The sequence below is a fragment of the Brassica napus genome, chromosome C8 (assembly GCF_020379485.1).
Source record: "Brassica napus cultivar Da-Ae chromosome C8, Da-Ae, whole genome shotgun sequence".
Lineage (NCBI taxonomy): Eukaryota > Viridiplantae > Streptophyta > Magnoliopsida > Brassicales > Brassicaceae > Brassica > Brassica napus.
The window spans coordinates 24,047,178-24,156,247 of NC_063451.1; the positions used below are offsets into that span (position 1 = coordinate 24,047,178).

The window sequence follows — 109,070 nt, forward strand, 5'->3', positions numbered from 1 at the left end:
GATTCACGGCTCATGACGTTGGACGACGAGCATAGACAATGACATCGTGGTAATGATTCCATCCTTTCACTACAAGAAAACGTGCCCATAACAACGAACATTTACGACGAAATTATTTCATCGTAAATTTACATGGTGTTTACAACGCAGTTACGAGGAATCCAACTTTCGTCGTAAACGCCATGTAAATTTACGACGAATAGTTTTCGTCGTAAACTCCATGTAAGTTTACGAGGAATGTACGTGGAATGAGAAATACGTCGTAATTATTACATCGATATTACAACGAAACATGTTACCGTTATATTTAGGTGAAAACGGGTATTCAACGTGCTTTAACTTACCTAATTTCGTCGTAAAGTCGTTGTAAATAATATGTTAAAACCATGTAAAATTCATGTAAAATATTCCTTGTAAAATCGTTGTTATATTTCAACTACCCAACTCAAAAAATTTCTCTATATATATGTCATTTCCCACAACTCTCTTCCTCACAACACACAAACAGGAGAAAAAAAATCCGAAAAAAATCAGAAAAAAAAGATTTCAAAAAAAAATCTAAGAAAAAAATGGCCGGTGGCGGTAGTATTTACGAGTTACAGAGTTGGATGTATTTGCACAAAGATTCCGACGGGAGGGTGACGAACGCATTTCTGAGCGGGCTAGAGACATTCATGCACCAGGCGGGCTGTACACCGATCACACAGGAAAGCGGTAAGATGTTCTGCCCCTGTCGGAAATGCAAGAATTCAAAACTTGCACGTAGTGAAACTGTATGAAAGCATTTAGTAAACAGAGGATTTACACCATAGTACTACATTTGGTATCAACATGGAGAGGGTTATGGGGGAAATGAAGCTAGTAGTAGTAATAATAATTTTGAGGATGGTCATCATAGTGAAGAACCGAATCATTTGCATAATGAATATAATTATCATCAAGATCATGAGCAGATGGTAGATCATGATAGGGTTCAAGATATGATTAGTGATGCATTTTTAGAAACAACTACAACAATAGCTGATGGAACTGGAAATGTAGAAGAACCTAATTTGGATGCAAAAAGGTTTTATGAAATGCTAGATGCTGCAAATCAACCAATCTACACTGGTTGTAGAGAAGGTCTCTCTAAATTGTCTCTAGCAGCTAGGATGATGAATATTAAAACGGATCATAATTTACCTGAGAATTGCATGGATGCATGGGCGGAGTTGTTTAAAGAGTATTTGCCAGAAGACAACGTGTTTGCTGAATCTTATTATGAGATTCAGAAATTGGTTTATAGTCTTGGGTTGCCTTCGGAGATGATTGATGTTTGCATCGACAACTGCATGATCTACTGGAAAGAAGATGACAAATTAGAAGAGTGTCGATTCTGCAAAAAACCACAATTCAAACCACAAGGCCGTGGGAGGAATAGGGGTACCGTACCAAAGGATGTGGTACCTACCAATTACAGACAGATTGAAAAGATTATATCAATCTGAGAGGACTGCTGTGTTGATGAGGTGGCATGCAGAACATGTCCAGAGAGATGGTGAGGTTGCACATCCATCAGACGCAAGAGCGTGGAAACATTTCAACAAGGTACACGCAGATTTTGCTACAAATATTCGGAATGTCTATCTTGGGTTATGCACCGATGGATTTAGTCCATTTGGAATGTCTGGTAGACAATATTCTTTGTGGCCATTCATTCTTACGCCATACAATTTACCGCCGGATATGTGCATGGAACAAGAATTTCTATTTTTGACCTATTAATCCCTGGGCCGAAGCATCCAAAACGGTCTCTTGATGTTTTTCTTCAACCGTTGATAGAAGAGCTAAAGCAATTGTGGTCAGAAGGGGTGAGGACGTACGATTGTTCCTTGAAAAACAATTTTACGATGCGAGCAGTTCTGCTGTGGACGATAAGTGATTTCCCTGCTTATGGGATGTTGTCTGGCTGGACAACACATGGAAGATTATCTTGTCCATATTGTCTTGGATCGACGGATGCTTTTCAACTGAAGAATGGTAGGAAGAGTTGTTGGTTTGACTGTCATCGTCGCTTTCTTCCACTTGCCCATCTGTACAGAAGAAATAAGACATTGTTTCGGCACAAAAAAATTGTCAGAGACGGTCCTCCTCCATATCTCACCGGCCAGCAGATCGAAGCAGACATTGATTATTACGGAGCTCAGGAAACAGTTAAAGTTGGAGGAAATTGGCATGTTCCTGGAAATATGCCTGATGGGTATGGTGTGTCTCACAATTGGCATAAGAAGAGTATATTTTGGGAGCTACCCTATTGGAAGGATCTTCTCTTACGCCACAATCTGGATGTCATGCATATTGAGAAGAACTTTTTTGAGAACATCATGAATACATTACTTAACGTCCCTGGGAAGACAAAAGATAACAAAAAGTCAAGGATGGACTTACCTGATATTTGCTCAAGAAGTGAGTTACATATCAAGAGCAATGGAAACGTTCCTGTTCCCATCTTCCGGTTGTCATCAGAAGCCAAAACAACCTTGTTTGACTGGGTTGCATCAGAAGTTAAGTTTCCTGATGGTTATGTTTCAAATCTGTCAAGATGTGTTGAACGAGGTCAAAAGTTCTCCGGAATGAAGAGTCATGATTGTCGTGTGTTTATGCAACGACTACTTCCATTTGCTTTTGCCGAGCTCATTCCAGCAAATGTCCATGAAGCACTTGCAGGTAATTATAAATTTATAATATATATACATATGTTATGAAATATTATTAATTTGATTACTTTTGCAATATACAGCCATCGACGCTTTTTTTCAGAGATCTCAGCACACGTACGTTCAAGGAAGAAGTCATCGAACAACTTCATCATAACATTCCGATCATATTGTGCAACCTGGAGAAGATATTTCCTCCTTCATTTTTTGACGTCATGGAGCATCTAGTTGTCCACCTACCGTATGAAGCATTGCTTCGTGGACCTGTTCACAATGGATGAATGTATCCGTATGAGCGACAGATGAAACATTTGAAGGGGAAAGCAAGAAATCTTGCAAAGGTGGAAGGTTCAATAGTTGCGGGGAGTTTGACAGCCGAAACATCTAACTTCACATCATACTACTTTGCTCCAACTGTTCGTAGTAGGAAAAGAGTTCCTAGAAGGTATGATGATGGTGGAGTACCGACATCATATCCAATTGATGGTGTTCCTGACATTTTCTGCGAAATTGCACGGTTTGGTGGTAAAATGAAAGAAGTATGGTGGTCATGTGGAGAGGATAAACATAGTGCCCACACTTATATTCTGCTCACTGCGAGGATGCAGTGACCCGTTACTTTGAAAGGTAAATATTTTTGTGAATGTTAATTATATGAATTGAAGTTAATTATGTATGACTTGATTATTTGTTTAATTTGCAGCATGTTTGTATCTCAAGTTGAAGAAGCAATACCAGGAATATCTGCAACTGATGTGGACACACGTAAAGATAAGCACTTTGTCAAGTGGTTAAAATCACAGGTACGTAATATATCTCATACATTGATTAATTAAGTAAGTGTTTTGATACTTCAATATTAATTAAGAATAACTGCTTTTTGCAGGTTGATTATGACGATCCTTATTATCCCGTATGGTTTCACGAATTGGTTCAAGGTCCAGTTGCAAAGGTCACCACATCACCTATGTATTTCACACGAGGATTTACCTTTCACACATACGAGTATGGGAGACATCGGGCAACGAGTAACTACGGAATATGTGTGAAAGGTGAAACAGACTTTTACGGGATCTTGCAGGAGATTATTGAAGTGGAATTTCCGGGGTTATTGAAGCTAAAATGCGTCCTCTTCAAATGTGAATGGTTCGATCCTGTTGTGAACCGAGGGATTCGGTATAACAAATTTGGTGTTGTGGATGTCAATTTTGGGAGAAGATACAACAAATTTGAGCCTTTCATTTTAGCTTCACAAGCCGAGCAAGTTAGCTTCCTTCCTTATCCTCGGCTTCGAACTTCCGGGATAAACTGGTTAGCTGCTATCAAAATTACACCTCGTGGACGCATTGTCGCTGGAGAAGAACCGCCCTTGCAAGAAGAAGACGCTATCAATGAAGTTGAGGTACCAGAACAACCAACTGATGAAATCCTTTTGATCGACCCGCAAAACTTTCAATATGAAGATATTCCCGAAGATGCGACAGATGAAGCACGTGAAGACGAGTTCGAGAGAAGCGACGATGATGATTGTAATGATAGTGATGAGAACGAAAACGATTTAGAGTGATGTAATATTGATGAGAACGAAAACGATTTAGAGTGATGTAATATATGTCTCTGATGTTGTATTTCTCTATTGTAACGTATGTTTAAAGAAATATTGTTTTTTTACCATCCTAATGTATGTGTAACAAATGTTGTTTTATATAATATGTATTTGTGTTAGTTTTAAAAAAATTATTTGGAGTTTTAGGGTTTTAGAGTTTAAGTTGGAGAAAGAGCACAAAGTAGTAGAGAAGAGATATGATGTTAGATGATATGTGACTTTGGGGTTTAGGGATTTCATTCTCGGTGTTTAGGGTTAAGCGTTGTAAAATCGTCGTAAATGGTTAAATCTATTCCACGTAATTTCGTCGTAAATGGAAAAACGCGGGCCTGGTAACTTCGTCGTAAACCGACGTTTCGACGTAATTTCGTCGTAAATCGAAAAACGCGGGCCTGGTAACTTCGTCGTAAATGAAAAAACGCGGGCCTGGTAACTTTGTCGTAATATTACGTCGCGTTTACGACGAATTTTTTTCTATATATTGAGACGCCGAGACGAGGCTGCCTCGTTCATTCCTCCCAAACTCCTCTCCTCTCCCTCTAAGGTACCTTTTCTTTCCTCCTTTTTTTTTTAAGTTAGTTTAGGTTATTAATTAGTTAGGTAATTAGTTTAGGTGATTAGTTAGATGACGGAATACTATAGTTTAGGTGATTAGTTAGGTAACGGAATAATTTTTTAATTATGTCGTCATAATTGATTAAATTTATTTAATTTTTTTTAAATGGCTCCTAGAAGGAAACCAGCAGCACCTACTTATGTCCAGTTGTTTGGCGGTGGTTCCGGTACATCTTCTTCCGGTCCATCGTCTTCCGATGCAGTTCCAGACTCTCAGACTTCTCAGAGAGTTTTTTCGAGTCCTCCTCTTCCACCGCAGATGCCTCCACCTCCTCCTCCAGCGGCTGCACCTGAGCCTGTCCCAGAAAGTGCAGTTCATCCGGATTTGCGTGTGCCTTCATATGCTCCCTTCGCGAGATATACGGTGGAGGATTTGCTTGCCCAGCCTGGACGGGAGGGTTTGGATGTTCTAGACCCCGATAGACCCCGAGGAACTTATTGGTAAGTTATTAATTTTTATTACTTTAAAATTTAATTAATTTTTATTTTCTAACGGTTAAATTGTTTTTTTTTCAGGTTTGGGGCTAACAACCGTGTTAGCCGGAGCGTTTCGGCGACGATTAAGGGTTACTACGACGGGGCATACCCGAACTGGAGCAAGACACCAAATCACGTTAAGATCACGTGGTTTAAATGTTTTGCGGTAAGATTTTTAAATTTAATTAAATTTTCACTTTTAAATATATATATATATATATATATATTTTTAATATTTATTATTTATTGTAATTTTTTCAAATTTTTTATGTTTCAGCAAAAGTGGCATTGGTCTTTGGGAATCACCGAGAGGGTGAAGGCGGAATTCGTTGCAAAGGCAAAGATACGCCTCTGCAACACAGTCTCTGATTGGAAGGACAAGTGGAAGATCTACGGGTATGAGGGAAAGCCCACTGAGTTCACGACGGATGTGTGGGATGGCCTCATCGCCTATTGGGAGCACCCCTCTTCGATCAAAAAGGCCAATTCGTGCTCGGCTTCTCGAAGGACAAAGGATAAAGATGGTCATTTGCCCATGCTTCACAGAACCGGACAAAAACCTCATGCAGGAGTCCGTCTAGAAGCTGTAAGTTTTGTTTTAAATATATATTTTAAAATATTCAATTAATATAATTTATAATATTTAATTTAATTTTTTTTTTGTAGTTCGAGAAGACGGGAGTCTTACCTTCTCTGTCTGACCTATTCAAGATGACTCACGCCACATCCGACGGAGTTTTTGTGGATCCTGCATCTGAGAAACTCTTCCAAACAGTGGCTGGTCGGATTGAAGAACGGGAGACGCAACTAACCCAGGAGTCTCCCGATGGATTACCAGTCACATTGTCCACCGAAGAGGTCGACAGAATCTTCGAAGAGGTACAACTTAAAATTTTTGTTTACATTATTTTAAATATTTTAACATAATTAACTATATTAATATATGTTTTGATTTTATAGGTGGCTCCTAAAAAGAAGGGACGGATAGTCGGTATAGGCTCTGTTAACGAAGTTGCAAGGGCAACTTCGTCATACACTTCGAGACGGGATGAAGAGACTGCTCAGATGAAGGCTCGAATGGATAGCCAGCAGGTTCGTTTAGACTCTCTTGAGGATTTGCTAGACGTGATGGCCGTGGGAAACCCGGTTATGCAGAGAATGTTGAGTGAGAGACGAGCCGCTCTTGGAATGCCACCACGAGATCCCCAAGAGTCCGATCCAACCCGTCAACAGCCGAGCAACCTCACCAACTACTTCGAGAATATGTAGTTTTTTTTTATTTTTCTGTTTGTATTATGAATTCAAATATTATTGTATGACTTTTTAAAATATGTTTTCCAATTTCATATTTGGTTTTAAAATTTAAATTATTTTAAATTCTGAATATTAAATATAAATTAAAATCTATTATATACTAATTAATAATAATAAAATAAGAAACGATGTAAACTCCTCGTAAACATTACATGGAGTTTACATCGAATGTTTACGAGTGATTAACATCGAAATATTTACGAGGGTTTTACATCGAAATGTTTACGAGTGATTTACAACGAAAGTATTTACGTGTGCTTTACATCGAAATAATTACGTGGGCTTTACGACGAATACTTACGTGTCGTTTACGACGAATCCTTTCCCTGCGCTTTACGAGGAATATATTTCGTCGTAAACGTAACGAGTCGTTTACGACGAAACCTCCGTTACGACGGACGTTTAACAACGAAACGTCTTTCGACGTTAATTCGTCGTAACACCCCGTTTACAACGAATTTACAACGAATACTGCCCTAGTAAAAAATATGTTATCTTGTAGTGTTTGATCAACGTCAACATCAAGAGGAGAATAAAATGGTCAGAGAGAACATGGATATCGTGAATGGTTCTTTGCGGCTAGGTTAGAGTCAAGAAGGAGATACACGTTTTTATATATGCAGACACGGTTTGACTAAACCAAAATGGAATAAATTGAGTTTGGTCCAAATTAATTAAAGGGAGAAAAATCAAACCAGATCCAGTTAAGAAAACTGGGTCGTTACAATTATTCCCTATTTAATCGGAATTCGTCCCGAATTCTTAGAGAGAACCGGGAAAAAATTTCAACGACTATGAAAGAAGAAGAACACGAGATGGGAAACAAAAGAAACGAACATAAACTTGGTCTTCTCCTGCAAAGAAAAACAAATCAAAAACTCTAAGAACTAACCGAATGATACTGGACTTCTTGGTGTCAATATTTTTTTTTTTAAACCTCAATTCCGAAAGATTGAAAACCGTTGAAATCTGAATCCCATAAATCGCCATCCCGGGTCGGAGCCGAGACGGAACCCCGCTCTGATACCAAATTGTAACACCCGTCTTCTCCTCTATTGAGAACGGCGTGCTACTAGCCGAAAATACCAAATTAAACCGATTTATAAAACTGATTAAAATGTCAAAACTTTTAATCAAATAATTTCCACATAAAACGAGTTTATAATTTAAAACCAAATACATTAAATCGAAACGTTAATTAACCAAAATAAAATCCAACGATCCCGAGACACCAAACCGTCCAGATACCCAACTACTCGGCAAGCTCACCTGCAATGGGAAGAAAGAAGGAGGGGTGAGTAGCATGAGAGTTACTCCGTGAGGTATGTGATACTAAACCACAAACCACTGACTCAGTACATAGCACTACGACTATGTAGACTATGTAGGCCTAGCTCTACCATGAAACAAACACGGTGTCTAATACACCACATAAAACATCAAATGCGCTGATAGTGCATAACTAGATCACACACCCCACATTCTCCTTATACGGATATAAATATATAACTCTATGCGCCGCTAGTACAAGAGTCAATCCTTGTACCCCGCAATCACCTATGCGCTGCTAGTACAAACGTCTTTGTACCCCGCAATCCCCATACAATGCGCTGCTAGCATAGATGTCCATATGCCTCGCAATCTCCATACAATGCGCCGCTAACACAAACGTCTTTGTGTTCCGCAATCTCCACACAATGCGCCGTTAGCACAACATCTTTGTGCCCTGCAATCTCATAACAGACTTATGTATAAATATATAAATAACAGTTCTTAATTCATTCAATTCAGTCAACCGTTGAATTCTCTATTATCCTATTTCCGGTTAAACAATCAATAGTAATAATGAATAAACAAGACTCTCAAACAGACTCAATTCACAGAGACGGATCATGTTTCGAAACTAAACTTTCCATAATAGTAGTACTAAACTAGCTCGGGATTTAATGGGATAGCCCCACCTTAGCTAAACGGAAAGGACCAATAGATCGGTAAAAGGCTCGGATCCATCAAGTGCATCACGGCGTTGGCCTCACACAATAGATTAGGAAACAAATATATGAGATAAAAATATGATTAGGGTTTATAGTAACTTCCTTCTCAAGAAACAAACCAAGTGACATAAACCTTCACGCATGGATTCATGGCTCATGACGTTGGCTCGGCAATTGGTACAAGCGATCAATCAAAGTTAAGAAGCTTGGTGCGCAAGCAAGTGATAAGATCATGATTTACTTGCTCGGGGTCTTAACGGCGGTGACTTGCGACGACTCAGGCAATGACGGCATGTCTCACCAGTGGGCTGCGACAACTCCAACGTCAAGAGGTGGTGATGGGACGGTGGCACCAAAGTCACGGTTGTGTGTCCGACATGACGAGGTGGCTGTAGGACGACGAGCATAGACAATGACATCGTGGCAATGATTCCATCCTTTGATCAACGTCAACATCAAGAGGAGAAAAAAATGGTCAGAGAGAACATGGAGATCGTGAATGGTTCTTTTCGGCTAGGTTATAGTCAAGAAGGAGATACACGTTTTTATATATATGCAGACACGGTTTGACTAAACCAAAAGGGAATAAATTGAGTTTGGTCCAAATTAATTAAAGGGAGAAAAAATCAAACCAGATCCGGTTAAGAAAACTGGGTCGTACATCCATGTCATAGATATCTTCTACGATACCAAACAACAAAGTGGATCGATTGAAAGATTTTTCACAGCCTGATCTTGGATAAAGCTCTCTTCATCTTCATAAATATCCCAAACTGATCTCCATGAATTTCTTTCAGCTCCTCACAGAGAGCTTCACATGAAACAAACGGATTATCATCCGTAGGAAAGTAAAAGCACCCAAACGACATGGTAATGAAGGAAACATAATCGAATTTTGATTTAGAAAACCAAAGAACAAGAGCAAGATTCTCGCATACGAAGATGGATGAGACAGTAATAGACCGGTCAACCTACAAGACAAAACTGAAACCAGAAACCTCGCCTTCAAGACTATCCCACCGCTTAGCCAGAGAAGTGGAACTCGTAGATCCTCCTATCAATACATCCAGGTCAGATATTTCTGCTTAGAGCACAGCCTCACAGGTTTTTTTAGCAGGAGGAGTTCGTTGCAATCAAAGGGAATCTATTTCGCAAGCGACTCTTGATTCATCTGAACAAGTCATATAATGTAACTGAAACTTAATAGGAAACTAAGTCTAGCAGATCCTCACAAGATTCATTTAGCAGGAAGAGCTCTGTTTCGATCAGAGAGAATCTACTTTACGGGAGACTCTAGATTCAGCTGAACAACTAGTCACTGAAGAATAGTGAGAAAGATGTTTCTCTGGGAGCTCCCTTATCGGCAAATAATTAATCGGAGTTCGATTACTCCATAGCCATAGTGTACACAGGTCTCACTCCTGCTACCTAGGTTCGGGCGGTGACAGGCGCACTCAATTGGCTATGAGTCCAATGTGTTGGTATGGATGTTAAATCAAAGTGGGCCAGTAAACATATAAGCGCAGCGAAGAAGTGAAAAACAAACTCTTAAGGCGCACTTCTAACTTCTAATGTTCGTCCAACACTTCGTATTTTTTTTTATCTCAATGAAATTACTCTACCGTAAAAAGCATCTTAAAAATATTTGTAACATTTTTATTAATATTTTATCACTCGCTCAATATCTTAAACATATTATATTATTATCATATAAGATTATGCAAAACAGGCACACATCAAATAATTGACATATTGACCCACTTTGATGCATTTTCCTCCACCTGGATATCTTTTGTCAATGCAATGTTGATTGCAGTCTGGAAATTTCGAGCAGGCACCTTGCACATATTCCCAAAATCTTCCACCATCTTCCGCTTGTGCAGATTCTGAAATTTATAATTAAAACAAAAGTTTAGTGTCTTATATTAAAAAACATAAAAGAATATTTGCAGTTGAATCTTTTTTCGTCATTTACTTCGTATATAATATGATATATATATAGTTATAAGCATGAAAGGAGATATATAATACAATGTATATGAAAAGCAAAAGTTATTTCTTCATACTTGGGATCAAGAGAACAACGAGACATAAGAACACAAGGAAAAAACATGTCTTTGATGAAGCCATTTAATTATTTTGTTGCAATTTGTATTGCGTTTTTTCTTCTTCTCCTCGATTTTGCTTATGAAACTGAATATTTCAAAATATTTAACACACACACATATATATATATATATATAATCTTCTCTATGTGTACACTATACTCGGCAAAATGTACTAACACAGAATTTTTGCTTTGGCTTATGGTTAGTTTCCTTTTATATATTTGACTTCGCATACGTCTCTGTGTATCCTACGCTCGGCGATATCTATTGTTGACTCAGACAATTTGTTTTGACTTTGACTTAGACTAACAGGGTTATTCATTTTGGAATAAAATGATATGATATAACTAATTCCATTAATTCTATAAAATTTTATCATTTCAATTAAATCTAATGATCTTTCCATCAATTCTACGAAACACTAAATAAAATACAAAACAAATCTTTCCACCACAACTTTAATAAAAAAATAAATAAAATAATCTGTTCAATTTTATACTACATTTCTTTCATTTTAGTTTATATTTTTTAAATCATAATTTACCGATTTTTTTGTGTATTTCCTTTTTCTTTCTTTTCTGTGCCAATGCTTGGAATATTTTTCTTATGGACAAGTAATTTTTAGTTTATTTTAAGCCAAAAAGTTGACATAAGACCTTAATGTTTTTTCTAGGTCCGGAACCAATTTTTTGCTAATGTCAATACTACGACGTAAAATATTTAAATTTTACCAATTTTTGAAAAACGAACACAACACCATAACTAACAAGCATGCACTTAAAACAATTAATCTATTAAGGCGTTAAATATTTACAATGAGTACCGCACCAGGACCACAACGGAGTTGTTCTATTTTTTTTTTGAACAAGAATTACTTATATTAAATTAAAAGCTCAATGGGTGCGATAAACTAAGATAACTAAAACATATCAAAAGATGGAGAGGGTGTCCAAGGAGAAAAAGCCCTGTAAAAATCTTCAGTTATAATCTTAAAATCTGCGTACGAAAAAATACTAAGAGTTAAAATCAAAATATTAGGTTTTGAAAGCAGTTAAAAACTATCTCCGGTAATGCATTAATCTCCCGACGTTGCAGTGAAGCGCGGAGTTGTTCTACATATTACCATTTGAACACTAAATTTGGCAGTTGGACACGCTAGGCTCGATTTTTACTTGTATAGATTATTACGTAAGAATTAATATTTTACAAATCATTGGATCATCATTAGTTAAAGATATCTCAACCAATCTCTCATATATATATAATATTATAATGTGAGTGTCTCAAAATTATAAGAGATTCACCTGGAAATTTCTCATTTAAAAGTTTTTGAGGTAGGTTTCTCCTAATTTTTAAATGTCTACCTATAAATATAAATATTTATGTGGGAAATTTTGGTTCAGATACCCTTACGAACCCTTCGTCTTGGGATGTAGTCTTACACATGACCTCCTTCAAGTGACCAAATTAAGGCCCAACAAAATTTTCTTCTTCTTAAAGCCAAGTATTTCAATACAAATAGAAAGCAAAGCAAGGCAAATCTCTTTCATAACAAATCTTAGACAAGGCACTATGGGTCAAGGACCATCTGGAGGTTTGAACCGCTAAAGAGATCGTAAAGCCGACGACAGAGACGAGAGAGAAGAAGTTTGAACTGGTGGCATCACCGTCTTGCGGGGAAGAAAACAGTGTAAACACAAATTTATATGAACATTTGTAATTTTTATTCATGAGTATTGAAAACATCCTTATTAGTAATCTTTCAAGAAAGTATTGAACACAAATTTATACTAATATTTATTTAAATATAATACGAAATTATATTTACATATCCACGAATACATTATTGTTCTTCCTACATAAATTTAATATAGAGCGAAGATTCTCCGACTTATGAAAGAGTTAAGTGGTTGGGATTGTTCTCAGGTTGATATGCAGTCTGCTGGGTAAGCAAATTTGGAGCCTTTTCGCTGAATTTAGGTGCTGTAAAATATTCCGATCATCTGAGATCTCTAGGGTTCCTCTTCTAGTGATAGACAAACAAACTCATTATGTATTTGTTTTATTTTGAATTGCATGTATTACAACCTTTTTGAGTAACATAATGCAATACCTCACCAATTTATTTATAATTATTATATATTAACAAAATTATTGTATGGCGGTGGTAAAGGGACGCAGTTTCCACCAGAAAATTTTGCTTTAACGCAAGTCTTCTGTTTGCAGTGTGGAACCTCTGTGCTAGTACCTATTATGATCGGCTTTCCTATTCCTTGAGCTTTTGCAAATTCTGCAATTTATTTCGTTAAAAAAAGTCAGTGTAGTGATTAGAAAACAAAAAATTCTTTAGACATGGATATCTTACCCTCAGTTATAAACTTATAATACATTATCTTGATATATTGTAGCAATAAAAACTATGTAGTATGCTTAACTATAAGTATGCAATAAAAAAATTCACAAATATTTTGGGATTTATGGAACTCCAGCTAGAGTGCCCGTCCTGGATTCGAGTCGCCTTGGCCACCTTCCCGTCTATAACCGTGCGTGCCCGGGGTAGAAGGCCTCGTGGGGATTAGTCTGGGCTTACCGTCTGGGATCCCCCACGGACATCAAAAATAAAATTGGGATTTATGACTCAAAACTTGATTTTAAATGCAAAACTACACCCAAACTTGAATCAATTGCAAAACTAACTTAAAAGTCTTGTGAAATTACAGCCAGCTCATTGTGACCAAACAAAAAATCCAAACTCATTTTTATGAATATAACCCCAGAAAGTCTTCTCGGGAAATTGTACGTCATCTAGACGACGTACATGGAAGTCTTATGGTATAGTTGATCTTAAAAATAATTTATAATTTTTGTAAAAAATATTTTGATAAGTGAAAATTTGAAATCATGTAATTATTCATAGTTCTAAGTGATATAAATTAAGATATAATAAAATTGAATTGTTTTCAATATAGATGAGTGAAAGTAGTGAATCATGATATTTTTTGGTCTAGGGTTTGACAACATATGTTGTAGCATTGTATGTATTCTTAGGGTTAGATTTTGGAAAGCTTAAATGTATTTTTTAAAAATTAAATTTTTACCTATATGTGTTTATTTCTGTATATAGTAAATATTTTTTTAAGTTTAAGTTGATTTTACGAAATGTTTAGTTAGTTAATTTAATTTAGAGTTTATACTTAGGGTCTAGACGACTTCCAGGAAAGTCTAGAAGACTTCCAGAAAGTCGTCCAAACCGTACATAATATTCCCGCCTAAAATTTTTAAAAAATTTGCATAATAATAATTTTTTACTAAAATAAAACTGAAAATGAAAAAATAAATAATGAATCCTTGTTCTAAAAAATAGAAAAAAAGAAACTCTAGTTCTCTCAACTTGTCGTCTCTCCGCCGTCACTCAAACTTATCTCAGATCTTCCACGCCTCTCTCTCTCTCTCTCACAGGAGGTACAAGCCAAACCTTACGATCTTTTTCTTTTCTTTCGCATCATCTTTAGGGTTAATTACATTAAACTCGTAATGTTAACTAGATAATAGCATTATTAAGTTGATGGATGTTGTCATGCATAACATATACTTAAGGTAGTTAGTTATATATTAGTTTAATTTGCATAGATAATCATATATGGTGGTCAATAATTCGCATATCCAATAATTTTTTTAATATAAGCACTAATGGAATATATTGTAATTTGTTTAGTAAATGTTCATCAATTAAAATTGAAAGCTAAAGAGGCATGTAGCGATGAAAGCTCAGCTAAATTGTTATATTTTTAGATAAATTATTTTTAAAAAATAGATTAAAAATGTTTTCTTTTAATAATAAAGGGATATTATAATACTAATGCAATATCCTCAATATTTTGGATAACAAACACATACAAAATCAATGCGAGCCGGTGGTAAAGGGACGCATTTTCCACCAGAGAAATCTGATTCAACGCAAGTCTGATTGCAGTGTGGAAACTGATAGCATGTACCTATCACGATCGGTTTCCCTTTACCTTGAGCTTTTGCAAATTCTGCAATATATGTTGTTTAAAATAATATAGTGTAGTAATTAGAAACATAAAATCCTTAAACATGAATCTCTTTCTCTAAATTGTAATGCATTGTTCTGATATATTGTAGTAATAAAAACGTATATAGTATGCACGGGCACATATATAAGACGATTATATAATATCGCATAGAAAATACAATTTTATAATTTAAATTACATACCTGGAATCAAGAGAACAGTGAGACATAAGAACACAAGAAAAATACAGTTACGGCTTAAAGCCATTTTCATCCTTTTGTTTTTGCTAACGAAAGTAAATAGGTGCAAACTTTTTATATACATAGAATGTTTGGATTTTATGTTTTACTTGTACGATATACAGGATAATGTTGTAAATTATTCTCCGATGAAATTTATATGTAGAAAAATGTTTATATATATTATATTATTATATTCTTTTGTTTGAGAGGAAAATAGAACGAGAGCAAAGTGATTTTTTTCACATTTCTAATAATTATTATAAGTGACATGAAGTCACTATACATAGGGGAAAAGGTCGGTCATTTCTTACCGACTTAACACAAGATGACAAAATTACAAAGATCAACATTATCCTTTAATGGATAATCACAAATATATTATTTTCTAACACTCCTCCTTGATTATCATTACGTAGTGCATCGTTAAAAAACCTAGTCATGGAAAAATCCAATGGGACAAAAACTATGACAAGGGAAAAAGAATACACTGTGGTAATCTCCCTATGATAATAGTGGACCTAGCTTTCTCGTCACAAGTCATGTAAATGCCGCATTCCGATACTAGACGTATTTTCGGAACGTTGTAGTGGGAAGGGCCTTTGTGAACAAGTCAGCCGGGATTGTCGCATGACCGTACATACTCAATGTCCACTTTTTTATTTTTCTCGAGTTCTCGTATGTATGAGAAAAATCTTGGAGGGATGTACTTCACTCTAGTTATAGCTTTCTTTGAGTTGAGCGACCCACGCCGAATTATCTTCAAATATTTTCGTCAGCTCTTTCTCGTTAACTATTCCGCTTGATTCTTGTATGTGGTGACTCATTGACCGAAGCCACACACATTCTCGACATCCTTTGTGAAGCGCAATAGTTTCTGTATGATTTGAAGATGTCGCAACCAGAGTTTGTTTCTGGGACCGCCAAGAGATCGCGGTTCCACCGGTTGTAAAACCATATCCGGTTTACGTTCGACTTTATAAATAGCATGTATCTGGAAAACCATACCAAACTCGGGGTTTCTAGGATAAATCAATCCTAAATCAATACGTACCTTGGAGAGAACGGATATGTTCTCGACGCCGTTCTAATTTTCATAAATAGGAAATGAGCTATATTTTGCAAAGACATTAGTGTCTAAAACTATATTTTATCAAATACAACTTGCAAGACATATAAGCTCACATATGCTTTATTACCATTAGCATCTCCAAAGTACTTATTTATGTAAGATCTTACCAGGATCTTTTAAACATCTCTTTCAACATCGAGAGATCTATTTATCATTGGAGTACTCAAAGGAATCGCTTTATTCATACAAAAGCGTTTCAATAACCTTTCGTATGATTTGATTGATGCACAATTATTCTTTCTCGGAGATGCTCTATCTGGAGCCCAAGACAAAACTTTGTCTTTCCGAGATCTTTCATTTCGAACTCCTCTTTCATATGAGTTCGAGCATCATCAACCTCCTTTTGAGTTCCAATTATGTTCAGGTCATCTACATATACAGCAATGATCACAAAGCCAGATGACGATTTCTTTATAAAAACGCATGGACATATCGCATCATTCACATATCCTTTACCCAAAAGATATTCACTTAAGCGATTGTACCACCTGCGTCCGGATTGCTTTAATCCGTAAAGTGATCGCTGTAACTTGACCGAACAAATCTCCCTGGATTTTTTTTTCTTTCAATCCCTCAGAGAGTTTCATACATATATCGTTATCCAACGATCCATACAAATATGTAGTCAAAACGTATATAAGATGCATTTCAAGATTTTTAGATGCCATTAGGCTCATCAAAAATCTAAACATAATTGCATCCATTACCGGACATTTCCTCAAAATCAATTTCCGGTCTCTGAGAAAATCTTTGGGCAACTAATCAGGTTTTATATCGTGTTACTTTTCTCACGAATACCCACTTATACCCAACAACATTTATATTCTCAGGCGTTATGACTATAGGTCCAAAGACATTTTTTTTATTCAGGGAGAATAATTCAATTTGAATGGCCTTCTGCCACTCCTCCCAATCATGTCTTTTTAACATTCCAAAATGGACCTTGGATCAGGATCATCACTTTTATGATCGATCTCTTTGGACAGAAAAGGAGAACATTCCATCAACATCTTTTATCTTATAACTTTTTCATCAAGGGTGTAGTTGATGGAAATCTCATACTTTTCTGTTCCCTTTTCGTCATCTGGATCATCTTTATTTGGTTCATCTTGACCCTTTTCATATATGCCTTCTTTCAGACATTTTTCAGTATCAGGTTCTTCTGGAACCTTTCCACTTATGCCTTCTTCCAGACATCTTTCAGTATCAGGTTCTCTTTGAACCTTTCCACTTATGTCTTCTTTCAGACATTATTAAGTATCAGGTTCTTCAGGAACCATGCAACTTTTCTCAACCAATTTCTTTCGGGGATTTTTATCTCTAGAACCCGCTAGTCTCCCCCTCTTTAACTGAACCCTAGGTTCATTTATTTTGTTACCATCACTTTGTTCTTTAGGAACATCAACTCTTGATGGAACATTTTCACCGGGTATATCATGTCGTATCTGTGAACAAATCTCGTAACTGGTTTGCCAAATTATGCAAATGCACAATTTCTTGAATTTTCAGCTCTCTTTTATTCGTAGGGGGATCAAGGTGTAACAACGACTATGTACACCATGTAATCTCTTTAGGAATTTTTCAAATTCCTCCCCCTAACGCTAGAAATTCATCCTCATTAAAATGGCAATCGGCAAATTGTGCCGTAAACATATCACATGTTACCGGTTCAAGATACCTTATATACGGCTTGTTCTAACTCTTCCAGAGTTTTATACATTCTCGGGAGCATTTTTAACTCTCCAGGGACTTCTAAAATATCAAGATGCAACTCAAGTCGTTTTTGTCCTGCCAGACATTTCAATATATTGCATCTTTTTTAAATTTTCTCCAGTGACCTCGGAACAAGCCGTTTTTCATACCTCAAGGTCATCTTTCATTTCATTCTCTGGAGAACTATACCTTGGACTTTTGATCCAAAAATCTCTTGTTTTTCTAACGAGCTTTATATCGAATTGATGGCCAATCAATTCACTCTACCCTCATACATTGAGGTACATTCATAATCCTTATTTATATAGCGTTTTTTTTTTCATTATTGTCGACAATCTATTTTCTCTTTTGTTCCATCTATTTATCCGTACTGATATGATTAATCGAGATCTCTTTATCATCATCAATGATTTATCCAGGTACCTGACTATTATATTAACTATATCAACGGTCTCATCATTAGATTCATCCTCTATTTATATTTTTGCTCCTTTTCAAGGACTCTTTGGAACCAAAATGGTCTATCACGTCTTTAGCATGCCATAGACTCATATATCATCCTTTTAGGACACTATTTTCTTATTGGAGCATTTTCAGCTGGAATATGAGATTTCATTATTTCATCAAAATGTCTGGCAGGCATTTTGTAAATGGATTATCCTACTTTTCATTGTAATCCATTTCACATATCTCATTCCATCAGCTTATCATATGCTTCTAGCAAACTTGCGAGCATATTTCTAATTATCCCTCTGGATTGTATATGTCTTTATTACATGCACAACTGCATGTTTACACCCGATCATGGGGATCATATTACTTGAGTTTACTTTATCAAGTTCTTTTTCGAGTGCGAACATAATTTTTTCAATGTTCCACTTACTAGGATTCTTTAATTCTCCCCCTCGAGATGATGACACTTCATGTCTAAAATCTCGTACTGAATCCCACTCTAGAACCAATAACATATTCAGTTTTCCCATTTGGGATGAATTATGTTTCAAATCCCTTAGAGTGAGATCTTAATTTGAGGTCTGGTTAAAGAAATCACATATTATGAACTTGTTTGATGATTCAACACCCATGATGGTTTCCTTTATTTTCTTGACATGCTTTTCAGTATTTCACAATAATGTTGATAACATTATTGAAGATGGCTATATATCAGTAAACTTCAGGTTTACCACTCATTTATACTTTTGCCATCATTTTCTTATGCATGTCTGTTCATCATAAGCTCCTCTAGAGCCAATAATAATTTTTATAGTAATAGATATTATACTAACTTATTTTGAGAGAGGAGAAATATTTGTTACCTTTAGTAGTCATGTACGATGACCCAATATCTGCCACAGGTATATCTATCTCCATCCTGAATCTCAAAATCTTATTCAGAAAGATAATTTTCATATCACATCGATATTTTATTTTCATTTTCTGGACCAACCAGAAAATCTGAATCATCAAGATGAGTATTCAAGCTACAAAAAATGGTTCGGGCTCATAAGAGACGAAGTTTAATATACTTCCTTTCTCTTTTTCTTTTTGATTCTCGATTTAGATCGGCTAAATATTTGGCGTAGGACAACTACGTACCCAATTTTCTTTCTGGCCGTATCTATAGCAAACATTTTCTGTTTGCCTTTTATCACCCGACCACTTTCATTTTCGTGGAAGTTTCCATTATTCTCATAGGGACGGAATCTTCTTCCTCATCCTCTTCCACGACCACGATAGCGGTTTCAACCGCATCCACACCCTTGTCTTTTTCAAGAAGGACAGATTTGATGGTTTAGTATCATGAGTTTCTTTTCTTTTCAATTCTCACGGAGGATTTACATCAACTCCAACAATTTGGTGAATCTTTTCTTTCAAGGATTTGATTATTCAAAGATCTTCTAGATCTTTCTCATAATACACCTCATCTTATAAACCATCATTAAAGTGGTGTAAATTATCATGGCTTTATATTTTTCTCATCCGAAACTTATCGATGATTTCTCAAAGCTCATTTTTTCTCAGGTGCATCTTTGCACCCACTGTCCAGGTCATATAACTATTTCCCGTAATATCAAAGGCATTTATTTTGAACTTTGTCAAATTTGATATGATAACCGAATTCATAGAATAATAATATATAGACGGAAATTGAAATGAAGAAACTAAAGACATAAATTTAAATTGCAGAAATTTAAAGAGCATAAATAAAATTGGAGGCTTAGCCTACCACATGATCCGAGGAGTCTTAGACTACCATATTGATCATTTTTCAAAGTCCGAGGAGACATGGTCTACCATTTTGACTTTTACTTATTTCAAGGTCCGAGGAGACTTAGTCTGCTATTTTTGACCTTTATTTTATTTTTTTATTTTTTTATTCACGGAAGCAACGCCTACCACGTGTTTCACTGATCGTGAAGGCATAGCCTACCATAACGATCAGTCGGGGAAGACAACGCCTATTATCCCGAAAATAAACGGAGAAGGCCTAGCCTCTCACTCCGTAACAATAATAAAATTTAAATAAATTAAGTATATTGAAACACATAAATTTAAACATTACCTCGACTGGTTTAAGAATTTTCGGATTGATAAACCTCAGTTGGTCCGAGCTTCGTGCTGATAACGTGTTGTAAATTATTCTCCGATAAAATTTATATGTAGAGAAATGTTTATATATATATTATATTATTGTATTCTTTTGTTGGAGAGGAAAATAGAACGAGAGCAAAGTGAATTTCTTCACGTTTCTAATAATTATTACAAGTGACATGAAGTCACTATATATAGGGGAGAAGGTCGGTCATTTCTTACCGACTTAACACAAGATGACAAAATTATAAAGATCAACTTTATCCTTTAATGGATAATCACAAATATATTATTTTCTAACGGATAAGATAATCTCTGTTTTTGACCGAGACTATTTGCTTTTTCTTTGTTTGTCGGCTAAACTTCCATTGAGAAAAAAAAAGGGATTGCCAAATATGACTCAAAATTTAATTTTTTAAATATAAAATTATATCTCAATTTGAATCAATTGCAAAACTAATTTAAAAGATTCGTGAAATTACAGCAACTCTCTTGTGACCAAACAAAAAAACAAGAATTCATTTTTACAAATATAGTTCCGAAAAATTTTATGAGTCTTTTGAGAAACTGTACGTAGATGTCATGGAAGTTTTCTAATATAGTTGATCTTGAAAATAATTTATAAATTTTGTAAAGAATATTTTGATAAGTGAAAAATTGAAATCATGTAATTATTCATAGTTTTAAGTGATATAAATTAAAATATATTAAAATTGAATTATTTTTAACATAGATGAGTAAAAGTAGTGAATCATGATATTTTTTTGTCTAGGGTTTGACAACATTATTTGTTGTATTGTATGTATTCTTAGGTTAGATTTTGAAAAACTTAAATGTTTTTTTGAAAAATTAAAATTTTACCTATTTGAGTTTATTTCTGTGTATAGTAAATACTTTTTTAAATTTAATTGATTTTATGAAGTGTTTAGTGAATCAATTTATTTAGGATTTATATTTAGTGTCTAGAGAAACCGTACATAATATTATTCCCGCCTAAAATTTTAAGCAATTTTATTTTCCCGCTTAAATATTATTTTATTCAAAAAATAAAAAAATTAAAAATTAAAAATTTACATAATAATAATTTTTTACTAAAATAAAACTGAAAATCTAAAAATAAATCATGAATCCTTGTTCTTTAAAAAAAAAAGAAGAAAAAGAAACCCAAGTTCTCTCAAATTATCCCCTCTCCGCCGTCACACAAACTCATCTCAGATCTTCCACGCCTCTCTCTCTCTCTCTTTATATCTCTCTCTCTCGCGCTCTCTCTCTCTCTCTCTCTCTCTCTCTCTCTCTCTCTCTCTCACACCGGAGGTACAAGCCAAACTGTTCGAACGGAAAACTGTACTGAACGAGAGAACGTTCAGTTGTAAATGTGGGTTTAGCAAAGACGTCTTATTGATGGTCGGAAAAGTGTTTCGTCGGTTACAAGGAAAGGGAATGCATAAAGGAAAAGCGATCGGAGATCGAGGAGCTTTGCCGGAAAGATACAGTACGGCGAGATAACGAAGGCAAAAACCCTAATCTAGCCGCCCAGTATGTATGAGTATTTTCGGATCCCTTCTACGTTCCATCCCCTCCTCTCTTTTATAGTCGACTTGGTGTTTTCCTGTGACCTAGCTTGCATTGTCTTCATGGGCTTTTAACTCGCTGGGCCGAAAAGCCCACGTTGCTTCGCGGAGTCATTTAGTCGAAATGCAGCCGACCGGAAGTTCCCTCGCGCCGCGCCGAGAGACCGGCACCCTGAGCCGCCGCGTCGAACCGTCGTTACGTCATGTTCGGGCCGGGCCGTCCGTTCTCCAGGCCTTGAGGGATGGTCGAATCCATCCTCTACAGTAAGTCCCCCCAGTTCATCGGTGAGTGACATTCTGTCGAACTCGATGAATTTGGAGAGTTAATGGTTTGGAAGAACAGACGGATCGTCGCGAAAGCACGTTGCTTGGTCGACACATCGCGAGACATCACCATATACTTCTCATTTTATCAGGCGGTTTAATCGAATCTTGGTCGAACTGGTTTTGTTTGGTTAGATCCGATTTTCATTTCGACCGTTGATTCGATTTGGGTTTGGGCCGGTTATCGCGAGAAGTCGAAACGACGCGTCGATTTCTTCGGGGGCTGGATACTTTTTCTAGGCCCACGTAGGCCCATGTAAATTTAATGATGACGCCTCGGGGAGATGCCCTGCTTCCCCTCTATAAATACTTGTCCACTTTTCGTTCTCTCCATTTTTCTCCGCGTTATCCAGGTACTTTCTCTCTCTTCCTCTCTGCTTCTCTCTCTAGATTGTTGTTATTGTAGCCTAGATAGCGATATGTCGTTTGGTGGGAGGTTATCTCGTAAACAGAAGGGGAAAGAGGTCGCGACTGCATCCAGTCCCGCGAGGGACGCGAGCGGGGTTGCGCTCGAAGTATTCGAACAGGTCCATCATGAAGCGATGATGGACACTCGGAATTTAGATCTGTCTCAAAGGATTTTGGTCTCCGAGTCAGCGCGCTCATATCGACAAGAAGTAGGGGGAAATCCAGCTGAGCCACAGGCCTGCGAGAGACACGGTTCGGGTGGTACGAGGGACGGTTCCCTCGTTAACTACGTGCCGACGTGCTATTACCCTGGAGAAAATTTTGAGGAACTCCCGGCAGTAGCTCCCGAGTTCTTGCTCTCCCCGGACGTGAGTGGCCAAGCCTGGGAGAACGTTATCGAGACGCAATCGACCCTTGATAGCGTGAAGAAGCTTTTGAGGGAACGTCGCGGATTGGGGGTGACCTTTCTGATTCCTTCGAGAAGCCAGAGGCCTTGGTCGCCACCGGTTGGGTTCCAGTGCGTTTACGAATCTTATTTTCAAGATGATATGAAGCTCTGGTTTCCGATCCCTCGATTAGTTACATCATACGTGAGGCGTCGAGGTGCAGCGCTAAGCCAGTTTCTAAATGGCTCATGGTGTATCGCGGTTGCCTTGATGGTTATGGCTGCAGAGATCGATGTCTCTATGAGTGTTCGCGTCTTCGAGGAGTTGACATCCATCAGCTCGTTGGATGACGGCCTTTTGTCGATAAAGATGCGACCAAGCTATAACGTGATAGGGGGACATCCTAATAAGACGTTCGATTGGCAGAGATCCTATTTCTACGTTAAGTGCGACGACTCTGCCTTCGAGGATCCTCCGGATGAAGACTACCGTGTGTTGTGGAACACTCTGCTTGGTAGAATACCCTCGTTAACTCGCGCCATTTCTTCATATACTAACCGTCTTTTATTCTCATTGTCTTTTTTCTTTGCAGCCTATCACCCGACTTCTCGTGAGTATCCAGAAGAATTCCTTTCGAGCGCTCATGTTGTTGCGAGACTCGGTCAAGAACATTGGGGGAATATTTCTTGGGAGAAGGTTCACCGTTCCATCGATCGTATTTACAGGAGTAAGTCCACTCTTTTCCTTCGTTCTTCTGCGAACCTTTGCTTTTGCTTTTGTAAAGGAGCTCTCTTCTGGTTTTTTTTTTTATATGTTGGAAGGGATGGAGGAAACAAGTGCAGCGAGTTCGCCCTGGAGCTTAACGCTCACAGGCACGACTTACGAAGCAGCCGCCAGATCGAAGATTTTAACATGAGCCTCTGCCTCCGGTGTCCCTCCTCCGCCCCGCTCCACTTCTGACCGCCGCGACTTCACTCTCTCCGGTCTATCCGTTACTTCACTCCGGCCTTTCCGTCACTTCACTCCGGCGTTCTTCTCTGTTTGGCTCCATGCTGTCTGAAGGTGTGACTCTGCTCAAGCTACTCCCCTCGAGTCAGGTAGATTCAGCAGAACAACGGTTCGTTATAGGTGAGAGGACCTTGTCTGGGAACCTCGTGGCTCCTCCTCCTCGTTCCCCAGAGCCACCAGACCCACCGGTCCCGCCAGATCTACTCCATTCACCTCTGAATCGAACCAGTACGCATCCCTATCGTCCCTTCAGATCCATGAACACACAGCTTGATCGTTACGTGCCAAACCTAGCCTTAAGAGTCGGGTCTCCACCTCTGCAAGATTGGTGTAGTAATGTGGAGATTTTGGTTGAAGAAAACGTCTCCAGGCTGGTCTCTCTCCAATACTCAGCAAATCAAAGCTTTGAGGACTGGCTTTTGATTGTTAAAGTATGGGTGGTGATTTCCTTCGTGGATGTTCAGCCCTTCTTCCTCACCTCTGGTGGTCTTTCAACCCGCTTCATCTACGAGATCCGACGACATCATGGCGTTGAGGCAAAGCTAAACCAGATCTGCCTTGCCGGTAGAGTCTACTGCTCCACCGTACTTGCTGCTCCCTGCTTCTCCATCGCCATTCATGTTGACCTCCTCCCCACCGGTAATGATAATACCACCACCGCCTCTATCTCAGTTCGACGAAGTATACATGTATCCATCTCCATTATGTGTGCCCTGCAACGATTCTCCCTTGTGCTCTGGACTACAACGACGAGTCCCACCGGACGTGGAGAGTTTGATTTATCATTGCTCTCTGGTGAGCAATCTGAGAACGACTGGCGCGACATACCTCTCAGCAAAACCCTATATTGGAATTTTAAATCTAAATTCAGGCATTTCAGGCCTTCTGGTCACTGTTACGGAGTTTCTCAACTCTTAACGGCCATGCTTTCCGACTTATTTGAGATTCACATAGTCTCGTCGGAAAGTTCAGTCGGTGTTAGTACCGATTTCGCTGGTCTAATGGGCTGCTCAGCCACATCCAGCTCCTCAACAGGTCTTTTTGCCGTCCAAACCTATCTGTTAGGTCTCTTCAACGTCGATTCTGACTATTTCTTGCTCGCTGCTGTGAGCATTGTTTCAAGGGTACAAGTGAAGTCTTTTCAGATGTTTCTTTACTTTGAGCAAGTCTCCCTTTGTAACATATCTATCCTTTGTGTTATTGTTCTACATTTGTTGTTAGTCACACTGTCGAGTATATCTCCAGTTGTTATCTTCTTGTCGTTGAACATTGTTCCGGTTGTAGTTCGTCTAAGCCGTAGGACTTTTTAATTTTAATATAATCAGTTTGTGACAAAAAAAAAAAAAAAGAAGGGATGGAGGAAAATGAGATGATAGTGAAAAAATGGATGGGGTAGTTAAAATATTTTTTTTGTACGTAGGGCATATTAGATTACTTTCCTGAGAAATAGCATTGGGACTCTTTTAGAAGAAAAGTAAATAGCGTTGGGACCACTAAAGCTGATTGTGTTATGCGACCGGTGAAGATGTGCGTGCCATCGTAGAAGAAATAGGAAATTAAATGGTGAGGATCCACAATCTATTTTTTCACGAAAAACATCTTACAACACTGAATGTCTTCCAAACTATAGTCTTGTACTATGTTTCTTTAAAAAATAGTTTAAAATCTATATTTTTCCGAATTAAAAAAGTTGAAAACGTAAAAAAACAAAAATTCAAAGTTTTAGATTTTAGACTACACAAACCCGATTGAATTGATTTAAAGTTTACCAATTAACTATTAACCATTTTAAAATTGATACTAAACCAAAATTAAACCGTATTACAACAAAACTCAACTCCTCTAAACCAATTTTATACCAAAAAACAGGAAAAACCTTTTGGATGAGGTCTCGACGGTTTGTGACTCGGTGATTGCCTATATGATTGTTAGATTGAACAGCGAATCGGGAGGTGTATGTGCCAATTCGACGGCAAAGAGCACGGGTAAAATGATGATAGAATCTATGAAGCACGGGGACGTCTGTTTAGGTGCCGTACCGGTACCGGAAACGTTTCGGGGACAGATACTTCACGGGGACATCACTGGTACGGCTTGGGGACGGTTAGAGAACTTAGTTGTCTAATAGGACTAGTTTTCACAGGACTGTTATGCTGCTTGATTGAAGTAAGATAAACTTGAGCCAAAGCACTTATAGCAGGAGCCGAAGGTACAAGCTTTGGCTAGGAAGCCTCGTGCCCATCAACGCCTTGCCCTCTCTCTCCTTAGAAATAGACTAAAACTTCTTTTTATAGTTTGTTTTTTATTTTTAGTTAACAAAATAGACATATTATAGTAAATTTATATTTAATTATGTTAGATTAACTATATACTTTTGTTATTCTATAAATATTCTATATTTTTTAATAGTATATATATGCCGTCCCCGTATCCATAATTTTTAAATTTTTCCGTTTCCCGTCCCCGTATCCGTCCAGGTGCAACATAGGATAGAATCATTTTCATCAACTATTCCAAAAGGGGACTCAATTTATCTCCCTAGCTCAAGAAAAGTTCTCAAAAGCAGTAATCATTCTAGTTGTATTATCCGAAAAGGTTAGGATTAAAGGAGATGGGTTTTGAAAAGATGACGCCTATTATGGTTGTTGTTTTTCTTTTGTTTAACAAAGACAATGTTGATTACATAACATACTAGTCTTGTTGATGTGAACCGCTCTTGTGGCTTTGAAGCTACCACAATGCTCCGTTGTGCAGTTTTTGGCATATCTATAAATAGCTTTGAGGTCGTTACTTCAACTGAATAGGTCAACGGATTTCTCGTGATGAGATAAAAAATATGTATATGGGTCTTTCATTTTTGAGTCTGCTTTTAGCGTGAAGAAGAGGGTTTTGGAGCGTTTGTGAAAAGCAGCAGTAATTTTAATTAATGAAGTAGAAGAGCAAAAAGAAGAAAAGATGTTGAGAATTTTTTTGCCTTCTCATGGTTTGTTTTAGTTTGTTTAGATTTAGTCAGATTATTTTGGTTTATAAATAGGAGAATTGCCAAAAATATCATTTTCCTTATACCACTTTTAAATTATACCTTAACCAAGTTTAGAGCTAAATTTTTAATAGGCAAAATAGCATTGTACCCCTCATTTCATTAATTTAAACTGGATTAATTCCTTCTCCAAATGTCTGTCACGAGATGAAATTGAGACGAGCTCCAACGAGATCTCCGGCGAACTCGGCGATCTCCGGCGAACTCGGCGATCTCCGACGAACTCGACCGACGATCTCCGGCGAATTCGGCTATCTTCAAGTTTGTTTGTTTGTTGTTAATTTGTCAATAGAGAGAGTGTTGGCGTGAGGATGAGCTGTTATCGAGGTATACCGATTACTTTGCAAAGGCACTCTCCGGAGTAGCGTTCCCATGGGTGAAGATGTTCAACGAGTCTCCTAATTTGTCCACTCTCATCGATGTGAGCCCCAAATTTGCTTTGATTTTTTAATTAAAAAAATAGTCTCTGTCTTTGACTTGATTCTCTCCGATCATCCCATCTCTTCTTGTAGGTTTCCTTGTCTCATATTCCTCAATCTATCTACGGAACAACACGCAATTGGATGAACATGCCTCCAGTTGAAGTTAAGTATTTCTCTGCGTTTATATTGTGTGCCTTTGATCAGATCCTCATTGATTTGGAAGCACAATAAGGGGGTGGTGACGACTCCAAATCTCAGGTGATCTATCTCAAATTCGCTTGTTGATGTGATTCAATGGTTTAATTCGTTTTAGTCCTTCATCATCTTCATATGCAGGTGGGAATGTTTGTTGCATTAGCCATCGTTTTGCATTGTAAACCTGAGGCGTTGACTAGTGTATTACCGACTCTGAGAGAGGATCCTAAGTATCAAGGTCACGACAAGCTTCCCCTTACTGTTTGGATGATTGCTCAGGTACGTGGTGGACTATAGGACCAAGATTGTCCAATTCTGTGTGTGTATTTGTGAAAAGGTTTTTTGAACTGTTAAGAATGTTTTGGACAGGCCGCCAAAGGTGATTGATCTATGTCTTGGCTTGTATTCATGGGGACATAAACTTTTATGAACTTTATAAATGTTTTATAAACCCTTATAAATTATTTACATACCTTTATAAACCTTATAAATTATTTTACAAACTTATAAATTGTCTTATAACTTATAAGCCTTTCTAAATGGTTAGACTCTTATAAATGATTTAAAGACCTTCTAACTGATTTCTTTTATAAATGGTTTATAGACTTTTTAAACTTATTTATAAGGCTTTATAAATGGATTATATACTCTTACAAATAATTTATCAACATTTATAAATGATTTACAAATTTTATAAATGATTTACAAACTTGATAAACTGTTTTTTAAAAACTTCACAAAAGATTTATAAACTCTTATTTACTCTACTGATTATTTACATATTCTTGTAAACCCTTATAAATTATTTTAAAAACTCTTATAAATTTTATTATAAACCTATCTAAATGGTTATAGATTCTTATGAATGATTTAGACACTTTAGGGATTTTATAGAAGCATGAAGAAACAAATTGTTTACATTGTACGTGGAGCTTAAAAAAGCTTATGAGGATAAGCATTATGTGCATTTGGTCATGGGGTTTTCCACAGGTGGAGAGTTGTTCGATAGGATTATTGCTACATGAAATTACTCGGAGAGAGCAGCTGTTTTTTTGTTGAGAAACATTGTTCAGATTGTGCTTACTTGTCATGACATGGGGCTATTCACAGGGATTTGAAGCCTGAGAACTTTCTGTTGCTGAACGAAGATGAGAACTCTCCTCTCAAAACCATTGACTTTGGTCTCTCCGATTTCTACAAGCCAGGAGATGGGTTCAAGGATATAGTGAGTGATGCTTATTACATGGCACTAGAGGCTTTGAAAAGGAAGTATGAATCAGAAGCTGTTATCTGAAGTATTGGTGTCATGATATTGTATATCATCTTATGTGGTGTCTCACCCTTCTAGACTGGTAAAAATATTCATTTCATTATATCTAGAGATTATTTTTAATATAAAAATGTATTCATGTGTTGATTACCTGATAATCATAGAATCGGAGAATGGAATATTCAACCCCACATTAAAGGACTTGTTAGATTTTTTAAGTGATCATGTTGTAATCAATCCTTCATGGTGCAATAATTGGTTACATCATATGTCATGTATTTATATTTAAGCTTTTATAAATATTTATAACTGATTTACATACTCTTAAATTGATCTATGAAACTTTATAAAATGATTTTTAACTCTCTATGATTTATAAAATCTTATAAATTTGTTGTAAAAAATGTTATAAACTCTTACTATTACACATATAAATAAAAGTATTAATTATTTTTAACCAATTTATAAAGACTTAAAAATAATTATAAACTCTTATTGATGGGTACATTTTTATAAGAGTTTATAAATGATACACAATACCTTTTAAATTTTTACAAAGGAAATACCAGTTTATATACATTTATAACATTTTATAAATTGATTTATAAGAGTTTATAAACTGATTTATTATTTTATAAACTGATTTAGGGTTTATAAGGTAATTTTCTGGGTTTTAAGTTGAATTATTATTATTTATAAACTAATTTTAGTTTTAAAAGTGTTATAAACTGATTAATAAACCATTTAAGAACCCTTATAAACCCCTCATAAATTGGTGTATAAACTTTATAAATTGTTTTTATAAACTTTATGAATTGCTTATAAACCCTTATAAATTATTTATAAAGGGTGTATAGAATTTATAAATTATTTTTATAAACTTTATGAATGTTTTATAAACCCTTATAAATTATTTATATATCCTTAAACCCCCTTATAAAATATGCTACAAACCCTTATAAATTCTTTTATTAGACTTTCTAAATGGTTATAAACTTTTTAAATGATTTAGAGTTCTTCTAACTGATTTATTTTACCTTTATAAACCCTTATAAATTGTCTAAGTGAAGATATTCTTTTATGTCTTATAAACATTTATATATATATATATATATATATATGTGTGTGTTATTCAAATACTACTTTATAAAAGCTTATAAATTGTCTAAGTGAAGATATTATTTTATGTTTTATAAACCTGTATATATATATATGTTATTCAAATACTACTTTATAAAAGCTTATAAATTGTTTTAATGTATTAGCACAATATCATAGAACCCAGATTTATAAGAATCTGAGAGCATCTCTGTATAAACCCTTATAAATTGTCTAAGTGAAAATATTCTTTTATGTTTTATAAACCTTTCTATATATATATATATATATATGTTATTCAAATACTATTTTATGAAAGCTTATAGATTGTTTTAATGTATTAGCACAATATCATAAAACCCAGATTTATAAGAATCTGAGAGCATCTTTCGCAATAATTAATGTTTTATTGTAGTTCTCCTAGGAACTAACACCATCACCACTCTTTTTTTCGCCTTGCTTCTTGAATCTAAAACCACACTGTATTAACAAATCAAATTAGTTTTATAACAGACGAACAATATAAACTCACACAATAAAAAGTGATCTATTGATTATATTCTAAATCACATCAACTGTTTAGAGAATCAAACCTTGACAGACCAACCTAGAACATATACTAATCAAATCAAAAGCATCATAGATCAACATAAATCAGAAAAAAGTATAAACTTTCATTCAAAATCATGAATCTGGCAGAAAAAACTAGCTCAAACTTATCCAACATGCAAAAATTAACTGGAAAATCAAAGATTTATAGAGAGTGATAAAAAGAAAATATACACATTTGATTGGATTAACGAACACAACAATTAAATATCCAAACTTCAAGGAATCTATATATGATTAGATAATACTAAACAAATAAGAAAGGTCGTCTAAATGTGTGTGTGTGATTGAAAGACTGAAGCTCATCATCAATTCAAACGTGTGTGTGATTGAAAATCTGATAGTTTAACACGATAGTCATGAAAAAGTGGCTCTGGATATTCTCCATCACATGCTTGATCACATAGCAATCCATTAAGAAACCAGAAACAACACATTAAAGCTCGATGAAGATGACGACGGCGGAACTCGATGAAGATGACGACGGCAGAACTCGATGAAGACGAAGGCGGCAAGGCTCGATGAAGATGACGGCGGCAAAGCTTGATGAAGGCGAAGCTTGATGGAGACGATGGATCTCAGCGGGAGAGAAAGAGGAAAATATGTTGAAGATAAGGTAAAGTTAGTTTAGTCTTTTACACATTAATGAATGTGGTATTTATAAAAATGTCCTTTGAATAATGGTACCAAACAAAATGTAAAAGTAATATTTCCCCAAATAATATCCAATAAATTTGATTTTGTGTGCGTTTTAAGTTTCGAAATTTTAATTCGAATAAATTTTGAAATATTTTTAGAGAGATTTAACTTAAAGTCTTAGTTTGGAAGACATTTGATAATATATTATTTTTTCATGGTTTATATGTATTATTATGTTGGAGAAATAAGAAGTTGAATAGTAAAGACATTAATTTTGTTAATTGTTAATTATATACATTATTATTATTTTGATAAAATCTTAATATATATATTGATTTCGTTAGTTTAAGCTGACACCATTAACTTTTTTTATGGTCACGAAATAAAGAACTCAACAAAAAAAAATTTCTTGCAAGAATTCGCTCTCTTGTTTTTCTACTAATCTATTTGTAATTAACTTATGGTTTATCAATAAATTTAAGGGAGAATTGGAAAAATGAGACACTTTAAACTTTTGTTTGTCATAATAAGACTTCTTATATTTTTGGCAATTCTAGACATGTTTTATCCTTCTCTAATGGGAAAATAGTAAATTGAATTTTATAAATGTAAAAAAATATGAAAAGTGTTGGAAACATAAGTATGACAATATATATGTTTAAACTTTTTTAAAAAAAAATTAGAATCATATTTTATTTTATCTTCTAGTTACAGTTAGAATACTCATTCGGGTAATCTATCTAGTTTATATGTCTGATTCTAAGTTTTAAACATAGATATATCAAGGGTATATACCGTAAACTACCATTTCTTGTATATTCTAGCAAAGATAGATTTGGTTACGTTATAATCAAGAAAGATGTCTTCGGTATACCTATAGCTTGATAACGATATATAGCCACAACTCGATGATATATGTCGGTTATATTACGTTACATAACTTGTTCTGCCTTTTACCTTATATGACGCCTACAGGAACAATACATCTCTCACCAACTATACGGTGTTCTGCTTAGGTAGTATACATATTCTAGGCAAATCGTAAAAATATGGAAACTTCCATATTCGGTTAAAGAAGTTTCCTAAATCTAAACTAAATCTACCCTAAATCTCTCAAAATATATTTGAGAATATTTTCTCCACGTTCTTCTCCTCCTCCTCCTCCCACGATCTTTTCTTCTTCTTTGTGTTTCTCTCTTGTTCATCCAGAAAGTCATCTCTTCTCTCTATCAACACAACATGGTTCTAATCTATGTTAAATCTGGTGAATGGGTGTCTAGTTGCAGTGAAGAGTGGAGTTTCGTGGTAGACACATCAAGGCGTGGTCGAATGGTAACATTAGAAACTACTACTCCATTGGTGAATCTCAAGAGGATCGTGTGTGAGGATTATGGGGTGGACCATATTGTTCTTAATACCGAGTTCAGTTATTCGATGGTGAATCAAAGAGGGAATCCTCCAATTATTATCACCAATGATCGGCAAACATCTAATTTTGTGGCGTATGGAAAGAAGGGTTCATCTACTATCTTGTGTGTCACGTTCTATGGTTTGGGTGTAAATCAAAAAGAACGAGTCAATATTGATTTGAATAAGGAGCCGTGTGATTCAAGTAATGTTGAGGATGAAGAAGTTCCTGAGATAACTCGAGCAGATTTTGTGAAGCCGTCAAAGGAGTCTTGTGATATAAGGAAAGATGATGTCGCTGCGGATGGTTCCAGTGATGCTGGGTTAAGGATTGAAAACAATGGAGACAGTAAAAAGGATGGTCGAGCCTGGAGAGGAGATTTCTTGAAGAAGGATCAAATTTTCAGAAGTAAAGAGGTTCTGAAGGCCACAATGGAAATTTTGGCGATGAAGAATAATTTTGATTACACTGTTTTCAAATCCACGAGAAAATGGTGGTATATTCGATGTAAGGATGCAATGTGCAACTGGACTGTGCGTGCAGAAGGTATAGATGGGTCTACATATTTCATGATCAACCAGTGCGAGGGAAGACATTCATGTGCTCCTTCAAAGAAAAAGAAATTCGGGAAAACAACATCGGCAGGAACAATTGGGACTCTGATACATCATCGATTTGGTGATGCAAACGATGGCCCAAAAGCAAATGAAATCATTCAATTTATGAGATTGGAGCATAGTTTTGAGATTACTTACTGGCACGCTTGGGAAGCTCGTGAGTTTGCTATTGCAGCTGCTAGAGGTATACCGGATCGCAGTTATGCTAAAATACCAGCATATTTGCATATGATTAAAGAAGCTAATCCTGGTACGCATACTCACTATGAAACTAATGAGAAGGGAATATTCATGTATCTGTTTATGTCATTTGGGCAATCAGTTAGAGAATTCTACTGCAATGCGAAGGGTGATTGTTGTTGATGGAACTTTTCTGAAAAATAAATACAAAGGAGTTCTACTTGTTGCTACTGCTGTAGATGGTAACTCTAATTTGTATCCGATTGCATTTGGGGTTGTTGATTCGGAGAATGACGATTCATGGGGGTGGTTCTTCAGACAGTTGAAAGTGGTTATTGCTGATTGTCAAGACCTAGCTTTTGTCTCAAATAGAAATGCATCTATTTCTAAAGCGAGTGGGACTGTCTACCCTCAATCATCACATGAAATTTGCATTCATCACTTGTTGACCAATGTGGTTCCATTTTTCAAGACAAAAGGGTTGACTGCCTTGGTGGAAAAAGCTTCACGGGCATATAGGTACATTGAATTTCAGGAACGTATCACCGAAATTTTTGAAATGAGTCCTGAGCTTGGAAGATATCTGCGGGAGGCTGATGTGCGCAAATGGGCTCATTCTCTCTTCCCTGGTGAAAGGTATGACATTAGGACCACAAACCCTGCAGAGTCGATAAATTCAGTTAAGAGAATACCTAGAGAATATCCGGTTATTCCTTTGCTAGATAGTATAAGAGAACTGTTGACTCGATGGTTCTATGAGCGTCGCTTGGTAAGCTCTAAGCATCTTGATCCTTTAACCACTAAGGTGGAGAAAAAGATTGATAGGAGAATTGTGAAGGCAAGAGGGTTTCAAGTCTACAAGGTTGACGACTTCAAATCGCTTGTGAAAGGAGACATATATGATTGTCATGTTGATTTGGAAAGAAGAACATGCACATGCGGGAAGTACAATATAGGAAATATTTCTTGCCGACACGCCATTCCTGCCATTTATTCACGAGGTATGGAAGTATAAACACATGAACTTGGGACATATTTATTTTTGTTAATTTCAGCATATCGACTCCAATCAATCACGTTTATGTTGGTACAGGCATGTAAGTGCACAGATTTACTGACGGCTTATACACCACTGCAGCGTGGAGAACCGCCTATGCGGAATCCATTAATCCAATAGCAGTTCCAGAGTGTGAATGGAATGTCCCTGCTGAGGTTAAACTTGCTAAGGTTTTACCACCAGAGACAAGAAAGAGTGCTGGTCGGCCAATAAAGAGAAGGTATGAATCAGTAGAAGACAAGATAAAATCTTCTCAAGGATCAAGAAAGAATAAAAAGCACAAGTGCAGTCGTTGTGGTACCGAAGGACACAAGAGAGGAACATGTGATTTACCCATCTAGTTTGTTTTGCTGTCTCTGTTTTGTTTCTTATTGATCTTGAAACATAGTGATCTTCTGTTTAAGAACCTATTTGACCATTTGGTATTTGCTAAACTCTTGAGACTAATCGATCTATGTTTGTGACAATTTGGTATTTGCAAAATTATTGGTTCTAGTAGATGATAATCACCAAGAAATAACAAGAAACATAGTCTTAAACTTGTTTGAAAAGAAAAACAACAATTTGAGGCAGCACATGAACATCATGCATATGCAAGGTACATGAAGACCATCGCCAAACAACACACAAACAAAGCTTTTATGATCCTTAATTTCCCAATGCATTCTGTGATCTTCTCTTCACAATGTGCAATTGCATCTTCCATCTCTTCAATTCTACTCTCATGGCCTTTCATCATGGCCTCACTATCTCTCACTGATTTCTGAAACGCGATATTGTCAACAAGCAGCACGTCAAACAGGTCCTGGAAGTTTTCAATCTCCTCAACAACCGACTTATCAGTCCACTTGAACAAGTGGGTTTTGTCCTTCATCATTAACATCGAATAAACGGTTAGATTGAAACAAAGACAAAGTTTCATGATCATAAGACTAATCTTCTCAGATCCCATCGGACAACGATGAAATAATCTTCCTGGATTTTTAACTGTGTTTGAAGTGAAAAGAGACACTGCCTCACCGCAATTGCATCTCGTGGGAATTCCGCGTTGTTTGGCGACTCGATCTGTTCGAGTGGATGAAGAATTGGCCGAAGACATGATTGGGTCGATCTCCAAATTTTCGCCGCTGCAATTCTCTCTGTCGAGGAATGATGAGGAAGAAAAGGGAGTAGGTCAAAAAAATTAGCTAAACGACGTCGTTTCATACTTCTATAACGTGTATTCTACCAAAGGCGGATCAGGAAAAAATCACAAAAATACGTCTACAACCTACTATCAAGCGTATGTACTTTGTCTTCAAATCCTCTAAATGAGTTTCAAAACATGGAGCAAAGAAAGTGGCATGACAATTGATCAATTGATAATTAGTATAAGATTTACATTACAAGTGAATAAATAGATGTAATGTGTGTTTGGGGTTATGGTTTTGACTTTTGTTCGAGTTAAGGGTTTAGGGTATATTTGAGGTTATGGGTTTACGGTTTAGGGTTTAGTTAGGGTTTAGGGTTTATTTAGGGTTTAGGGTTTGTTTTTGAATTATGGATGTATTCTGAATGTGTTTTTGGTCCTCAGGTTTTATGATCATGTAGTACACTATTCTTTGCAGAAAATCAAATTAGAAGAACTAAAAATCCTACAAAAACAAAGATAGAATTGTCGCATAATTCCTAGAAAATCCAAAGCTAGAGTTGTTACAAATTAAAATTTCCAAATAAGACACATAATCAATCTTCGAGGTCAAAGACCTCTTCTCTCTCCCACGGTGAAGGCACATATCGTGTCATTGCCTCAGCGTAAATGGGATCGTTTGCAGCCTCCCATAAGTCCACACCAATCTTCTGTCTGCAACCCATGATTATTTCATCATCCAATAAACTGAGGTCGATACCAAGCAGATTGCATTTCAAGTGCTTGAGTGCGTATGCACCGCAGTCACAACAAGACTTGTTCAATCTCGTCTTCATAGGTACATCCACGATAGAATATGATGCGAGGAGTAGCTGCTTCTGTTTTTCAGGTCGTGCAACGGCCTTCACTATCCTAGGAATCATAGCAGCAAACTTCTCGACGTACTGTCTATTCTTTCCCCCACCGCAGTCAAAGACTTCCACCTTTTTTTCAATAATGTTGACGCAGACAACAACCCAGTGATTACCTGCGTTGGACAATACTAAATTTGTAAAAGAAAGCCACCTGAAAACTAAGACGTCTAGAGGAGTGTTGATTACCATTTACAAACAAAGGAAAGTAGAGACGATCAACATCGACACCCCAAACTTGATCAGTCCGCCCATGAGATGGAATCTCTCCTCTGCCATAGCCAAGAAGAAAATCAGGCAATTCATAGGCTTTTTTGTTAGGAAGGAACTTGTTGTATGCAGCGTGGATTTGGAGGCAGAACATAGCATTCATGAAAGCAACACGGCTTGGAGCCCAACGCTTGAAAGTTGTGTTGACTCGCCATATAAACATAACTACATCCATTTCCTGAATATGCACAATGAAAATAAACTAATGTAGCAACGCAGATGTGTAACAAAGATAAATTCAACAAATTAGTAAAAGAAAACATCACCTCGTTGCCAAGTCATTTTCCAGGACTTACTATCCTTGTAGCTATAGACAAATTTAAGATTGACGGACCAAGTGGTAAAGGTGTTGGTTTCTTAACCCATTCTGTGAATCCTAGCCATGATTCTTCGGAGCAATAATACAGTGACGACTGCGGAGAACCATCTGTGCGCAATGGTGAATCAGTAAGTTGAAGTCCTTTTCCTTTATTCCATTTTTCCCAATGTGACGGCAGTGGAGCTATTGAATCTCGGACTGAAGTCCTTGGAGTCCACCACTCATCTCCCTTCTTGGTCTGAGATGGATCAAAGTCGGGCACATACGAGGTCTGAGAAAGACCTTCAACGCCTTGCGTTCCTATCCCGGGAATGAAATCATTTGCTTGGCTAAAATTCACGTCAAATGAACTCTGTGATGCTTCCTTTAACAACATAATATTAACAACATTAACATCAACATCTGCTTAGCTAAAATTCACATCAAATCAATTAACAACATAATATTAAGCACAAACAAGGTCATTGCATGAACATTTTATAAAAATCTAATATTTTACACACCAACATTTTACATAAATTTCAAAGTACACGCTTACAAACCAAGGAGTCTTAACACACCAAGCACACTTACAAACCAAGGAGTCTAACACACCAAGCACACTTACAAACCAAGGAGTCTAACACACCAACCACACTTACAAACCGAGACCTTATAAAACACCACAAAATTCAGGCCGATATCATAGATGACATTAAGACAAACAGACACGCAAACATTTAAGAGAGTGGTGAAGACTAGTGTTTCTTTACCCCACGTGTGGACCTCCTCAATGGTGGCTGGCTCGTTGAAGGCTTCTTCAGTGACGGCTTCTTCGGTGAAGGCTTCTTCGCTGAAGGCTCTCCAAGCTCAACGTCAACGCTTGCTTCCTTCCGTGAATCTTTAAGCTCTGTCCTCATTTGCTCAAATGTCTCAGCCATCTGTTTTTGTAGCCGCTGTTCCATTCCATAGAAACTCTGCTCAAACAACTGTGCCACAAAATCCTTCATGTCTTCATTAAAAGGTGTTTGCTTAGGTCCAATAGAGAGAACCTTATGCTTCCTTTTTTCCATACCACGATCCGGAAGCCTCTTCTTACCCCTTCTTGATGTAGCGCCTAGGTTCTTTGATCCTTTTGGAGTATGGTAGTCTTCACCACTCTCAGCCGCTTCATCATTCACAGCCGATTCATCATTCACAGCCGATTCATCATTCACAGGTGCTTCGTCATGAAGATCTGAACAAACCTCTGGAGCTTCTTCGATTTCCCAAATATGGTCACTAAAATCATGTCTTGTTCTTATCAACTCCATCAAGTTCTTGACTCTATCATCCTCCACATCATCATCTCTGCGAAAAGCATCAGATTGGACTACATCATAATTTCCTCTCCAGTCGATATATGCATAGATGTCATCCTACACAAGAAAGAAACAGAGAGTTAGATCCTATAAAACTCATAGAAACCGGATGGACTCAACTTACATAAAGATAAGAGATTACCTCAGGTGTCAGTATTTGCTCCAGCCGAATGATCTCCTCATATGACACCTTTCCAGCTCCCATCCAGTTTATGCATCTAGGACCGTTCATGAAACCTTTGTCAAGTTTTTTTCCACAAAGCTTCCCAATCTTTGGTACAGCTTCCATTGCCCAAATCTGGAAGGCGTACGAGAATCCATCCAACACATAACTAGTAGTTTTATCCTTCAGGTTGTCACGAGTTTTGGTTATTGAGTTGTAGAGAAGGTCATAAGCAGCAACTCCCCAAGGATACTTCCGAACCTTCTCAAGATCCATGACCACCTTGATGTATTTGAGGGGGATATTAGCCTTCTCATCTCTCGCTAAAACCCCACAAAGAATGATGGCCAGATAGATCAGTCGTATGCGATCTGCATTCTTCCACTTCATAACAGCTTCCTTGTCCTTATTCCACAGGTTGAAGAGTGTAAATGTTCCATCTTTTCTCCTCAACACATTGCTCCAGAAACCACCGTCATATTTCCACTCTTCGGACTCCTTAAGAGAGATATGAGTATTGCACTCAAACCCGGTTACTGCATGGAATTCTTGTAATGAAAATCGGAGTGGTCTCCTCGCAAAGACGAACCAAAGCTCGTGCAATTTGTAAGTCACCAGCTCCCTACACAAGAAGATGTGTACCACTCTCGCGGAGAACCCAAGACCATTCTTATGGAGCTTAAAGATCTGAGAGAAAACCGGATCTTTCTTCACAACTGCCAACTCCTTTGGCATCCACTCAGTGAACTTTCGCATAATATATTCAATCCTGCAGTTGTTATTGATCTGAGTCACTTGGGGCTCCTCGACCTCCTTAAAAATCCTCTTTGGTAACTCTAGAGACATATCTAAAATCGCAGAAAAAACTTGTTAGTTCAACAGGTTAAAGTATCGATATCATAACACAAATAAGGAGAGCAAGACAAATGCCTTTTACATTTACATTCTCCTTATCCTACCTAGTTCTAATTTCAGAAAGAACAACAATTTGTTCAATTGATTCAATTAGCAACAATCAATCGACCCATGGCCTATATTACAATTGGACAATATCTACTCTACTTGAAAACATACACAATCGGACATCAACTAGTATAAGATTTCAAGAACCAAACTTTCCCCCTTTCCAAAAACCTAAATCGATATTTTACAACTACAAATCTAAAATATTAACATGCAAACAGTTAATTGTGATGTATAAGATGTTTAATCAACCCGTAAATCGAATTTACCTTAAGAAATATAACAAATCGATTTTAAAAAATCTATGTGAAAGGAAAGAACAACTCGATTTCGTCTTAGATGAGAATCAATAGAACTAATTGAATACCTTGTGTGAAGAACTGAGACGAAAATGGAAGAACACGTCGTAATTCGATTTGACCCTTCCGACGAAGAGGAAGAACACTTAGATTTCGTTGTATCGTCAGTGAAATCGAAGAGGAAGATGACAAAAGCAAGATTCGAAACTACCGGTAGATGAAACTCCGACGAAGAGCAAGGATTCTCTCCGTTGAACACTAAATCGCCATGGAAGGGGCTTTTTTCTACGGCGGAGAAGAGGAGGAGAAAACGAAATTAGGGTCTCGGGGTAAAAGTTTCCCTTTTGTTATTTTTTTTAAAGTTTTGTTATTTTTATTTAAACTTTTAATATTTACTCATTTAAAAATTATTACGAAAATTTTAATATATATTTTTAATTCTACTTAATTGGTAAATTAAGGGTAGTTTGGTATTTAGAGGAACAAAAATCCTATTTTCCTAAAAAAATCTTGTACAAATCTTAGTGTGACAAATCCAAGTTCAAAGTGTCTTTTTTTTTCCAATTTTCTCTAAATTTAAGTATGTACAGACATGCTTGATAATTTTTATACTAATTTTATCAAATAATAGACCTATAGTTGTGTTTCAAAAAAAAAGACCTATAATTATCAAAATAATAATAATGAGTTGTTATATTAATTCTTTAGTTGTTATACTTCAGCTCAATTGCTCAAAAATCTCATAATATAATTTTTGAATAATGAATATGTTCAGCAGGCAAGAATAAAATTTATAGACCATACTGGATTAATTATTATAAGAAAAAATCTAAACTTAAACAGTAATCAATACTATAAATAAATGCAGATCATATAAATTTATACTACTATATCGTTTTTTTGATTGGTCAAAATATAAAGTAATCAACTATTTATTTATTAATTTCTATTGTTTTTACTATATATATTTATGTAATAGTATGTTCTAATGTTTGTCTGAGACTTTGTTTTTTTTTCTAATCTCAATAAAATTACTCTACTATAAAAAGCATCTTAAAAAATATTTGTAACATTTTTATTAATATTTTAACATTCGCTCAATATCTTAAACATGTTATCATATAAGATTATTCAAAACAGGCACATGTCAAATAATCGCTACGTTGACCCACTTTGATGCATTTTCCTCCACCTGGATATTTTAAGTCAATGCAATGTTGATTGCAGTCTGGAAATTGCGAGCAGGGACCTCCTTGAATATAGGGCTTTCCACCACCTTCCGCTTGTGCAGATTCTGAAGTTTATAATTAAAACAAAAGTTTAGTGTATTATATTAAAAAAAACATAACAGAATACTTGAATATTTTTCGTCATTTACTTCATATATAATATGATATATACAGTTATAAGTATGAAAGGAGATATATAATACAACGCCGTATATAAAAAGCAAAATTATTTCTTCATACTTGGAATCAAGAGAACAACGAGACATAAGAACACAAGAAAAAAACATGTCTTTGATGAAGCCATTTTGATAATTTTGTTTTAATTTGTATTGTGTTTCTCCTCGATGTTGCTTATGAAATTGAATAGTTCAAATATTTAACACACACACACACATATATATATATATAGCTATAAATTAATTAATGTGATATATTTGATTATTTATATCAAAATATTAACAGTCAATAAAGATAACATATCAAATTAGACAATAAATTTGGGTTTTGTTTTTAGTTATAACAAAATCATCTGAAAAATATCTAACAATATCCTACCAAACATTTTATATATACTTTTTATAAAATAATTTATAAATTAATTTCATAATTAGTAATATAATATTATTATAATTAATGTTAATTTAAATTTTATCTTAAAATAAAAGTATAAAATATGTTATTTTTATAAGTTTATCATTATAGTCTATATTATATTAAAGTAGAGATACTCTATGAACTAAATATGAAAAAATTATATTATATCAGAAGATTAACCTATTTTTAAAAATGAGAAGAGAACAACGAGACATAAGAACACAAGAAAAAAACATGTCTTTGATGAAGCCATTTTAATAATTTTGTTGTAATTTGTATTGTATTTTTTCTTTTTCTCCTAGATGTTGCTTATGAAATTGAATAGTTCGAAATATTTAACATATATATATATTTGTATTATATAATCTTCTTCTCATACGTGTCTATTATACTATACTCAGCAATATTTATTGTTGACTCAGACTATTTGCTTTGACTTAGACTATAACACGATTATTCATTTTTGGAATAAAATGATATGATATAATTAATTACATTAATTCTATAAATTTTTATCATTTAAATTAAATTCTAAGAAAAATAAAAAATACAAAACAAATAGTTCCACTACAATTTCAATAAATAATAAATAAAAGTAATCTATTCACTTTTATACTATATTTCTTTTATTTTAGTTTTATTATTTTTTCAAAATTTACAATTTGCCAGATTTATTGTGTATTTCCTTTTTCTTTCTTTTGTGTGTCAATGCTTGGAATATTTTTTTATGGACAAGTAATGTTTAATTTATTTTTTAAAACCAAAAGAATTGGACTTTAGACCTTAATTTTTTCTAATTCGGAACCAATTTTTGCTAGTGATACAACGTAAAATATTAGTTTACCAATTTTTGAATTACGAACACAACAACACCATCATCGATACCTATAGGAATGCACTTAAACCACAAATATACCCCTTTTTGTTTGAAAACCACAAATATACTAAGACTTCAAATGTTTACAAACTACACCGCACCACAATTAATAATAACAAAAATTTCTACGTATATTTATGTATCTACAGTAGAACCACTATAATTAATAATGTTGGGACTTTGAAATTTTATTAACTTATAGAAATATTAATTTATGAAAATTTCTTTAATTAGATTTCTTATTTTACGATATATTTATTCTAATATAAGAATAATATTTGATTTTAGTGTATAGACATTAATTATTATTTTTTAAAATTTGACATTTATATTAATTTTATTATATTATTTGGTGTATATTATATATATTGCATAGAACTTAAATGTGGTTTTAGAAATAGTATTGCTAAATCTCATCAAAAATATATTAAGTGTTAACAAAATATAAAGATAATTTTGTTGTGAAATAAAATAAACAATATAATAATAGGTTCTTACTTATATAAAATATGTATACATATAAATTATTAATTTGTGTCAAATTTTAAATCGGTCCAAGTTGAGACCGTCGAAATTTAAAATTTATAGAAATTATTAATTTATCGAATATTAATTTATAGAGGTTCTACTGTATATGTTTTGTTATTATTAAAATCTCTACGGAGTTGTTCTATATGTTATCATTTGGACAGCAAATCTGAGAATTGGACACGCTATGCTCGGTTTTTACTATTTTTTTTTTTTTTTTTTTTACGTCTAACGGCCATTGTATTACTCAAGCTTGAGGTGGTCTGGGTAACCAGATCGGAACAGAACAACCAATGAAAAGTAACTCCCTGTGAAAGGTCCTAACAGTCTTAGCTAAAAAATCAGACATCTGGTTGTGCGCTCGTGGCACATGGATGATTTTGAATTCCGAGAAACAAATCTGAAGCTCGGATTTTACTTATTTAGACTATTACATAAGAATTAATATTTTACAAATCATTAGATCATCATTAGTTAAAGGTATCTCAATCAATTTCTCACATGTATCTATATAAATATTTATCACTAGATGTGGATCGACATTTTATGCGGGTTAATATGTATTCTTAATAATGTTGTTTTAATATTAAATTTTATATTTTATACTAATCCATTTAATTGGATATTAATATTGAATTCATTTTGTATGTTTTCATTTTTTTTAACTAAATCTCAATTAATTATGTGGACTTATATTTCTTGTTGTTTATACATGATCTTCTATCTCAAAGTTGAATTATTTATTTGATTGAATCTGAATTTAATAGAGTTTTTTAATATTGAAGAACGATGAACAGTTTAAACCCAGACCCTAGACATGCTCTTCACCCTAGTGACCTTTCGGTGTTTTCTTTCGGACCTTTACCTTTTTGGGTAGAGAGCATGGTTCCTGTTTTCCTCTAGTTACTCCCTTTACTGTCTTGTGCAGTTTCTTACCTTGTCATTAAGGTTTTACTGAAGCTTTCGGATCAACCGCTCAACATTTACTACGGTCATTTATTATCAGATATCTCTCTCTACAGTATAAATGGCACACAGATTGTCGAGAGGAGAAAAAGAAAAATGGATTCAGGATCAGCAAAAACAGGTCAAACGACCACCAGTTATAATACCGGCTTCAAATAACAATGCTCTAATTGAAAAACATGAGCTGACTCTCATTGGTAGAGTAACTAACCCGGCGATTCAAAAGACAAAAGCCCTGGTGGACTTCTTCCTTAACCATTGGAATGTTGCGGGTCAGATTACTGGTAAAGCTCTGGGTCCTTACCTGTTCCAGTTCAAGTTCGAGACTGAGAGAGACCTCCAGCTCATCCTCTCAAAAGGCCCTTACCACTTCAAAAGATGGATGTTGATCCTCCAGAGGTGGGAGCCAATTGTCTCCGACAACTTCCCGGCTCTAATCCCGTTCTGGATCTCTGTTCACGGTATACCGCTCCATTACTGGACGGAGGATGCGCTAAAAGCCATTGGAAAGGAACTAGGACCAGTAGAGAATTGGGATGTTGATAGAGGAAGAGTTCGGGTTTCCATAAATGGACTGAAACCTCTTGAGATGAAACTTGATATCAGCTTACCTTCAGGAGAGATAAAAGAAGTAGAGCTTGAATACGAAAACCTTGAGAAACATTGTTTCCGTTGTCTCTCCCTGACTCATGAAGGTGATGCTTGTCCAACGTTTCTCAGGAAGGAAAACAGAGATGGGAGAGAATCCCGTCTAGGAATTTCTCAAAACCGTACCTGGAAAGACTAGAGGCGGATAGAAGAAGGAAAAATGAGAAGAAAGGCTCCAGGAATCTAAACTGGGCCCCGAGCGAAAACTTTGCTGCCTCTACTCGTTGGAAAAACGAAGAGCATAAAGATTCCTCTTGGAGAAGCGAAACAAACCCTCCTTATGATTATGACATCAGAAGAGACCCCCATAGGAGGCATGGTTCTTCTCAAACAAACCGTGACCAACTTGGGAGACCTTCTGCTAGAGAGCGCTTATCCTTCACTAAGGAAAGCGAGGCTGCTACTCAAAGAGAAAACCACTCCAAAAGCTACACATCAGCACTAAGAACATAATGGAGAATGGTTATTGCAGGAGCAAAATCCTCTACTCCTCAGCGATTAAGCCACTCACAAGCGACTCATACACCTTCCCCACGACCTCAGAGGGAAGGTCTCTCTACTCAGCTTGTTACCCCAGTTGCAAATCAAAGATCTGAAAACAGGGGAAACCACTCTAGTGAAAGAAGATCTGCACTGGAGAGATTATCGTAACCGGAGGTCAGAATCCCGTTACTCCAGGATGGAGTCGCTAACTCAACTTCTAGTAGGCTGCAAGAAGTTGATATCCAGTATTTAGAGGATAACCTAAACCTCCAGACTTTCGGAGGAAGTAGTAGACCGTCTTGCTCAAAAGATAAGAGGCCAATGGGTGAGAATGATCAACAAGGTATTACTGATAGATCTCCTATCCGGTCTCTGAACGAAGACAGAATTCATGTCTCACTGAGACTTGGACCAGGGAATAACCCTGAGCCTGATCTGAATGGGACGGAGATGATGACTCTGCGCTCTGCTGATGTGCCCCAACTCGTCGCTAATGCTGAGAAGGGAAAGGCGAGCATACCCTCAGGCTCAAGGAAGCGAATTGTCAGGAGCCCAACTTAAGGAGTCAGTGTTAAGAAAAGAAGAGTCACAAAAGGCCAGAACTCTCCTAGGCGTAAAGCTTCAACTACTACTGGCCCAGCTAAAGGAACATAGGGGCCAAAGACCGGAACTCAACAGCACACAAATATCATACCAGCTTCGAGGAGGAAAGGATCGGATTTTCGTCCCGGTCCAAATCCTCTTCCTTAATCAATATGTGCTGGAACTGTCAAGGTATCGGGAGCGACTTGACAGTTCGACGTCTCAGGGAATTTCAGACCAAAGATTCCCCGGACATTATGTTCCTAATGGAGACTAAGAGGAAAGATGAAGATGTTTACAAGATGTATAGAGGCACCGAGTTTACAAACCATTTCACAGTACCACCTGTGGGTCTTAGTGGTGGTCTAGCCTTGTCTTGGAAAGATAATGTTCAAGTAGAAATCCTAGCTTCCTCAGCGAATGTAATCGATACAAAGGTCAATTATAATGATAAATCCTTTTTCGTATCATACATCTATGGTGTTCCCCAACCTGAGCATAGAGCTAAATTCTGGGACGAACTCTCCACCATAGGGGCGCAAAGAGATGGAGCTTGGCTATTAACCGGTGACTTCAACGACCTTCTCGATAATTCTGAAAAAGTGGGAGGACCAGCTAGATGGGAAGGTTCGTTTGTCTCATTCCGGAATTTTGTTGCACAAAACGGTTTATGGGATCTTCAGTTCTCGGGTAACTCTCTATCTTGGAGAGGTACAAGATACTCTCATTTTATCCAGTCTCGGTTAGATCGAGCCATGGAGAACTTAGACTGGATGGAGATGTTCCCAGCAGCAAGGAGTAAGTACTTGAGCTTCGAAGGTTCCGATCACAGACCTATCTTCGTCCACTTTGATCTTAACCTGAAGAAAAAGAAAGGTATCTTTCGTTATGACAGACGGTTGAATGATAAACCTGAAGTGCGTAAACTGGTGGAGGATACCTGGAAGCAGAGCCCTGATTCAGTTCTAACGAAGATCAACACCATCAGACGAAACCTTATTGAGTGGGTGAAAACTCAAGCTTCTAACAGCAAAGCTGAGCTGATCAAGAACCAGACATTACTAGAACAAGCTTTGTCTGCTCCCGCACCGAACCAAGAGAGAATAAAAGAGATCCAGGAAGCTTTGACGAGTGCGTATGCGGAAGAGGAAGCCTTTTGGAGACAACGTAGCCGCATTCAGTGGCTGAACGAAGGAGATAAAAACTCCAGCTTCTTCCATACGGTGACAAGAGGGTGGAGGGCTAGGAATAAATTCTCAGTTGTGGAAAATGAAGATGGCCAAGCCTTCTATGAGGAAGAACATATCGTGATTGTATTTTCCCTCTTCTATCAAAATCTCTTCACCTCAGGAAACACAGAAGCAGAGGAGGTTGTACGCGAGGCAATAGCACCAGTGATCACATAGGAGGCAAATCAAATCCTGATAGCGATCCCATAATTTGAAGAAGTCAAAGCTGCGGTCTTCTCTATCCATCCCGACAAAGCCCCGGGACCCGACGGTTTCCCAGCCGGGTTTTATCAATCATTTTGGGATGTGATAGGAGAAGATGTATACCGTGACATATGGAGGTTCTTTGAAACAAGCCATCTGCGACCGAGACAAAACGATACTCACCTACGGCTCATTCCGAATATCCTAAGTGCTAAGAGGGTATCTGACTATCGCCCCATTGCTCTATGTAACACCCACTACAAGATAATCGCCAAATTCTTGACTAGGCGACTGCAGCCTCTGCTTCATTCCATTATCTCCCCGTCTCAGTCGGCCTTTGTGCCAGGCCAGTCGATCTCGGATAACGTTCTTATCACTCACGAGATCTTGCATTACTTACGACAGTCGGGAGCGAAGAAGCATGTTTCAATGGCAGTAAAGACGGACATGAGCAAAGCGTACGATAGGATTGAATGGAACTTCCTACGAGCGGTTCTTACCAGATTTGGCTTCCACGCTACTTGGATCTCTTGGCTCATGGAATGCGTCTCATCAGTCTCGTACTCTTTCCTCATAAACGGAGGTCCGCAAGGAAATGTCCTCCCTTCGAGGGGGCTTCGGCAAGGCGACCCACTTTCACCTTACCTCTTCATACTATGTACGGAGGTCTTATCCGGGTTGTGCCAACAAGCCATGCGAACCGGTACTCTCCCCGGAGTGAAGGTTGCGAGAAACCGTCCACCCATTAACCATCTTCTATTCGCCGATGATACGATGTTTTTAGTAAATCCAATGCCTCAAGCTGTGCGACGTTGGTATCTATTCTCAGTAGATATGATTTGGCCTCAGGGCAGAGTATCAATCTAGCGAAATCGTCGATCACCATCTCCTCAAAAACGAATCAAGCGGCCAAAGATAGAGCTAAAGGGGAGCTGAATATAAGCAACGAAGGTGGGATTGGGAAGTACCTAGGTCTACCAGAACACTTTGGAAGGAAAAAACGAGATATCTTCGCAAGTATAGTGGATAAAATCAAGCAAAGAGCCCACAGCTGGACTGCTAGATTTTTATCGGGGGCTGGTAAAATTGTGCTGCTCAAGGCTGTATTAGCAGCGATGCCATCATACGCGATGTCATGCTTCAAGCTACCTAAGTCACTATGCAAGCAAATCCAAAGTGTTCTTACCCGTTTTTGGTGGGATGTAAAGCCGGAGATCCGCAAGATGTGTTGGGTTTCATGGGACAAGTTAACGCTCCCAAAAGGAGCCGGTGGGCTTGGATTTAAGGAAATCGAAACTTTCAATGATACCCTCCTTGCAAAGCACTCTTAGCGACTCTTGAAGAAATCAAACTCTCTGCTGGGACAAACGCTTCTGAACAAGTACTGTCGTACTGAAAGTATCCTTGAGTGCTCTGCTCCAAACTCTGCTTCTCATGGTTGGAGAGGTATTCTCGCTGGATGTGAACTCTTGAAGCAAGGCGTCGGCTGGGTAATTGGAGATGGTCACTCGGTCAGTGTGTGGAGTGATAACTGGATGTCAACAACACAACAGTAACTGGATGTCAACAACCCAACAGTTGTGCCCGATTGGTCCCCCAACTGGCGAGTCCCAAAACATGAAGGTTCAGGAGCTGTTCCTCCCTAACTCGACCAGATGGGATGTAGAGAAGCTTAAACTCTACTTACCTCAGTATGAGGTCATCATCAGGAAAATTGTCCCGAGCTCTCAAAATATGAAAGACGAGATAGTGTGGCTTTTAGAAAAATCTGGAAACTACTAGTCAAAAACAGGGTACGCAGCGGCAAAACTGAACGTAGCAGAGGCTCATCAAGACTTCAATTGGAGGAAATGTGTCTGGAACATAGTGTGCTCCCCTAAGATCCGGCAATTCCTTTGGAAAGTAAAGCACAACACCTTGGCGGTAGGTGAATCTCTCCTTAAGTGGGGACTGCATGTTGACAGTATTTGTAAGCATTGTGGGGCTAGTGAGTATGTTCTCCACGTAATGTTCCAATGCCCTTTTGCAAGGAAAGTGTGGGATAGTTGTCCTGCCATGTTCGTTCCTGCACCTACTGGGATTCAATCCATTGATGATCTCCTAAAAGCTTGTACCAGGATGGTTAATCTCCCCCCGGTGGGAGTGGCTGTTCCACTCTACCCTTGGATGATGTAGGTGCTATGGACAAGTAGAAACCAGTTATGCTTCGAGGATAAGTCTTTTCCGGAAACAGAGGTGTTAGCTAAAGCAATCAAAGATGCCAGGGAATGGCAAGATGCTAAAGCAGGCATAAAGACTCCCTTTGCTTCGCCTAAAGACTGTCGACGAACAGAAGCACACAACCAACCGTATTTACTACCTCAGATTGATGAAAACGTCTTCTCTTGCTACTCTGATGCAGCGTGGAACAGCTTGCCATGTGCGGGAGGTCTGGGTTGGATTTGCTATAAACCTGATGGTGCTATGCTAGTACAGGGCTCGAATTCAGCTGAAGTGGTGCCCTCCGTTATTATGGCAGAAGCATTGGCACTAAAGGCAGCGATGGAAGCTGCGATTTCGCATGATATTAAAGACTTGGTTTGTTTCTCTGATTCAAAAAGTCTCATCTCTCTTATCACAAGAAACAAGTCTGTGGTTACCCTGCAGGGAATTCTCCATGATCTCGGCGTGTTGAGTCTCTCCCTGTCCTCTATCTCTTTTAAGTTTGTTAACCGAAACGGTAACCTGGTTTCTGATCGTCTGGCCAAGGAAGCCCTGTTTTTGTTTCAAAACACTCCTTTGGGAGTTGTAAACTCTGTTTAAATTATTGAAGTAAGAAGTATGGTTTGATAAAAAAAAAATAGTGGGATAAGTATGAAAGGAGATATATAATACAATGTGTATATATATATATATACATATATAAAGCAAAATTATATCGTTATACTTGAAACCAAGAGAACAACGAGACATAAGAACACAAAAAAAAAAAAAAAAAAACATGTCTTTGATGAAGCCGTTTTAATTATTTTGCTGTAATTTGTATTGTGTTTTTCTTCTTCTCCTCGATTTTGCTTATGAAATTGAATAATTCAAAATATTTAACTATATATATATATATATATATAAATAAATAATCTTTCATACGTGTCTATGTGTCCACTACACTATACTCGGCAATATGTATTGTTGACTCAGACTATTTGGTTTGACTTATTGTTAGTTTCCTTTTAAAGTTTTCGCTTTGTGTCTGTGTATCCTACGCTCGGCGATATCTATTGTTGACTTAGACTAACATGATTATTCATTTTTAGAATAAATGATATGATGTTGTCCAAAAAAAAAGAGAGAATAAAATGATATGATATAACTAATTCCATTATTCTATAAAATTTTATCATTTATATTAAATCTAATGATCTTTACATCAATTCTAGAAAAACTAAACAAAATACGTACAAAACAAATCTTTCCACCACAATTTTAATAAGAAAATAAATAAAAATAATCTTTTCAATTTTTATACTACATTTCTTTCATTTTAGTTTTTTTCTTTAAAATTGCAATTTACCGCTTTATTGTGTATTTCCTTTTTCTTTTTTTTTTTCTGTGCCAATACTTGGAATATTTGTCTTATGGACAAGTAATTTTTACCAACGCTTTTCCCATTGTAGACGGATAAGTGACTTCATCACTGTAACATACTTTTTTTCTTACTCTATCATAGGCTTTCGCTGGACTGTCTTTCATCTCCAAGTCTATAGGCGTAGGCTTGGTTTCGATATTGCTCTTTTCGGTTGAAAAGATCATAACCACTACCCACATTCCACAAAATAGTACACGCGTTGTGTGAAACGTAGATCATCACCATTCTTAACCGAGACTCAGGTTAAGCTCCGTCTCGGAACCTTGTTGGTTAGGAATAAAGCATCCCGGAATTTTTAAACCAACAAAAATTAATTTTAAACCTTTATTTTTTTCTAAGTCTGGAACCAATTTTTGCTAATTTTTGAATAACAAGCACAACAAAACCATCACCAACACGAATGCACTTAAAGCACTAATCTAGTAAGACGTTAAATGTTTATAATCCGCACCGCACCACACCACATTTAATATTAACAAAAATATTTACATCTTTATATATAAAATAGACATTCTTTCTCTCCTAAAGCCATTCACGTAGGATGACAGCGCAATAATTCGGTCTTCCTTCAGCCGACACGTGTCCCGTTAAATGAAACGCAGCTGTTATGGCATCCGTCGGGCTTCGCTTGGGCTTTGTCTCGCGTTTTGTTTTTGCAGGCCAATGACCAGCGACGCGACCACAAGAGAGAAAGAAACCCTAACCCGTCCTGATTCACGCCTTCGTGTTCTTCGTTTCTCTTCGATCGGCAGACGGGGCAATCCAGTTTCTGTAACGGTATGCGTTGATTTTTCGTCTTAAATCCTCTTAATTCGTAAGCCCACTAAGAAACCTTCGATTGCGCTGTTCGTCGGCGAAATCGTGTATAAATATGTTACAATCTCTCCTCTGTGAATCGCGATATCAACATCTATCTTCTACAAATCTCACTCATTTTCATATCTTTGTGCTCATCTCTCTTAATGGCTAACTCAAGGCTCTTTTTTTCGATTTGAAGTCCGGTAGGTGTTCATCAGTTGTGGATGCGATGCTGCTGCAGTACTGCAAGGCTAGATATGTCAAGGGTGGTGGGGATCTTATGTGGGTCGACATGCTAATGGTGGATATTAAATTGAGTGGTTTTCGTTTCTCAGTCTTCAATATTTTGATTGTTCCGAGTTATTATACCAATCGTATCGATTTCCAGTCAATTAGCATTGGTTCTGTATTTTTTTCTCCCCTTTAATTAGATGGACTGTTATTTAGCATTGAGATCGATTTCCAGTCAATTAGAATCGATTCTGTATTTTTTTTTCCTTTTTTATGAATTTATATATATAGATTTCAGTGGTGAAACCTCAGCCAGGAGATAGGATACTGAACGCATGTGCTGCTCCTGGAGGGAAGACCCTTTTCATGGCATCTTGCTTGAAACGCCAAGGTATTCTTACATAGGCCCACTGTTCTAATATTCATCTGTTTTGAGAATGATTTGTGCTCTATTGACTGATTTCATTCCCATCCTCAAACTGGCAACCTCACGTTGATTATATGTATGATATAGGTTATGCAGGCTGATGCTATGGATGTGAATGAAGGACGGCTAAGAATTCTTGGGGAGACAGCTAAATCACACCAAGTTGTTGGACTTATCACAACCATTCATTCTGATCTACGTGTCTTCGCTGTGAGTTAATACTGTTTGAGTAAGTGAGCTTTACAAGTGTGTAAGCTACTCACATTGTTTGCTTCAAGCTCAAATGTCGTTTAGAAAACAAAAGAGGTACAATATGATAAATTGTTGCTTGATGCCCCGTGTTCTGGAATCGGTGTCCTCTCTAAGGTTAACATGAGCAATTTTTTGTCATACTGTTTTTTCTTAGTTGAATAGCTTAACATGTTCCTTCTCTCTCTCTGTGCTTCTTGATTCTGCCTCCAAGTATGCACACACCCTGTGGATAGATTTTAATTCTCTAGAAAAAAACTAATATGGGACCTAACTAATACTTCTCTACCTAACTAATACTTCTCTTTGTGTCTTAAATTAAAATCTCAAAAATTGGTGAAGCCTGGTGGGTTCTTGATATACAGTACTTGCTCGATAGACCCTGAAGAAAATCAAGGAAGAGTCGAAGCGTTTCTCCTAAGACATCCTGTAAGAATCTTTATAGTCCCTTTGCTTTACTTTCAAATGTCGATATTTATAAGTTATCTCTCTGCTTGCTTTCACAGGAGTTCTCGGTAGATCCAGTAGACAGATTAGTACCATCAAGTTTTGTAACGTCGCAAGGCGTCTTTTTATCCAACCCAGTGAAACACTCCTTGGATGGAGTGTTTGCAGCCCGTCTGGTTCGAGCTTTATGATGTAAAAGTCAAGCTTATTTTCTCTGATCATCTTGATAACATAGAGATAGGGTTCCATTTGTGTATCTGATGAGACCAAAGAGGGTACGGAAATACCTTTTGGTTCAAAAGGGATCCATGCATAGGGTTAAAGATGTTATGACAGATCTTTGTTGAAATTGTTTGTTGGTATGTAAACATCATGCTGTTAAAGAAAATGTCTTACCGTTTTAGCGATCTACAAACTGTGTGTCATGCAGTTGTCAAAAGTATAGGTTATGGGCTCCAAATACACTATAATAGTTAAGTTGGCTAAATATAAAGCCTCATTAATCATAACAAACGGACAAAACTATATTGAAATGAAATGTCATACAACAACTAAAGAATACATTACAAATAAATCAACCCAATAGTTTTAATATACTCCTTAATACTCGATTAATACATAATTATAAGCAACATAAATAATATATATATGTAATGTTACTCACTGACATATCAAAATTTACCCCATTGTAATGGTTTCATCATAGTCAAACATAAGATATTGAAAACCATCTATATAAAAAGGATTAGTAAAAATCAAAAAAAAAAAATATATATATATATATATATATATATATATATATATGTTCATCCAACTACAGTTTAACACAAGGAATAATGTAAGGCCAAATCAATTCTTGGTGTATAGTTAAAATATAAACATATGTTAATTAACAAAATAAATATGTATTATAATTTTTTTTGTTTTAAAAAATCATAAATACTTTAAAATATAGCATGCTCTATTAGTGAAACAAAACTAATATGTTTATTTAAATATAATAAAAGTATGTATTAAACATGTCACTAATTCGGAGTTTGTGGTGACGACATGTGTCACGGTCAATCAAAAGTCAATGTTTCATTAATTATTGAGTTTAATGGGTTTTATGTGTTTACTACGGTCCAGATACATCTTCTCTAAAAAAACTGTATACGAAACTTAGGGAAAGTGGTCGTCGAGCAACAATTCCCGTTCAGTCAACTGTCAATAGAAATCCAACGGTTTCACCGGTGACGAACGATTCCGATCAATGTCAGTTGGAAGCCGAATAGACTTCTTTAATCTGGCGTCGTTACGGAAATTAACTTGGTTCATCCATCTTCATTAACATTCACATTAATACCTACTCTCTACTTCTCACACGATCTCACATTCAATGGATCCCTTCATTCATTCCTTTGTATTAATCCTCCATTATAAATATGAAAGTTTTCTTCCAACAAAATCATCAGTTCATTTCTCTTAATAAACAATACAAAAAGGTGATGAAAAAAGATTTGTTAATCTCATGGTTGTACTTAACGGATTGTGGCAAAAAAGTGATAAGAAACAAAAAAATGAGATGAGAAACAGAATAAAAAGAGAAGAATAGAAAAGAGGAAGACGATAGAAGAGGAGATATGACCTTTTTTAGTGAACTTTTTTTAAAAGATCTATTTATCTTTAGCTCATAATAATTTCCAACATCATGGTGTTGATTTTTCATTATTGTTGCTCTCTAAAAGGTTGTTGATCCTGATCTCAAAGATACAACAGCTAGTGCAGACACTTATGGATATAGAATCATGTGTGAGTATTCATGATTGTGATTTGTGAGTATATTTCAATTTCGAATAAAAACAACTAGAACTAATAGGATATGAAAAACAATAGTTTCAAAAATATATATGAAAATAATGTTTCATTTGACATCAACCTAAAATAATATTTTAGCACATAATTAATAATATAATATCAAAGACATAAATTTTAAAAATATTCATAAGAAAAAATATAATCTAAGATTTTTGTTTTAAAAATTATTTTACTTATTATCAAAATTATTATAATTACAGTAGAATAAACAAAGAAAATATGTAAAACTATTATGTATTTATGAACATTTTATTATTAAGATGATTACGATCTATAAAAAGAATAACAAAACATACACAAGAAAAATTAATATCACCTTAAATTTTAAGTAAGGTAAACATGTTGAAATACTCTTTAAACTGATATATTTATGTATTTTTGGTTACTAACACGCCCGTAGCGTGAATAAAGAGAGAGAGAGAGAGAGAAAAAAAATTATGCTAATAGTAAAAATTAGTTTTTTGGTTACTTTTAAATTAAGAAAATATTATATCTCATATACATCTTTTGAAAATGTAAATCTGAAACACAAACCACGAATCATATAAAAAATAATAATCTTGATTACAAGTAAAGTATATTCCGCCCTTAGGGCGGGCCGACCCTAGGGCGGGCCGACCCTAGTATATCTATATATCTGTATGTTTTGTATTATTACCAGGACCACAATGGAATTGTTCCTTTTTTTTAACAACATGCCCTTATATTAGAATAAAAATCCGATGAGCGAAATACTCGACAGTAAGTTAATAAGCTAACATAACTAAAACATATCAAAAGATAAAAATGTGGTCAAGGAGAGAAAAAATCCGTAGAAAATTTCACTTATAATCCTAAAACCTATGTTTGAAAGAACACAAAAAATCAAAATCGACGTTGAAGAACTCAACCAGTATATTTTTAGAACAATTGATAATTGTTTCTTGATATGCATGAATCTCTCGATGTTGCATTGAGGTGCGGAGTTGTTCTACATGTTACTATTTGAACACTAAATTTGGAGGCTCAGTTTTTTACTTGTATAACTATTTGAACACGAATGTTAATACAAATCATTAGATCATCATTAGTTAAAGATATTTTTTATTCATTAAAGCCCAAATGGGCAGAAGTACAATAGATCATAATTTGTTTTTTAGATAACGATCTGGAGTTTTCTTCTCCTCCACGCGTCCCTAAACGTGTTTAGCTTCAATCTTCATATGCCGGAAAGCTAATCCACCATGAATCAAGACCGCCGTGGGATTCTCCAGGATTGCTTCTTAATCCTTGTTTAACTCTGCCTTGACAAAGAATGGAACCTCACAATTAGAAGCTCAATTTCCTCTATGAAAACCCCTTAAGCAGCCACTCAGCTATAGCTGTTGTGAATGAAGAGGGGAACTTGTGTGTATTATTAGGTCGACCAACTGGTCTTTATATACATATGGTAATGACGGTCTAAGTACTGGATCGACATGAGATCGTACTTATCCTTAACTAGATAATGACTAGCAATACGTAAGATAAACACCAACTATAATGTAGATAAACACAAGAGTAGATAGGCGCCAGTATGATCCTGCGGATGGGCTTGGCCTGTCTTGCTACACGGGCTGATAAATGGATCGATCACTAAATGGTTTATAACACTCTCCCTTGATCGACACATCCGGTCAAGGTTCATTCATGCTTTGGATGTTGCCTCATTAAAACCTCTCTTGACAAACCCAAAACCCAATGTGGTAAAAGGGAAAACAAGACAGGAAAAAGAGTACAACACATGAACTCCCCCTGATGAATGCATCACCGAAGATCCTTCAGTCGACGCATGCCTATCTTCCATATGAGCTTCTTGAACGTTGAGGTTGGTAGTGACTTGGTGAAGAGATCGGCTGAATTCTCACTCGAACGGACTTGCAATACTTGGACCTCTCCTGCCTTCTGAAGCTCGTGTGTAAAGAAGAACTTAGGAAGAATATGTTTCATCCTATCTCCTTTAATGTATCCATCCTTAAGCTGTGCGATGCATGTTGTGTTATCCTCGTATAGGATGGTCGGTGGATCCTTTCCTTTGATCATACCACAAGTGGTACGAATATGTTGTGTCATGGATCTCATCCATACACTCTCACGGCTGGCTTCATGCATGGCTAATATTTCTGCGTGGTTAGAGGATGTGGCTGCCATGGTCTGCTTCATGGACCGCCAGGATATAGCTGTCCCACCGTGTGTAAAAACATAACCAGTCTGAGATCTAGCATAATGTGGATCAGAGAGATAACCTGCATCAGCAAAACCAACTAAATCTTCCTTAGATTTGTCAGTAAACATAAGACCCAAGTCTTTCGTTCCTTGTAGGTAACGAAGTATATGTTTAATCCCGTTCCAGTGCCTTTGGGTCGGACAGGAGCTGAACCTAGAAAGTAAGTTCACAGCAAAGCTGATGTCTGGTCGTGTGTGGCCAGCTAAATACATCAGAGCTCTTATGACACTGAGATAAGGCACTTCGGGACCAAGGACTTCCTCATTTTTCTTCTTCGGACCAAATGGGTCAGTGTCCGGACCAAGACTTCTCACGACCATGGGGCTAGTCAATGGGTGAGACTGGTCCATATTAAATCTTTTGAGTACTTTTTCTGTATATGCCTTTTGATGCACAAGAATTCCATCTTTCATATACTCAAGTTGCAATCCCAAACAAAACTTTGTTTTTCCAAGATCTTTCATCTCGAATTCTTTCTTGAGATATTCAACAGTTTGGAAAATTTCTCCAGAGGTTCCTAGGATATTTAAATCATCTACATATACTGCAATGATTACAAAACCCTTATTGAACTTCTTTATGAATATGCATGGGCAGATCTGGTCGTTTTTGTATCCTTCTTTCAGGAGATATTCAGACAGTCTATTGTACCACATTCGACCTGATTGCTTTAATCCATAAAGAGACTTGTTCAATCTGATACAATGTTGTTCTCGAGAACTCTCTTTGTTTTTCAATTCAATACCATCTGGAATTTTCATGTATATCTCATTATCCAGTGGACCATATAAGTAGGCAGTTACAACATCCATTAACCGCATATCAAGACCTTCTCTTACAGCCAGACTTATTAGAAATCTTAAGGTCGTAGCATCCACCACAGGGGAATAAGTTTCCTCATAATCTATTCCTGGTCTTTGTGAGAATCCTTGTGCAACAAGTCGTGCTTTATATCTCACAACTTCTCCTTTCTCATTTCTTTTTCTCACAAAAACCCATTTGTATCCCACTGGTTTTATGTTGTGAGGTGTCCGGATGATCTGTCCAAACACTCCTCTCTTTTTCAGTGATTCTAACTCCACATTAATGGCTTCTTTCCATTTCAACCAATCTGGTCGTTGCATACATTCTAGTATAGATGTGGGTTCTAGATCCTTATTATCCATCAATTCGACTGCTACATTATAAGCAAATATATCATTCATGTCGACATGTTTTCTGTTCCATTTCCTTCCAGACATGACATAATTTATTGAGATCTCATTATTGTCAGGAACTTCATTACCTTGATTCTTAGCGTCCCAAGTATCTTTTGGTGGTACATGAGTTTCCTTTTCCATGTCTAGAGTTTCCACTTTGTCGGATTTCTTTGCACTCTTTCTTTTCCGAACTTCTTTGTCTTTGGAACCTACTGGTCTACCACGTTTCAATTGTGGTTTAGACGTAGTAGCAGCCTGATTATGTCCATCACGGACATCAAGTCTTATTGGTGCATTTGCAGCTGGTATGTATGACTTGGTTACTCTATTTGGGTCAGCAAAAGAATCTGGCAATCTGTTAGCTAGCTCTTGAAGATGTATAATCTTCCGGACTTCTAGATCACAATCTCTAGTCCGAGGATCCTGCCATGTTAAGGATGTTTGATTCCATTTTATATCCTGTACCAGCTTACCATAATCTCCCCCTAATGCTGGATACTGGGATTCATCAAAATGACAATCCGCGAACCTGGCCTTAAACAAATCACCTGTTGTTGGCTCTAGGTACTTAATAATAGAAGGGGAATCGTATCCAACATATACTCCCATCCTCCTCTGAGGTCCCATCTTTGTTCTCTGTGGTGGTGCTATAGGCACTTGGACGGCACATCCAAAAACTCTTAGATGGGATATATCTGGCTCATGACCCGTTAGTAGTTGGGATGGCGAGTATTTGTGCTCACTAGATGGCCTGATGCGAATTAGCTCAGCTGCATGTAGTACTGCATGTCCCCAAGCTGATACTGGGAGTTTGGTATTCATTAAGAGTGGCCGGGCAATCAGCTGGATCCGTTTTATAAAGGATTCAGCCAGGCCATTCTGAGTATGGACATGTGCTACAGAATGCTCCACACTTACCCCCATGGACATACAATAGTCATTAAAAGCTTGGGAAGTGAATTCACTTGCATTGTCTAGACGTATAGTCTTTAATGGAAAATCTGGAAAATGTGCTCTCAGTCTTATTATCTGAGCCAGCAATCTTGCAAGTGCTAGATTACGAGTTGATAGGAGACAAACATGTGACCATCTTGTGGATGCATCAATCAGGACCATAAAATATCTAAATGTCCCACAGGGTGGGTGTATTGGTCCACAAATATCAACTTGTATTCTTTCTAGGAAATTTGTCACTTCCTTATTCACTTTGGTACGTGATGGCTTAGTAATTAGTTTCCCTTGTGAGCATGCTTCACATGTGATATTCTTAGGGATAACTCTTTTTGTTTTCAAACTGTGACCATTTGAATTTGATATGAGTTTTCGCATCATGTTCGAACCGGGGTGTCCCAGCCGATTGTGCCAAAGAGTGAACTCTTCTTTGAATTCTTTATTCAAGACGGCATTAGCCTCAACAAGACTGGTCTGGGCATAATAAAGACCAGTCCCACACGCAGGTATAGTCTCAAAGACTTTCTTATTGCCTTGGGTGATTTTATAAATCTGTAGGAATTCTTTACTTCCTTCACCCATTGTTTCGATGTGGAAACCATTCAGTCTTATGTCTTTAAAGCTCAATAGACTTCTGTTTGAGCTAGGTGAGTACAAAGCATCTTCAATCTCAAGATGTGTACCTTTTGGCAATAAGATATTGGCGTGGCCATAGCCTTCAATTAAGCTAGCCGTGCCAGCTATAGTGGTGATGTTAGCTACCTTATGTGTGAGATGTATGAAAAATCGTTTGTCTCTCAAAATGGTGTGGCTGGTGCCACTGTCCACCACGATTGTATCCATTCCACTTTTCATTCTTCAAAAACAATAATCATAAAGTTAATGAACAATAATAAAATTTTCAGAGATGGTATCTTTAATGATCTAATTCTTAGGCATATGAGAAATGAAAAAAAAAATTATTCATTCATAAGGATAAAGTTAAATCCAAAGCCAAACACTGATAAACAATCTTAAAGAACACCAAATCCAGGGGAAAACAATAAAAAAAACGATATGGAATTTTAATTCCTTATTTCAGTATGTCTGAAGTTTCAAACTCCATGTGATCAACTTTGTCTGACTCGTGCTGGTGATCCTGGACGTCTTCCAAGTCATCATCATCATCATCATCATCATCATCATATCACGGGTCTCGAACCATGTTAGCTTCCGGGTTTCTTTTTAAGCTCTCCATGTAAAGCTCACACAAATGCTTAGGAGTTCGGCAATTCTTTGCCCAATGATTACCCATACCACATCTGTGGCATCGATCAGCTTTGATCTGTGGTTTAAAAGACACACTACGGCCTCGGCCACGACCACGGCCAAAGCCGGGTGTGGTACCGCGACCACGTCCTCGCCCGTGTGCTTTAAAAGAACCACAACCTCGTCCTTGACTTCTTCCACGGTTTGGACCGGGATGGTCATTGTGTTGGACAAGGTTACTCTCTTTCTTTGGCTCTATAGCCAGCTTAGAGATGTCGGGTAATGGAGCTGTACCAGGAGGTCTCATCTCACTGTTTTTCAATAACAGTTCGTTGTTAGCTTCAGCCAACAAGAGACATTCTATCAACTCAGTATATGTGGCGAAATTCCTCTCTCTGTACTGCTGTTGCAATACCATGTTGGTTTGAGGAAACGTGGAGAGAGTTTTATTAAGCATCTCTTCCTCGGTTACTTTTTCACCACATAACCTTAACAAGGACACAATTCTGAACAGGACTGAGTTGTACTCGTCTACTGATTTGTAGTCCAAGAACCTTATGTGTTTCCAATCATATTGAGCCTTTGGAAGCAACACCGTTTTCTGGTGGTCATATCTTCGCTGTAAAGCGATCCAAAGGTCATATGGATTTTCCATGGTCATGTACTGAGTTTTCAAGTTCTCTTGGAGATGGTGGCGTATCATGTAGATAGCTCTATACTTGTCTTTGTCACTGGAATTGTTGTCTTTGGTGATTGTGTCACCAAGATCTTTTGATCGCAGCATGATCTTTGCATCAAGCGCCCATTCCAGGTAGTTGTCACCATTGCTTTTCAAAGCACTGAAATCAAGATTCGCAATCTTTGACATCTGAAAAATATTTGTATTTTATCCCCATTAGTAAGAAAATAATCGGATCATTCACGTACTCTTTCAGTCGGGTACAAGCAATGCAAGTAAATAACAATATTTTTTTCAATGATCCAAACGATTTCATGTATATGCAGGAAGGTAAAGTTAAACATATACATCTAGGATAAAGTTAAATCTATTGCATGAAATCTGATCAGTTTTATCAATTTTCGACATGAAAGTAAACTAATCAGTGTGAATGATCTATCCTAATCAGATGATTTCATGTGATATGCAGAAAGGTAAAGTTAAACCTATACAAAATCGAGATAAAGTTAAATCCATGCATGAAATCAGATTCGTATACATTTTCAAAAAAAATGCAATCATTTCTTACTTTTATTTGTTTTCGATATTTATCAGATTAAATATAATGATTTGATAATGCTAGTATATCAGTAATAATCCGAAATTTATTTATTTTCAGATAAATACTAGCAATTCCTATTCCTAGTAGGATTAGGAAAAAAAATCGATATTTTTCTGATAAATGCTGAAAATCCTATTATTTTTTTTATTTAAGATAAAGATATAAGGGTTTTTTAAAAAAAATAGGAAAATCGAATTAAAATATATAATATATTGTTTTCAGTCGGATTTATAAAATAAATCGGATTTATCTTTAAAAATTTCAGATTTATCTATAAGAAAAATCGGATTTATCTTAAAAATATTAAAAAAAATTCTTTCAAATTTGAGACAGGTTCTAGTCGATTTCAACATATCAGAGAAAGACTTTAAACATTCAGGAACAAGTTTCTAATGCAAGCAAACAATCAGATTAAGTTGATACAACAGTCGGATATGTAAAAACAAATTGGTGTAATTGTCAACCTAAAAGGTTCTAGCAATTAACTCACATCAGGAAGATTTAAAAAAATCAAACAAGCTTAAACAGGGTGAAACAAGACGAGATTTAAGCTTTGAAAATAGATTAGGGTTTTAGATTTTATTCTGCAAAGACATACGGCTAGATGTAGCTGTATGTATGCGGCTGAGGGTTTAAATCCTTTTTGGTTTTGTTTTGAGTTTTCTGAAGATATCTGAACCTTTTGTGATGAGTTGAACGGTCTGTGAGGAGAGAGAGTTGCTGCTGGTTGCTGACAGAGAGAAAAGGAGGCGACTGGAAGAGCTTTAGGAGTCGTCGGAAAATAGCAAGAGATCGTTTGGTTTCTGATTTATGGGTGGTGGATTTTTGGAAGGGTTTAGAGACAAGGTCGTGTTGATAACGTGTTGTGAATGAAGAGGAGAACTTGTGTGTATTATTAGGTCGACCAACTGGTCTTTATATACATATGGTAATGATGGTCTAAGTACTGGATCGACATGAGATCGTACTTATCCTTAACTAGATAATGACTAGCAATACGTAAGATAAACACCAACTATAATGTAGATAAACACAAGAGTAGATAGGCGCCAGTATGATCCTGCGGATGGGCTTGGCCCGTCTTGCTACACGGGCTGATAAATGGGTCGATCACTGGTTTATAACAATAGCCATGTTAAAACGGGTTTTTAATAAACGGACGTAAACGGGTTTCGTGTAAAATTATTGTCCGTTAAAAGCCCGTTTATATAACGAAGTTAAACGGGCTTGGTCGGATTTGTCCGCTTATGTCTATTTAGCAAACAGGTTTATACAAAATTAAACGAGCCGTCCGTTAAGCCCGTTTAACCCATTTATATTTTTTTTCATATGTAACTGAAAAACGATGACGTTTCATTAGTAACCTGTAATAATTTAATGTCCTAAAATCCTAAATCCCTTATCGTTAGTTCATTAGAGCATCTTTATCGGCGTCTTTAGGCCGTCTCTTAAGCTAATTGAGCATTAAAAATAAATCAAAAAGGTTAATAAACATAAGAGGCGTCTTTAATTTGGGGACAAGAAGAGACCATAGTTGAGGCCACGTGTTGGTAAAATGAGAGGAGAGAGGAGGAGCGTGTGTTTCTTTCGGTTCGCTTTGGTTCGCAATTCTCTCTCTCTCAAAGACAAGGAAATCAACGGTGGCTTCTGAGCGAGCCTGGAGCTCCGGAGCAAATCGTCTCCCACCACCACAAAGATCCAGAAACGCGATCCCCTTTCTCCTCCAAACCTCGCCGTCGTTCGCGATTCTCCTGGATTCAGAAACAAACACGGAGAGCATACACAGGTCCGGTGATCGGTTCGATCCTGATAGACAATGTTGAAGATTATGTGTTTGTGATGGCGTCGCATCAGATTAGAATCCATCGTGCCAAGAAGAGTGATTTCTATTGAGAGTGAGGAGTCGTCCGATCATTGAAGATAGTAATCTGAGCGAGCCTGAAGACGAGGTACGTTTTTGAGTATCTGTGTATTTTTTGCATTGATTGAATCATAGTTTTGGTAGATTAATCTAATAATTTTGATTCATTCAACTGAAGTAGTGTGTAGTTGTTTGATTGAACCTTGGTTAAGTTCAATTGGTTTAGGTCGATAACTGAGATGCAATTAGATCTTGAGAATGATAATTATGTGAAAGTCTTAGCAATGCTGGTGAAGAGTTCGCATCCTCGTTGAAGCATATGTATAAAGCAATGTTTGTTATGGTTGGTTGGTTGACAGAGGAGAGTTCAGTAATTCAAGTTTGTTTTTAGAGATCCGTATTAGAAGAGCTCTCTGCCTCGTTTTGTGCTTGAGTTCAGCTGCTTAACTGATTCTGAGCATAGGCTTGTTTAGTTCCTGTAAAACGAAATACATGTGGGATGAGTTTTTTGCTTCTATCCTTTTGTTCCTTGGCCATAGAAAAACAGAAACTTTATATTTCAGTTGTGGAAAGGCTTATGCTGTCATTCCAGGGAATATGAAGTTAGTTTTGCAAGAGGTCTTCGAGTTATAGGGTGTTTATTAGAGTATTCAGCTTCATTATTTTTGCAGTGACAGTGCTCTCTTCTTTGATGCTTGGTTTGATTATGTTTGATAGTAATCAGTGTAAAGTAAGTAAGCATAGATATGCAGAGTAATGCATCCATTTGTTTATTGATTTCTCTTAACTTATACGTGGCATGTTTTTGTCTATTAAAGAATACAAAAGACACAGTTTTTGTATCATAAGCTGCTATTTGGGTTTGATGCAGGGTGGATGTTGTAGCTTGCCGCAATGAGAGGAATGAGCTACACTCCGTCACCACCAAGGGGTTATGGGAGGAGGGGTCGAACAAGCCCAAGCCCTAGAGGAGGCCGTGATGGAGGTCGTAGTGCGGACCTTCCGACCAGTTTTTTGGTTCGCAATCTACGCCATGACTGCAGGTATATGTGGATTAGTTTTTTGAATTTATCACCTGTTTAGACTTGTACTTTTTAGTCGCTTAAAGAGAAGGATCAAGGATGCAATGTTGCTTGATATGTTTCATGTGTGTGTTAATTGAAGTTGTTGAGGTTTAGCAGTGAATCTAAAGAATTGAAGACATGAATTAGAGTTTTTATGAAAATGTTGTGTATGGTAGTGAAAGAGTTTTGAAGTGAAGTTGAGTTTAATAAAAAAATGTTTAATAATTTTTTTTTAAGAACTCTAAATTAAGAGACTTGCATTGGAGCATATAAATGTTAGAGTCTCTTAATGTTGTTTCTTAACTCACATTTACTACTTAAAAGTATTAAAAAAAAAATAAGAGCCTCTAAATGGATCTTTGGGATAATGATGCGTAAGAGTTCATCTCTCTCTCTCTCTCTCTCTCTCTCCTCCATTAGTGTTCATCTCATCTCTTACTGTAAGTTCTTCTACTACTATTCTCTTCCTTCTGTAATTGCTTTGTGTTTTTGAAGAAGAGCTTGGACTTTGTGTGTTTCAGCAGATTTAAAGAACTGATTTTCAAGCAAAAATCAGTGAATGGCGTGATTCCTTTGTTTCTGAGCACAATTAGCATGTGACTGTATTATCTCAGCCCATAGATCTCATTACTTCGGGTAACGTCACTGACCCATCTTCTCAATTATCCTAATTATTTCAGATTCTAGTCTAAAATAATACACTCACATGTTAATTGTGACCCAAGGACACATTTGAATATCTACTTGGAAACGCCAAGACTAAATAGAAAGGCTAACTTAAATTTGGATATCTTGAGTTATTGGAAAGAGGACCAACATCTATTTGGGGATTTAGTATCTATGGCACTAGACATACTCAACATTCGGATCACCAGAGTCTACTATCACCTTCCTCTCTCTTCACTAGTCTTCATCGTCCAGCTGTGAAGAGCGCACCACCGTCTCCGGCAACATCTCAAACCGGAGATCTTCGGTACCCCACTAAGGATTGGTGGAATTTGAGAGGAACGATATTACCTCCACAAGCTTGGTAGATTCCAACAAGAAGAGAGCCACCATGAAATCCAATCAAACGTTTGGAAATTTATTATCTTCAAACTCGAATTTGAGAAAGAACTATGACGATAACAACCGCTCCAGTTTGAGTTGAAGAAGTACAACAAAATCCCAAATAAAACTGGAAAATATTTTACAAAAACAAAATAAATCGATCAAATATTGATTGAAACAAAATAAACAACCAATCTCTCCATATATATCTCAAAATTATAAGAGATTCACCTCAAAATTTCTCATTTAAAAGATTTTGAGGTAGGTCTCTCCTGATAATAAAATGTCTACCTTATAATATAAATAGTTACGTGAGAAATTTTGGTTCCGATACCTTACGAACGCTTTGTCTTGGGTTGTAGTCTTACACATGACCTTCTTCAAGTGACCAAATTAAGGCCCAACAAAGTTTTTTTCTTCCTAGAGCCTAATACTCAATACATAGAAAGTAAAGCAAATCTCTCTCATAACAAATCTTAGGGAATCTCTTCTCCACTTTATATTTTACTCTAAAATAAAATGGGGAATGGAGTAATGAACAAAAAATAGAAAATTATTCTATAAATAGAGTAATGCATTAAGACAATACCGTGGGTCAATGACCATCTAGAGGTTTGAACCGCTAAAAAGATCTTAAATCCGATGACAAAAACAAGAAAGAGAAGAAGTTTGAACCGGTAGCATCACCGTCTCGAATTGGAAGAAAGTAGCGTAAACACAAATTTATAATAATATTTGTAATTTTTATTCACGAGTATTGAAAACATCCCTATTAGTAATCTTTCAAAAAAAATTTGAACACAAATTTATATTAATATTTATTTAAATATAAATACAAAATTTGATTAACATATCCACAAACACATTAGTTGTTCTTCCTGCATGAATTTAATATAGAGTGAAGGTTCTCTGCCTAATCAAAGAGTTAAGTGATTGAGATTCTTTTCAGGTTGATATGCAGTGAATAAGCAAATTTGGAGCCTTTTCGCCGATGTTAGGTGCTGTAAAATATTCCGAAAATATAATATTTTCGATCATCTGAGATCTCTAGGGTTCCTCTTCTAGTGATAGAGAAACAAACTCATTATGTATTTGTTTTTTTTGAATTGCATATATTGCAATCTTTTTGATTAGGCCTTGTTCGTTTGCTCAATCAACTGATCCATATGGGTGAAGGTGAATATAGGTGTTCGTTTAGTGTGAGTTATCGGTACATCCAGATGGATCACCTGGGTGAGTTTCGAAAACTCAACTGAACTTTTTAAAAAAAACTGGTTGAGTCTTCACCATGCATCCAGCTGCACCTGATTCAGTCAAAAACGGTCAATGACAAAAATGACCCTGCTACACATAACCCTAAAACTTATGAGCTTCACTCTCATCTCTCACGTACTCTCTCTCTCTTGGCGGCCAATCTTCTTCTCCTCCGACCTCTCTCCGACGACCTCTCTGATCTCTCTCATGGCAACCTCTCCGATCTCTCTCCCCGATGACCTCTCTCTCCGGTTAACTATCTCTCTCCGGCGAGCTATCTCTCTCCGGCGAGCTATCTCTCTCAGGCGCTCTCTCTCTTTCTCTCAGGCGTGCTCTCTCTCTCTCCGGCGACCTCTCTCTCTCAGTCTCTCTCTCCGGCGACCTCTCTCTCCGGCGACCTCTCTCTCAAGCGCTCTCTCTCCGGCGACCTCTCTCTCAGGCGCTCTCTCTCCGACGACCTCTCTCTCAGGCGCTCTCTCTCCGGTGAACTCTCTCTCTCCGGCAACCTCTCTATCCGGCTCTCTCTCTCTCTCTCTCTGGCGACCCCTCTCTCTCAGGTAAGAGTTTCTAGGATCTCTGTAATATATATCCTATAAGTTATGTTGTGGGTTTTGTTTGTATCTGTAGATTGTTCTTCTTTGGTTTCATCTGTAAATGTCATGCTGTTAGCTTTGTTCATGTCATATTCTTGCAATGTGTATTCTGGTAAATGGGTTTATGTTTATAGTCTCAGTAGTCTTTGTGTTTGTTCTCAATTGCTTACTCTTATGTTTACAATTTACTTTGAAGATAGTTGCAGAAATTTTGAAGAGAAACAATGACATGCATCCCTGGAACTGATGTGAGTATCTTCCCCTCTAATCTCTTATTTGATCTCGGTTTTATCAAATGCTTTTCTTATTGTCTTGAATCTTCAAATAAGAATCTTACATGGAGTGACGAACAAACACGCTTCTTTCTTCAACTAAGACTTTATGAGAATCTGAAAGGAAACATAAGAAAACAGATGGTTAATGAGGCTGTGAGACATGCGATAATGGATAAGTTCTATGAGGCATTTGGTATAAACATTCCATGGAGAAAATTTGGGATAAAGTACAATACTTGCAAGAAGCAGCATGAGTCTTTTAAGAAGTTGACTCAGAACAGAATGGGGCTTGGTTTTGATTCAACCGGATTCATCAACATGAGTGAGGACTGGTGGAATGAGCGATGTAAGGTACAAGTTCTATGATCCTCTTAATTTTACTGGTTCAGTTTTGATTGTGTTGTTGGAATAATAATGATGTGATAATGATTCTCTGTTATGTTCAAGCAAAGAGTGTTCTGATTGTGTCTCTGTTACTGTTCTTAGTTGAAACTAGGTCATAATTGTGTCTCTGTTACTGTCTCCTGTTCTGATTGTGTCTCTGTTACTTTTGTGCTAGAAACAGAACATTCATATCTAATTCAAATAACTTGTATTGTTGTATCTTGTATCTCTATGAAAATACAGTGTTCTCACTTTGATTTTTGTTCTTGTTTCAGGAGTGGCCAGGTGCTAGAAAATTTAAAGACAAGCCGATAGCAAATATGGATTTGATGAAGAAGGTATTTGGGACAGTTTATATTAGTGGAGGTGAAGGTTGGTCTGCTCAGCAAGGTGAAGATGTTTTAGACACAAAGCACTCAGATCATGATGATGAGATTGATGGTGAAGATGATGCTGAGTCAAGGCGTGATATTCCAACTAAAGAAGCTGTTGGAGCTGAATCAAGGCGTGGTGTCCCTACTCAAGAAACTGATGTTGCATCTGAATCAAGAAATTTTGGATCAAAGAATGTTGGCCCTCTCTTCTTCTAGGTCAAAGGTTAATAGGAAAAGATCAAGGATTGTAAAAGCAGGTCAAGCTGTGGCTGATGTGATTAGGGAGAGTGTTGAGTCTCGAGACAAGACTCTTTCCCACAAGAATCATCTAATAGAGAATCATCCTGAGTTTAGTTGTAGTCAACTTCGAGCCATGGAGGTTCTTCACTCCTTGTTTGCTGTAAGGATGTGGTCTCCTCTCTACAAAGCTTCAATTAATCACCTCAAAGAAGATGCTGCGAATCGTCAGACTTTCTATTTATCATTAAACTATTGTTGGATTTTAGGGAGGTGTATTGAATCTGACATTTGAAGTAATTCGATTTTTAATGAGTTTGTAGATGATTGCAGGAGAATTAGAGAATTTGGTGTGAGTTTTGCTAAAACACTCTAGAATCTCATCTAAAACAACTAGAATCTCATCTAAAACAGTGAGATTTGAATTTTTATTTTTATAACTAAGGAACTCCCCTCAAACACTCTAGAAACAATTAAAGTACTCTAAAATCTACAACTTAAATTTTGTTAATAACACTCGATTTCAGAGTGTTTTATGAAATGACAAGTTCAATAACACTGGATTTTAAAGTGTTTTTTAAAATCCATGTTTGAATAACAGTGGATTTGTCATTTTAATACAAATCACTTGAAACTTTTAGTTGAATACACCCCCCATAGTGTATTTTAAAATTTGTGAAAATCTATTGTTTGAGTTTATTAAAGTTATGAGAAACTATTTTTGGTATTTATGTTAAAGTTTATCATCAAATAATTGTTGGAATTTAATTTAAATATATTAATCAAATTTATAAAATTATAGTCATTGTTTATAATTTCATTGTCATATTTTCATGAAAATAAATTTCTGAATGTTAAAATAATAATTTTAAAATGATTTTGTTGTAATTATAATTTACATAAGATATTAAAATTAATACGATTAATATAAAAATAATAAATATGAGTTAAGAGTAATATTAAAAGACATGTCCATTTTAGTCATTTTATCATCAAATACATCTGGATGCAACTGCATGTTTAAAAAAGTAATCAAACGAACACATCTGCATCCAGATGCTTCATATGGATGCATCTTCCAAATATACAAACGAACAACATCCAGATGGAGCATCTGGATAAGACATCCAGATGGAGTAGCTGGATAAGACATCTAGATGGAGTAGCTGGATCTTCCCGATGTACAAATGAACATGACCATAATGCAATACCTCACCATTTTATTTATAATATTATGGATAACAAATACATACAACTTTTCAAAAAAAAGAAAAACAATTACATACAAAATTATCGTGTGGCGGTGGTAAAGGGACGCATTTTCCACCAGAAAATTTTGCTTCAATGCAAGTCTGTTTGTAGTGTGGAACCTGTGTGCAAGTACCTATTATGATCGATTTCCCTATTCCTTGACCTTTTGCAAATTCTGCAATTTATTTCCTTTAAAAAATATTAGTGTAGTAATTAGAAAACATAAAAGTCCTTAGACATGGATATCTTACCATCAGTTATAAACTTATAATGCATTATCTTCATATATTGTAGCGACAAACACAATGTAGTGGTTAACTATAAGATCATCTCTAATGTATTCTTTTATTTTTACCTCTAAAATAAAGGAATTCTATAATAGAGATGAGTTTTACTCCAATGTATTTTTCTAAAATAGAGATCTCTACATATATAGCAAAATATAGAATAGAGGAGAAAATAACAATCTCTATTTTAGAGGCAAAAATAAAGATGGGTTAGAGTGATTTTGCCTCTAAATCTTATTATATAGGTAGAAATATAGGTGAGTCGGAGATGATTACTATGCAGGGTATATAATAATAATAAACTAGCTATTTTGCTCGTTAAGCGGACGTAATAGTTTTACTAATATTTATTATTCTTTATTATTAAGTGCACTGTGTGGTTTTTGTTTATCGATTATTTCTATTTTCTAACTAAATATTAATAAATAATTATTTTGAAAATATAATCAATTTGAAATTATTTAGATTGAGTTGTAACATCAATCAAAACAACAGTAATAAAATAAAATAAAATATGGTGTTTCACCTTTAACAAAAAGACATGGTATTTTACGAAGGAAGAATAAATGTTACTCTTTTATTACCTTTAATTGAATTATTAGTTTTTTTTATCAATCTTTGTTTAAATAATCCTAAGCGTGTAAGGTTTTGTTTTATTTAGTTCCAAGTGTCACTTTATGCATATGTTAACAAATCCCCATAAATCAAAATACCATATACCGAATTAGCGTCTTGATAATGTAATTTCAGATAATGATCATTAATGGATAATAATAATTATTAAATTAGACGATGGAAAAGTTAATATATTATAGTTTTTTTTTTTAATTATGTAATAACAGTGAGACATAAGAACACAAGGAAAATACATTTACTACTTAAAGCCATTTTTGATTTATGTTTTAGATCGTTATGTGCGTTTTCTTTTTCTCTTTTGCTAACAAAATTAAATAGCTGCCAACTTCTTATAGACATAGAATGTCTGGATTTATGTTTTACTTGGACGATATACATAGAAGTGTTTTTGACCGAGACTATATTAGCTTTGAATACTTGTTGTGGACACTAGGGTTGGTACTTTTAACCGGAATCGTTTACCCTAACCGGATTCGACCCGAAATAGATCGATTTGGTTCAGTTTTGATCCTAGTCAATTTATCCAATGGGTATTAGTGTTGATTATCGATGGACATCGGTTCGGTTTTTATTTTTACTCGGAACCGAACGGGTATCCATTTAAACCGAATTCTATACTTAGAAAAACATAAATTTGTATCTCCTGAAAATCGAACCCGGATTGGATAGGCGAAGTGACAGATGTAATACCACTAGGCTACTTAACTACAAACTATTAATATATATACGATTTCGATTCACTTTTCCTTAAAAAAATAATAGATAAAATAAATTAGTAAAAAATGGTTATGCAGATCATTTCAGTTTATATGTAAATTATTTTATTTTAATCAAAATCTATTAAGTACTTATTGAATATAGTATTTATTTATCCGAAAGACGTGGATCCGATCAGATCCTACCCTAATCCGATCCGAATATTCGAGAAGTCCCAGCCCTAGTGGACACAGGACACACCTTCGGGTTTTATGATTTTAATTTGACTTTTTCTTTTTAGGTAACTAGTTTGCTTTTTTTTTGAACAACAAGTAACTAGTTTACGAACGTACCAAAACCGAATGTTGTATTTCTTGAAATAGATTTACGCTGCTTTCAATCTTACACAAACCTTCTTCACGTAGCCCAAGTAGGCCCGTAAATACCCACTACGGCCCAACAAAGTTTTCATCTTCCTAAAGCCCAATAAATCTCAGCAGAGCAAACCTCTCCCGGAAACAAATCTAGAGACGACGGAAGAACCATGGGTCAAGGACCATCCGGAGGTTTGAACCGCCAAGGGGGAGATCGTAAACCCGACGGCGGCGGAGACAAGAAAGAGAAGAAGTTCGAACCTGCAGCACCACCGTCCCGCGTGGGGAGAAAGCAGCGGAAGCAAAAAGGACCGGAGGCGGCGGCGCGGCTCCCGGCGGTGACTCCTTCCACGAAATGCAAGCTCAGGCTGCTCAAGATGGAGAGGATCAAGGACTATCTGCTGATGGAGGAAGAGTTTGTGGCGAACCAGGAGAGGCTGAAGCCTCAGGAGGAGAAGGCGGAGGAGGATAGATCTAAGGTTGATGATCTGAGAGGGACGCCGATGAGCGTTGGGAACTTGGAGGAGCTGATTGATGAGAATCACGCGATCGTTTCTTCTTCGGTTGGGCCTGAGTATTATGTTGGGATAATGTCGTTCGTTGATAAAGATCAGCTCGAGCCTGGTTGCTCGATCTTGATGCATAATAAGGTAATGTGGATTAGGGTTCAAAGAGTGGGTCTTTGTTGTGAATTATGATGTGGGTTCTGTCTGTTGTTGGTATTCTGCAAGATGAAGTGGACTAGGGTTTAAAGACTTGATCTTTGTTGTGATTATGAGATGGATTCATTGGGTTTTGTGTTGTTCTACAAGATGTGGACTAGGGTTTAAAGACTGGGTCTTTATTGTGAATTACAGTGTTTCTTTAATTGGGTTTTCGTGTTAGGTTCTGTCTGTTGTTGGGATTCTACAAGATGAAGTGGATCCGATGGTGTCTGTTATGAAAGTAGAGAAGGCCCCTTTGGAGTCATATGCTGACATTGGAGGTTTAGAAGCTCAGATTCAGGAGATTAAGGAAGCTGTTGAGCTGCCTTTGACTCATCCCGAGTTGTATGAAGATATTGGTATTAAGCCCCCCAAGGGTGTGATTCTGTATGGTGAGCCAGGAACTGGGAAGACTCTGCTTGCTAAGGTTTGCCTTTCTACCTTTCATCTAACAAATATTAGTATCTGTTAGGAGTATAGCTTAGTTTCCTGTTTAAAGTTTCAGTTACATTCAATGACTAGTTGTTCAGCTGAATCTAATGTCTCCCTCGAAGCAGATTCTCTCTGATTGCAACAAAGTTCTTCCTGTTAACTAGCTAAAAGAATCTTGTGAGGCTCTGCTAGGAGTATAGCTAAGTTTCCTATATAAGTTTCCTCGAAGCAGATTCTCTCTGATTGAAACGGCGCTCTTCCTGTTATCTAGCTGAAAAACACTTGTGAGTCTGTGCTCTAAGCAGAAATGTTTCGAAAGACCAAACCTTTATTGTGCTGGTTACCTGATTTTAGAAACTAAATTACAGCTAGAATAGAATAATGATCTTTTCAATCACTTGATTCGTTTAGTGACTTCATTTTTTGGTAACAAACATGAAAGCATTGCAATTTGGTGGCTTGTTTTTTTTTGTTTGTTTCGTGCATGTTATTACTTTACTTTTGAACAATGTGGGAATGAGCTCTTGTATATTTGTTTTCTTTCAGGCGGTGGCTAACTCTACATCAGCTACTTTCTTGAGAGTTGTTGGTAGTGAACTGATTCAGAAGTATTTGGGAGATGGTCCCAAGCTTGTGCGGGAGCTTTTCAGAGTTGCTGATGACCTTTCACCATCAATCGTCTTCATAGACGAGATTGATGCTGTTGGTACCAAGCGGTTAGTCAAAATCTAACACACAAACATGAACCATAACCGAGATAGTAAACTAATTTAAGGTTGAAATGAAACAGGTATGATGCTAACTCAGGAGGTGAGCGTGAGATCCAAAGAACCATGTTGGAACTTTTGAACCAGCTTGATGGATTTGATTCAAGAGGAGACGTTAAGGTCATCCTTGCAACAAACAGAATCGAGAGTCTTGACCCGGCACTTCTTAGACCTGGGCGTATTGATAGGAAGATCGAGTTCCCACTTCCAGATATCAAAACCAGAAGACGCATCTTCCAGGTAATATAACTATGCTGAAATAAACAAATTAATAGCTTGGTTCAAAAGTTTCTTGTTAATTGATCTTTTATCTTTGTTTAAAACAGATACACACATCGAAGATGACTCTTTCGGAAGATGTAAACTTGGAAGAGTTTGTGATGACGAAAGACGAGTTCTCAGGAGCTGATATAAAGGCTATTTGCACCGAGGCTGGTCTGCTTGCTCTCAGGGAGCGCCGTATGAAGGTAAAAGACACTGAACCATTGGGTTTACACTCACACTTACAAGCCACGGGCTCTAATGTTTGATTGTGGTGTGTTCAGGTGACGCATCCGGATTTCAAGAAAGCAAAGGAGAAGGTTATGTTCAAGAAGAAAGAAGGCGTCCCTGAAGGCCTTTACATGTAAAATCATCACATCATCATCATCCTCTACACTTTGCCTTATGATACCTTCGCTTCTGCGTAGTATCTTTCTGGTCATCTAATATTCTTCGAAATAATAGTTCCTCTTTTTGAATTTACATACCCTACTTCGGTCTCGTGTTAAACTTGACTAAATGAAACCAAAATTACATAATAGTCTTGCAAACACATTGGAGGCAGCAGTTTCTTTTGATGACATATCGAGATTTACTTTTTTAGACGTAAATGAAGAAGATGATCCTGTTGGTTTAATCTTTTCGCAATACAAATCTCTGTCAATGTAACCGTAGCGTCTTCTTTTATTTCAATAAATCTATCAAAAAGATAACAATAAAGTCGATAGAATACATCAACTTAAGAAAGACAGAAAATAAAAAATAAATAAATATCAAAGGTGCAACACAACAGGTTTCACAAAAGTAACGTCTTTAAAAATCAAAAGGCCAAACCAAATAAGAAACAGAGATACATAACATGAACATGGGGGTGGTCAAGGGTGTACATGTGTATACAACAACCCTTATTTATTGTTGGACGACACAGAATAGCTAAAAAAGGAAAATTACATAATACAAGGAATAACGAGAGAGACGTTAAAAGTCCTGAAACAAGGGATCACGCAGGGTCGGGATCTGGCCATAGGCCAGTGAAACAATTTTTATTAAAGTTTTTTAAAAAATATTTCAAGCCGCCAAAATATCAGTATTGTACTCGGGATCACGGACCAGATATCTGAAGGTGACGCACATAGTCTGGTTAAACTAATTCTCGAACATCTTTATTTCAGCAAAATATTCTCTCTGGATTGTATCAAGAAGGGTCATCAGAAAATCATATCATCATCAATAAGTTTGAAATGCATAGAATAGATTATGGGACTCGTCTCAAGCTAGTGTTAGTGTAAAGAAAAACTTACAACATAGTAATCAGCTCCGAATATTAAGACAGGAATATTCATCACCACAGGGCCAGCTGTGACAGGGCATTTTGTCACAGCAGGATTAACACAGAGGGGGAATTCAATGTGCTGCCGATTAAGAACCAATGGCACACTGAACGTATTTACCACCAGATCTCCCTCTGTTATGTTATGGTCTGCTCACACCAAAGAGTTTTAAATATTTGAAAAGTTTGATTTGCAAGAAAATCATCAGAAAAAATAAATGAAGAGAACTGCTTACTTGTTTCAGCGGTTATCTTTATGTCTTTTAACTGGCGAAGAGGAAACGGATATGGATCGATCCATACACTAGTGACATTGACGCGAAAGGCAGGGTACGATACCCTGCAGTTCGTAAAATTGACGAAGGCACCCAAACCCAAAGCAGCTGGTAAGAAAAAAAGTGACAGAAGGAGAAGAAGTGAAATATATTATGAAAGCTTGATCTTATTGATACATAAGGTTGTGTTTATATACAATCTAGAATATCCTTATCTATGTAGGAGAAGATAACGATAACTCTATACACCTAAAGAATAGGAAACTATTAACATAATGTATATCCATTACTTCCCCTCAAGTTGGCAATGAAGTGTCTTTAATGCCTAACTTGAACAACAAGTATCGAAATGTAGGAGTAGGGAAAGCTTTAGTGAGAAGGTCTGCTGGTTGCTCCTTCGTAGAAATATGCTCCAAAGTCAAAAACTTAGCTAGAAGCGCATCGCGAGTTGTATGGCAATCGTTCTCAACATGCTTCGTACGATCATGAAAAACAGAATTGATAGCAATATGTATTGCAGATTTACTGTCACAGTGGAGTTGAATAGGAAGATTTTGCGTGAAACCGAACAGGAGTAGTAGTCGTTTGAGCCACTTAAGCTCACAAGTTGTGTCGGCCATAGCCCTATATTCAGACTCAGCAGAAGAACGCGAGACAGTGGGCTGCTTCTTCGTCCTCCAAGAAACCAGTGAGTCACCAAGAAAGATTAGGTACGCACTAAGCGATCGTCTAGTAGTGGGGCAGGACGACCAAACAGAATCACAATAAGCCGTGATCTGCAGATTACACTTAGATTTGAGCATGATACCCTGATCTGGCGAACCCTTGAGATACCAAACCACACGTAGAGCTGCTAACCAATGATCCTCCAATGGTTTCTGCATGAATTGAGAAAGAATATGAATGATGTAGCTGAGTTCTGGCCGAGTAAATGTCGGGTAAATGAGACGGCCAATGAGACGACGATACTTGCGAGGATCAGACAGCAAAGTATGGGAGTTTGTTTTGTCTACAGGCACAAGCTTATGATTAAGCTCTGTAGGTGTAGGAGATGGTTTCGCCCCTAACAAACCGCATTCAGTAACAATGTCCAACGTGTACTTGCGTTGGGACACAAAGATTCCTTCTGGACCACGAGCTATTTCCAAACCGATAAAGTACTTGAGCTTCCCAAGGTCCTTCATCTTGAAACACTTATTCAAGTAGTTTTTAAACCTCTGTATAACCGAGATATCATTCCCAGAGATTATGAAGTCATCCACATAAACCAGAATATGTAGACATATGTTCTTCTTGTGATCAACAAAGGAGAACAGAGAATAATCCTCACGGCTCTGCGTGAAGCCAAATGCAAGAAGTGATTTGCTCAACTTAGCAAATCAGCATCTAAGTGCCTGTTTTAGACCATAAAGTGACTTCCGGAGACGATACACCTGGTTTGGTTTCGAAGTTTTGAAACCTGGAGGAAGTTGCATATATATTTCTTCTTCTAAATCACCATGTAAGAAGGCATTATGAACATCCATTTGACGAATCTCCCATCTTTGTGCTGCAGCAAGAGCAAGCAAAAACCGAACAGTATTCATCTTAGCCACAAGGGCAAACGTATCAGTATAGTCGCTGCCTTCTTTTTGTCTATTTCCAAGTGCGACAAATCGAGCTTTTGGACGTTGAATTGTTCCATCAGCATTGTATTTGTTCGAGTAGAGCCATTGACATCCGATGGCTTTTCTCCCTGGAGGCAGTGTCGTGACAGCCCACGTTCGTTGTTCTTCCAATGCATCAATTTCGATTTTCATTGCACCGTTGAACCGAGGATCTTGCACAGCCTCTTTGTAGGAACGTGGAACAGATTCCGTAGTAATAGTCACAAGAAAAGCTTGATGTTGCTTAGTAAACATGGATGTAGATAGGTAATTAGCGATCAGATATAGAGAGTTACCTGGAGCCGTCGTCGAGGAATCATGACCGGAGAGTGAATGAGCATGAGAGGGGGGGGGGTCGTAGTCTGAGCTGTATTCGTTATAAATTATTTCAGGAGAATAGACGCCTTCTTAGCACGATGGCCTCGTCCAAGAACCTCAAGTAACCCTGGCGATTGAGATTCATGTTGCATAGTTCTAGTAACATCTGTAGAAACAGGAGGTGATGGAGGAGAAGATGGGGCTGGTGTTGTTGAGGAGGAGACATTAGTATCACTCGTAGGCAAAGCAACTGATGTTTGATTATCAGAAGTAGGCATCTCTGTCGGGATTGTAGTATTTGTAGTAGAGGTTATAACCGGTGGTGGTAGAGCCGTCGAAGCTGGTGAGGTTTACGGTGTAGGTATAGAAGACGAGGTTGATGGTATAGTAACTCGTGGTAAGGGAGACGTTTGCGGTGTAGTAACTGGTGGAGCAGTACTCCCCCTAGATTCAGACATCGGTACGAGCCAGTCATCTACAGGTCAATTAGTTTGTAAGACCGGTGGAGAGGCATATGGAGTATTGTCTATTCCTGGAAAAGTATCCTCAAAGAAGGTAACATCTCGACTAACAAAAAATTCATTGCGGTCTATATCAAACAGCCGCCATCCTTTAGTTCCGAAAGGATACCCAACACTTGCGACTTCTATCACCGAATTTATCTTTATCTCGTGCGCGTCTGTGAGCATAACAAAGACAGCCAAAGACTTTCAAGAGATCATATGCCGGAGGTTTCCCATGAAGTAGTTCATAAGGAGTCTTTCCATCTAAAAGCGGAGATGGCGTGCGGTTGATGATATGCGCTGCAGTCATGATACTTTCCCCCCCCCCCCCCAAAAATCGACTGGTAGTCGTCCTTGAAACAAACATGCTCGAGCTATATTCAGTATATGTCTGTGTTTTCTCTCAACACGCCCATTCTGTTGAGGCGTGTCAACACACGACGTCTGATGGAGAATCCCATTCGCTTGGAAGAACGTTTTTAGAACCATAAATTCTGTGCCATTATCTGATCGAACCATCTTGACATTATGACCAAATTGCTTCTCTGTCATGGCACATAAATTTTTAAGTAGAGTTGCAACCTCAGACTTCTCAAGCATCAAGTATGTCCATACTGCTCTCGAATAGTCATCAACTATGGTAAGAAAGTAGTTTGCACCAGAAGAAGAAGGTTGTCGGTATGGACCCCAAACATCACAGTGTATAAGAGAAAACGGTGCCTCAGCTTTATTAAAACTATCAGGAAAAACATTCCTTGTTTGTTTAGCTCGAAAACAAATGTCACATTGACTAAAATCAGCAGAATCTATTTTAAAATTATCAAGCACCGGTAGAGAACTCAAAACTTTGTAAGATGGATACCCAAGACGACGATGCCACAGTACCGTTGAAGAAGACTTCGACGTTGATGCTGCATTAACCCGTGCGACTTTGACCCCAGTAAAATAGTAAACCCCCTCTCGCTCTTCACCTGCTCCAATCAGAGTCCTCGAAAAACGGTCCTGTAAAACACATAATGTATCAGTAAATATCGCTATACAACCTGTTTGTTTAAGTAATTTAGACACTGAAATTAGTGTGCAATGAAAATCCGGCACATATAGAACATCACGCATGACATAATCTTTGCTTAGCCGCAAAGCTCCAGTTTTAGTTGCCTTCGAAGCTTGCCCATTTGGGAAGGTAACAGACGCGGGTTGTATATCCGATACATCATGAAGAAGAGATATATCTCCCGTCATGTGAATGAGATGCTTCCGAGGATATGTTGGATTGCTGGTTTTGAAGAAGAGTAATCAAGGAAGCTATCTGCTCATTGTTGATAGAAGTTGATGCGTGCGAAGCACGTCCACGTCCACGTCCTCGTGAACCATTAGAGCGACCTCCACGTCCACCACGAAAGCTTTGTGATTGGCTCGGAGGTGCATTAGTTGAGCGTAGTTCCTGATACCACTCAGGAAACCCGTGAAGTAGAAAACATTCAGAGACTTCATGTCCCTTGCGTCCGCAATGTGTGCAAGTCCGGTTAGGATCTCGTGAGCGGTAGTTAGTAGAATCTGTAGTAGAAGAAGATGAGGTTTTGGTTGGCTCTGTTTTCACAGAAAAACCTAGAGCATCAACACGTTGTTCATTAGCATGAGTGTTGATCATATTCTGTTCCTCTCGTATAACGCGAGAATAAACAATGTTGATATCTGGAAGCGGTTCCTCATCTGTGATTCGAGATCGTATGGATGAGAAGCGTGCATCATCAAGTCCAAATAATAACTTGTGCACACGAGCGTCTTCTCGTTCCTTTTCTATGTCAGCCGCTGCATCACACGTACATGGACGTGTCGTCTTGAGATTTTGTAGCTCCTCCCATAGCTTGGTGAGTCTGCCATAATAGTCAAGCACTGATTGTCCATCTTGTCTGCAGTTGGTTATAGCGTCATGTAGTTGATGCATACGAGTCCCTTTTTAACCGAGAAACGAAAACGGAGAGTTTCCCAAAGTTTGGGTGCTTTAGGAACATAGGTAACAGTCGACCGGACCTTTGCGTCAATTGATGTTCGGATCCAGCCAACGATCATAGAGTTTGCCGCTAGCCATCTAGAAAGATCTGGTTCAGACTCTGGTTTTCGTATAGTCCCATCAATAAAAGCAAATTTCTGTTTAGCTTGAAGCGAGTTCCGGAGTTTTGTAGACCATTCTGAATAGTTGTCGCTTGTGAGCGAAACCGAAGTAATCAGAGACCCTGGATTATCCGATGGGTGTAAGTAGTAAGGCGACAAAGCATGGGTTGCCGCTGCTGTTGCCGAAGTAGTAATAGTAGTAGTAGGATTGATTGACGATGGTGTATTATCGTCAGCCATAGAATTGATTTAGTAGAATACGGAAAAGAAAAATTAAGTCAGAGTTTATGAAATCTTACCTCTGATACCATCAAATATATTATGAAAGCTTGATCTTATTGATACATAAGGTTGTGTTTATATACAAACTAGAATATCCTTATCTATGTTGGAGAAGATAATAACTTTATACACCTAAAGAATAGGAAACTATTAACATAATGTATATCCATTAAGAAGCAAAGGCTGCAAGGCGTGAGATATGCCCATTGATTATTAGCTTGATCATCGATTGTTTCAGTAGATAGATTTTTTTTTTCTTATTTCTTTTTGTTGTAATTGCTCTGCTCACATGGATGCCTTTTAATTTATAATCAGTGTATTATATGATTTTGATATATTATAATCTCCCACATTATACGCGATATCTTAAAAAAAATAAAAAAATATATATATATCTACAGAGAATAGTTATATAGACAGCTGTATATATATATATATATATATATATATATATATATATATATATATATCTACAGAGAATAGTTATATAGACAGCTGTATATTGGCTAGATCAATCCAAAATCAGTTGACCAAATATTGATCTTGTTTAAAAAGTAATTCAATCGATCTGATCCAAACCAGATTAATATTATATATCAAAAATTGATATAGGTCATGCGATATCTTTTATATATTCTTTTAGAAACATTATAATTTTTGAATTATGACATGTATCCAGAGCTGGTCCTGAATAGTAGCTGATGAAGTATGTACTTCAAGGCCGGCAACAAATAGATATTTCTTTGGGGCCTATATAATGTAAATTTCCTGCAGCTCAACTGGTAATGATGTAATTGAGATCGATCACACACAGAGCTTGGTTTCAATCTACAAAACTAAATTTTTAATATTTTCACAGTTTTCTTAAAACAATGGGCCAAACAAAGGCCAAAATAAATCAAGTTCGGCTTTGTATCATCATTCTAATGATGTTTTAGAATCCTTACAGAAATATGTTGATTTTATCTAGACATATTGTTTGATTGTGGTGTGTTCAGGTAAAGCATCCGGATTTCAAGAAAGCAAAGGAGAAGGTTATGTTCAAGAAGAAAGAAGGTGTCCCTGAAGGCCTTTACATGTAAAATCATCACATCACCATCATCCTTCACACTGCCTATGATACATTTTGCTTCTGCGTAGGATCTTCCTTCGAAATAACAGTTACTCCTTTTTTGCATTTACATACCAAAATGAAACCAAGATGAAATAGTTATTATTACATAGTAGTCTTGCAAACACATTATTTTAGAACTTTATATTCAGCAGTTTCTTTTGACATATCGAGATTTACTTTATTAGACGAGAAGAAAGTAGATGATCCTGTGTGTTTGATCTTTTACAAATGACTCTGTAAATGTAACCGTAGCGATCGAACTAGGCTGCGCAGGAGACGCGGTTGCTTCAGTGGCTCCAACGTTTTCTCGAGCTTTCACAATGTCAAGCAGGTTATGAGGTAGCTGAGCCACACCGTCCAAGAACTGGCGATTCCGTGGCCACCGAGTGTTGGAATCTTAGAGACTGACTATAGCGAAAACAAATGCAGGTTGTGTTGACTAAAAGGAATGCAGTTCAGTATAGCTGGGCTCAGTGCGTATGGTTTGCTCAAGCCACTCCAAAATTCTCATTTATGACATGGCTTGCCATTCAGAATAGACTCTCCACCTTGGACCGCATCTCTAGTTGGGATCAGAGTGTCAACACAACCTGCATTTTATGCCGAAACGACAGGAAACTCGAAGCCACCTATTTTTTGAGTGCTCCTTCTCCTCCTCTATTTGGAAGCAGCTCACTGAAGGGATTCTGAGAAACGCTTTCACTGATGATTTGAGGGATTTAGTCAGAGTGTTAACAACATTGACTATGGGGAAGCAACAACTCTTCTGTCTCAGGTATGCGTTCCAAGCCGTCCTTTATGCGGTGTGGAGAGAGCGAAATAACCGTAGGCATGGTGAGCAAGCCATTCCCGTGCAAACCCTGATCAAACTTACTGATAAAGCCATCAGAAACAAACTGAGTATTATGCAGTCTAAAAGAGAAGGATTATCAAGGTATTTTGCAATTCTGGTTTGCTATGAAATTATAAATAGTTCTTGGATAGTAGTGAGGAATAGGAATTTTGGGGTAGCTTGAAGTAGAAGTAGACTCAATTTTTTTCAAATAAAATACAATTGATGTACAAAAGTTTTTTGATGAATAAAATTTAGCATTCATTCAAAAAAAAAAATGTAGCGAAAAAGGACGAAAGCGATTGGAACCAAGATTGGCAATTTTATATTGGCCAGATCGATCCAAAAATCAGTTGACCAAAGATCTTGTTTAAAAAAAGTAATTTAATCGATCTGATCCAAACCAGATGAATATTATAGATCAAAATTTGATATTGGGCATGAGATATTTATATCGCCATATATTATAGTTTCAAGATCAACATCCATCCTTTAAAAATGAATAATAGCACCAAGATTTTATGCTTTCACAGAATATCGCATATCTGAACAACTTTTAAAATGAAAATACTCAAAATATATAAATAAATAAAGAATCATAAATTATTCTTAAATCTTAATGCATTTATAATACAATTCCTAAGATTAATTTTAAAAATATATTGTTATTTATGGTCAATCATATTTTTTTATATATATATATATATATATATATCAATATTCATATTTTCATTTATGTATTTGTTTCATGAATTATTAACACTGAAATGCAGTTTTGATGTTTTTATTACAAGAAAAGACAGTTTTAGGCTTTTAGCTATTGAGCTACTTTTTTGTAACTAAAACCAAATAATTGATAACTAAGTTAATGCATGTGATTAAGAGGGAAAAGTGTCAATTTTGACCACAACAATTTCAGTCGTTCCAAATACGATCCGAACAAAATATCAGTGTCAAATACGACCTCAACTCAATTATAATTCAAAAAAACTACCGAACTTTTTAAAACGTGCCTAAATCTACATTGATTCTAACGAAAGTTAGTTAACCGTTAACAAGATAAAACGACATTGTTTTAATATACGAGGAAAAGTGTCAATTTCGACTCCAACAATCTCAGTCGTGCCAAATAGGACCCAAACAAATGGTCAGTGCCAAAACCGACATCAACTTAATTATAATTTAAGAAAAACTACATGAACTTCTTAAAACGTGCATAAATCTACATTGACTCTAACATAAGTTAGTCAACCGTTAACAATATAAGACGATGTCGTTTTGATAAATATACTTTTTTTTAAATATGTTCATTCCATGACTCAAACCCGTGCCGGAATATCCTTTTAAAGGGACACACTAACAACTAGACTAAAGTAATTTTTTGAAATATTATTCAAATTGAAATTCTCCATTATATAAACTACTATTCTTCTTCATCTTATCCAATTTAAAACTTTGGTGATTTCTTTTATATATTTTAGTTATTGTTTAATATGTCTAATATTTTGTACAAGATATCTTAGTGAAAAAAAGTAAAAAGCCTCTTAACATTTTTGAACAAAATATCAAAAATATATAATATTAACTTTGAAAAATAAAAAAAAATTCCACTTGAGTTTTAAAATTAAAAATAATTTATACAATAAAATTTTATAAATAAATTCAAAGTTTTAAGTATATTTAAGATCGTATAATAATAAATATTTTACTATTTATATTTTAGTAAGATATAAGTTTATTAAAGATATGATAAATAAAAAACATATTAATGTATTTATAAAAATCAGAAAAAATTATCACCAAAATTTAAATTGGATAAGAGGAAGAAGAATAGTAGTTTATATAATTTCAAATTTGTATATTTCAAAAAGTTACTTTTATCTAGTTGTTAGTGTGCCCTTTTAAAAGAGTATCACAACAAATCCGGAATGAACATATTTTTTTTAAAAAAAAAAATATATATATATATATATATATATATCAAAACGACGTCGTCTTATCTCGTTAACGGTTGGCTAACTTCTGTTAGAGTCATTGTAGATTTATGCACGTTTTAAGAAGTTCATGTAGTTTTTCTTAAATTATAATTAAGTTGATGTCGGTTTTGGCACTGACCATTTGTTTGGGTCCTATTTGGCACGACTGAGATTGTTGGAGTCGAAATTGACACTTTTCCTCGTATATTAAAACGATGTCGTTTTATCTTGTTAACGGTTAACTAACTTCTATAAGAGTCAATGTAGACTTAGGCACGTTCTAAGAAGTTCGGGTAGTTTTTTCGAATTATAATTGAGTTGAGGTCGTATTTGACACTGATCAATTGTTCGGTTCGTATTTGGCACAACTGAAATTGTTGGAGTCGAAATTGGCACTTTTTCCGTGATTAAGATCGTCCCACAATTAACAACTTGCATTATCACTCTCCTCTCTCTATCTGATCATCACCATTTTTTTTTCCTTTTGAGAAATATGTTCAACTTCTTTCTTTTTTCCATGTAACCTACATTCTTTGTTGCAAATCATTACTTTTCACCATCATAATTTTTTCTCTTTTACTTTATGTATCACTAATTTACTTTTTTTTTTTTTTTGCAGATCTACAGATCCAAAAAGTCAATACGGAGAAGAGGCAAAAGGATTTGGAACCTCCGTAGAATGATTTCTTCAACTCAAAACCGAAGATTCCAGTTGCCTCCTGTAACCGGCTCTCTCTCCGCCTCCGTCGACTGAAACCTTTGCCTCCATCTCGTCTATGTCTGCTCGTCGCCGCCTCTTCCTCGTCGGCATTGTTGCAAAAGCTTGATGGGCAACAATGGCCAGTTTTAGCTTTATTGCACATTTGGTCCCTAGAAATTTGAATATATTCATAATCTGATCTAAAGGTTTTTGATTTGCAAATATACCCTTTTAAATTGATTTCAATTTTTTAATTGTACAGACCATACATTCCATAATTACAGGAACATATATGTTTATGTTTTTCGTGTACATTGGTACATGATGGTGTATGTATACAATGCTAAAACAAAACAAAATCTACCACTATATTTATACAAGTTTAAAGTACTGTACACATGTACATTACCATATATGTTGTACACATGTACGTCATAAACCTTTAATGTACACATGTACACTAACGAATGTACACAATTTTACAACATGTTGGACATCTAACATGTATCTCAAACATATGTCTACATGTACACGAGTACATAATGTTAATGTACATGTGTACATGTGAAAGAGAGAATTTTATCTTTGTAAGTGTAAGGATAAGGAAGTGTAGTTTACGTGAATGGAAAGAGTTCTCATTTTTTGAGTGAAGCTTAGTTTAGGTCTTGATACCATATGAGATATTATATTTCCTACCTTGTCTATGTAACATGTGTGTACATGTGTACAAGCGTTTTTGTGACATATGTACAATATTATATATTATTTGTACAATATTATATATTATTTGTATACACATAATCATAATGGATGTGTACATAATGTTAGTGTACACGAGTACATTAGATGACTACGTGGATGTGTACATAATGTTAGTGTATGCATGTACATCTTAAAGAGATAGATTTGTCTTTGTAGGTAAAAGGACAAGGAAGTGTGGTTTACGTGAATAAAAAAAAGATTCTCGTTGTTGTGAATGAAACTTATTTTAGATCTTGATAGCATATGTGTTATATTTCTGATTTTGTTTATGTGACATACAATTACGGATGTACACATGTATAATATATGGTGTACATATATACTTGAATCTTGTCTCACTAATAATTCCAAACCCATAAACTCAAGCATATCAAATTGAACAACATAAATACGTTTTAGTGTCAAAATACATCCACTTTCGCAAATACAACAACCTAAAAATGGAGCATTAAACGAAATAACCTACAACTAGAGCATTATATGAGTCCAGAAGATCCAAACGACAAAAACATGAAATTGACAGCCTTGATTATATATCAACCATATATAATACATTTTACATAATCTTTGTGTACGCATGTACATGTTAGTGTATGCATGTACATGTTAAAGAAGATGACCACGTGGATGTGTACATAATGTTAGTGTACGCATGTACATGTTAAAGAGATAGAATTGTCTTTGTAGGTATAAGGACAAGGAAGCGTGGTTTGCGTGAATAAAAAAAGGTTCTCGTTGTTGTGAATGAGACTTATTTTAGATCTTGATAGCATATGTATTATATTTCTGACTTTGTTAATGTGACATACAATTATGGATGTACACATGTACAATATTTGGTGCACACGTGTACAATAGTATATATTCTTGGTGTACATATATACTTGAATCATGTTTCACTAATAATTCCAAACCCATAAACTCAAGGATATCAAATTGAACAACCTAAATACGTTTTACTGTTTTAGTGTCAAAATACATTCACTTTCGCGAATAGAACAACCTAAAAACAGAGAATTAAACGGAACAACCTACAACCAGAGTATTATATGAGTTCAGAAGATCCAGACGACAAAAAGATGAAATTGACAACCTTGATTATATATCAACCATATATGATAACTCAACTTACCAGCACCATCATCAACATCATCATCGCCATTGTCATTTTCATCTTCACTATGCATGTGTACGAGAAAGTATTAGCGTACATGTGTAAAATACATATGTGTACATATGTACGATAAATATGATAGTATACATATGTACAAGTACAACAACCAAAAATTAATCAAGCTAAGCCCCATCATAAAGCTAGTATGAAAACACACACTAATCAATTTTGTTGCAGTAACTATGCTAAACCTTAATTCTAAAAAAAAACTATGCTAAACCTTGAAATCCACACTAGCTTGTAGAATGAGCAATGAAATTGTATAAACTAGGCTTTATAATCTCATCAAGGAATGAAATAATCTCTTCAATGTCTTTGTGCTTGCTTTTCACAATCTGGTTCATGGTGGGTAATAGGTCTTCTACATCGTCTTCACCTTCATCTATGTCTCCGCCGTCGTTTATGTCAAAGACGCCAACATCTTCGTTGTTGACCATTACACCATCATTGGAGATGCACCTTCACATATCTCAAAAGATAGATCGAGTAATAAAGAAAATGATTTCGTAAAAAAAAGTTTGAAAAAAGAGAATTAAGAAGCAAATTTCAATTTTCTAAAAAATTGAGAATGTAAAAGGAAGAAGACGAAAGAGAAAGGAAGAGAGACCCACTTCATTTTTGCTGAATTTTGACCATCAAATATATAAATGAAATGAATGGTTGTGATGAAATCTCCCTTAAAAAAAGAACATCTATTAAATATAGTTACTTATTTTCTTTTATTACAAATTCATTTGGTTTGATTTAAATTGAAAGTGAGTTTGGTTAGTAAAAACTACCCTAATAGCACAAACTGATATATTGTGAAATAAAAAACTTGAAACTGCTTTTGAATGTAATTATTTCTTGTTCCATCTGAAACTTCTTTTATTTCAATAAATCTATCAAAAACGATAACAATAAAATTATAGAATGCTTAAAAAAGACAAAAAAAAAGTAAAAATATCAAAGATGCAAACCACAGCTTTCACAAAAGTAAAAAAATCAAAGGTGCAAACCAAATAAAAAACAGAGATACATAACATGGACATGGGGTCAAGGGTGTACATGTGTATACAACAACCCTTATTTATTGTTGGACGACACAGGATAGCTAAAAAGGAAAATTACATAATACAAGGAATAATGAGAGAGACGTTAAAAGTCTTGAAACAAAGGATTACGCAGGACCGGATCTGGGCATAGGCCACTAAACAATTTTTATTTAAGTTCTTAAAAAAAGTTTGAAGGCCACCTGGGACCAGATATCTGAAGGTGACGCACATAGTCTGGAATATATTAGTATCCTCGAACATCCTTATTTCACCAAAATATTCTTTCTGGTTTGTATAAAGAAGGGTCATCAGAAAATCATATCATCAATAGGTTTGAAATGCATAGATTATGGGACTCGTCTCAAGCTAGTGTTAGTGTAAAGAAAAACTTACAATTCTCAGATCATCCGCCCCGGAATTAACGAAATCCAGTTTTATTACCGTAGGGCCAGCTGTAACAGGGCATGCCTTCACAAAAGGACAGAGGGGGTATGTTAAGTGCACCGGATTAAGAACCAATGGCACACTGAACGTATTAAACACGATTTCTCCCTCTGTTATGTTAGGCCTGTTCTTTTTACGGTTGCTGATGCAGCTTTCGGTTTCTCAAAATTTACACATCAAACTCGGAAAAAAAAATGGTGGAAAACAAACGAGTTGCCGCTGCGATTAGTTTTTACAAGAGCCGCCGGTGTTTCCGTGACGCAGTTAAATGAGAGCTGCGTCTGATTTTAATGGTTGAAAGTACGGCCGCCAGCGGTGTTCTCCACATACTTGGGCAAGAAGTCAGTTATAATTTTGGTCATTCACCGCTGCGTCAGCTACCGTAAAACGAACAGGCCTGTTAAAGTCTGCTCACACCAAAGTTTTTTAAATATTAGAAAGTTTGATTATCAGGAAAAAATAAATTAAGAGAACTGCTTACTTGTTTCAGCGGTTATCGTAAAGTATGTTAACCGGGAAAGAGGAAGCGGGTATGGATCGATACTTATACTAGTGACATTGACGCGACGGTTGGGTTTCGATACTCTGCAGTTCGTAAAATTGACGAAGGCACCCAAAGCAGCTGGTAAGAAAAAAAGTGACAGAAGGAGAAGAAGCAAAGGCTGCAAGGCGTGAGATATGGCCATTGATTATTAGCTTGATCAAGATTGTTTCAGTGGATAGATATTTTTCTTTCTTCTGTTTGTTGTAATTGCTCTGCTCACATGGATGCATTTTAATTTATAGTCAGTGTATTATATGATTTTGACATATTATAATCTCCACATTATACGCGATATCTTAAAATATATATATATACACAGAGAATAGTTCTACCGACAGTTGACCAAATATTGATCTTGTTTAAAAAATAATTCAATTGATCTGATCCAAACCAGATCAATATTATAGATAAAAAGTTGATATAGGTCGTGCGATATCCCCTATATATTATTTGAGAAGCAATACAACTTCTTTTTGTAGCCACATGTTATCACTAGAATCATTACAGAAATATGTTGGTCCATCCAATTATATAATAAGCTTTTTATTAAACTAACAATAAATTTATCATTAATGTACTTTATTATTTCCTTAAATAAAATTTACGGAATTGCCTAATGTGGCTAAAGTATATATGAGAATTAATGATTTTGAATAATAAAGATTTGATAAAAAATAGTGTATCTTCTATCATATTTGTTTAATTTTAAACTATTAAATAAATTAAACAACCATAATAACCATATAATAAAAATTTAGATTTTTATGTATATGTTATATTTTGAATTTTTACAAACGGTTATAAATTACTAAAACTGTTAAAAGTCTCACATTCAAATTTTATGATCCATGGTTTAAAATTTTTGTTATGGCAAAATACAAATGATTACAAAAATTATATAAGTAAAAAGTCTAATTTAATTAATTATTAAGATTAATATATATATCGTTTTAAATTAAACTATAAACCATATAAAATACAATATTTTAGTTTCAAATTTTACTTTGAACAATTTTTTTGATAAAAATTTTGAACGATCATTGACAACTTATTTTTTTAAAAAAATTATAAATTATTAAAACTATTAATCCCACAATGAAAATTTTGTTATCAGTAATTTAAATTTTTTCTATAAAAGATACAAATGATCAAAAAACTATATGAGTAGAAATCATCATTTAATAGACATTAATATTAAAAATATACTAAAATATATTATATATGCCAGTATCATTTAAATTTAATAACATATCCTATCAAATATAAAAAAAATATTTTTTGGATTAATAAAATTGATTTATATGTTCGCACCAATTTAATTATATATTTAATAGTTACTGAATTTTAATTATTTAATATATATTTATTATTTCATAATATGTAAAAAAAATTTAATACATAAAATAATTTATATATATAATGTTGATCCCGCGCAAGGCGCGGATCTTAATCTAGTCTTTTATATATTCTTTTAGAAACATTAAAATCTATGAGTTATGACATGTATCGAGAGCTGGTCCTGAATAGTAGCTGATGAATGATGATGTATGTACTTTAAGGGCGGCAACAAATACATATTTCTTTGGGGTCGATGTAAGGTAAATTTCCTGCAGCTCAACTCGTAATGACGTAACTGAGATCACACACAGAGCTGGTTTCAATCTACAAAACTAAGTTTTTAGCATTTTCACAGTTTTCTTAAAACAATGGGCCAAAATAAATCAAGTTGGGGTTTACATGTCGTCCTACTTCGTAATCTCGTTTTAAACTTCACCAAATGAAACCATAGCTATTAGTCTATTACATAGCAGTCTTGCAAACACATCCCCTATATATTATTTGTGAAACATTACAACTTCTTTTTGTAGCCACATGTCATCATTAGGATGATTCTTAGAATTACTAGAGAAATAGGTTGGTTCATCTAATTATATAATAATTTTTTTATTAAACTAACCATAAATTCATTATTAATGTCATTTATTATTTTCTTAAATAAAAATTACGGAATTGCCTAATGTGGATAAAGTATATATGACAATTAATGATTTTGAATAATAAAGATCTGATAAAAAAAATGTATCTTCTATCAAATTTGTTTAATTTAAAACTATTAAAATAACTTTTAAAAAACACAATAACCATATTATAAAAATTTAGATTTTTCTGTATATTTTATATTTTGAATTTTAAAAAATGACTATAAATTACTAAAACTGTTAAAAGTCTCACATTCAAATTTTGCGATCCATGGTTTAAAATTTTTGTTATGACAAAATAAAAATAATTACAAAATCATATAAGTAAAAGTCTAATTTAATTAATCATTAAGATTTAAAATATATATGTATATATATCATTCTAAATTAAACTATAAACCATATTGAATAAATAAATATTTTAGTTTCAAAATTTACTTTGAATAATTTTTTTTGATAAAAGTTTTGAACTAACATTGATAAATTTTTTTAAATTATCAATTACTAAAATTATTAATCCCACAATAAAATTTTTGTTATCAGTAATTTAAAGTTTTTGCTATTAAAGATACACATGATCAAAAAAATATATGAGTAGAAAGCATCATTTAAAAAAAAATAGACATTAATATTAAAAATATACTATGTATGTTAATATCATTTAAATTTAATTACATATCCTATAAAAAAAATTTATAAAATTGTTTGGATTAATAAAATTGATTTATACGTTCGCACCAATTTAATTATATATGTAATAGTTACTGATTTTTAATTATTCAATATATATTTATTATTTCATAATATGTAAGAACATATAATACATAAAATAATTTTTATATATAATTTTTATCCCGCGCAAGGTGCGGGTCTTAATCTAGTTATTTAGAACTTTAGATGCAGCAGTTTCTTTTGACATATAGAGATTTACTTTATTAGACGAGAAGAAAGAAGATGGTCCTGTGTGTTTGATCTTTTAGCGTCCGTGTGATGCAAATGATTCCGTAAATGTAACCGTGGCGATCGAACTAGGCTGCGCAGGAGCCGCGGTTGCTTCAGTGGCTCCAACGTTTTCTCGAGCTTTCACAACATCAAGCAAGTTATGAGGTAGCTGAGCCACACCGTCCAGGAACTGGATGACGATGGACATGCTCGGTCTCATGGCAGCAACCGGATGCGAACAGAGCAAGCCTAGCTTGAGAACCATTGTTACTTGCTCCTCAAGGTATTTGTCATCATGCTTCACCCTCTCGTCAACCACTTGCAATATGTCATCTTTCCAACAATCTAGCACCCAATCAGTAAGAACCATCTCGCTTGGCGAAGACGCTCGTGGCAAGACAGGTCTTCTCCCGCAAGTAATCTCTAACATGAATACTCCAAAGGCGAACACATCAGAGCTTGTGCTTGCCTTCCCTGTCCTTGAGAGCTCCGGTGAGATATACCCAAACGTGCCAGCCACGTTAGAGGTCTGAGGATCGATTCGGTGTTCACAAAGCTTGGCAAGACCAAAATCACCAAGCTTTGCGTTCATAGATTCATCGAGAAGAATGTTTGCTGGCTTGATGTCTCTGTGAATGATGACTTGAACCCATTGTTGGTGTAGATACAAGAGACCAGAAGCTACATCTTTGATGATGTTGAATCTTTGAGACCAGTCAAGACTCTGTTCTGGTTGGTGGTAGAGGAACTTATCTAGACTACCTTTTGGCATACAATCGTAGACCAAATAGAGTTCCCCCTTGCGTCTGCAGTAACCGAGAAGCCGAACTAAGTTAGGATGCCTGAGACGGCCAATGGTGGCAATCTCGGCGATAAACTCTCTCATTCCTTGTCTTGAATCATGAGAAACTTTCTTCACGGCGATGTCTAGGTTAGATGACAACAGTGTACCTTTGTAGACTTTACCAAACCCTCATTTGCCAAGAAGCTCGCTGTTCTTGAAACCCTTTGTGGCAATGTAGAGATCCTTGTAAGCGAACCTATGTGGACCAAACTGAACCTCCCAGTCTTCAAGAACTTCCATTAACTTCTTTCTTTTCATGAGAAGCATGAAACTTATGGTCAAGAAGATGAGGACTGCGAGGCCGGTCATACTCAAACTGATAGCCAATATCTTTTTTAAACTACTCCGAGAGTCTTGCTGATAGTCATCAGGAAGTTTTGGAAGACGAGATGGGTCTATGTCTGAAGCTTTCCCATTGAGCTTGAAGGTCCAACCAAGAATATAATGAGATGAAAGAATAGAGCCTGTGGATGAAGTGAAACCGACATACATGGACTCCAGGAGATATGGCGATAGATTTTTGGTTAGAGAAAGCAGTGGCCTCTTTAGCTTAGCGACATGAAGAGGATGAAGAGTGATATTGAGTTGTTTCCTTGATGAATCATATTCAACCCAGGCTTGTATCGGTTTCCTACTTATAAGAGATATGTTTTTGAAAGTACCGTCTTCTTTGTAATAATCTGCTGAAGCTGCTTTCTCTGATCTTAATCTGTTGATGTCGATACCAACATGGTTATCATCCATGTCACCGAATTCACGGCTCTGGATTGTATCAAACTCAACTGCTACAACATGATTTGAGGGATCTCCATTATTTGTCATATTAAAGAGCCCTAGATATTGCGAGGGAAAGCTATAGGGCAAGCCTTTGGTAGGAGAAATGGCAAAAGCGATTCCATGGCCACTAGCAGACACTATGGCGAAAACAAATGTAGTGGTGAGTCCTTGAACCGAACAGGGAACTTGTAGAAAACTTGACCAGTTTTTTGTTCCGCGTAATTTGTAAGCTTCATTAGGCCATTGGAGTCAAGATTGGCAGTTCCATAGCTGTCGTACAAGTAACCATTGAAGCCGAACTCTCCTCTTTCACTCTGAGAAACTGCCTTGTTCAAGAAGAGAAGAAGCAGTAGCACAAACATGTTCATATTTCCGCAGAAGAAAAATAATAATCGCTGTGATGAGTGAGTGATCTTGCCACATATAGCAAACAACTTGGAGAGTATTGGATGGATGGTCATCGTCTGTCCCCCACAAAGGGTTAGATGACAACAGTCCTCTGAGTTATTATCCGAGATCCGGATTCGATCCGAGATCCCCTCCGGATCCGCTCCGAAAATAAGATATCCGGGGTGGGGTATCTGTGCAAACCGAATCCGGATCCGGATATCTTAATTTTTAGGTCCGGATATCCGGATCCGAATCCGTATTTTTAAAATACATTAAATTTTTAAATTTTATTAATATTTATATTTGATATATTAATATTTATACATGAATTAATCTTATAATATTATATTTTAGTTTTTACAATATATCAATATATTTATAAATATTTAATTTATGTATTATATTAAAAAAAATTAGTATTTTTTGTTAAAAAAATTATTTTTAATTATTTTGACGGATCCGGATCCGGATATCCGCGGATAATAGAATATCGAGACGGATATCCGAAACCCGGATATCCGGAAACCACGAATCCGGATCCGGATATCCTAAATTTCCCGGATATCCGGATTCGTCCCAGGGCTACTGATACGCGTTTTGAGTATTTATGGGCCTTAGCATCAAGCCCATAAGCCCATATTGGATATAATCAACTCAGCTTGAGTTGGAGCTGACTGATCGATCATCTGTAATCTTTGAAGACTTCTTATCTCTTTTATCCACGAAACCAAAGAGCAGAGCAGAGGAGACAGACAAAATGAGATAAGGATTTTGAAGCCTCTCACTTCTTTCCTCGCTTCTCTCTAGGCTTATTTGTCAAGGAAAGTAGCGATTTTTTCTCGGTTTAGTTTCTCTTGGAGAACAAAGACGAACTTAAAGGTAGCTCCTTTCTTAGTTGTGCTCAAATGGGTCTCTCTCAGTGTAATTGTTATAGCTGTCAAATGGTCCGTCCATGGTCCAAATGGGCATGACCAGTTAGACCATTTCAGTTTTGGGCAATAATGGGTGGTCCATATTGGACAATGGTCCAGACTCCAAACAAATGTCCAAGACCAATAGAGACCATGTCCAAATGGGCATGCCCATGGACATCCAATAAAATTTATAATTATTTTTTAATTGTTAGTTTAGATCTTATTTCTAAAATTTTGAAATTATGTTTACTTTCCAAAATTATAAAAGTATTTTTTTCTTGTTCGAAACCGAGAAATTGCGTTTTCCCGCCAAAATCAGAAATTGCGTTTTTCCGCCAAAACCGAAAATTGTGTTTTCCCGCCAAAACCGAGAAATTACGCTTTCCCACCGAAACCGAGAAATTGTTTTTTCCCGCCAAAACCTTGAAATTGCGTTTTCCCGCCAAAACCGAAAATTGCGTTTTTCCGCCAAAACCTTGAAATTGCGTTTTCCCGCCAAAACCGAAAATTGCGTTTTTCCGTCAAAACCGAGAAATTACGTTTTCCCGCCAAAACCGAAAAATTGTGTTTTCCCGCCAAAACCGAAAATTGTGTTTTTCCGCCAAAACCGAAAAATTGCGTTTTTCCGCCAAAACCGAGAAATTGAGTTTTCCCGCCAAAACCGAGAAATTGCGTTTTCCCGCCGAAACCGAGAAATTGTGTTTTTCCGCCGAAACCGAGAAATTGCGTTTTCCCGCCGAAACCGAGAAATTGCGTTTTCCCGCCGAAACCGAGAAATTGCGTTTTCCCGCCGAAACCGAGAAATTGTGTTTTCCCGCTGAAACCGAGAAATAATCCGCGAAATTGTGTTTCCCCGCCAAAACCAAAAAATTGTGTTTTCCCTCCAAAACCGAGAAATTGCGTTTTTGTGCCAAAACCGAGAAATTGCGCTTTCCCGCCAAAACCGAGAAATTACGTTTTCCTGCCGAAACCGAGAAATTGTGTTTTCCCGCCGAAACCGAGAAATTGTGTTTTCCCGCTGAAACCGAGAAATTGTGTTTTCCCGCCAAAACCGAGAAATTGCGTTTTCCCACCAAAACCGAGAAATTGTGTTTTCACGCCAAAATCGAAAAATTGTGTTTTCCCGCCAAATTAATGAAATACATTTTTCAGTCAAAATTGTGAAATTATGTTTTCCGTCAAAATCGTGAATTTTTTATTTTAAAGATAAAACTATTGTTTTGGGTTCAAATGTAAAGTTATGTTTTCGTTTGTTAAACTCATAAAAACATGTTTAAGGAAGCCCATGGACACCCATTGTCCATTTGGTCTTCGCCGAATTAGACCATGTACCAATTGGTCTTTTGTCCAGTTGGACCATTTATTAATTGGGCACGTCTATAGCCCGCCCAAAATGAATTGGACTGGGCTAGCCCATGGTCAGCCCGCCCAGTTGACACCCCTAGTAATTGTGAAGTATAGCTGTCAAATGGTCCGTCCATTGTCCAAATGGGCATGACCAGTTGGACCATTTCAGTTTTGGGCAATAATGGGTGGTCCATATTAGACAATGGTCCAAACAAATGTCCAAGACCAATAGAGACTATGTCCAAATAGGCATGTCCATGGACACCTAATAAAATTTATAATTATTTTTTAATTATTAGTTTAGATCTTATTTCTAAAATTTTGAAATTATGTTTACTTTCCAAAATTATAAAAGTATTTTTTTCTTGTTCGAAACCGAGAAATTGCGTTTTCCCGCCAAAACCAGAAATTGCGTTTTTCTGCCAAAACCGAAAATTGCGTTTTTCCGCCAAAACCGAAAATTGCGTTTTTCCGCCAAAACCGAGAAATTACGTTTTCCCGCCAAAACCGAAAAATTGCGTTTTCCCGCCAAAACCAAAAATTGCGTTTTTCCGCCAAAACCGAAAAATTGCGTTTTCCCGCCAAAACCGAGAAATTGCGTTTTTCCGCCAAAACTGAGAAATTGCGTTTTCCCGCCGAAACCGAAAAATTGTGTTTTCCCGCCGAAACCGAAAAATTGCGTTTTCCCGCCGAAACCGAGAAATTGCGTTTTCCCGCCGAAACCGAGAAATTGCGTTTTCCCGCCAAAACCGAGAAATTGCGTTTTCCCGCCGAAACCGAGAAATTGTGTTTTCCCGCTGAAACCGAGAAATAATCCGCGAAATTGTGTTTCCCCGCCAAAACCAAAAAATTGCGTTTTCCCGCCAAAACCGAGAAATTGCGTTTTCTGCCAAAACCGAGAAATTGCGCTTTCCCGCCAAAACCGAGAAATTGCGTTTTCCCGCCAAAACCGAGAAATTGCGTTTTCCCGCCGAAACCGAGAAATTGTGTTTTCCCGCCAAATTAATGAAGTACTTTTTTCAGTCAAAATTGTGAAATTATGTTTTCCGTCAAAATCATGAATTTTTTATTTTAAAGATAAAACTATTGTTTTGGGTTCAAATGTAAAGTTATGTTTTCGTTTGTTAAACTTATAAAAACATGTTTTAGGAAGCCCATGGACACCCATTGTCCATTTGGTCTTCGCCGAATTAGACCATGTACCAATTGGTCTTTTGTCCAGTTGGACCATTTATTAATTGGGCACGTCCATAACCCGCCCAAAATGAATTGGACTAGCCCGCCCAGTTGACACCTCTATTGTGCAGTCATTGTACCGACTGTTCGCGTGTTGTTTAATTAGAAAAGAGTGGCCTTTTTCTTTATATCAGTCTCTGTTTTTTTGCTCAGTAAAGCTTGAAACTTGACAGTGTGTAAAATGCTTTATATGTTGTAGGTGATGGCTACGGTTAGTTCTCCTTCTCTCAGCAAAGCCGGGCTCATTCCCGGAACCGCTTTTACTGTAAAGAAGAATGATTACTCCATCAAATGTTGCTTCTGGCGTAATGCTGGGCAAAAGCAGACACCATCATCCGCTCAAAGACTCGTCTTGCCTCTTTCCACTTCTCTTAAGTTGTTTCCTACTCACGGAAAGCAGTTTGTGTTGCATCCTTATCGTAGTAGAGCCACAGGGACTGATGTTGTGGCAACAGTAGAGGAACAAGACTCTTCTCCTCCTGTTGCGGATGATGCAGCTCCTACTACTACTACTACTACTACTACTACAACATCTCAGTCAAGGGGAACAGCTAGAGCCGGGAGGAAGAGTGAAATGCCTTCCGTTAAGAACGAGGAGCTTGTTCTGGTGCTACCTTCACCGGGAAAGTAAGAGCCATCCAGCCCTTTGGTGCTTTCGTTGACTTTGGTGCTTTCACTGATGGATTAGTCCATGTCTCTCAACTGAGTGACACCTTTGTTAAAGATGTCGCGAGTGTTGTCACTATAGGGCAAGAGGTGAAAGTGAGGCTGGTGGAAGCTGACATTGAGGCAAAACGTATTTCTCTTACTATGCGTGAGAATGATGATTCTACTCAAAGTGGTGGTGGTGGTGGTGATACTCAGCCGAGGGGCGGAGAGAAGAGGAATGCTTTAAAAGGAGGGCAGAGGAAGGAAGATGGGTTTAGCTCAAAGTATGTGAAAGGGCAGATGTTACATGGAACGGTGAAGAATCTGACTAGGTCAGGAGCGTTTATAACGATAGGGGAAGGTGAAGAAGGTTTCTTACCTACGAATGAGGAAGCAGATGATGGGATTGGGAGCATGATGATGGGTGGTGGCTCTTCTTTGCAAGCTGGACAAGAGGTTAAGGTTCGTGTGTTGAGGATAACTAGGGGACGTATTACTTTGACTATGAAAGAGAAAGATGATGGTAAGTTCGATGAAACGCCTAGTCAAGGTGTTGTGCATACAGCAACGAATCCTTTTGTGCTTGCTTTTGGGAAGAACGAGGAGATCGCTGCGTTTCTTGACCAGTAGAGCCTGTGACTGTGACTGTGAGTGAATCAGAAGAAGCTGTAGCATCTGAAGAAACAAGTGAAGAGGTTGTCTCATCAGAAACTCCCAAGGTAGAAGAAGTGATAGAGACCAAAGCTCAAGATGCTTCGCAGGAGTCAGAAGGGACTTGGTGCAGCAGCTGAAGTTGAAGAGGTGGAAAGGTTTGAGGAAAAGGCAGATGCTCCTTCAGTTCCAGAAACCAAAAGTAGGTTGAAATTGCCTTTATACTATATTGAATCAGTTCATTGTTTTAATGTGTAATATCACTGACCCTTTTCTTCTACTGGTAACCAGATGAAGAAGGAGTTGCTTGAGGAGCCTTACATTAAAGATGACAGTGTCTTGGTAAAGGATCTTGTATAGCAAACTGTGGCTACTCTTGGTGAAAACATGAAAGTCAGGAAGTTTGTCAAGTTTACTCTTGGAGAAGACAACTGATTGAGAAAAAACCAGTTTTCAAATGAGTTTCCTTTTTTTTTTGTAGACAATCTTCAGTATTCACCACCTTTAATTAGAGCTGTAATTGTTTTGTTCATGAAATATAAGATTGTTCCCATATGGGCTCAAAGCTCTCTCCATAAATATTGCCGGCCCAATAAAACCTAAGGAAAGATACAAAATGTGATGTGTGAAGGAGAATGAGCAAAACTTGTGAACTGCATACTTCATACTTTAACATCGGCTGAGATAAGGTTTCCTGTGTGGAAGTTTCTCTTTTTATCAACACTAGAAAGGTCGGTTGCTAAGGAGTTGCAGAACCAAAGTCTTGTTATATTTTTTTTAACTAGAACATGATGTTCCTAGTGATGACAGATCTTGTGGTTAGTTGATACTTGGTTGCTGAAGTCACTGTGTGCACTCTGCACTAAGCTGTTTATAGATGAAGTTTGTGTTGCCGAGTATGCCCTGGTTTAACAGCAACAGCTCGGAGAAAGATGTAGCCATGGTAGAAACCGTGACATCCAGGGCTTCTCTAGGTCAAGGGAACGGCTTGTTGGGTATAAAGATATGGACATGGTCCCTCGGTTCTGTTATTCCATGGGCTGCAACTTCTGGTGACCGAAAGCAGAAACCCACTACTATAAACAGAGGGTTAAAAAGACATGCCGTGTCTCGCAAGTCTTCCAGGTTAAATAGTGTGAATACTGTTTATAGGTTTAGACCCTATGTGTCCAAGGTTCCTTGGCACACAGGAATGAGGGCGTTTCTCTCGCAGCTTTTCCCGAGGTACGGGCATTATTGTGGACCCAACTGGTCTAGTGGGAAAGATGGTGGTTCACTGGTATGGGATCAGAGGCCTATTGATTGGTTAGACCATTGCTGTTATTGCCATGATATTGGTTATGATACTCATGATCAGGCAGAGATGTTAAAAGCCGACATGGCGTTTCTTGAGTGTTTGGAATCAAACAAGCACGTTGTTACAAGGGGAGATGCGCACGTTGCTTTCTTTTACAAGACAATGTGCATAACAGGTAACTACATGAGTTTTGTTTACATTGGGTGTAGATGCTGTTTTAATTTGTTCTTGTTGTTATGATGATATATCTTGAATGGTCTCAGGTCTCAAAAGCATACTAATTCCCTACAGAAGCTACCTCGTGAAGATACAATATGGGCAAAATGTACTTGACTTTGGGTGGATAATGAGCAACTTTAGCAAGAGAAGCTGAATTTTCCAGAAGACTTGAGAGACAAGGAAGCAAATTGGAGTTGCTCTTCAATCCCTGTAAGCCTTTTCTCTGCCAAGTTTCAATTTGTACATAGAAGTTGTAAAGAGAAGGAAACTGAGGTTTATGTTGTGTACTATTAGATAAATATACATTTAACATGAAACTGTGATAACGCCTGTAAGTTGTTTGAACTAAACATAAACTCTGTGAACTAAAACAATCATTTCTCTAGTGAGGAGTTACTGATATGATGTTGCACTGTTGTTTCATTGAGATACAATCATTTGGTTACACAATACCAAATTATTATTCACATATGAGTAATGAAGTCTTTCCTTAGCAAAAACACACATGAACAAACACAAACCTATTTTGTTAGATAGAGACGGAAGAAAGAGGAAGAGGCCTTATTAGGACTTAGTAGAGGCGCTGTTTTAAGAAAAGATCAAACACACAGGAATACTTCAAAACAAAATGGCTATTACATTATGGCATGTTAGTCTGTACATCTGGAAATGCATCCATACATCTGGAAATGCATCCATACATCTGAAAGATGCATCCAAATAGTCAATCTAGATGTTTTATCTAGATGCTCCATCTGGATGTTCGTTTTTTCATTTCGTCTTTGCATCCTGATGAATCATCTAAATGCAAGTATGTTTGTTTGTTTTTTTAGTTTTTAAATTGCATCTGCTTTCAGATGAACTTGTTAATAAAATGACTAAAATATAATTTTTTTAAAATTTTGGTGGGAAAATAGCATTTTTACGGTTTTGGCAGAAAATAATTTTTGCGGTTTTTGCGGAAAAATGTGTGTTTGACGAAAAAGTGCGTTTTTGGTTTTGGTGGGAAAATACATTTTTGCGGTTTTAGCGGGAAAATTGTGTTTTTGCAGTTTTGGCTGAAAATACTTTTTGGCGGTTTTGGCGAAAAAAGTGTTTTTGACGAAAAAGTACGTTTTTGCGAGTTTGGCGGGAAAATATTTTGTTTTCGCGTTTTGGCGGAAAAATGCATTTTTTGCGGTTTTGGCGGAAAAAGTGCATTTTTGCGGTTTTGACGGGAAAAATGCATTTTCGCGGTTTTGACGGAAAAAGTTTATTTTCACGTTTTTGGCGGAAAATATGTTTTTCCTGTTTTAGCGAAAAATGTGTTTTGACGAGAAAGTGTGTTTTGTGGTTTTGGAGGGAAAATGCGGTTTTCTGGTTTTGGGGGAAAATACGTTTTCCGGTTTTGACAGAAAAATACGTTTTCCGGTTTTGGCGGAAAATGGAGCTTCCGGAAAACGCGGTTTTCTGGTTTTGGCGGGAAAATACTTTTTTTTTTCGTTTGGGGGGGGGGGGGGAGGAATGTGTTTTTGCGGTTTTTACGAAACATATGTTTTTGTATTTTTGTCGGGAAAATGTATTTTTGTGATTTTGGGGACAAAGTGTGTGTTTTACGGTTTTGACAGGAAAATATGTTTTTCGGTTTTTCTGCGGTTTTACGCTTTTGGCGGGAAAATGTGTTTTTACCGTTTTGGCCGAAAAGTGCGGTTTTACTGGTTTGGCCAAAAAAATGCGTTTTTATGCTTTTTTGCGGATAAGAGCATTTTTGTGGTTTTGGCAGAAAAGTGTGTTTTCAGTTTTGGCGAGAAAATGTATTTTTCGATTCTGGCGGAAGAAATGTATATGGAAAGATATAGGATTTTCGGTTTGAAAATAATATTTTGATTTAAAAACATTATTGTCATTTATCATTTTGGACTGAATTAGATGCATCTTTCCATATACCTGAATCTTAGATGCATTTTTCCAAATAATATATGCATCTCAGATGCACCATCAAGACTCACCTTCATTTGGATGAGAATTTGAGATGAATTTTTAAAAATTCAGCTGGGTGATCCATCTGGACGTAGCATTATAATGTACAAAACGAACATCGATTTACATCTTCACTCAGATGGATCACCTGGGTGAGCAAACGAATAACACCTATATGAATAATCTTTACTAGTTCCTGCTTCTACATTTCTCCATTACCCTCGGAGCTGCAAAGAAACAAGGTTTCTTTAAGGAACAGTTTCTTCATTTGGTGCAGTGGTGAGTTCTTAGTGTGGAACAGACTGATCTGCGTAGAACAAGGATTTAGAGAAGAATTGAAGAAAGACTAACCTAAGCCAATGGCCTCAGAGCTCTTCATGATTCTCAACCTCTGGCAGGAACATATAAACATCCTGTATAGAAAAAGAGAGCAAGAGCTTCACTGATCTATGTACTTAAGATAAGGCATACAATGACCAAGACTAACAATATAACACTAGATGTAAGTATATAACAATGAAGTTGTTGACTTACTCCCAAGGGACATCACCGACCAGCATCCAGTCTCTGTCTTTTTCTTCATAGGCAACAACATACTCAGAACCACGCAAGAGATCGGTCAAGCGACTCTCGTTTAACCCATCTCGGCCACACCCTCCATGAGACCCAAACTGACCTGAAAAATAAATAAAATAAAACAGTAACACTAACTCAGTTACAAATATTATCTCAATGAAAAAGACTAGAAACTTTACCAATAGTGAAGCAACTGAACATCTTCTCAAGAGCACCAGAGAGCTCAACGTAGCTCTTGTAACTCTTTAGATCGATTTTCCTCAAGTAAGGAGCACCTTCCATGCTCACCTTGACATACAAGCAAGTCTCTGGTCCAGACTTATCTTCTTCTTCAGTCTCTGAGTTACTATTTGATATTAGGAGTTTTCAAGGCTCATAAGACAAATGTTGTAGTATAAATGATTGTCGAACCATTTCTAAGGGATTTCAAGCACTGAGAATGCAAGTACTTACTTAATCTAAGTGCAACCGATGATTTTAAAGGTTTTCTAAACTAATGATTATTACTAATGCAGTTTCAGAATAATAAAAACGGCAAATGAGTTGACTTTCTTAACTAAGGAAATTAGAACTCATGGGCATAGGAATTAGACCTTGGGTGATCAAGTTTCGAACTAAGGATGGCAAACGAACAATCAAACTATCAACCTTAAGCTTAGACACGATTTTAAACAAACTCTATGTCTAGATGAATGTTCATTTACTAACACATTTCAAACAACAAATGTCTTCGGTTGAATAATATGGAAGCAATCATTACTAACAGGTCTAAGGCTATCTTAGCATTTCTAACAACAAATGTCTTTGGCAAAATATGCTAAAAGCTTAAAAGAGTTGTTTCAGGCATTTCATCGAACACCTTTTGGGTGGAAAATGCCTAAAGAACAACTTTTGAGAAGCTAACTCAGAAGATGCATTATGATTACTCTAATAGCAAGGTTTTGGAATGATCTACTCTAAAACATCCTAGCTCTAACCTAATCACCCTTAATCTTCGTAACCCATGAATTCAAATGGTGATTACTCACTACTCTTCATGATTCCTCTTAAACCCATTTTGGATTTCAGATTAATCATACAAAGGGATACAACAACGAATTGGAAAACACAGAATTGCAATAACTAGATGAACAAAGATGATTCAAGAGATGAACTTTCCAAAGGTTTTTCTTAGAACAAAAGATAATCTGTCTGGTGGCTGCCAAAAAGTACTTAAAACATAGGTTTTCAGAAGTAAAAACGTACATAATGAAATGACCAAAAGGCCCTTGAGTAGAAATGAATTCGAGCAAACAGAAGGCGCGCAGCGACCTCCAGTAGTCGCTCCGAGAGGTCGCTCCGAGACGTCGCTCTGGGTCGCTCTTCGCGAGCGACCTCGCTGTGTCGCTCCGGTCACGTCGCTCCGGGTGATGGAGACGCGAGCGACCTCGCTGTGTCGCTCCAGTCACGTCGCTCCGGGTGATGGAGACGCGAGCGACCTCGCTGTGTCGCTCCGGTCAAGTCGCTCTGAAAGGGTGTCACAGCGACTTCACGGTGTCGCTTCGGTGAGGTCGCTCCCATGCACTGCTCGTCCAATGATCACCTTTATCACATCTTTTGAGCTCCAAATGCACCCAAATGTCTCCAAGAACTCCATGTGGTACTCTAATACCTGATAAGGACTCATGTATGCAAAATGCAACCTAAACATGGCTAAATCCTAGTCTATATGATCAAAATGCACATGGGTGAATGGATAAGACAATGGAAATATGCAAGATATCAACTCCCCCAAACTTGTTCTTTTACTTGTCCACAAGTGAACTTTCTAGAACTCATAGGGAGAGAGGTTTGAAGGTGGGAGCTCATAGCCAAAAGAAACACAACTAGCACTCGATTCAACATCTAATCTAACATGAGCACACTCTCTTATTACACTCTAGCTTCTCTAGGCCTATCTAAATTCTTTTTGCCCTTATACTCATCATCAAGCATCCACACATTCAAATCAACCAATTCTCACATTCATTAAGCATAAAACATCAAGTGAATTTTTGCAAATGGTCAATTGGTCCAAATCATTTGGTTGAGTAAGGGAAGGCTTTTATTCAAGTGGGTCGAGAGGTTCGAAATCCATGATCTTTTAAAGTGGTTTACTCTCAAAACGAGTAGCCTTGACATTTCATATAATATATCTAAGAAAGGGACCAACTCATGCATACAATGCTCAATCTCCATTGTTCTACCATTTTCCCAAATATACAAGTTACACAATCACTTCATAATGTCAAACTCAACTCCCATCTCTCACCAAAAGACCCCAAGAACACTTTGCACATAAAACTCTTTTTCTTTGAAATCTATAAAGGATTTTCTTAACTTCTAAACAAATCTTAGCTCTAAACAACTTTGCTAGCCCCCTTTTTCTTTCTTTTTCTTTCTTTTTATTTTATTCTTTTCTTCTTTTTTTTCTATTTTTTTTTATTTTGTTTTTGTTTGGGGACCAAGACTTTTCACAAATCGAGCTAGAAGTTTCTCTACTTATCCCATAAAGACTAGTCAATTAAACACAAGAGTTCACTCTTTTCCTTCAACTTTCTCATACTCCCAAATCAAACTTCACAACACTCACCCCCATCCTATGGCTAGACAATAATGTGCCTAATCTAGCAAGAATGAAGATCAAGCATTGTCGTTCCCGATACTCTCAACATTATGTGCATGTAAGACTTTCCGAAAAAGGCCTCACTCATCAATCAATGAAGGCTTAAACAGAGGAAGGGATTTTGGGGAGAGGTCTACCACTAGAGGTTGTCAAAAAGATTGGCATAAAGGATGTGACAACTCAAGTGTGTATATCCATGATTCAGTACACAAGGGACCATGAGCAAGATGCATTAAGTTCGTTCAGTTCAAATAAGGTTGTAGTTGGCTTCAAAGACTGAGTTTCAGCAATCAACAAGTTTCAGGAAGAGTTTTCAAGGCTCGAAGCATACAAGTCCTTTTGAGAGGTGCATAAGCTACTCAGGTGCAAAGTAGTGTTCTTTACAAGGCATTTAAAATCATTGCTCCCAATGCAAGTGAATGCAACCTATATGCTCTAGACTCTCCTAGAAATGCAAATGATGCAAACTAAATGATTTTTTTTTTATATGCAAATAGATATGCAATGCATGACTCAATGAAACAACATCAAAGCAAACATGATCAAATACTTGGTACCTCCCCAAACTTAAATGACACAGTCTCTGTGTTGTCAAGGAGAGGGAGATACCCAAAAAGAGAAAACTAATATGCAAAAACGAAATGGTATATACAGGGGAAAGTAGAGAAGTACCTTCAAGGATAGTAAGTGGGGGCAGATGCCCCAGCATCATCGTCGTCCGGAGGGAACATGGTGTAGTAACCTCCATGTCCTGAGCTGTAGTCTCCATACCATTGTTGGCTCTGAACTTCTTCAATCTCAGCTTCACTTTCTGAAGAGGCTAGGGATGGAGACTTGTTTCCAGAGGCGGAAGGCTGAGTGGGTGGGTTCCTCCATTGTCGCTGGAGCTGTCTATCAGTGAGTGGGAAACCAAGATCAGTGGGCTGAGGTGGGGGCTGGGGGACTGATGTGTTCGCGAAGGCGAAGTCCGCTGAGCTACATCCAGCTATTCCTCCTCTGGTCAAGACATCGGCCACCTTCTTCATGAACTTGGCTGAAGTCTTTGCTTGCTTCTTCACCGTCTTGCTCAGCGCCTTGCACTTGTCCTTCAGCTTTTCGATTGTTCTGTCTTGTGCCTTGTTCCATCGCTGAAGTCGGCTAATGTGGTCATGAGCATCACGAAGCGCACCAGGGGGAAGGACTCCATCATGTGGCTTGAAGTAGTAGCGTGGAGGTCCATAGATGGGTACAGATTCTTCCCTAGGAGGTTCTGTGAAGTCGTGTCTCGTCGGAACACTCCTTTTCCTTGGTGCAGCAATGGGACCGAGAGACCCGTGTTCTCCAAGAAAGTCTTCTTGGGATAAGTTGAAGCTGATAGCTCCAGGTCTCTCTAAGCTCGTCAGTCTCTGGTTTGGAAGAACCACTTCGACCGGCTTGCCCTGCAAGTAGTAGTGGTAGACGTAGTCCTTCCCATACATCCCACTGAAATAGGTGGCAATCCTCAAGTAAGTGCCATCGATGAACTTAGGCCCTGCTGCGTCCTTTCCCAAGGGAACATTCAGAAATTGGAGCAGTGGTGTGATCATCCCGCCTATCCCAACCTTTGGTTGCGAATCAGTTGTGTACCATGCCCAGTCTCTGTAGTGCTCGAGACGATTCACGAAGAAGCTGACCATCCCGAAGGAAGCATAGATGTCGTTGCTTGGAAGGGGCAACGTTCCAGGTGGGGCGTAGGGGCGGATAGCCGGGCAGAGCAGTCGCATGTCTTCCTCGGTGACACTACCAGCTTGCTTCCGTGGGTAGAATGCATGGACGAGCATCCTATGGAGGTAGCGTACAGACGGGTGCCGGATATGTGAGTTCTTGTCAGCCCCGGTAGAGTGCTTGTTTCCAGTGATTAACTTCCAAAGCTGAGTGGGGAGGTTTTCACACTTGGGAAGGGAGTAGTCTGCCAAGTCTTGGAAACCCATGACTCTCCCAATGTCTTTGAAGTTCATGTTGTACTCTCTCCCATTGACCTTGAACTTTATTTTTCCCCATCCTTGCCTCACGTGCGGATCGTCATGGTAAGTGACCTCAAGGGAAGACAAGAACTGACAGGAGACATCCCGGTAGGTGGGGTAGGCCATGGTGAGGAGTTTGGGCATCTTCAGGTGCCCCAGCATTGCCTCAATATCAGAATCGAGACCCACCTCCTTCAGCAAATCAAGGTCAGCGAATCTGGTCGGAGTCCAAGTTACCCCATTCAACAAATGGTGATACAGCTCTTCCTCAGATGGAGTTTTCGCCCTGTCTCTATCCTCAGCAACCTCTTTCCCCTTGGACATCTTGGCCCTCTTTGTAGGAGCCTGCTCATCTGCACTTTCATCGCCACTCTCCTCATCTGTGGCAACTGCTATACTCTTTCCTGCCCTCTTCTCTTGCTCCTTTGCCTTCTTTGCAGCCACGGTTTTCTGTCGAGAAGTCCTTTGTGTCCCAGAACCAGCTCGTTCCGAGGCTAAAGCCTTTCCTCTCAACGAAGACTCTTGACTTTCAGGTTCTTGCCTCTCAGCATCCGACTTTCCTTTAGTTTTCTTAACCATTGTACCTGAGAAATACAAAACTTGGAAAGGGATAAGTCGATTGACTTTGCAAATGTAAACTTCAAGAAGCAACGTAAAGAATCACAATTCTCAATCTTTTCATCATGTGAAAATTACAAGACAAGTAAAATTCAATAATCAAAGTAATTCTAGAATGAGAGGGTTCTCTAATCAAACCTTTCAACACCTTAACATACTAACTCACCCACTAACACACTCAATTAGGATCAATTTCGAAAAGCCCCAAATCCATGAACCCTAATTTTGCCAAAGTTCAAATTAAGCTCAATTCCACCATCAATTCAACAACCCAACTTGATATATAAGCTTTCCCTAGTCTATTTTACCACAATCAAGCAAGAAAATGACCAAATTTCGATTTTCAAATTCTAGGGTTCATGGACCTACGAATTTGAATTTAAAAACACAATACCTTGCTTTGGATGGAAGGAAATGGGGAATGGGTGGTGAGGAATAGACTGTTGGGGCGAA

At 36.8% G+C, this 109,070-nt stretch overlaps 10 protein-coding genes, 3 long non-coding RNA genes and 2 pseudogenes across 28 annotated transcripts; 9 read left to right on the forward strand and 6 right to left on the reverse strand.

Moving 5' to 3' along the window:
* Positions 1–7,367: 7,367 nt before the first annotated feature.
* Positions 7,368–10,378, reverse strand: LOC111210323. The gene is made up of 2 exons (XR_007327560.1): positions 8,670–10,378; positions 7,368–8,434 (listed from the first exon to the last, which is right to left on the reverse strand). It is a non-coding gene; the product is annotated as an uncharacterized LOC111210323 (long non-coding RNA).
* Positions 10,379–12,843: 2,465 nt separating this feature from the next.
* On the reverse strand, positions 12,844–20,684 carry LOC111210322 (defensin-like protein 32). 4 transcript variants are annotated; one of them, XR_007327558.1, is made up of 3 exons: positions 20,494–20,677; positions 14,708–14,847; positions 12,844–13,100 (listed from the first exon to the last, which is right to left on the reverse strand). XR_007327558.1 is itself a non-coding variant. In XM_022710625.2 (2 exons), exons 1-2 carry the CDS (start codon positions 15,168–15,170, stop codon positions 14,681–14,683), a joined length of 288 nt encoding a protein of 95 aa, XP_022566346.1. In that variant the 5' UTR covers positions 15,171–20,487; the 3' UTR covers positions 13,982–14,680. The 4 variants fall into 4 exon arrangements, 1 of the variants encoding a protein (XP_022566346.1); XR_002661666.2 differs by lacking the exon at positions 20,494–20,677 and adding an exon at positions 15,050–20,481; XR_007327559.1 differs by lacking the exon at positions 14,708–14,847 and having other exon boundaries at positions 20,494–20,684.
* Positions 20,685–20,888: 204 nt separating this feature from the next.
* Positions 20,889–29,646, forward strand: LOC111210320. Of its 2 annotated transcripts, none has more exons than XM_048765805.1 (4): positions 20,889–27,680; positions 27,772–27,939; positions 28,018–28,155; positions 28,987–29,644. In XM_048765805.1, exon 1 carries the CDS (start codon positions 24,261–24,263, stop codon positions 25,527–25,529), a length of 1,269 nt encoding a protein of 422 aa, XP_048621762.1. In that variant the 5' UTR covers positions 20,889–24,260; the 3' UTR covers positions 25,530–27,680; positions 27,772–27,939; positions 28,018–28,155; positions 28,987–29,644. The 2 variants fall into 2 exon arrangements, with proteins under 2 accessions (XP_048621762.1, XP_048621761.1); XM_048765804.1 differs by having other exon boundaries at positions 22,649–27,680; positions 28,987–29,646.
* Positions 29,647–32,731: 3,085 nt separating this feature from the next.
* Positions 32,732–35,095, forward strand: LOC106355303. The gene is made up of 3 exons (XM_013795278.1): positions 32,732–33,866; positions 33,910–34,698; positions 34,836–35,095. Exons 1-3 carry the CDS (start codon positions 32,732–32,734, stop codon positions 35,093–35,095), a joined length of 2,184 nt encoding a protein of 727 aa, XP_013650732.1.
* A 1,384-nt stretch (positions 35,096–36,479) lies between these two features.
* Positions 36,480–39,732, reverse strand: LOC106355302. Its single transcript, XM_022710632.1, has 5 exons — positions 38,866–39,732; positions 38,136–38,780; positions 37,361–37,747; positions 36,984–37,242; positions 36,480–36,910 (listed from the first exon to the last, which is right to left on the reverse strand). The coding sequence occupies exons 1-5, from the start codon at positions 39,730–39,732 to the stop codon at positions 36,480–36,482; spliced, it is 2,589 nt and encodes an 862-aa protein (XP_022566353.1).
* A 4,671-nt stretch (positions 39,733–44,403) lies between these two features.
* LOC106355301 lies at positions 44,404–45,443 on the forward strand. The gene is made up of 2 exons (XM_013795276.1): positions 44,404–44,973; positions 45,063–45,443. Exons 1-2 carry the CDS (start codon positions 44,404–44,406, stop codon positions 45,441–45,443), a joined length of 951 nt encoding a protein of 316 aa, XP_013650730.1.
* Positions 45,444–51,636: 6,193 nt separating this feature from the next.
* LOC106358332 (ribosomal RNA small subunit methyltransferase F-like) lies at positions 51,637–53,674 on the forward strand. Of its 10 annotated transcripts, none has more exons than XM_048765806.1 (7): positions 51,637–51,890; positions 52,111–52,212; positions 52,434–52,533; positions 52,657–52,779; positions 52,864–52,935; positions 53,161–53,247; positions 53,325–53,674. In XM_048765806.1, exons 4-7 carry the CDS (start codon positions 52,660–52,662, stop codon positions 53,454–53,456), a joined length of 411 nt encoding a protein of 136 aa, XP_048621763.1. In that variant the 5' UTR covers positions 51,637–51,890; positions 52,111–52,212; positions 52,434–52,533; positions 52,657–52,659; the 3' UTR covers positions 53,457–53,674. The 10 variants fall into 10 exon arrangements, 4 of the variants coding, with proteins under 4 accessions (XP_048621763.1, XP_048621765.1, XP_048621764.1 ...); XM_048765808.1 differs by having other exon boundaries at positions 52,666–52,779; XM_048765807.1 differs by having other exon boundaries at positions 52,455–52,533.
* Positions 53,675–60,703: 7,029 nt separating this feature from the next.
* On the reverse strand, positions 60,704–61,633 carry LOC106355300. Its single transcript, XM_013795275.2, has one exon. The coding sequence runs from the start codon at positions 61,631–61,633 to the stop codon at positions 60,704–60,706; it is 930 nt and encodes a 309-aa protein (XP_013650729.2).
* Positions 61,634–63,552: 1,919 nt separating this feature from the next.
* On the forward strand, positions 63,553–66,147 carry LOC106358330. The gene is made up of 3 exons (XR_001272450.3): positions 63,553–63,994; positions 64,778–65,606; positions 65,696–66,147. It is a non-coding gene; the product is annotated as an uncharacterized LOC106358330 (long non-coding RNA).
* A 1,609-nt stretch (positions 66,148–67,756) lies between these two features.
* Positions 67,757–69,507, forward strand: LOC125591483. 2 transcript variants are annotated; one of them, XM_048765812.1, is made up of 3 exons: positions 67,757–68,115; positions 68,197–68,493; positions 68,802–69,507. In XM_048765812.1, the coding sequence occupies exons 1-3, from the start codon at positions 68,092–68,094 to the stop codon at positions 69,114–69,116; spliced, it is 636 nt and encodes a 211-aa protein (XP_048621769.1). In that variant the 5' UTR covers positions 67,757–68,091; the 3' UTR covers positions 69,117–69,507. The 2 variants fall into 2 exon arrangements, with proteins under 2 accessions (XP_048621769.1, XP_048621768.1); XM_048765811.1 differs by having other exon boundaries at positions 67,758–68,493.
* A 2,975-nt stretch (positions 69,508–72,482) lies between these two features.
* On the forward strand, positions 72,483–75,182 carry LOC106358329 (26S proteasome regulatory subunit 4 homolog A). Its single transcript, XM_013798084.3, has 6 exons — positions 72,483–73,031; positions 73,267–73,512; positions 74,064–74,233; positions 74,308–74,524; positions 74,611–74,751; positions 74,830–75,182. Exons 1-6 carry the CDS (start codon positions 72,552–72,554, stop codon positions 74,911–74,913), a joined length of 1,338 nt encoding a protein of 445 aa, XP_013653538.1. The 5' UTR covers positions 72,483–72,551; the 3' UTR covers positions 74,914–75,182.
* A 12,119-nt stretch (positions 75,183–87,301) lies between these two features.
* LOC106356493 lies at positions 87,302–90,096 on the reverse strand. Of its 2 annotated transcripts, XR_001272104.3 has the most exons (3): positions 89,532–89,943; positions 89,000–89,457; positions 87,302–88,891 (listed from the first exon to the last, which is right to left on the reverse strand). It is a non-coding gene; the product is annotated as an uncharacterized LOC106356493 (long non-coding RNA). The 2 variants fall into 2 exon arrangements; XR_007327563.1 differs by having other exon boundaries at positions 87,302–89,457; positions 89,532–90,096.
* A 2,243-nt stretch (positions 90,097–92,339) lies between these two features.
* Positions 92,340–94,615, reverse strand: LOC106356491 (annotated as a pseudogene).
* Positions 94,616–94,806: 191 nt separating this feature from the next.
* On the forward strand, positions 94,807–99,877 carry LOC106356490 (annotated as a pseudogene).
* An 88-nt stretch (positions 99,878–99,965) lies between these two features.
* Positions 99,966–101,243, forward strand: BNAC08G13420D. The gene is made up of 2 exons (XM_013798083.3): positions 99,966–100,794; positions 100,883–101,243. The coding sequence occupies exons 1-2, from the start codon at positions 100,200–100,202 to the stop codon at positions 100,990–100,992; spliced, it is 705 nt and encodes a 234-aa protein (XP_013653537.1). The 5' UTR covers positions 99,966–100,199; the 3' UTR covers positions 100,993–101,243.
* The last annotated feature ends 7,827 nt before the right edge of the window (positions 101,244–109,070 follow it).

What these genes read in the sequence shown, in the direction of transcription:
- LOC106358332 (XM_048765806.1), top strand. Translation starts at nt 52,660, where the DNA reads ATGCAGGCTGATGCTATGGATGTGAATGAAGGACGGCTAAGAATTCTT. An exon ending in CTGATCTACGTGTCTTCGCT is followed by an intron (nt 52,780 to 52,863) that starts GTGAGTTAATAC and finishes AATGTCGTTTAG; the next exon opens with AAAACAAAAGAGGTACAATA. An exon ending in CGTTTCTCCTAAGACATCCT is followed by an intron (nt 53,248 to 53,324) that starts GTAAGAATCTTT and finishes TTGCTTTCACAG; the next exon opens with GAGTTCTCGGTAGATCCAGT.
- LOC106355302 (XM_022710632.1), bottom strand. Translation starts at nt 39,732, where the DNA reads ATGTCTCTAGAGTTACCAAAGAGGATTTTTAAGGAGGTCGAGGAGCCC. An exon ending in TGAGGAGGTCCACACGTGGG is followed by an intron (nt 37,748 to 38,135) that starts GTAAAGAAACAC and finishes ATGTTGTTAAAG; the next exon opens with GAAGCATCACAGAGTTCATT. An exon ending in TGTCTATAGCTACAAGGATA is followed by an intron (nt 37,243 to 37,360) that starts GTAAGTCCTGGA and finishes GTGCATATTCAG; the next exon opens with GAAATGGATGTAGTTATGTT.
- LOC106358329 (XM_013798084.3), top strand. Translation starts at nt 72,552, where the DNA reads ATGGGTCAAGGACCATCCGGAGGTTTGAACCGCCAAGGGGGAGATCGT. An exon ending in CGATCTTGATGCATAATAAG is followed by an intron (nt 73,032 to 73,266) that starts GTAATGTGGATT and finishes TTTTCGTGTTAG; the next exon opens with GTTCTGTCTGTTGTTGGGAT. An exon ending in GATGCTGTTGGTACCAAGCG is followed by an intron (nt 74,234 to 74,307) that starts GTTAGTCAAAAT and finishes GAAATGAAACAG; the next exon opens with GTATGATGCTAACTCAGGAG.
- LOC106355300 (XM_013795275.2), bottom strand. Translation starts at nt 61,633, where the DNA reads ATGTCAAAGATTGCGAATCTTGATTTCAGTGCTTTGAAAAGCAATGGT.
- LOC111210322 (XM_022710625.2), bottom strand. Translation starts at nt 15,170, where the DNA reads ATGTATATAAAAAGTTTGCACCTATTTACTTTCGTTAGCAAAAACAAA. An exon ending in CACTGTTCTCTTGATTCCAG is followed by an intron (nt 14,848 to 15,049) that starts GTATGTAATTTA and finishes CATATATTGCAG; the next exon opens with AATTTGCAAAAGCTCAAGGT.
- LOC106355301 (XM_013795276.1), top strand. Translation starts at nt 44,404, where the DNA reads ATGGCACACAGATTGTCGAGAGGAGAAAAAGAAAAATGGATTCAGGAT. An exon ending in CTTCAGGAGAGATAAAAGAA is followed by an intron (nt 44,974 to 45,062) that starts GTAGAGCTTGAA and finishes AACGTTTCTCAG; the next exon opens with GAAGGAAAACAGAGATGGGA.
- LOC111210320 (XM_048765804.1), top strand. Translation starts at nt 22,702, where the DNA reads ATGCCCTGCTTCCCCTCTATAAATACTTGTCCACTTTTCGTTCTCTCC.
- BNAC08G13420D (XM_013798083.3), top strand. Translation starts at nt 100,200, where the DNA reads ATGAAGTTTGTGTTGCCGAGTATGCCCTGGTTTAACAGCAACAGCTCG. An exon ending in CAAGACAATGTGCATAACAG is followed by an intron (nt 100,795 to 100,882) that starts GTAACTACATGA and finishes GAATGGTCTCAG; the next exon opens with GTCTCAAAAGCATACTAATT.
- LOC125591483 (XM_048765811.1), top strand. Translation starts at nt 68,092, where the DNA reads ATGACATGCATCCCTGGAACTGATGTGAGTATCTTCCCCTCTAATCTC. An exon ending in GGTGGAATGAGCGATGTAAG is followed by an intron (nt 68,494 to 68,801) that starts GTACAAGTTCTA and finishes TTCTTGTTTCAG; the next exon opens with GAGTGGCCAGGTGCTAGAAA.
- LOC106355303 (XM_013795278.1), top strand. Translation starts at nt 32,732, where the DNA reads ATGGTTCTAATCTATGTTAAATCTGGTGAATGGGTGTCTAGTTGCAGT. An exon ending in ATTCTACTGCAATGCGAAGG is followed by an intron (nt 33,867 to 33,909) that starts GTGATTGTTGTT and finishes ATAAATACAAAG; the next exon opens with GAGTTCTACTTGTTGCTACT. An exon ending in TCCTGCCATTTATTCACGAG is followed by an intron (nt 34,699 to 34,835) that starts GTATGGAAGTAT and finishes ACACCACTGCAG; the next exon opens with CGTGGAGAACCGCCTATGCG.